This window comes from Ambystoma mexicanum, chromosome 4q, assembly GCF_040938575.1.
Source record: "Ambystoma mexicanum isolate Mex_15411 chromosome 4q, UKY_AmexF1_1, whole genome shotgun sequence".
Classification (NCBI taxonomy): Eukaryota; Metazoa; Chordata; class Amphibia; order Caudata; family Ambystomatidae; genus Ambystoma; species Ambystoma mexicanum.
The window spans coordinates 1,205,630,547-1,205,774,725 of NC_090928.1; positions in this window are offsets into that span (position 1 = coordinate 1,205,630,547).

The following is a 144,179-nucleotide window of genomic DNA, read 5'->3' on the forward strand; positions in this document are numbered from 1 at the left end:
AATTCAACACTACAGCTAAGTCAGCGCCTAGTTTATAGTACTGAATGAAAACCCTTATTGATATACCTTTATGTCCAGTTCATGCGTTCTGGATGACTACCCCTATATAACACCCCTCTCTTGGAATCCTCCTGACCCCACTGAGCCAAGAAGTAGTTCTGTTTTGCAAGTTAAAAGGTTTAATTGATAATTTAAACAATAGATATGTATATCACACTTTATAATAAATTAATAATTGAATATCACACTTAATCTGATATGATAAATATTAACAACAGAGAATCTGGCACTAACACGCTTCTCTACAATCAATAAGGAGTTGACATAAAATGGATAAGGTAGCACACAGGTGAATAGGAACAAAAGAAGAAGGTGGTACAGAATGCTTTATGTAAGCTCAGGTGGATGCAATATTCAATGAATGCAGTACAGAAAATACTCAATATGATTTCAACCAAACAATGTAATCACTTTTCTCTGGCTATTCACTCCCCCCCTCTTTATGCAATGCAAGGAAATGGGAGGAAAGCACACAGTTCTCAGAAATGCAATCAACGTAATTCAGTTCAATCCCCAGCAAGCTTAGACAACAGAAGTTTAAAACACAGGCAAAATGCTTTGATATGTGCTGGCAATTCAGTGAAAAGTATGCTAAAATGCTTTTGATTCCCTCTAGAGGTTCAGGGTGAGTGGTATCTAGTTAATATTAGCTCAGGCTCACTCTTGCAATGATTCAGGGATAGTTTTTATGAGGCAAACGATTTTCTGGCAAATGGAAGGCAAGCAGCAGCTGATTTTACACGTGGAGAAATTTGCAAATCGCGGTAAAATTCGCGGATGCGTGTTCCGCGATTGCGGTAAAACTATAGGGGGTAGGAATGTGGTTCTAGGTTCGTAGGAAAGTCACGATTCTAAGCTTTCAGATGAAAGTTACTGCAAGTCTCTAGCACAAACGGTCACGGAGATATGAGCGATTAAATAAAGGTCATTTTTCAGATTTGAAATTTTAAAAGCTCAAAAAGACAAGTGCAGCTTGCAACTAGAAAATGACAAGTGACAGCTATGCAAATGACAGGTGACAGTTAGGAGACAGTTCTACTTAGATTAAGCTAGATTGAATTATATTATTTTAACTAGGAGATTGGTTCTGCACAGTTTTCTAGGTACTCACACTATATTCTTGAGTGAAATGGGCCTCGCCATGGATCTGGTCAGGTTTTAAACTCGCCTCTGGTCTCTGCACTTCACAGTGATCTGGGTCAGCTCTCTCTGGTTCTCTGGTCTGGGTCTCTAGTTCTGGATAGATTGAAGTCTCTAGTTTGGCTCTCTGGAGGTTTGATGGAGGTAAAGTATGGATTTTTCCGGCAGAGCTTCCAGCGGCAGATGGATTTGAAAGTCCCTATCTGTCCTGTCTGTCTGCTTTTATGTGTTTAGAATGTGGGTGTGTTCTAGCATCACTGACCCTACCTCTCTCTCAGCTTCTAATTGGTCAAACTTCCATTTCTCATTTGATTGGGGGAGCTAAGTTGTGTCAGAGTGATGTCAGCCATTTATGATCTCTTGAAAAAACTCCTGTCATCTGTGCACCCAAATCTATATATGATCAAAACACATATTTCACAGTTACACAGTTGTTTGAAATTACATACCCATGTCACAGATCACATGAGGTATACTCTGTCCCAAATCTGCTGTTTCTAAGAGCTTGCATTGAGAAATGGCACATATTTCACTTTTTAACGGATTTTGCAATTTCTGACATTGACCCAAATTGACACACATGTGCGCAAGGAGTATGGACATTAATTGATGAAGTTTCAGATTTTTCACATGCATACATTTTGAGTAATATCCTCTTTTCCGCTAAAACCCCCCCTGAACATGCCACCGGTTCTAAAAACCTCTTAAACTGTGGGCAGAAAAATCACAAGAATTATGGTATCATTTATAAAATTTTCACATGTCCGCACCATGAGTTATTCATCTTTTTCTAAACAATATTCTGGCTACAAAGGGGTGTGGTTTCCCAGGTCACATGGTGGAAATACTGGTTTATCCAGTTCTGCCAAGCCAGCTTGCTCTCACAGGCAGTGCCCCTCCCAGCTTCTGCCAAGAGGAAGCTACATTTTACGACCGCTGTAATAAAACCTTTGCCTGAGTCAAGACAGGCTTTGTTCAGAGCTCCTGTAGAGCACAGGTAATTCAATTATCAGATAGATGGCATATCCTTAGTGTGGCCAGCAAAAGGCAGATAGGCCTGGGAACACAGTTGTGACTCAAGTTTCACTCCTGATGGGGGTAGCTGTCAAGCAAAATCAAGTTCCTTAAGCCAGACTTTCAGCTAACTGTCATGTTTTTTTGTTGCTTTTTAAATTAACTTGCAATTTTACACATGCAGCTAGAATGCTGATTCTAAGTGCAAAACTATGACATTTCAACAGTTACAAAGGCATGTGACACCAAACATAGGTCACTCATTTAATCTAAACATTTTCGATTTTAGTGTCTTTAAATCCAGTGCAACTTAAACTGCTGACTCCATAGCAGTTTTGTTATAAGCATTGTTTTGGGCTCTTCATTTCCCAGATTTTGTAAGCACACAAAACTCCATTCTGCCAAATGTCTGCTGGTGTTCAGTGAATATTTTGCACATGTTGCAATGTTTGAAAATAGGCATTTTGAGCCTGCCTTCAGAGAAACACAGGGTGGTTTTAAAACGCCGGCTTTTGGATAGTGGTGAGTACTGGTACTGCACCCATTTTTGGGATTTAAGAAATGAATTCCCCACAATTCTAGGTTGCATTTGGCAATCAGCATTGCCATTCCCAATGGTTTCAGACTACTGTGCGGGTAGTCCAATGGTGGTTTTAAAGCGCTTTGAAGCTAACCGGCGCTACTGTTTTTCCTTTGGCAACCCATTTCCCTCATGGCAACCCGGCCTTTCATTCTCGCACTGGTGGGTGACAAGTGAGGCAACCATTTTGGTGTGCGCACAAACTGCGCAGCTTTCCTGGATTTCGGCGCACATGTGGGTTTTCCGCCATCTTGAATTTTCTAAGCCCACAGCACCAAATGTTGTAGCATGATAGCTTAAACGTGGGTCAGGACACCCAACAGATGTGGCTATCCTGACTTCAAGATGTGGCTATCCTCACGCTAAGATGTGGCTATCCTCACTTTAAGATGTGGCTATCCTCACTTCAAGATGTGGCTATCCTCACGCTAAGATGTGGCTATCCTCACATTAAGCTGTGGCTATCCTCACGCTAAGATGTGGCTATCCTCACATTAAGCTGTGGCTATCCTCACGTTAAGATGTGGCTATCCTCACTTTAAATGGTGTTGCCATGTTCTAAACAGTAAGATCAATTTGTTGAGGGGGTTGTTACATCAACTTCTTATGCTGTGCAACCTGGTTAAATAGGCTGTGTTTAGGGTGGTGTTCTAAACAGCGTAGGTTTTGTGAGAGGGCCTAATTTGTGGCGTTCCAGATTTGTTTTTTTTCAAAATTGGAAATCAAAAAGATAGTTCTGAAGCTGGTGACCAATTATAGGGACAACAAGGAAATTGGTTGGCTGAAAATATCCGAACGCTGGGCCTTAACTAGGCTCTGGATCAATTTGTTGCCACTTAAACATGGTCCGCTACTTGTTATACCCATGCAACTTATTCCAATATCATTGGACAAGGCCAGAACTAGCCTACATTTTGTTTTAATATGCCCAAAGAGCGCTACTATACTTGCCTATTGTCAGACCCCAATTTTGAAGCTCAAAAAGATAAGGAATTGCCACCCGCTCTGTTATTATTTGGTCTCGGGTCAGGAACCGTGGGTGTATTCTACCCTGACTGTCTATTTAAGAAAGTCCATCCAGCTCAGGGCCGAGTCACTGAAAGTCTCGACGTGAACTGCCAAATTGGCTTTCATTTCTGTGTTTTAAAAGGATGGCTAATGTGTTCTTACTCTTTGTATCCTTTTTTCTCTGGCCTTTACTGTACTATGTTGTTGTTTTTGCTGTGTTGTGCACTTTATGAATTGCCAAGGCACAATTGGAATAAAGTTCTATGAATCAATGGCCCACCTCTCCTTGCATCACCTCTGTGGCGGCATTCTCCTCCCGCCTCCCTCTGCTCTGAAACAGGCCCTTTGGATAGCTGCAAAAGCTTACTTCTGCCCCTGGCTTCAGACTGCAACTGCCCCACATACACGGTGTACCACGGGGTGCTTTGCGAGGTGCGGCGAAGTGAGTGGGAACGGTCGGGAGCGGCGTTCCATTAGTTTTATTTTTTGTTTGTTTACCCTTCCTCTACTTTTTATGTCCATATTCACCATTCTACACATAGGGTCTGTCCATTTATGTCCTTGTGCAAGTGTAAATGTGTAATAGTAACCTTAATTAGTCACTTAGACTATTGCAATGCCCCGGCCACAACACCTTATCACATGTTGCACTCTGCTACCACCTACCCTCTCCCCTGCCGAGACCACAGTTCCACTACTTTGTTCGGTATGCCTCTACCACTGGGTGCGGCCTCCCCTAGGTTTACCAGTGATTCCCTGCACCTGGCCCTTGTTGGCTGTCACCTGTCAGTCACTAGCTCAGTGGCAGGTGTGTTGCCTGTTTGGTGTCTTCATTTGTATATTCTAGGATGCTTATTTGAAGAGGCACTCGACAGCGCAGGCTTTCTGCGGTTTCTCTCTGTGCACTGATTTTCATTGTTCTCCGAGGATTTCACACTTCACCCACAGATCAGAAGCCCTTCAGCTCTTTTGCTATATTTTGGGACTTTGCACTTTTCATGTTCAGTGTGTTTTACTTTTGTGTTCTGTGGATATGGACTTTTAAAACAACTCCATGGCATCATCTTTTTCTTGTGTGTCGCACAGCACCTTCAGTGCAGTGGCACAGGGATGTCTTTCAGACTTCCCAAGGTTTAAATACCTTCTCTGGGACTGACTTCTGTCTTCAAATCGTTAGCTGCCAGGTACTTTGCTGATGCGTCTAGTTGATGTTGCAAACCGACTGGGGTTTCATCCATAATTATTACGTCGTCTGCATATAGTAGTCTATTTACCTGTGTTCCAGCAATGATAGGAGGAAAAGATCTTATGCCTGTAAATGACTCTTCCATGTCAGCGGTGTATAGGTTGAAGATTACAAGTGCTAGCCGGCAGCCTTGTTTTAAGCCGGTTGTAGTGGAGATTGCGTCAGTGAGGTCCCCCAGTTTATTCAATCTAATGCAGACTGAAGATGTTGTATGGAGACTCCTTATAGCTTCCAAGATGTCTCAAAGGCATCCCCAGGTGTGAAGGTCGTTCCACAAAATATTACGATTTACTGAGTCAAAAGCCTTTGATAAATCACTGATGCCAGGTACAGTTTCTTACTGTTCTTTTGTGTAGATCTTGTTTTCAGCAGGTTTACAAGAAATTAGGGATGTTCCAACGCCCTTCTTGAAGACAGACTGCCATGGGTCTCAATGTTTTGTTTCCTTAAGCCAGAATGTTAAATGCTTCAAAAGTAGGGCTGCAAATATTTTCCCCATAACGTCAAGGAGTGCGATAGGTCTATAGTTTCCTTGTAACGACCTATTGCCCTTCTTAAAAATAGGGATCATGATCAAGGACCTCCGGGATGTCGGTATTTTTTTCTGCATTTTTATTTGTTCGAACAAGTCGAACATAAAAGTTGCCCATTCTTCAGGGTTTCCTTCAGGGTCATGTTTGTTAGCCTGTCTGGTCCTGCAGCTCTGGAGGTGCTTGAAGATTTAATCAAGTCCACAATGTCTTCCCTGCTTGTTTTGAAAGACCAGGGATGAGTTGACACGTGCAACCAGTCGATATTGACTTCTGTTTTTTTTTTTAAATAGGGCACTGATGTGGATAATCCAATCTCTTGAGAGAATAGGATTTGCTAGGAGGGATTGTTGAGGTGCCTCCATGGATTTTTCACATTTGTCCAGAGTTTTGGTAGCTACCAGCTGTAATATATGCTCAGCGTCCTTCTGCATTATGGTATACTTGTTTTGTTTTAGCCCGTTTTTATAGCTTTGTCTTCCTTTTTTGAAATCCTCCAAGCTTTTTTGGAGAAGGCCCTTTTACCCATGCTCTTTTTAATTTATTCAACTGTTTTTTCCTTTTAAACACTGCAATATCGAATGTGTGCAGATGGTGAAAACCGGGCACCTTTCCTGTGTTTTGTTTTTCTTTATACAAGCACAGGTGACTCGGTAGTCAAGGTCCCCCTTCAATAAGGGTGTGACAAGGGCCTCTCGCAATGTGGTTATATTACTTTACGTCAGTCTCAATCTGTTTCTGCCTGGGTGTACTGTCAAGTCTTTTTGCCTAAACTGTGGTCCATTTCGCTGGAGGCCTTCCCTTTGCAATTTCAGGATGTTATGATCACTCATAAAAGCAGATTCAACTACTAAGGTCTTAATATAGGGTTTATAGTTGTCTGAAACAAAAAAGTAATCAAGTATCTGTTCCTCGAGCCCACTGTTCCAAGTCAAATTGGGTGGAGTATCTCCCACCGTGCAGCCGTTTAGGATCCCAATATTTCTCGTTCCGAGTTCCTTTCTCCCGTCCCATCCACGTCGAGTAGCTACATAGCTGTCAGGCGTTAAGTTAGCAACCAAGACTAGATCCTTGCTGAAGCAGTGGATGTTAAGGTCTCCACAGACAATTATTTTTACATCAGGCCTTCTGACCCTTACGTCATCGATTTCGTTGATCACATGTTCACTTGTTCAGTGAAATTCTTGGCCATCTTGGAGTTCGTGTTCCAATAGAGTGTTCCAATAGAGGCAGCAGATTAACCATCCTCCTGTATTCTTGCCATCAGGAGTTCTTCTGACAAGCGGGATGATTCGGATAAGGGGAGTCAAATTTTTTCGCCCAAATTATTTTTAGAATGCTGTTGTTGTTTAGTAGAAATATTAAGCCTGCCATGGGTCGCCCCTTCAGGCCCTTAGTTGCCAGCTTTAGATAGGATGAAAAGCCTTGGTGTGTGGGTGTTTCTCTTAACCAAGTTTCCGCAGGCAAACCACATTGACAGTCTCATAAGACAAGCTTCCTTCTCCAAACAAATGTCTAAAGCCCCTAGTGTTCCAACAAACGAGGGTAAGGTCCTCCAGTGATGCTTTGTATTACTTTTATGAAAATCAATTGGCATATTCACAATCATTTGCAAAGTATTTCTGGTTATAATTTTTTATAATTATATAATTACAATTGGTTATTTATAGCACTTAATACTTTTTAAGTGCAGACCCGGGGATCGAACCTGTGTTGCTCCGTGTCACCTTTAGCCCTTTGCCCCTGAGATATCCTCCTAGGCAGATGGAATTTTTTTCAAACAAGACATTCCATCTGTATCTGTTGACGTCCACCTATCGTGCGCGCGCGTGTGTGTGTGCATGTGTATATTTTTGTGTGTGGGATTGGTGGGGGTACAGCGAAGTCATCATGCATAGGTTGAAATTGGCTGATTTTGTTTTCTGATGGTTAAATTAATAATACACGTGGATTCTGTAGACACCATCAGTTCTGACTCTCCCATTGGCAAATGTACTATTTTGAGTGACTTGTCAGCAATTACCTTTTCCTCTGCAGTGGGGTAGACATTTGGGGGAGTTTAGGTGTTTTTTAAACACATAATCAGGCAGTATTTTCCCTCGGAAATACTGCATGCGAATTGCCAGGATGTCTGCATGCAGTTTTCCAACGTGAACACCTCCTTTTTCAACATCAGTGCTTTGACACCATACCAATGTAAAAAGGCGCTACCCAAATAATAATGACATTACGTTACATTACAGCCAAGCTTGTAATGGAGTACTTTTACTCTTAGTTCGATGTCCACCTGGAAGCTTGTGCACATGCTCCTCTGGGTGTGATAGTTCGATTTCCCCTTTCTATAGATAACAATTGAACTTGTGGATTATGAATGTAGCTATTTTTGTGATTCCCCTTGGGGCCTCAAGCGTGGCTTTCTCCAGTTTAAAGACTCTTGGTATTGTAAGACTACCACTTGTTCTCCGGGTTATTCATCCAATAGGTTCCTCTGATACTATTGGTATCCTACCCCTTGTTCTCCGATTATTCATCCTATCAGTTTCTCCAATACTATTGGTATCCTACACTTTGTTCTCTGGGTTATTTATCCTATATGTTCCTCTGATACTATTGGTATCCTACCCCTTGTTCTCCAGGTTATTCATCCTATCAGTTCCTCCAATACTATTGGTATCCTACCCCTTGTTCTCCGGGTTATTCATTCTTTCGGTTCCTCAGATACTATTGGTATCATATCCCTTGTTCTCCGGGTTTTTCATTCTATCGGTTCCTCCGATTCTATTGGTATCCTAACCCTTGTTCTCCGGGTTATTCATCCTATCGGTTCCTCCAATACTTTTGGTATCCTACCCCTTGTTCTCCGGGTTTTTCATTCTATCGGTTCCTCTGATACTATTGGTATCCTAACCCTTGTTCCCCGGGTTATTCATCCTATTGGTTCCTCCAATACTTTTGGTATCCTACCCCTTGTTCTCCGGGTTATTCATCCTATTGGTTCCTCCGATACTATTGGTATCCTTCCTCCGACACAGCTGTCATAGCCAGTTGTGTTGGAAGCTTGGCATAGGGTTTCTGTTTCTGGCTGTTTATCTGGCAATTGATATTGCTTCCTGATATCAATATCTTATCCTTTCTTGTACCACTTTTGAGGTTATCCAAAACCCTGACATATTATGTCACTATCCTGGCGATCACCTAATGTTCCTCAGGTGGGGGATCTTTCGGATGTTCGGGTTGTGGTCATTCCACGTGGATTATGATGGTGAATCTAAAAAGATATAAATATTCACTGTTATTTTCCACAAGCTCCTAAAAAGTAGCCATGTATTGTAGACGAAATGAACTTCAACCAATCGGAAGTCTCCAGAAAAGGTAGACTGGTGGTGCCTACGATCTTTGTCGATGCGTATTATAAATAAAATAAATAAATAGATTTTTTTTCCCACATTGGCCCTGCCTTTCGTCCTGATTGGTTTTGTCTTATCTGTCTGTCCTTGCCCTCTTATGCCTACGGGCTTTGTTGATGCACATTACAAATAAAATAAGCCTGACTACTATTAACAATTGCCGAACTGAACCACTGAATACTAGCAGTTGGCAAATAGCCACTGTGGCAAACTACCCGAAAAAGAAACCCCATGCTCCACAGTTTTTTCGAAACACAGACTGCTGTGGCAGGAGCCGTGTCGCAGCAGAAGAAAACTAGGTCATCGCACCATTTTGCAGCTGCTTGCATCAATGGCCAGTTAATACCACTCTGGCAGTGCCTGGCAAGTGCCTTTCCCATTCCTACACAAAAAGGGCAAACTGTTGGCATTGCCAATGCTCGTTTAACCAGGTAGCACGATAAACCATCCTGGCTATTTTGGATCTCTATTTGGTATTGCTTCTAGACAAGTTAAATCATTAGCACCAGTGGCAAAAGTGTACCGAACAAAGTAGTGGAACTGTGGCCTCGGGAGGGAAGAGGGTAGGAGGAAGCCAAGTGCAACATGTGACAAGGGGTTGCGGCCGGGGCATTGCAATAGTCTTATGTGACCAGTAACTAAGGCTCCTCTTACATTTGCGCGGGGACATGAATGGACACATCCTCTGTATAGAATGGTGAATATGGTTGTACAAAGTAGAAGAATGGTAAACAGATAAAAATAAAAGTAGGGGAACGCCGCTCCCGACCGTTTCCGCTCACTTCGATCACTGCTTAGCACCCTCGGAGTGTGCGTTAATGCTCCTGTGTAGCCTTCAACTCTGCACCAACGAGTGGGCCTGATCTTCGCGAAATGATATGGCCTGTTGGGTTCCTCGCGGCTTCCTTTACACCTTCCAAAGAAGTTTTCCTGAGGCTTGCAGACCAACTCCCCAAGTCGCAGGGTCCCCTTTCATTAATGGCGTTTTTTCTCCGACAAAGAAGTGTTAAAAATGTAACTAGCGGGTGGGGTTTGGCAAGGGTTGCTGGGGTTGGAGGGGGAAACATGTTGAAAAATAGCAGGAGAACGCAAAGTATGTAATGGTGTAATTACTGTATTTGGTTTCACTGTGTTACTCTGGTAATAAAAAAAATTAAAAAAAATTAACTAGCTGGTCACATGGAGAGTGTTAAATGCTATTAAAGTGATAGCGATTTTCAACCAAATGTTGGGAGTGATTAAAACTGTCGCCGTAGAAAATGCCAAAATGCTTGCTTACTTTTTGTTACATAACAAACCATATTGTCATAGCACGTGCCATAAAAGTACCTGTCTCTGGGTTCTTAAATATTTTATCTAACCGTTTTTTAAATCATCTGTGGCAGTTGTGTTGAACCGGAAGTATAAATGTCTGAGTGGCCTCTGCTGGTGTTCACGGCCTATCACGGGGAAGTCCCTGTGAAACCAGCCCTACTAGTCCACACAGACCATAAAGAATTCTAACCCAGGACTACACACCCAACCCGAGAGGATGGAGCCCACTAGCTAAAGGTGCGGTATCCAAAAATCACCGCACATGGATAAAATCTATCAGCAAGAAGAAGACAGGCAGAGCTGGTGTCCCAACGGCAGATGTGTGTGTCAGGCGCTCAACTGACTGAGCTTTTTTTTTACAGCTAATCTGTGGCAAAAACATGACTATGGGTGTGCTTCTCTGGGTCTTGCTACCAACTCTGGAGTCCTCGGGTGTTTTCCTACTTGGTCTCACTCAGCCTCGTGTCCTCATCCATCCTGGGGCAATGTGGGCACAGAGCCATAATTTCCACCTTGTGGACCTGTCTCATGGCAGCCCATTACTGCTAATTCGGAGGGCCTGGCAGCTGCGCTCGTCTCGAAATCCGATAGGTTTGTTTAACGGCGCCGACATGCCACCGCCTGAGGTTTTCATCTTTAAATATACTGGTTGCAAGGCTATAGTTGGGGGTGAGGTTGCTCCTAGTCCCAGGCCCTATAACGCGTCAGGGTAGTCTGGGGGAATATGCAGAAGTAGCTTCTAGCTCCGCAAATGCTTATTTCAATCTGCGCACTATCAGATATTACACGCAATTCGGGGGCAAACACTACTGGACGGGAACTACATAGTACAGCACAATGCAAATGTCTTATGCAAAGCACAACAATTTAAACATTGTGCAGGGGTGCAAGGAGTTGCGCAGAGTACCCGGGAATATTGCGCATAATGGTGATATTGCACTGGGTTATGACAAGTTATTCTGGACCCACTGTGAAACGCGAGCACGAAAGGTAGAGCCTGATTCATGGAATATTTTGCACGGCGACGAGTGCCTTTTCACTGGTGCAAAGTCACTGCCAACAAACACCCTGATTCATGGAACAGTGCAAAGTGTATATTTGCCGTGCAAATTCACTTTGCCCTGCAAAAATACACTTTGCACAGTTCCATGAATCAAGGTTTGTGTTGGTAGTGCAAAGTCACTTTTCAGCAGTGCAAAGTCACTTTGCACTGTGCAAAAAATTCCATGAATGGGGCCCACAGTGATTTTAAACCAATTGCGCCTGGTCGGTGCTGGAAAGCTCCAAGAAAGGGCTGCAGACAGGGAGGAAGGACTAGAGGCAGACGTCTTAAGTGCTGCATGCTCTTCTCTCCGTATCCTCCTTGCCAGTTGGATCAAAGGACAGGTCAAGCGCTGGCTAATTGCCAACAGGCTCATGTTGCCTGAAACCTCACCCTGCGATCGTTACTCTGCCCTTGCCATATCTTATTGCGGCCCTTCGTCCCTTGTGGTCCGTGCTGATGGCTTCTTCGGCAGAAACTGTGCAAGTGGAGGCGAACACTATCCTCCCAGAGGGCCTCAAGATGGCTGCCGCCCGACTTGGGTCATCTCCTCTTCCAATCTGCTAAAGAGGCCCGGTGCTATAGCCAGGGAGATTCTTAAGTAAGCAGGTCCCTTTCGCTCCTGAAAGTCATCTTTGTTTTCCTGGAGGTCACCTTCTCGCCCTGTGTTTTTACTCCATCGTTCGTCCTGTTCTCCATTACTCTCCCCTTCTCCACCTGCCTCTCTGTCTTATTATTGAGTGGTCCCTGCGGCTCAGGCGCTTAAATTATTCATGCTCTTAAACTGTGCAGATAAACTTTCACCTGAACTGTAATTTACCCTGCAAATATTGATCATCGGGAGAGAACAGTTTTCTCTTTATGGAAGTAAGTGTTTGCTCTTGTTGTACTGGGCTTTGAGCCTCTGAACGCCATGGTCTAAGCTCACACTGCCCTCTGTCCGCTGGCCCGCCACATGCTGTTAAAGGTTTGTTCTTTACACGTAATATAAATCTAGCATGAAAACATAGATCTTTCCAGCTAGAACAGCTTGAACGATCAGAAAAATGAGAACAAAGCAAAACAACTTTTCACACAATATTTGGACTTTATGCTTCCATGGCAGTAGGGGAGCCGGCTAGCGCTATATGAACATGCTGTCCGCGGATTGCTGCTGACAGCTGTCAGCAGTATTCCATTCGATTTGTTTGTGTTTCTACACGTCTGCAGTAGAGTAACACTCTTGGGCCCCCATACCATTCCCTCACCACGCCACCTAATCCCCTTACATCCATTGTGCTGTTCCGAAGTCAAAAGGGATTGCCACCACCGGCATTCGGCTGGGCAGCATGGTGACCGCATAAGGAATCTGTTTCCAGAAGTTCCTTCAGAACTACACCAAAATGTCGCCCTCACAATTCTGACTCCCGAAATTCCGACTTTCTTTTTCCGACACCCCTTTCACCACACATATATATATATATATATATATACATATATATATATGGGGGGGTCATGGGTGATAACAGGAGTATGGGGGAGCATGTGGGGTCTTCCCCTGCATATGTATGTGGTGTAAAGGGGGTTGAAAAAAATGTTTGGGCAATTTCAGCCATCGGAATTCTGGGGGTGGTAGTGATCACAGAGATCCTGCTCCTTCTACATCTGAACTTGCCCTTCCATTATTGCTCAACTATCTGTGCATGGTTGAGATGCACCACCAGCGTACGCCAACACTTACATGTATTACCTGGAGACAGCACATGTTTTGACATCTGCGAGATGGTTACGTCATCTGACCATCTTTGTAAGATACATAGATGACGTGTTTGGCGTCTGGTCTGGCCCGGATAGCGAACTGGTCGATTTTTTCTCCATGATGAATGAGATGCATCCACAAATTAAATTTACTACTGTGATCAGTAAGTTGAGGATTCATTTCTTGGATTTTTAGGTCTACACCAAGGGAGATAAACTGGAGACCAGGATCTTCACTAAAGCCAGGGACAGAAATAGTCTCTTACTTGCTACAAGCTTTCATCCCCACAGGACGATAGTCAGTGTACCACTGAGCCAATTTTTACGATACCGGAGAAACATCTCGGAGGATTCTGTATATGTGAGACAAGCAGTTATGTTACACCAGAAGTTTAAGGAAAGAGGGTATAATCCAACCATAATCACTGGAAATGAAGAGAAAGTGTCGGTCAAAATTTTTTATTGCTCCTACGGGCCCGCCATTTGTTTTTAAGCCTAAGTCGCTCGATTTTAGAAAAATTTCCTGTGGACCTTACCCGAGTTTTCGTCCACTAAACGCACGCGAAAACAGGCATCAGGGAGCTGCCATTTTGTGATAATCTTATCACTTGCCGCATCGCCCTGGCTGACCTGCTTTTGCGGCACTAAATCATATCCTCCGCCCCTGAGCCTGACACTATCAAAACATTCATATTCCCCGCCTCTCTCCGTGACGTTACTGTGCTGCGTAGGCAAACGCGCCGAGTCGTCTTCTACGCGACTAAACACAGAACCCGGAAACCAACACAGATTAACTCACAACACAGCGTGCCACAATTCGGAATATGAAACTGTACTTTAAAATCAAACAGCAACACGGTACATTTGGTAAAGTACATTTATTTGACATTAAATGTTTATAGAATATTCAGCAATTGCCATATGAACTCTGAATGCCATTTATTTTCTTTTATCTCTATCCGCAAATCCATAAAAGTTTATCATGAGTCACGCGCTGTTCCGTTATGGTACACAGGGTGTTTGTTTTCGTTAAAAGAAGCACTTTGGTCGCACGTTGAACCGCAAGGCTGTTCCATCAAGTAGGCACTAGGCCAGCGTAAAGGTTGATATGTTGCTTCTAGCCGCTAGTACCACGTAAGGGCATATGGTCCCTTGGCGATCGTCCCATGAAATCATCAAAATGGTGCAGTTGTTTACATTAAGCTGCATCTGGCGGTTGAAAAAACCATCTGCCGGTGTCTGAAACTGGTGGCAGTAGCAATAGGGAAGGATTTACCTGTTTTGAAAACATAAAATTTATAATTAGTCTCGCCAGCCGATCTTTATCAATATTATTCATTTTATTTATTACGGCCGAGCTGAAACTATTTGCTTTCAAGGATAGTGCAATGGATTATGTTCGGCTCTAAAATCAATGCGAAAAGTAACAAAATAAATCGAGGTTAGTACACAATGAGAAACGACTTTTTGTCTACATGCGTGTGGAATGTGGACCTGCATGCCCATGTGCCCGCTACAAGGACGATCCCACAAACGTTTTCCTAGCTCTTCATTCATTCATTTATTCATGCATCCATAAATTAATTTTTCATTCCGGTATATAAGCATCTAAAGAGTTACTTACATTATATTTGCAATTTCCATTGTGTCTCTGCGTAATGCAGTCCGTAAATCCCACTGTGCTCTTGACAACGATTTTTCATATACTGAACTAACATGAAACTCGGTCTAGTTTCAGAATTTTCAGCCTTATCGTCTCTTACGTTATTGCACCCCCCCAACCCCTTCAAATGAAGTTCTTTTGGCATGGTCCCTGTCTCTCAAGGTCAAAAAACAATACAACCTTATACTGCCAGTGCGAGTTGTGGGCCTATTCAGGGCGCGAGCTGAAAATCAAAGCCGCTGACCTTCACTAGGAATGAGCATACATTCTTTCTTTGCAACATCCCGTAGTAAAGCCATCTGTGAGAACTTGAAGTTTCGAATCCATCTATGTAGTGCGCCTCAATGCACAAATGCAAACTGGCTTCTCTCCCATCTGCAACGGCTCGCTTGGCGCGTTCTAAGGCCCCCAATTTTGTCCTCGTTGTCTGTGAGCTTTGAAGCCCCAAAGAACCATAACTATTGAGACATTTAATTTTTTGGGGAAGGTCAGGGAAAGTATAAAGTACCCGAGGAGTTGAGTTGAAAGTGAGATTTATTGTTTGTTTGTTTTATTATTTGCAATACGCAAGCCTCCCCTCGGTTAACAGTGCGCAGCATTTACATGAGATTGCAAAAATGTGTTACATCAACAAAAATATACATATAGACAAGGTCAGCAATATGAGGTGAATAGAGAGAGAATTCAAAGATGACACCCAGGTTTTTCGCCACCCAGGTTGGTGAAGGTAGGGGTTAGGGTTAGCGTACTTTGTATGCACACTGTACAATAACATTTATTTACAAAAAGACAATCGAATTACAACTATTTAAACCGGGATTTGTACTTCACAACCAGCTCTCCTTTGGGTGGACATGGCACAGTGGCAATGTTGGGTGGCAATTGATCAGTGCTCTGCACAGAAACGTTCAAAATTCCATATCTGTGCTTCTCTAATACAGCAACAATAAGGCTTTTGACAAAGTTGAACTCCATTTCCTCATAGACTGGTTTGATCACCCATTGCTTACGTCTCTTTGAAAAGGCCTTAGTGTAGCGAGGCATCCTTACGTTACCCGTAGTCCTAGATTGTTCACAGCGGAGATTCTCGTTATGGGCCAAGACAGCAAGTAGAGTCCTATGTCTCATGCCCTGTATGCTGAAATGCAAGCGCTTTGGCCTATACTTTAGGCACATATTGTGGAACACCTCCAAACCTCCTGTGTGACAGAATTCTGTCAGTCCCCTCAAATCTCTTGATAGAGTTTTATCGAAAACAATCTTCTCAATGGCTTTGTGTGTCGGTGAAGATGGATTCAACCACTTCTTCTTCCGTGCCTCCCTGGGGACAAAGGGCCATGTTCACATTGGTGGAAATGTAGGTTTTCTGACCAGCGGTGCACGTTGGTACAGTGGTGCATCAGTGACTGCCATTTTTCAAGTAGTATTTCCACTGACCCTTCACAAGATTTGGAGCTCCACCAAAGATGGTTGCTGATAGACTGGGACCACTCTGAAATACTTTCCAAACCTTTTGTTTTCCCTGCAGCTGAGATTTTTTTATTGATTGATTTAGCAAGATGCCATATGTCAAATTGATGTTTAATATGTGGGAACTGCTCTCTCATTGTGTCTGTCCGTGGCTATGAGGTCGATGTGCATTCCTCTCGATTGTAGATATTCCACTGATTTTATAAATCCTAGTTTCTCCATGGCCACTGAGGATGTACATTGTGTTACTTGCACGACCACCAAACTCACAATTTTCTTACTATCCATGTCCTGAAAGTGGTAGGTGCAGTACTTGGCAGAAAATCCAGGGCTGTTGCACTGTCCATCGCCGGCTAGCCTGAATCGTTTGCCTTCGAATGTACGTGCTAGAGACAATTGTTCAATTTTCCAAGCATCACTAATGGCCGGAAACAGATAATCATGTTGGTATTTGTAGTACTGCGTTTTTTAAATGAAATGGAGTCCCACAAACTGAAAGAAATACTCTAACTTTCTAAAACTGGAGCCACTAAAAAGTGATGCAGCTGCACACAGTAGATTGCCTGCTGGCAGTTTCCCCAGCATCGGTTGTGGAGACCATGAGAACGTATGATGTAATCTACAGGCGGCATGTATTGTGACGTTACTGCCTTGTTTTTGACGAGTCACATGAATCAATGGCTTCCCACATACTTTCCCTCTGACGGAATGCCCACATTTCAGCATACTTATAATATCCATCAAACAACTGTCGAATACTATGTATTTGCCCTCTTTCATTAGACTGTCATCCTGCGTCAAAGTTGTTTCGGCCTGTGACGTTGAGGACATATCACCACATTTGAAAGAAATATCGCTGCTATCAAGTTCTGATACGTTGGTGAATGCTGCTGCTGGTTCATTCTCTGTCATTTCAACATCTGCTACCTCAACATTGATGGGAGAACACAACAATGTCGACAGCTTTTTTGGTGGCAATTTTTTGGCGGGTGTAGATTGTGTGAATTGATCTGCGACTACTTCAGAGCTATCTTCAATACATCCAGTATCATGTTGTTGCGGTGGTGCGGTCGTACTATAGCAATGGTCCAATACAACTTTGCTGGATTCTCCGGACACATTCATTTCATGTTCTGCCATTGGACATGAGCATCCCGAGTTTAAACATGCCGTGTCTGAATTAATAGTTCCTCCATAGTGTAAATGGTCTGGCAAGCAACATCTCTCATTCGCTTCACTGTCTGTGTATGTATAGTTCGTAGACCCACAGGTAACTAGAGGACAGATTGGAAAAGGGATGTTCAGTTTAAACACAAGATAAAGTATAGTACAATTGACTGGAAAAAAACGTAAAATAGTCCCCAGCACAAAAACATTTCTAAAGTTATGAACTGTTTCTAACTAACCTTATTTTTGTTTCTTTTCTTTGCAACTTTTTTGACTCGACCTTCAACATCTGCACGCTGTTGCTCCGATTCGTATCTGCATGGCTCCCCTTCCTCTTGCACTGTAACGACTATATTTTCTGTATCCGCATAGACAGCACGCAATGAGGCTCCATCGACTCCCTGAAACATAGTATTTTCATTACTGTGCATCAAAATATTGTTAGCATACAACACACGTGAGGATAAACACACAGGTACATCTCAATAGCCAAACACGATTTAAACATTGTGTGGAACAATCAAACGACAAGTATTCGAGCTCTGATGACCTAGTTCGATGGAGCTGTCAGTATCCATACCTCTGGCTCTACATGGACTGCCACGAATGATTGTATTGAAGAGGATGCATCAGCAACTCCCTGAAACACAGTACTTACGTTAGTATGGTTTTCAATATTGTAAACATAACACACACTTGGGGTCGACGGCACAGGTACATATAAAGAGATAACCACAAATGTTGCATTGTCTAAAAGAATCAAGGAATATTTAAATATGATCAGATTTAATCGACTTATTTCTCCGATTTCTTTACATCTGCATCATCTAAATGGGATCTTGTGATTGTAATGGAAGCTCCACTGTCTCCCTGAAACACATTACTTGCATTAATAGGGAAGAAAGTATAGCAAATGGAATCACGTTATATGATCACGCTTGATGGAGCTGTCAGTATCCATACCTCGTGCTGCTGAAGAATATCTATGGATGTTGTAAATGTGGTGCGCACTTCCGAAAGCTGTTGCGCCGATTCGTATCCGCATGGTCCTGCTTCCATCTGGAAATACTTGAATGTCAGGCTCCGCATCAAGTGCGTGGTTTGACGCTTCAGCAACTGCCTGAAACATAGTATTTGCATTAGTAAGGATTACAATATTGAAAACGCAACACACACTTGTGGTCGACCGCACAGGTACATATCAATGGCTAACCACGAATGAAACATGGTGTAGAACAATCAAACGACAAGTGTTCCAGTCCTGATGATCACGGTCAGTTGATCTGTCAGTATCCATACCTCGGGCTGCTGAAGAACATCTAGGGCTGTTGTCAATGTGGTGGACGCTTCAGCATCTCCCTGAAAGACAGTACTTGCATTAGTATGGATAACACTAATTATAACTGAAAACAAACACCAGGGGACGACAACTAAGGTGTATATCAATTGGAAAGCACTAACCAAACAATTGGTAAAATAATCACACGATACATAAAAACTATTACTTGACATGCATAAAACAAGTCTGTAGCGGAATAGCCAAGTATGATTACCTGATACGCGCTGGAAGTGGTTGATAACTGCGAGCACGTCACGGAAGTAGAATGTTCTGGCTTCAGATTCAAAAGATAGTGAAGAAGTTGTAAAGGTAAATTATTGTTTGATAATGAAATGCCAATATTTAAAATTGCCATGTAAACCGACTGAATACTTGAGAATAATGCCATTGAAAATGCGCAATATAGCACAGTTACCTGTGACCATATATAGATTTCCTTTGGGGGTTATAAAATCGAAAAATAATTTATTGATAAATGTCATTATTCAAAAAGCTATACACTCATATCAATATCGAAAGTAATACAAGGGAGTATTACAAGGGACACAACACCTCAAATATCAATTAATCCATTTGGCTACCTACACACTACTGCAAGGCCTAAAGCTAAATCCGGACACTTGACTCACCAGTGCGGAATGTGGACGAATAGAGTTGGAATAGCGTTTGCGAGCAATTTTCGTGTCGTTCGCCGTTTATTCTTCTTTGTTACCCAAGATGTGGCATACATGTTCGAGGAAAAGTGCCGGCTGCAGATGCGGTATCGATCACCCCTCTTGTCCTCTAAGACTTGTTGGACTCTAGTTTCCAGCTCATCCAGTGGATATCCGCTATGTCTGACCCATTCCCTTATTCGATCAACAGTTTTCGGGAATACATGCATTGTAGTGCCTTCAGATTTAGCATGGGTCTTCGAAGGGCAACCGCTAATCGAACAGGCAGGCATTGTTGAAAATTCTGAAAAGTAAATATCAAGATTATTATAAAATCTTGATGAATAAAAATGTCATAAAAAAGTAAATGAACCATACCATGCTCAATGCAAGGTTTGTTTTGGTCGCCGGAACTATACAAGTTCATCATGTGCGGCTTAGTATTTGCATAAGTTACAGACATTTTTTTAATTATGTTACTAAACTCTGAAGATGTGACTCGTCCCTTGGATGTTCTGTCTTGCACAAAAAGGAAACATGCTTACATTATAGACTGGACCCCCGAAGGATGCAATTCGATGACAATTGACACAGATGAAAATAAATAGATCTATCGATAGCATAACAATTTAAACTCAAGTCAATAGCAATGAGCCAAATGAACCTAGCACTATTGGGTACTCTAATAGCAAATAGATAGAAATTTAAAAATGACCGAAATATGACTAGGATACATGGCCTTAACTTAACCTCTAAACAGTTGGATTCAGCAGGCCGAGCAGTATGTTGCAGGAGAGCAGGTAGATGGCCACAGGTAGCCCACTGACGAGTTTGCTCGAAGCGGTCACAGATGGCACGACGACGAGCAGATTAGCATAGATCTCAGTGCTTCTCAGGTGGAACGTTCAGGAGTTGACTTGCAAAGCACAAAGATGTTCTCATGAGACATATCAAGTGGTTTATAAAGTATTAGAAACTAGGGTGTGTTTGTGAATGAATGACGTGTGTATGTTGTGGTATTATGTGGTTTGCAGGGGGGCGGCCAGTGTCAGGCTTGGCCTTCCTGGAGACACGGGGTCTGAGGAGGCCATGTGAGTGATTGCCCCTTTGGCGTGGGATACCTTTTGAAGTGTACATGGTGTTTGGCACCTTGGCCGTTATCGCCCCTGACAGCACACCATGGCAGCGCTCATCCACGGGTGCAAAATGCCTTTGATGGGGGGGGTGGATGGATGGGCCGGTGGGCGTGCAGACAAGGCACAGGAAGACAGCTGAATGGAGACACACTTAGGTGGATTGCAGGGGGGCGGCCTGCCTCAGGGGAGGCCTGCCTGGAGACATGGGGTCTGAGGAGGCCATGTGAGCGATGGCCCCTGGGCGTGGGATACCTTTTGAAGTGGTTTTTGGTGTTTGGCACCTTTGCCGTTTGCGCCCGTGACAGCCCCCATGCCAGCGCTCATCCCCGGGTTCGAACCGACCACCTTTGATAGAGGGGGTGGGATGGATGGGCCTGGGGCGTGCAGATAAGGCACAGGAAGACTGCTGAATGGAGACACACTTATGTGGATTGCAGGGGGGCGGCCTGCCTCAGGGAAGGCCTGCCTGGAGACACAGGGTATGAGGAGGCCATGTGAGCGATGGCCCCTGGGCGTGGTATACCTTTTGAAGTGTACATGGTGATTGGCACCTTGGCCGTTTGCTCCCGTGACAGCCCCCCATGCCAGCGCTTATCCCCTGGTGCAAACCGACCGCCTTTGATAGAGGGGGTGGGATGGATGGGCCGGTGGGCATGCAGGCAAGTGTGTGGGAGCGAGGGGCCATCAGGCCCCTCTCATCCTTTACTTCTCAGTAGAAACTCGGACCAAGTGCCTCCAGTAGTGGGTTTGTCCCTTGCCCTTATGTGATGTTAACTTTGGTTGACATTTGCGTAGATGGGACCACTAAGCAGGACACGGGGCATCCATTTTTGTACCCCATTTCCACTCCATCTTGGTGACCAGGCCTCACTGCGCAGAGCACATGGCCCCCACCCTCGTTCCCACTCTGACTGGAAAACTCCAGAGGTATTTGCAACAGCTAATAAATGTAACACATCACTCTTCCTCTGAGATCACGGTCCTGCATGTGAACCAGCCTGAACTAAGCACATAGCTTGTTCATCTCCACAAACGTGTCCTTGCCCACGCACCCTCGCCAGTGGAAACTTACTGCCATTCTGACCCTGTGTCCCTGCAAGGTATTCTCTTCATGTGCCAGACCACTGACCATGCCATGATGCCCACCTAGCAGATCCCTAACTAACATTAGACCCCTACTGCAGTATATCGTTGCCTATCAATAACAAATGCCACATACCGGAGATTCTTGTGAGCACAGACGCACACTTCAAACAGTGTATTATAGTGGTCAAGACCCTTAACCAAAGGCCTATATAATCCAATGTTAATTGATAGTATAGATATATGTGTGACTTTTATAGAGACATAACCGACTGAAAGACTTTGAACAAGTGTTATTTAGTGCATGCATTATTGAGAATATATTATGTTAGCTTAGATAGTGACCACTCTGCTTCACAGCGACCTGACCATCACCCATTCGGAGCACAGATGTCTGACGTCCATCCTTGAATGGAGACACACTTGAATCATTTAAAAAATCGAAACAACCGTTGTTAAAATATATGTGGTGTTTTATTTTGTATCTTATTTTGATGACACAAAAGTACAAGACTTTAAACATTGTACAGGTTGCAGCACAGCAAGAGAAAATCCCCTGTACTGACCGCTGTCACTCGGGAACGTTTCTCTTATGGCACGAACGGCACAGGCGGGTATCACTCTTCGAATGCGGTGTCCAAGCCTCCCGTGAAGCCACCATGTAAAGGAACGATAGGCCACCAGCCTGTACCACCTGTGAAAAGGAATGAAACAAACTGTTTTTAAATGACCAAGATAAGTTTAATAAACGTTTGTTGTCAATGAAAATTCTTACAATGATATGTATATGTAATTTTGGATATAGTAGAAGACCATGAAATAGGAGTGGCATGACAAGCTGAGTATACTTACTCGTTACTCTGATTACGAGGACGAACAGTTGGGCGAAGTTCGTGTATAAGCACCATCGTTATCCTCAACATGGACCGTGTGAGGCAGGCTGCCCTGAAGTCTGGCAGCTCGGTGATGCATTGCGGTCGTGGCTCGCCTTCCGAAATGTCGGTCACGCATCCCGAGGTTTCACAGCAGCAGCAGTTCTCGTCCTCGGTTGGCATTAGCTCGCACCGATTGCATGTGCACCACATGGAAACACCGTCCATGCGACTAGGTCCAGGCTCCTCAGCTGTTGAATCGTCCTCCCAACTGCCGTCCGAAGACCCATCGTTTTCGCGTGTTTCCCTTTCCAGTAGTTCCTCCTCGCTATACTCGGGCTCGTACATGTAGGGCATTATTGTAGCCATTGTGTGTTAAACAAACTAAAATAATTCATAGCGGTGGTACTGGTATCTGTTCACATGGGCTACAAGCAACGAAGGTAGCTGACCAGAGCACAGAAACGAGTCACAGAATACTCAAAGTAACACAGAGAGAGGAATGGAATCGAAAATCTGCTGCTGTGTGTTGTGAAACGGTCTGTTTATACTTATTGAGGAAAGAGGCGTCCTGCCATTTCCATGGCAACACGTCATTAGCTGAAGCGCAGCGAATGTTGACACGAGACGTGCTTTGGCGTTGTGAAATGGGCGGTACGTGTCTGCTGATGACAGGCTCAGGGGTGGGGGATATGATATAGTGCCGCAAAAGCAGGTCAGCCAGGGCGATGGGGGAAATGATAGGATTATCACAAAATGGCAGCTCCCTGATGCCTGTTTTCGCGTGCGTTTAATGGACGAAAACTCGGGTAAGGTCCATAGGAAATTTTTCTAAAATCGAGCGACTTAGGCTTAAAAACACATGGCCAACCCGTAGGGGCAATAAAACATTTTGACCAAACCATTCCTTTAAGAGAGATACCCTGCTCATTCCCAAAAATTGTACGAAGGATGACAACATGATGTATATGACTACATATTCAGCTCAAAGCAACAAAAAAAACCTTAGATCACCAGTAGCAGTGCATTTTTGGGAATCCAGGCACTCTATTGTTCAAATGAAATGTACGATCCTGGAACAGGTTAAGGTGGGACCAAGAGGGGGAGATGTCCAGAAGAAATTGTTACAGAGGGAGATCATGTGGATCGATTTGTTGGACTGTCTAAGCCCGAGGGGTATTAACTGCGAGTTTGACCTCATGTGCTTCTTGTAATGTGATTGACTTGATAATGTTGAATTGAGGTGATGAATGTGGACATCGTTGACACTCTTAAGTAAGGTATTGTACCATATGTTGACATTTGTTTGGATATCTACAATGAGGTGGTCAATTCAGAATGTGAACGGTCTTTAAACCGACAGTGACATATGCACTAAATGAATATGCCTACAATGTATTCCCTAGGGCGCACAGCCCTTAATGTAGGGTACTTATTACGTACACATACATGCTCCTGATTGCAGATGATACACTCCGTTTAAACCCTGGTGCACTACCTACCTTAGGCCCAAGGACAGGCCAGAGAGATTCTCTCAGAGGCCTTTGTTGGGTCTTCTATACTAAACGAGAGGGGGGGGCACCACACAGTTTCTTATAACTGTTGGGCCGCTCCTCTCGCTACCCATTAGCATACATGGGACCCCTGACTTTTTTCATTCTGAGATTCTTACATCTTTTTTTATAAACTATCTCAGCCTCCTCACATCCTGTCTGAGTACCCCGGGTGTCCCAGACTATTGATCTGGGAGGAATGACTGCATGCCGCTCTATATTCTGTGGAACGGCGTTAAATTAAGCTTTGGTCCAGATTGGACCGTATACACACACATTAGTTCACCCGTCACTTTGACAACGGCTGGCTTTTTTGCCCGCGGCTCTAGTACCAAAATTACCACACTCGTGCATGTCACTCCCATGGCAACTGGGGTTCCAACTCCACCGTTTTGTCACGGGATCTGACAGACTGAATGCCATTATTGCACTGTTCACCTTATTACGGCTAATATCCATTGGGGAATCCTTACTCACCACTTGGGGGTGGATCTCCTCAGAGACAACTGCCGCTGGCAGACATTGAAGTCCCACACCAAGATGGCGCCTTGGTGGGGACGCGCATGCGTGGCGTCCCTAGCGACCATTTACACGGAGCAGTAGCGAGCAGCTCGTCTTGGTGACGGGCTGTTCGGCTTCTGCTCCGGGTCGCAAACACAAGGTAAGCAGGGGGACCTGGCTGGCCTGCCCTCTCCCTGACTAATATAGGCACACCGTGAGAGATACTTATCATTTTGAATAGCCGCTTATTGCCCATTTGTGTTTTCTACAATAGTACTTCCCCGTAAACACTCAAGTTCCACATTACTTTGAATAACTTAGTGGCTATATAATGCGATGACTTAAGCACAGCATCCTTCTACGTTTAAGCACAGACTTCGGTCCTGTAGGCACAGGTTCCAACTATTAATGATCTAGTAATAATGTCTACCCCCCTCTTAGGATATATACGCGTAGAGGAGTGTACACGTCCTGGGACACAGTTATTGCGATCTAGGCTGAGCACAGGCTTTTTGCCTTGTGCACTATTCCTACGTTACCTCTAACTACTGATCCTTTAGAAATAATATCTTCCCACATTCAATTGTAATCATTTACATAAGTGTACGTGTTTTCTGCCACCACATTGGTGTATCTATTCCAATATCTGGTTATGACCCATGTTCCCTTGACTTGCAGATATTCTTTTGGGAGTCTTTCATCTTTCTTTACCCGCCACTACCTTTTCGCTATTTGGGCACCAGGAGGTGTGCTCCAGAGCGAATGAGTCCTTCACTCTACTGTAAAGGTTATTGTGAGGTACAATGTCTTATTCCATGTTAACTACCCATGATTCTTAGTGAACTAATTAGGTCCTTTTTGTTATTTGTAGGATCTATCCAAAGAAATCACCTAGAACAATAAGTGAATGTTAAACACGCCCTGCCCTGAAGATGGATTAAACTAATCCGAAACGCGTTAGGGATGTTTCTCAACGTTGATGCATATTCGAGCAACATACACTGTATTGCTCGGAACAGAATGAACTGTTATATGATATGACGGAATATCTACACAATTTCTATTGTATATTTCTTTTTGGTGTATTTTAGCGCTTTTCTTAGCTCAACCGTGTTGTTGTTTTTTGTAAATACCTCATTGTCCATATTGTTATTTGAATTTGTATCTCACACTGGGTATCTAACAGTGTGTTGTAAATTGATTTTGATGTTATAACAATATATGAATATGAGCGTATACCTGCCTCAAATCTATTTGGTGCTTCTTAGCCAAATTCCTGCAGGGGGGCAGGAGAATGCGAGTATAGAAATGAGCTCTTGAATTGTAGTTTGATGAAGACAAAAAGTTAAAGGTATATGACCTATAATACTCTTTCGTAAAACTAATTAAGTACTAGCATCCTTTTTGGGCTATCTGACTCCGGTCTGGAGTTTTCTGAACCCGAATAGGCTGTGAGATTACATCTGAGAATATTTCCCTTTGGGAGTGCAATACTGGGTTACCGGCCGGAAACGCCCAGTGTTTGTTTTGTGTTTCATTTTCTTGTGATCTTCCCAGTTGCACCTGAAATATCTTTAAAATTACACACATGATTTATAATTCTTACCTGATTACACAGATCATTAAAACCTCTGACGTTTCAGTTGTGCCTCCCATCTCCCAATTCTGTCCATGGTTGAGATGCTAGCCGAGCTCCTTGGTAGCAGATTGTCGGTGCAAGGTGATATTGCCAGGTGTGGCATTATGTCATGATTTGGGAAAACAAATGGAACCAGTTGCGAAATAGCTTCCATTTTGGGATAGTAGTCTGGATGACAAATGCTCAGAACAGGCTTGTTTTCCGGCAGCTGCTTGTCTGCTTACTAGATTCCAAACTATTGTGCGACGGGAGGGGAGAGGTGATGTAATGCATCTACAATACCCGTCATTTCTGACGCGGTCACTTGCTGATTCTCCCTGATGGCTGGGTGTACATCAGCCATTTTTGTCAAATTCACACTACCGTATTGATCAAGGCCAAATCTTAGAATTAGGATCAGATATCCAAAGCCTTCCCTCGCTCCATCAATTCCCCACCATGCAGGGTCAATATGATATGTGGCCAGGTGCCCAGCATAACCTCCAGCCTAAATGATAGGTAGTGAGTTATAGACAGGTGGATGTAGGGTGCAACGTGAAGAAAGACTTAAAAGAAAGAACTGAGACACAGAAACAGGGGTTTCAAAAGTCTTTAATTGAACGTGTATGTGCTTAACTGGATTTACCTAAAGGTACCAAGTTCCCCGCCATGGGGGGGACACATGGAACACTGGGATGAATCGCAATGGACAAGTCCTCCCTGCCAACAACGGTGGACTCACCTGGTAAAGGATTGTAGAAGGGAATGACAAAAAGACAGTTAGAGGTGCTGGCTGGAAGAAGGAGCACACAGAAGGGCACTGTCTAAGAAGGAGAGAAATGATAAAGAAGCAGAGAGAAGAGAGGAAAGAAGGTTAGCAATCCCTAGCATGCTGTCACCTCGAGCAGCTTCCCCAGGGCATCCAAGAAAAGGCAGGCCAAATGCACATGCCAGCTGCAGCCTTGCAGGGATCCAGAGTCTCAGGCGGTGTGTGGGGTGTGGCCTGAGTGAAGGCATGCCCCAGCCCGGGGACACATGTGCAGGGCGACCCAGAGACGTTAGCGTGGCCTACGTCAGTCTGTATCCCAATTGCTCATGTTATTTTCATGGGTATTCTGGTTCGATAAACATGTGGCAGTGCAGTACTATTACAACTGTACAGGTCTGACTGAGAAGCAGTAGTACTGTCCGTTGAAATACAGCGGTTCAGCTGAGTATGGGTCCTTTCACATTGAAAAGAGGGGCTTTGCTGAGAAGTACTGGTTGTGTCTCAAAATCACCTGCTCATCAGGATAGAAGTGCATATGAGACTGCAGGCACAGGCAAAACGTGCCCTCTTCTGAGACTGTGAACAAGTGCCATAAATCCCTTTCGCCGCATAGAGGATCACCTCGCCTTCAGGAGGGCACTCGAAACATGTCTCTACCACCTGCATCCTGACTGATCGAATTCACCCCCAGACAGGTAAGAAAGGGCCATCAATGAGTCAAATGAGGAGACTCCAAGAAAGTACTCAGCGTGCTACAGAAAGGATTCCTGTAGACCCACATGACAGGACGTGCACTCCATCAATGAAGTAATCAATCATGACTCACGGGTACATGTTGCACTCCATCTCAATGGAAGATAGCCGTAGCCCGCTCAAGCCATGTCCACCCACCTGCACACATCTGCAATCATCCGCTACTTGATCTCATATCGCACATCACCTCTGCCACTAGAATGCAGCTAAGTCCCACATTAAAAATGTGGTGTAGCCGGACACATAAATAGTCTCCCTGACTCGCATACTCTCCTGACAGCCTTCACAGCACCCACCCATAAGCCAGTTCTACAGGTGTCACTAGCAGCAGGGACTTAGCCACCTCTACTTAACTTTGTACTGGATAAAATGCACACACGCATTCGAAATTCCTCTGACCAATCTCTCATACCTCGGACTTCGGTCCTCCAAGGGCATTCACCTACAGCGCTTTGAGGCTATACCAATGGACCTAGAAGCTCTACAGATGCCATATTAAATTACATTACATACAATCACACACAATGCAAAAACACAAACACAGTGTATTGTCATTCTCAACACACAGATTGGTGCATTCGAGGAGGATATTTCTACTATCCTATCGGACAACCTGTTAAATACCTCTCAAAGACTCCTGCTGGGGGATCTCAACCTGGGATTCAATGACCCTAAACACCAGCAAGTCATAGCCAACACCAATGTCCTCATGGAATTCTGCTTCATCTAAAGAGTATCCCTACCCACTCATAATAAAGGTTGAATATTAGATTTGGTGGCTGACTTTAACTGCAATGCCTCAATCACCGCTATTACTCCTCAGATAGGGACTAATCACCACCTTATAGCATTCACTCTAGCAGTAAAAACCCAATGGGCCTCATTACGACCCAGGCGGTAAGTTACCGCCTGGGCCGTGACTTTACCACCATGGCGTAAACTATGTTTACGCCATGGTGGTTGGCGGATCTACCGCCCCATTCCAACCTTGGCGGGGCGGTAAATCCCCATTTTCCCATTTACCCTTCCCCATTCCCATTTTGCCCCATAGGGCATAATGGGAGTGGGGAAGGCGTTAATTACGCCACCGTAAATTACGGTGGCGTAATTAACTCCATGGCCCCTTAGCGCCATGGATTTTAACACCTGCTAAAAGCAGGTGTTAAAACCTCCATGGCGCTAAGGGACCTCGTACTCAGGCGGTAAGGGTCGGGGCTGTTTACGGCGCCGTAAACCCCTTGCCGCCTGAGTTGTAATGAGGCCCAATGACCCAAAAATAATCCAGTAGCACCTCCCATAATAACCAGGAATAAAACGAACATCACGGCAGATAATCTTATACTTTTACTGATACCAACCCTCAACTCACTGCCAGATATTAATGACCCCTTCACCCTAGTAGACGCATATAACAAAACCATGACTAAAGCCTTAGATACCATTGCCCTACTAAAAATGAGAAAGAGCAAACTCAGAGCTCACCTAAACTCATGGTTTACACCACACCTCAAAATTCTAAGAGCTGAAAAAAGAAAATGTGCAGTAGAGTGGAGACACTTACCCTCAGACGAAAACAAATCAAATCTCATCAACATCTCATCTCTATACAAGAAAGAAATACTACTTACCAAAAGGAAAATTCTCCAAGCCAACTCAAGTACAAAGGAACTCTTTGTAATCCTGGAAGAACTAGAAACTCTGGTCCCAGTGCAGACAATTGTGTTAAAGACAAACTCTGGTGTTCTAATATTCAGAAGGCCCTAACCAACTAAGTCATGTTACTTCAATCCAAAATTGCCAACAAAAAAGGTAGCATACCCAAAAATGTTAACCCTGCCAATACGACGCCACTATTAAATAAACCAGAACACCTCTTCAACTTCAGTAAAGTCTCTATCCTTGAGTTTGAAAACATTATCCTCTCCCTTAAACCATCAAACTGTCAGGGAGAAAAATGCCCTGCCCAAATCATTAAATACTTTGCAAGAGAACTAGCCCCTTTCATAACTAAGCTAATTAATGCATCCTTAACCATCTGTGCCATTCCTAATAACCTAAAGGAGTCCTGGGTCCTATCCCTCCTCAAAAAACAATCACTAGATCCCACCATATCCACTAACTATAGGCCAATCACAACTGTCTCAATTATCTCCTTGGAGTTCGCCAATCGGGCTTCAGGCCTCAACACAGCACTGAAACCACCCTGATTGATCTCAAACTTCAGATCGACTAACTTAGAGACAGAGGGATCACAGCCTTGCTGATCTTACTGGATCTCTTGGCTGCCTTCGATTTGGTGGATCACAAGGTCCTAGGTAATCATCTTGACTCTGCAGCTCATTTTTCACAAGAAGCGATAGCTTGGATCCAGTCCTTTCTGAGCAATAGGACCATGAGCGTCTTCTCGCCATCAGCAGCAGCAGACCATGTTCCCATCACTTGTGGGGTGCCACAGGGCTCCTGTGTCTCTCCCACAATGTATAATATATTTACTAAGCCCCTTTTTAATGATCTGGACAATCTCGTTGTCACCTACACGAACTAAGCAGATGATACCCAGATTCTCATACGGTTTATGACAAGGATTTGGCCATGGTGAATAAAATCTATCTCATCATCCATGCATGGATGGCCAACCATGGACTAGTCGGTCAAATAGCACATGGGTTTTTAAACACTGGACTGTACCCATCGGAATCATGCACTAGTTAAGTAAAATGCCAACTGCAACCGATATTCAACACCAATACGTAGCAGATATCCACATACCTATATGTCATAACTTGGATCCTGTAGAAACCATTTGCAACCTGATCAGTTTGTGTTTCAATCAGGGTTTAATTATGTTTGACACAATTCTATGTCTTGGAAAGCATTGGGTTTAATGTTTCAGATGTTTCTATTTCTTACTGCATTATTTTCCTTTGCCTCCTATGTATGCACTGCTGAACGGATGCATCATAAGGGCAGTGCACAACTTGGCTCAAGTTCTGCAAATGTAATGAGATGACACAGTATTTAAGTGCAAGATTCCTGCGGATTGGTTTAGACCTGATATGACCTCCAACCAGGTGGGTGAATGTTTACACAACTTTGTACCGTCCCCAGTGCAGGGTCTTCAGTCTCTGAAGTGAGGGCGATTTGGCTCTGCAGGAAGAGAGACTTGACCCTCCATCTGCGGAGAAGCAGCAGCAGGCTCCTGCTCCCAGGTTCAACAGCATGGGTAGTCGGGTACTGCTCACCCCCCACCAGGCAAGCTACATACCTAACTCTGTAGCCCATCTTGGCTAAATAACTGAGGCCAGACCCGCTTTTCTCATTTGTGGCAGCAGTTTATTTTAAACATTTCACAATATCACTTCCAACCTATTCAATACTTTGTACAACCCCAAACGATCAGCAGCACCTTTCTGTTTAATATTCGTATTCCTTGCACCCCCTTTTCCTCCAGCCAGCTCTTTTTTCTTATCCATTAATTTCCCTAAATACTTAGGTCTCACTGCCCGAACCTCCCAGAGCCTCCCGCTCTAAGCGATACACATTGGCAGTCACTGCTGATGGGATGCCGTTATGCTTCCTTGTTCCACCAGCCCAAGCTGGAAGATGACGACCAGAGCGGCTGACCCTTCTCTCTTGACCTTGCTGCCCCCCACCATGCTATGCTAACAGGGGGCCATTTACCCTTCGTCCTCTTTACCCTCCATGAGGAGGTTAGTTTAGGCATTGCTCGATCGGTTGAGATACCGCCTGTGACAAAAAACACAACCATTAGACAACCTGCAAGGAAAATTACATGTTATGGTGGGTTGGGTGAGACAACACTGATCCTTCTGCAGGGGGTAGCAGACGTGCAAAGAGACCGGTCCTTCTGCACGGGTACTGGATATAAAGGCCATACTTTATGGCCCCACTTCCTTTTCCTGCCAGCATCTCCTTATTGAGGCAGCAGGCAGGGTGGGGAGGATCGGCCTCTCCGACCTGTTATGCCTTGGCGCTTTGAGCCCCTTTGGGGCCGTGCCTTTTGCTAACCCTGTGGCAGCCGTGGGCATGGCCATTGTTTCGTGTGGGCCTAACTATGTTTTTGTGCTTGATAAGAACACTTGAAGCCAAGTGATACATTCCGCTCTAGGGAAGAGGATGTGTGTCTAACAGCATGTGAACTGCACCAACAAACATCCGTGGCTGTGTGTTCAGAGGTTTTAAGGGTATTGAACAAATGAACTGGGAAAGAAAGCAGCGCTCACTTGCAAAGACAGCAAACAACATGGTCGCCTGGCTGATGCGGTGCAGTTGGCATGACTGTACACAGTCACACTTCAGTGATATTCATAAGCAGACCGGCCTAACCTCCGTGTTTGTCCTGGAGCACCCCCTCCGCCCCCCCGGGTTTCCAGCTCCCGGCTCTCTGGGGAAGAGCATGAAAGCTCTGGGTTTTTCAAGGCTGCAATAGAATGCGTGGCTGTCTTCCTTTGACCATGATTAGAGGATGCCTGCAGAGGGGCAGCGTTCACATGCTGCTCAGGGAGCAAAGTCCACAGGGCTCCCACTGAGACCTTTGAACATTTAACATCTTTTAGTTCATGGCCAGAGATAAGAACTTGGGGCGACATTAGCTATTTCTCATCATAAATGACACATAAACCCCAGATAAATATCCAAGCCTGTGCCTTGTTTCAAGACAAACACATTTAAACTGTCTCCCAATTCTGTTATTTGTTCTTATATTGAACTACCTATAAGCAATAAGGATGCCTGGGTTAACAAAGCATGCAAATGTATCAAAGTATCCTTTGTTATGGGGCTTTAAGCGTTGAGAACACATCTGCAAAAAGTAAAGGTAATTGTTTAGCTTGCACTACTTTGCATTCTGGAACTTACATCCCTACATTCAAATGGTGCAGGAGCATAACGCTACAACAGAGAGGCTTGTTACTATTGCTGTATTATTTCTTTTACGTATATATTATAGGGCAGCGACAGCCACCCTATAGTTAAGGCGAGTAGGACTCCCATAGGAACCTCTTAGAATTCTATTGTTCATAACTTTTGATTCGAGTGATGGATTTCGCGGGCATTTTGAAAGTGATTAGGAACTCACACCCCTCCCCCCTCCGCAACTGCAAAGTTGCGGACAACTTCCCTTTAATTTTCCCATAGACAAACAAGATACATTTTTTCCAAATCGCACAGCCCAAACCGCTGGATGGATTTGGACCAGGCTCGAAACAACTTGGACATAAAGCATTTAAAAGAGACCTTTTTGTGGTTTGGGGTTATTCTGTGCAGTAGTTTTTAAAATATTTGACAAAGGGATACCCCCTTCTCAAAAATAGATAGCTGTATATCAGGTAAATTACCGGGTTTTTAGCAATGAAACAGCCACCATTTTGTTTTTCTCTCAATTTTAGAGATAGCCGCGACTACAGCCGAGCATACTGGAAAATGAAACATAGGAAAAAAGCCATTTGCAGGTCAAAAATATGCATATTGCATCAGGCTAGAGGTGGGGGTGGTTAGAGGGCACCAAGTGAAATTTGGGGGTTGGATGAACTCTAGGGAATGGGTTTGCAACACAAAGCTATCTGGAGCCTCGTCTATAGCCGCGAATAGCCGACATCTCAACGCAAACTGCGTCACAGAAACAGCGTTTGTTGTGGGGGAAAGGGAGAGGGCAGGAGGACATCTGGGAAGTGGGGGGAGTTGGTACAGGGGGCACTTGCTGAAGGCCTGGGGGGCAAGAAGGCATTTGTTTTCTGCTGTTTTTCCAAATAATCATGGCTATGAAGATCCACGAATAGCCGTGGGTACGGGTAGTTCCATAAATGCGGTTATCATTTTTTTCTTTAAATGATATTTTTACAGCTATAGTGACATCGGGTGTAAAAAAGCACAGGCTGCATGGCCAGTGACACGAAAGCCATCCAGGCCTGCCATCCATGCAATAACCAGGACAAACCCTGCTTAACTTCAAAGTGAGGAAGAAGCCAGCCTCCAAAGGCCATGTTGCCTATTAAATGGGCTAATGTTACAAGATCACTTGGCTTGACAGTGCTAGCCCTTTCTTTGGTTTGAAGCTAAGCAGCATAAGTCCTGGTTAACGCATGGATGGATGGGTGACCGAATGGGCATCTGAATATTTTTTTTTAAAACTGTGCTACTGTCAGTCCTTGAATGTTTTGCACTTCGAGACCATTTTTTAGCCTTTTGCTGAATTGCATTCTGGTATTTATAGTCTCCCAGTCAAGATGAGGGGAATAATGCCACAATTGTACACTTTTCACCTAAAATCGATCTATAGGAATTTATGCATTTGAGTGACACCATGGAATGTGTACTTTTCAAATTATCTTTAAAAAGCAGAGTATTGTTGAAAGCCAGACATTGGGGTGAGGAGGCGAAATGATGAGAGGGCTAGTAAGTCATGAGTATTTTCCCACAACGTGGTAAGAGAGTTTGCAATCCTTGACACTAGTGGAGTTATTTTCCCCTGATTGTGACTACTTGTCGGGGCACAAGTAAAGGACATATGTGGGTGGACAATGTAACTTTTTTCCAGAGGACCGGAAGCACCCTTTTTTTTAAGTTGGAAAGATTGCTCACGTATTTGGCTACCAGGACTTTACTCAGATTATCATGTTCCCAGTGCAGACACTTACCCACAAAGCCATAAGCACTTTTTTCGTTTTGGGATTTTGTTTCGAGGGAATATTTCATGTGAGATTGCTAGGTTTAAAAGGTGAGCACCTTTTATACTTTGTCAGTACATTTATTGGAACATTTCCTCTTTCAGGTTATTTTTATGGTGTTCATTACTTTTTTTAAAAGTCCAATGCTATTTTATCTTGCGTACCTTTGTCTAAGGAGTAGGTCTATTGAACTACATTTGTATATTTCACTTTAGGATATATGTTCACTTATTGTGTGTAAATACAGGGGTGTCAGCTATTGATTTTCACTATGGGGGCAAAAGTACCTGGGCATGTGTTATTCTTGTAGCTATTTATTTTGTTACATTTCCAGTGCTGCTTAAATGTGGTTAGTTGGGGTTGTGCGATGGATCACAACAGTCACCAAGAGACCGGCCACAAAACAAGGGGATTGTAGCACGCTGCTTAACCAAAGTGAGAGATCCTCGGCAAATAATTTAATCTCACTGAGCATTGCCTAAAAACATTGTGAGTTCCCAAATCCTGCAACGTTTTATACATAACAATACAACTGTCAAAACAGGTCAAAATCTGTTTGTGATTGATTAACATCTTTGAGTGATGTGTTGCAAGTGTTTTAAAATATAGAGTGGCAGTGTCCATCAGCCATAGCCAAAGTCCATGGTTAGTTGCCTGGTAGTGTTCTAAAATGGACAGTGGGCACGGCCATAGGTAGTGGCCACTGGCCGTGTGTGGAAAAGATCTATGGAATAACAAAACCTTTGAAATTCAAGGAAAAACTTTAGTTGCAGGGACGTTAAAATGAGAACTTAACACAACAAAACCCCTGTAATTCAGGTAAAGACACCTTAACTTTGCGCGCACTGTTGCGCATTCTATGACTACAGTGATGACATCACAGTAGCTTTTGTTTACTACAGTTGGCTGGCTTTTCCTTCATTAGTGCCGCAAAAGCAAAAGCGAGCACAGGCAGGCATCGATTTCACAAAATGGATGGCCCCATGTGCTTGCTTTTGTAAATTTTGAGCTTCAATTGCTCAAAATTTTACATAGGAACTTAAAAAAAAAAGTGCGTGTATATTTGTTTCATTATTGCCCATCTTTATGGGCAATACAATTTTTTGGGCGAACCATTCCTTTAAGTACATAAATTCGAAATCCAGTGTTAAGGAACAAGAAATAGAAACTAGGAACTAGGCAACAAAGCTAAGAACCAGGAACAAGGGCCCAGTCACAAACAGGGACACTGCATCAATGACCAGCGCTGGACTGAAGCAAACTGAGGCTTTTAAACCTGCTTAACGAGCACAGGCCACAGGTGTGCTGCTTGCTGCACCTGCACCCACAGGTGTTGCCTATCCTCCACCCAGCCTTGTCCTGCAAGGGTGGAGATGAAGCTGTGGGCCAAGCATTCTGGGAAGCATAGTCATTTGATTAAAGCAGCATACTGGCTGGCAAAAACCTGGAATGGATCCGGAAGGGAAGTAGCTTGGAAAATAAGTATTTAGCGCTCCCCATTCATCACAGCACTGTAGCATAAGGTTCAGAAGGAAAGTCCAGTATGGAATAAACACCAAATCATGCCCCCAAGTGGTGGGAACGGGAGCGAAGGGAGCGAATCGTGACAACCCCCTTTTCAGCTAGGGTGTTGTGAAGGCAGAGTTTATGGTATCAATAGGTGCTGTGCGGGCACACCTTGGGCCGCAGAAATCTCAGTGTTTTTGATTTTTAAATGTAGGCAGGTCTGTTCCTAAGGTGTAGAGCTGAGCAATGCAGAGAGAGGGTGGACACTGAAAGGAAAATCTTTTAAAAGTGAGGCGAGGGAATGGGGGTGAGAAGCATTAAACAAGAAAGCAACCAACAATAGACTAAATTGAAAGATGGAGGAAAAGAGAAAGAAAGCAAAGAAATGAAGATAAAGGAAATGATGCCAAGACGCTACCAGGGACAGACTGGGTAAGAGAAAAAAGAAAAGTGGCTGTGAGGAAGAAAAAGATCGAAGAGGAAGGAAGGAAAACAATGTACATGTTTGAAAGAGAAAATGAAACATCTAGAAGGTAATATATGAAGGAGTGCAGAAAGGAGGTGTTGATACATGCAGGAGTTAAGTAATATTAGCACATGAAGATTGTTAGTGACCTCTTCTCAGCGAATCGGAATGCTAAGGGTGCAATTAATAACTACTGGTATTGACTGCATTCTGAGCATTCTGTGCTCAGAAGTAGAAAGGTAAACAACAATGCAATTTTCAGACAAGATTTATTTCAACAAAACGCTTCCTCTGTGGGACGCCTTTTTGTGCTGCAGCATACTATCTAAGACATGACAGACACAGCAAAAGAATTTGAACATTCATTCACTTTCTTATAGAGAAACAGTTTACTTCTACATGCCACCTAGTTCAGTTTTATATTTAAACATGTCCCAGTTCAACCAAGGTGCAATTAAAGTAAGTAACCTATGTTTTTTTAATTACTACAAAATAAAAACACACTTAATTCACTAACTCAGTTTGTCTATTTACTTTTCTCAAGTAAACCTTTTTACTTCACCACAAAAACTATAAAACATGTATCGCCACTACCACTACATGTTAATAGCCTTATAGACCTCGGGAACAGTCATTATCACTTGGGATAAACGTACTTTACCAATTTATGGCGTGATGTGTAATGAACCCTCCCTCAGTCTATAAGGGTACATGAGCACATAGAGGTTTGCTACTGACCTCCTCTCACCCAATCAGAATGAAGTCAACTGCTGGTATTGACTGAATTCCAAACATTCTGACCTAAAAATCAGACAAGGAAACAATAATCCCCGACCCAGGTGGAGACTCATGACTCGTCGGCGCCCCCTCGCTCTAAGGGCCCAGGAGGCAGGGGGGCTGCAGATCGACATGTGAGGCTGCACAACTACAGGACAAACATATCATAGACCCTATTTTGTATTAAGACAACCCCGTTTTGTGTAAAAAGGCGCTAAAATCCAGTCCACGCACACTCGCACAGACAGAAAGATGCAGCCTGACCCCTGCTTGACTGCGCTCACAGGAGCATACACTTCCCCCAGCCTCCACCTCATGGTAGATCCGCTGAAGGCCTGTTCTCACGAGCAACCAGACACGAACAAACAACAAAATAAACACTGTATCACTTGGCCTTCCGCAGTACATCATTTGCCCCAGCCGTGACCGGGCTTGTTAGAAGGTAACTGAAACCAGCCCAATCCTGCATGCCCTGACCCCATACCAAGCCCTCTAAGTTGGACTGTGTGGCGCCCCTCACCCCACCAACCCCCGGAGCACCTTGCATAACGAAATAAGCATTTATATAATATATGTCGGGTTGACTAACGTTTGCTGCTATTCTGGAGACGTGTGATTTAAGAGTAATATGTGATCACTCCTGTACATGATGTAACAAAGCGCATTTGTAATGCACGATGATCAGCCGAGGCAGTAGAGCCAGATTGTACTGTGATATAATATGCAGTGCTCTTTCTTACACACAACCCAACCTAATGCTACCTCATGTTCGTATGTCAACTACTGGTGCGAAATACTGTGTTAAATGGCAAAACCCTCTCCAACCTGTGTTCCCATATGAATGTAAACATATGTGTATAATACCAGAAGCTCCAAGTGTTGTCACCCACCCTTGCCAATAGTGCGGGAAGCTGCCCTGTGCAGGGAAACAGGCCCAGAGCTGCAAGGTCGTCTCCCCCTCCTATAGCTCCCAGGCCCGCCAGGGATAGCTGGTGTTCGAACAGCACAGCCTCGCCTCCCCTCCCAATCTTGCTGGACCCGCTTCAAGCATTCACCTCCCCCATGTCTAAAGGCCGCCACAGCCTGACTCTATGAATTACGAGCTACCTGGTCCTAAATCCCACCATCTCCCGGGCACCGGTTACATGCCCCCCACGGCCCATTGGTATCCCCGTTCACCCCAAGTTAATGGCCCTCGAAGGGGGGCGCCCACCCTTGCACTAACAGATCGTAATACCGTCCTTCATTATAACCACCAGGACAGGGCGATCGAATAACCCCCTCTGTACCCCTGACCCTGCACATGGACTCATGGGACTACCATACCTGAACCCAAATGTCACTACAACAGATGGATAGGGATACCCCCTATCACATATCCATGTCCCTGTCTCCTCTTTGAGCTAAGGTCATTGTGTCACAGGAGTTATCAGATACCTGACATTGTAGAATGTGACAAATGATTGCAAATGTGTGGCCACAAGGGCAAGTGTTAGAACAGCCACCAATCATCAATACAAGTTATGTCCGACCGACAGCTCCACCCCGAAGAGCCCAGCTGACCCGTCTACCCCGCGTGGCACCGCACAGATGTCTGCCAATCCTGGAACAGCAACAGTATACATTGTATACCACCTAGCCTTCACCACGTTTTTGGGGGACGCTCACATTCAGTGGTGACCCCATAGACGTGATTTATTTTACTAATTGTCCCCTTGGCACGAGACGGCCCTGATCGCAGTGGAGACGCAGTGCGTGGCCGCTCAACAGAGCCGCACACCTATGGCAACTGGTACGCAGAGACGTGTGCACGCAGTTAGGGCGAGAGGGTACGGGTCCCGTTTGAAAAAACCCTTAGTACCGCTCGCCGGAGCCAGGTCGGGCCATTGAGTGTGAGGCCACGACGCTTGGACGGACCAAGTCCAGAGAGTCTCGGATCAAGACAGGCATGTGAGTATTAAGTGCGAGCGATACTAAAAGGGGAAAAAATCGAGAGGACAAAGGGAAATAAGTTGTGGACATAGAGGGGACTTTCAACTTCTAATACTCTCTCTTTCTTTGCATATGGCCATTAGGATATAAAAGTGAAAAAGGGAGAAGAGGACGGGAACCTAACTCTGCAAAGGGGTAGAAGGCGGCGCTGCGTAGTGCTATCTCGACTAGTGCTGGGAATAAGTAAAACAGTGGAAAAATAAATTGAGGGTGTCTGAGTGAAGAGACACGGCAAATACGTTAGAACTAGCTTTTCTTTCTCGTATTCTTCTTATCTGGGGTAAAACAAGGTCCGCATCGCATAAAGAAATATACAAAAGAAGCTGAGTGAGGGTTAGAGGGTGTCGCCGTAGAAGGCGAAGGGCCAGGCAGGGAGGGTAAATGCTATGTGTGTATGCTGAGGTATGATGAATGTCTGTCGTATGTTGTGCACATCGTGTGTTTATGGTTTTTTGCAATCAATTGTTTCTATTTAATAATACTGATTTAAGTGATTTCCAGGTGGTGTGGTCAATGTAAGTGTGACCTGGTAAGATTTGACAAAGAAATGTCTTTTGTTGAGTAAAAGTATAAGTTGATCATTAGAAACTGACAGTGATTAGAGCCCCACACACACAGCTACACATGCATAGTGATAGAAGAGGTTGACCCAAGAGAATAGAATAACACAGGTCTAAAGATGGGGGCGGAGACACCCTTAGCACACATTTGTAAAAGTTTACCGGGACATGCAGAAAGAATGACTACGTACCATGACCAGTGGGTGAAGGGGGAGGGTCTCCACTAGGTTTGGCCACAAGGAGGGTCCTTTGATAAGAGCGTTCTGGACATGGTAGCCACCTGCATATTCCTAAAATACAAAGGAAAACATTTTCATAACAGGAGAGAGATGCCAGATCTGTAGCGATTATTCGAGGAAATACCCCCACCAAAGAAAATAGTCACCACACTCGAACAACCTGCCCTCACTGCTGCCCCATCAGCAAGAGCAGAAGGTGGTAAGGAGGACGGGGGAAAGAGGGAGTGGTGGAGGGGACCCACTCTTGAATAAACCCCCACCCGCTGAAGGGTATAGTGATCCCACATATGTGCCCACCAGCACCCCTGCCCCCACCGCACGACCAAAAGCACCACCACCATATGATTGCCCCCGAACAAGTGCGGAGGCGAGTACGCCATCAGTAAATATATGTAAACTAACAGAAGACTTAGATACACAACTCACAATAGCTAGAGAAGAGCTATCAAGGATACAAAGCATATGTGAACAAAGTGAGCCAGACACGACAAGATCAGAGCGATTGTCCCGATCACACACCCTAGATAAGTCAAATGAGGAGGGGTGGAAAAAGGGGGAAATACTATTCAAGATACAGGAGGAGCCCACAAGGATAGCAGAAATGGGAGCACACAACCTTGGAGGGAGTGCAGGGGAGGAAGGAGTGGCAGACGAAGGGAGAGAAGAGCTATGGTGTGATATAGAAGAGGATGAGCAAGAAGCTGGGAGGTTAGGGATGGCCACAGGAGGTGATTCAGTGGAGTTTGGGGAGACACCATTAGGAAGAACAATGCAACAAGAATGGACAGGGAGATTAAGGAACAGGATGGGAAGGATGGCCCGGGTGGGAAAGAAAGGGACAAAGGTGAGTATTGGGAAAGGAAACAAGGGACGCCTACAACTCCCACTGATACACCGGGGGGGCGGGAAGACCAAATTACATACCCTGGGCACAAATGGATAAGACTAATTTACTAAAATCTTTGCCCCCGTTATCTGGAGGAGCCAGTAAGTGGATATATGCCTTCGAGAGGCAAACTGCGGGAGTACCCCTGGCCATAGGAGATGTCAAGAGTTTACTTGTGTCAGCAGTAGGGGACCAATCAGACCGGGTCTGGGCAAAAGCAGGCTTCCCGGGAATAACATTGGACAGTGACAGACATGATGGCGCTGCTTTCAATACAGTGCGAGCGTGAGTTTGGGATGCGTTGAGGGAAACCTTCCCGGACACGCCAGATTTACAGTCAGTGATGCAATGCACCATGAATGATGGGGAAGAGGCTATGGATTACATTTTCAGAGTGCAGGAGATGTGGAGAGCTGAAACGGGTACGCCGTATGACCAAACAACATCCTTATTTTTCTTTATAATAAAAAGGGGGCTCCCGAAAGAAGTCCAAAAAGCGCTTGATAAAATAGCGGGAATCGAGGCGAAGGGATGGCCAAAAATACAGAGTATAATAGTTCACCATTGCAAAATAATCAAAGAAAGGGAGAAATAATCAAAAAAAGGCTGGCAGGTGAAGCTAAACTAATACAAACGAAACTAGTGAAGGTTGCTGCATCTGTAGCAACACTCCCCCACGATAGGGACGCAGAGAAGGTGGAGGGACTGGTAGCGATAGAGGGGAGGATGGCTGCAAATTGGGCAGACAACGGGCAAAGGCAGTGGAATGGACAGGAGGAATACAGAGGGCAGCAGTGGCAAGTGTGGCACCCAAGCAACAGGAGAGGTGGGTACAGGGGACGTCGGGGAGGTGGACAGGGATATTGAGGTAATGGCGGAAATGGGGGACCAGGTCCCAGAGGAGGCCAGGGAAACTGTTGGAATTGTGGGAGGTGGGGACATTTCTCACGTGAGTGTAGAAGCAGACCGAACACAGTTTACCAAGATGATCAGTATTGCGGGCACCCCCATCCAGGAAGCCCCTACGGATTGCCCCGGGATGGAGGACGAGAGCAGCCTGATTACAGAGGGCAAGAGCAAAATAGGGAACAACCACATAATGTTCAACAACACCCACAAAGTAGTGAACACCTCCCCTACACACAAAATATCCCCTTCACCACGACACCAAATGGCGCACCTGGCCCATATGGAGGAGTAGCGGTAGTGTCAGGTAATGTTTTCAGTCAAGGGGGAATGACGAGACACCCAGCATAGGACATCCCACAGGGAGCACTTGCGTGTCCAATCCTATTGACAACCTTCAATGCAAATGAGGAACCATTGTTAAGGGCAGAGGCAGGGAATAAGCAGTTCATCTTTATGGTAGATTCCGGAGCCGAGAAGTCATGTATACTTGAAAGTCGGTTTCCGCTATCTAATCGTAAATTAGAGACGCAAGGGTTCTCTAGGGCGGTGGTCGAAGTTCCTTACACAGAGGTTTTAGATGTGACAGTGGGGGGAAAAACAGTAAGGGCACCCCTATTGTATTATGTGCAATCCCCTGTCAACCTGCTGGGGAGGGATCTCCTCAGCAAGCTTAACATGACTATTTCGTTTACCAGGAGAGGAGGGATTGTTTGCTCAACCCCAGGGATTTTCTCTATGCATGTGATGTTAGTGATATATTCGCGAGCAACATACCCAGAGGTGTGCAGCATACCAGTGGACCCAGATATGTTCATCCATGGGTTAAAAACATTGGCCCGGGTGGTCCCAGAGTTGAAAAAACTGGAGTGGAGGGTGCCATCAGAATTTGTTTTTCGTCCAATAGCCCGCCCAGAAATAGTGCAAGGGACAGTCATGTCGCTGGACATACATGCAGTACAAATCTCAGCCAAAAGAATAGCTGTAATTGCAATGGACATACACAGTTGTGAGTGGCGTACAGTGTTATGCATAAACGCTGACATTGCACTCCAAGATCTGTCAGATGAGGAACATTTTTCAGATTCAGAGAGTGATGGAGAAATTATAATGGAGATAGCGATCCCTTGTGAAATAATGATACAGCAAAGACAAGTGCAAGTACAGCTCATGGCGGTAGTGGGGGCCCCACCGTCATTCTTTAATGACGACATGCATTCAGTACCCTGGCAGTTATGGACATCAGGACCCCATGAGGTAGGGCTACTGCACGGGGTCACTCCAGTGAAAATTAACCTTAAGCCTGGAGCCATACTGCCCCGAGTAAAACAATACCCTCTGACCCAGGAAGCAGAAGAAGGGATAAAAGAAACGATCAACGCACTATTGACACAGGGGATAATAGTACCTTCAAACTCCCCATGTAACACATGCTTTTACCCCATCAAAAACGCTAAAGAAGGGGCATGGAGGATGATCAAAGATCTACGCCCACTTAATGACATCATCCAGAAAGAGTTCCCTTTAGTCCCAAATCCTGCATCTATGTTATGCAATATCCCAAAAGATGCATCTCACTTCACCGTGGTGGATTTGAAGAATGCATTATTTTCCATACCACTCGCAGAAGAGTGTAGATACCTGACAGCATTCACCCTAGGGGGGAGGAGGTACGAACACTGCAGATTACCCCAGGGTTACTGTGAGAGCCCCAGCATATTCAACAGAATATTGCATGAAGACCTCGGAAAGATGACAGCAGACAGCACGACAATTCAGTACGTGAATGATCTACTGATCTGCAGTAAGAACGAAGCTGAATGTAGAAAAGACTCCATTGTCCTCTTGACATTGCTGGCTCAAAAGGGATACAAGGTAGACAGAGAAAAATTGCAATACTGTCAACGTGAAGTACTGTACCTGGGGCAACTGATTTCGAAAGACGGCAAGAAAATAATACCAGACCGGGTGGCAGCCATTTCAGCTGTAGGAAGACCAAAAACAGTGAAGGATATGCAAAAAATTCCTAGGCATGTGCAACTACTGTCGTGCATGGATATTAGACTATGCTGCATACACACGCCCATTGCTTCAGGCACTCAAAGAAGCCCAGAAGGAAAATACAGAGATACAGTGGGACTCAGAATTATGTGATGCATTCACTTCACTCAAAGAACTCATTTCAAGTGCACCAGTGCTCGCGAACCCAGACTATGAACGCAAGTTATACCTGTTCTCGCACTGCAAGGGAACACTCATGACAGCAGTCCTAATACAAAAAACATCACTAGGTCACAAGCCTCTGGCATACTACAGCGGGACACTAGACGCAGTAATGCAAGGACACTTCGCATGAGAACAGGCCCTCGCAGCCACCGCGTTCGCCATCGAGAAAAGCGCCACCATAGTAATGGGATGTTCAGTGACGCTATACGTGGAACATTCCTTGTTCGCCATACTAGAACGATCGAAAAGCACAATGACCACACAGAGAGCCACTGCATACGAGGTAATTCTATCAAGCGCCAACATACATGTAGTAAGGTGTAAGGTAGTAAACCCCGCAAGATTCATCTCAGAACCATGCACTTTGGAGGATGTACAGGCACATGACTGTGCAACATATCAAGGAGAGGAACAGGGAGCAACAATAGTGAGTGAAAACGCACTAGCTGAGGGTGAAATATTTTTCATAGACGGGTCAGCTTCCATTAATTCAGAAACAGGAGAAAAACATGTAGGGGTGGCTGTTGTGCGATTGGAAGAAGGTGAGTATGAAGTGTTAATACAGCAGCGCCTGCCCGCCCATTTCTCAGCACAAGCTGCAGAGGTCATAGCATTGAGTGACGCGCTGCATGCTGCAAGGTGGTGTGCAGTCACAATCTACACAGACTTAGCATACATGACCACAACAGCACATGGTGGACTTGCAAGGTGGAGGAGAAGGGGATTTAACAGGGCTGATGGGTCCCCGGTGCAACATGCAGAACTCTTGAAAGAGCTCATAGAAGCCTTGAAAGACCCCACTGCAGTAGCAATAGTCAAATTCCAGGCCCATACTACCAACACCGATTTCGTCTCTTTGGGAAACGTGGCAGCAGACGCTGCTGTGAATGAAGCATCCTATTTTGTAAAAGAAAGGACAGGTGAGTACTTAGTGAGGAAGGAAACAGTGGAGGACCTCCCAGACGGTTACAACACTATGCCCATATCACAAATATTAGAGCTACAAGACGGAGCAACAGAAGAAGAAAAAGAACTGTGGGAAAAGAGGGGAGGCAGCCAGTTAGCAACTGATTTATTGTGGTGACAAAACAACACAGGGAAGGTGGTCATGCCCACTAAATTATTAGAAGCGGCCTTCCAGCAATTGCATTTTCCCGCACACAATGCAAAGCAACACATTGCTGCAGAAATACAAGAACACTGGGTTGCAAGAACAACTTTCAAAATTGGCAATGGAATGTACAACGTGCCAGATATACAATTCAGGCATGACTCTAAGAAAATTAAGAGGGACCATACCCAAGCCAATAGGCCCATTCAGAGAGCTGCATATGGACTATGCAGACATGGGGGAAAGGTGCAATGGAGCAAGGTACATGATAGTGGTAGTGTGCCCATTCTCAAGGTGGGTGGAGGCAGGACCATGTGCACGTCCTGATGCGAAGTGCGCTGCAAAATTTCTGGTGAGAGAGGTATTCCCCCGCTGGGGAATTTACAACCTAATTCGCTCAGACAACGGCACCCACATTTAGCACAAACTGTGCTTGATTTGTCACCCGCAAAGCAACGGCATGGCAGAAAAAATAAACAGCCTTCTTAAAGGAAGACTCGCCAAGCTTTGCTTCGCTCTTAACAAAAAAAATGAGGTGCACTGTCTCCCCTTGGCCCTATTCGAGCTGAGAAATCAGCCCAGCAAGGACCACCATCTGTCACCCCATGAGATTGTGACAGGAAGACGAATGCACACAGCAAACTCACCCCTTCGCAGACATTCTGACGCCCACAGGAGTGCAACTGTGCTGGGAGAGGAATTCAATGAATATCTGACAAAACTCACTAAAGCAGCCCGCGTGATAGCAAGGCAGCTCGCACCGCCATTCACAGGCGAGGGAGAAGCAGACACATCAAATACAGAAAAAGAAACCCCAACAGGGCAGCTAGAGCCCAGAGAAATGGTGTATGTCAGAAGCTTTGTACGTAGGTGGAATGCCCCAAGATTTCATGGCCCATATGAGGTAATTTATTGTACGCTGATGGTGGTAAAAGTGAAGGGCCTGAGATATTGGATACATTTAACAGACGTACGGAAAGCTTATGACAGTGTGAATACAAATAACAGCACTGAAATAGATCAGATTCGGGACACGCAAGAATAAGAGGGCAAAGGCATAGCTGCACGAAAATTCACATAAGTGTACACATGAAAATAAATGCTGATATACGATGACAAAAAGTACAAAAAAATAAAAAAACAATTGTTGAAAAGAAAATCATAAATAAATGTAATATATATAGTTATTGTATGTGTGCCAATGGTTAAGAAGAAAGTGTAAATAAGTGGAATAATGCTCTCTCTCTCTCTCTCTCTCTCTCTCTCTGACTACCTATCGTTCACTTCCGACTGACACTGTTGAGAAGGTTTAGAAATGTAAGGTTTTTTTTATGACAAAATGCTTAATACCCCTTTATGTTTCAATATGTAGGAGAATCCATGGCAACGAACAGGCAGCCTGCAACGACTAGAGATAGGGAAGTTAGGAATGGACATGTACAATTCAATCTGCGTACTTATTCTTACGAGTGTGGCTTGACTGTTTGTGCAATTATATTTTTCACACTAATATTCGGGCTTGTCATTTACTGGGCCGTTGCATTTATCTCCATTGAGATAAATGAGGGGAGAGGTAATGGAACCATTATGGAGAATGCAACAAAACCGTTTAAGGAGGGAAATGATTTGATATGGGATGGTTTCCAGCTGGTATGGGGCTACGGCCCTCACCCCGACCAGGCTAAGAAGCAAAATGTTACCAGTAACAGCTCAACTACGCTCCCAAAGCCCCAACTCAATTTTTTTTTGTGTATATGATTTAAATGATCGCAATCCCTCTGCTATATCATGGCTATATAACACCACTGCCACCCTGCCCACTCCAGCAACCAATCAACCAACAGAAAATGTTTACATCACAGATAGAATGAAATAAAATGCAGAAATGACTAATAACTTCATGACCCTGTACGACGAGTGGGAAAAGGGTGGGGTGGGGGAAAGGGATACACTACTACGAGCAGCCAGGAATGCAAAAAAATTCCTTAACCGCACTAGAAGGAGGAGAGAAGCGGGGAGGAAAAGTTATGACGAATAATCCAGCCTAGGGCTAGATACAATAGAGGATCCCAGACACCCACACCAGTCTAATAAATGGTATGCAGACATGAGCTCCACAGCAAAGCAAACAACAAATGAGAGTTGCTATGTGTGCTCATTGATCCCCCATGCCTCAGGTACACCTAAACTCTTGCTACCACAAGAATTGCCTCTCACAGGTGCCCAATGTTTCCTTCATCTTACCCTGTGCATTATTAAGAACACCTTCCAGGCACGCACGGTATCTTTTGAGATGATGCAACATGAGAATACATGTTACTTCAGAGAGAAAGGAGTGGTGTGCATGAAATAACCTTTTTTTGTCATACAAGGAACATTGTTTTCTGAAAACAAATGGAAGGATGACGTGATAACATGCAAGGCAGAAGCGCTGCGAGGATTGCCAACAGAAAAATTACAGTGGATCAAGAAAACATGCACCCCGGTCTGGGCCGAACATATCTCTAAGCTAACATGGGTGAGCGCAATCGAAAAACCATTCAAACTGCAAAAAGAATTGGACTATGACCTGTGCTTCCAAGGGGAAGGAAAAATGGACATGGGAAGAAACAAAAACTGCAGTAAAACGCTCACGATTCCTGATATGAGGAAGGGAATGGCAGCACTAATGTACACGTTCTGGGTGTGTGGCAAACGAGCATACCTGCACCTCCTGTCATCTTGGAGGGGTACATGCTCTCTTGCGACGCTGCACTCTGCTCTAATGGTAATACCAGAGAGCCATATCGGAGAAGGGTGATCACCAGCAGGAAAGTGCACGACCAACTGAAGAGCCAATACTGTATGCCCTGTTGGAGGACAACATCCAATATAGTGGATAGGTTATATCACACTACGATAAAGGAGCCTTTGAAGAGCCAATACTGTATGCCCTGTTGAAGGACAACATCCAAGGAGTTGTATCCAGGAAACGAAGGTCGTCTAACTACATATTCAAGGCTTCATCCGAGCTACTGGCACAAATCCCAGACCGGTACAGACTGTTCAGCTCTGCCAAAACTTTCTTTGCATCCCTTGTCCCAAGCATCCAGGCACGAGCAAATGCAAAGTGGCTCCAAATCACACGTTGGGAGCTGGCCAATGACACTGAAGAAGGGTTCAATGTGATCAAGGTGGAAATAAGGGCTCTGAGGCTAATGACGATGCAGAACAGGTATGTCCTAGACCTGTTGACAGCGAGGGATAGAGGTGTTTGCCAAATAATCGGGAGCGCGTGTTGCACATCCGTGCCTTCTGAAGACGCAGATAATGGGACACTATTGCACGTTATCACCGCAGTGCACACTTGGGGGAACGCATGAAGAAGGAAGGTGGCGCGGAGGCAAGCACATAGTTCGACAACATCTTTTCATGGGTGCCTTCCTGGATGGGACTTGCCGTCAAAATGCTGATGCCCCTCATCGTGTTTTTTCTCTTGATTTTTTGTGTGTGCCAGCTGGTTCTTCGCTGCTGCGCAGGCGCAGTCCCCAATGGAGCAATGATGATGGTGACAATGGGCAACGCTAGAGGAGTGGCACAACCGCAACAGGAGGCACACGTGCAGACTGGCGAGAACTCTGAGCCAAAGTATAGAATGGTCCCAATGTACTATGATGGGTATATAGTGGATAGGTTATATCACACTACGATAAAGGAGCCTTTGGAACTAGAATGGTACACAGAGTTGTGGGTAGACCTAGAGAGAACAGGGGACTGTATATATATGACCTGTACGCCAGATGAATACGCTAGAAGGGGGGAAAGCCTCCGGGAATCTGCAGAGTTTGGATGCCTATGAAAGGAACACCAGCATGGGAGGAGGCAGTGTTAGATGAGAAAGAACGTAAACAGTTGGGGGAGCTGCGTTATTCGTTACTTAAGTAACTAAAGGGGGAGATGTAGGGGAGCATAGGTCATTAGAACCCCCTCACATACATCCCCGACCCAGGTGGAGACTCATGACTCATCGGCGGCCCCCTCGCCCTAAGGGCCCAGGAGGCGGGGGGCTGCGGATCGACACGTGAGGCTGCACGACTACAGGAGAAGACATAACATAGACCCCATTTTGTATTAATACAACTCCATTTTGTGTAAAAAGGCGCTAAAATCCAGTCCATGCAAAGTTTCTTACACACTCGCACACACAGAAAGATGCAGCCTGACCCCTGCTTGACTGCGCTCACAGGAGCATACATTTCCCCCCAGCTTCCACCTCATGGTAGATCCGCTGAAGGTCTGTTCTCACGAGCAACCAGACACGAACAAACAACCAAATAAACACTGTATCACTTGGCCTTCTGCAGTACATCATTTGCCCCAGCCGTGACCGGGCTTGTTAGAAGGTAACTGAAACCAGCCCAATCCTGCATGCCCTGACCCTGTACCAAGCCCTCTAAGTTGGACTGTGTGGCGCCCCTGACCCCCACCAACCCCCGAAGCACCTTACATAATGAAATAAGCATTTGTATAATATATGTCGTGTTGACTAACGTTTGCTGCTATTCTGGAGATGTGTGATTTAAGAGTAATATGTGATCACTCCTGTACATGATGTAACAAAGCGCAGATTGTACTGTGATATAATATGCAGTGCTCTTTCTTACACACAACCCAACCTAATGCTACCTCATGTTCGTATGTCAACTACTGGTGCGAAATAGTGGTGTTAAATGGCAAAACCCTCTCCAGCCTGTGTTCCCATATTAATGTAAACATATGTGTATAATACCAGGACCTCCAAGTGTTGTCACCCACCCTTGCCAATAGTGCGGGAAGCTGCCCTGTGCAGGGAAACAGGCCCAGAGCTGCAAGGTCGTCTACCCCCTCCTCCCCCTCCCAGGCCCGTCAGGGATAGCTGGTGTATGAACAGAACAGCTTTGCCTCTCCTCCCAATCTTGCTGGACCCACTTCAAGCATTCACCTCCCCCATGTCTCCCCCCATGTCTAAAGGCCGCCACAGCCTGACTCTATGAATTACGAGCTACCTGGTCCTAAATCCAACCATCTCCCGGGCACCGGTTACATGCCCCCCACGGCCCATTGGTATCGCCGTTCACCCCAAGTTAATGGCCCTCGAAGGGGGGCGCCCACCCTTGTACTAACAGATCGTAATACTGTTCTTCATTATAACCACCAGGACAGGCCGATCGAATAACCCCCCTATGTAACCCTGACCCTGCAAATGGACTTGTGGGACTACCATACCTGAACCCAAATGTCACTACAACAGATGGATAGGGATACCCCCTATCATATATCCATGTCCCTGTCTCCTTCTTGAGCTAAGGTCAATGTGTCACAGGATTTATCACATACCTGACATTGTAGAATGTGACAAATGATTGCGAATGTGTGGCCACAAGGGCAAGTGTTAGAGCAGCCACCAAGCATCAATACTAGTTATGTCCGGCCGGCAGCTCCACCCCAAAAAGTCCAGCTGACCCGTCTACCCCGCGTGGCACTGCACGGACGTCCGCCAATCCTGGAACAGCAACAGTATACATTGTATACCACCTAGCCTTCACCACCCAATCCCTAAGACTATGTGCCCCCTATAGCTTGTGTCATGCGTGACGTAGTTTTGTAATAAGTAGGACTGTCTTTGCTATTGTCAGACAGAGCGCTCTTGGAGTTTGCAGAGTCCTTTGCATGCCCTATATTGATTTATATAAAACCCTTTTGATCTCACCCGCACTTGGTCCTGGTCTCATTCCCCTCCTGGGGTGTGTCCTTTATTGCCTCTCACTAAGGGGGGGTGCATTTTTGGGGGACGCTCACACATACCAGAGAGAAAGCTAAAACATGGTAAAATGCTTTCAGTTTTTTGTAAAGACTCTGTTTACTTTTGCAGTACCCCTGTAACGCTTACCTAATCTCCGCAGGAGCGTTAATGGCCTGAGTACCCTCGGGATCTGCCAATACTGGATAAACAGGAATGTTCCCCATGTCATCAAAAGGGAGAAAATAGGGAGGTGGAATTAATCTGATGTGGGTCACTAAACTATGGGTCACCCCTTCCTATGCTGCTGAGTGCCATTATAATATCGGCAAGCCCCGTTCCCTTCCTCACCTGTGCTTTTTTATTAGGGAGCACTCCGACCTGCTTTTGTGCGGGGGTGCTTTGATGCTGAGACACAAGAAAACTCCAGAGTGGAAAATGTAGAAAAGCCTCAAAAGGTGAGTGCTTTTATGCTTGGAGGGCTTTTGCTGTAGTCAATTGGGTGTTGAAGCCTCGTAGTGAAAATATTAGCTGGAGAGATAGCTTCTCTTGATGAAAGTTTAAAATCTCTTTCTTTCTTTTACAGGTTCAACGAAGAGAGAATCACACTTGAAGAAAACACGGGTGTCGTTGAAGAAAAAACATGAAGTCTTCTCTTGAGGTAAGCATGCGCACGTAATTGGAAAGGCGGGCAGTGATAGATGCCTTCATGACCAAGCTGAAGGTTATCTCTCTGTTAGGCCAAGCTTTGAAATGCTTGGAAGAGTTCATAGGAACTTCGGGTAAGTAATTGCGTAGTTTATTTTCGGTGCGACTAATGTTTAAATGGTTTTCTTTAACTGTTATACCTTGTCTTGCAGGTTAAACAGAGGTCGACGGATCCACCATGAAGCCGCGGTTGAGGAAGAAGGTTGCGGACTGAACTGCAGAACTCAGAGGAAGATTCCACCTGCTGGAGGACTGCTGCTACGGAAAATTCTTGTCAGGTACGTTTAACCTTTGGTCTGGGGATTTTTCAGTTGACTCGATAAGTTCATAACATGACTTTTCTATTGTCTTTACAGGTCTGTGAGCGGAGCGCCGCTGAGCGTTACACCGCTGTCAGCAGAAGTAACGCGAAGCGTGTGTCACTGCGTGGGCTCGGATTAAATAGTCCTCCATACCCAACTACTAATTCTCTATTGCTACTCTGTCTGCGACCCGCAGGGCAGCCATCTGAAGGGAATTAATTAACCATTAGCTCTCTATGGGAGCCCACTGTAAATCTGATACTGAGGATTGTGAGGAATGCCTGGTACTCCATGCTAGTAACCATCTAGCACCCTCAGATCTGTACAAACAGCCCTTTCTAGCTTGCATACCTGGTCCCAAACCTACAACCCTGGAGGTGATCATGACAACCCCTTATTCATACTCTTCTAAAACCTTCCCCAGCTTAACCAACTTTGCAATTTAAATGCTTATCTTATGAAGAGAACTGTGTTACTTAAATACTTCAAAATAAAAGTGCATTTCATTTATTGAGTTTGTCAGATTATGGTCTCATTATTAAACTAACATTTTTACTTCGCCACCAAAACTCCAAAACATGAATTACTAATAGCCTTATAGACATCGCAAGGGGTCATTATCACTTGGGATAATGACCCTTCCCCAACGTATGATCCTTAACTTTGCCTCGGGGCATAACATTATGGTGGATCATTATGCCATGAAGATGACCCCTCTCTTGGTATATAAGGCTATGTCTGCAAACGTGAATGCTGCATAATTTAAATGAACACTGTGTCAAATAGGAATGCTTTAAACCCATCCTGTCTGCCCATGCTGTATGGCCTCCCCTTTATCTGCATGCCCACATATGTCCCAATGCCCCGATGCCTGCTCTCTCGCCTAGGCGTTGCTGAACACGTTGCTGTGCATTACATCAATACAGGGGCATACTCGGATATGCAGTCATTGTTTTTTATGCCTCTTTATTTTGAGTCTGGGCTATTATTCTTAGGACATCCTCTATACACGACTCTGTAAGAAAGTCTGTGCCTTGCCGACCGAGCATGCTCACACTAAGACACAACCCATTCACACAAATTCTCTGAAAAAAGCAAGACAGCCTCGGGACCCCACAGTAGGGACAGATGCCACAACCATTTCCTCCTCACAGCCACACCCTTAGGCCTCCTGAATGAGTCTCCATGGCTTATGGTTACACCCACTTTAATTGTAGAGTGAGTGTCGCGAAAGTAAACGCCAAGTGAGTTCATTATGTACCCATGATTCAAGCATACAACCCTTTTATCACAGACATATCCGTCAAATATAAAGACCTTATGTCATTCTCATGAGATTCACTAGCGGAAATTGGTGCCAAAAAAGATACACAAAGGGCATTCGAATGTGCACACCATTGATCACAGTGTGATTCTGTGCATTTTAAAGTGCAGAACACAAAGACCTGTTTGGAACAAGTGCAGAGGGTGTGCAATGATTGAAATAGTCCCTCCTCCTCCATTTTAGTTCTGGCTATTTTTTTAAATTGTATTATGGTCAAATAAACCTTTTAAAACATACATATTACAAAAGTAAAAAAATAAAAGCACAAAAGTAGAAGAACATAACATTTATCACACATAAAATGATGAAAGCATCATATAATCGTCATGATAGTTACACACACTGTAAAATACCATACAAAAATCTAAAAAACACTGGTTACGACAAAATCCATTAAGCAACCACCTTCATACAAATAAAATGTATTCAATCACTTCTAGCACCCAATCCTAGAATGGCCCTATGCAAACTTTAACCTATATATTGCAACTTCAGCATAGGGCACAAGATTAATTATAAACGTAGACCTTTTTTCTCCAATACATTCTGGATTTGCATCCATATATGGTATATTGTAAAGTTCAGTATTCCTGAATTACCTGAGAATTTTAGTCCCTAGGATTGGTCAAATGTAGAATTCTCCAATTCATATTTCACCCTAAAATAACCCCTATTATGTATTATAACCAATTCACAACATTCGGTCAATAGATGTCTTGTAGTCTCAATCTCCACCTTACATAACCTTAGGTTGCATCCATATATGGTATATTGTAAAGTTCAGTATTGCTGAATTACCTGAGAATTTTAGTCCCTAGGATTGGTCCAATGTAGAATTCTCCAATTCATATTTCATCCTAAAATAACCCCTATTATGTATTATAACCAATTCACAACATTCTGTCAATAGATGTCTTGTAGTCTCAATCTCCACCTTACATAACCTTAGGTGATAATCAATGCCCAGTTCTCGAGAACTCAAGTCTCAACATCATAAGAAACCTCCTTAAGCCCATATTAAACTGATTGGTAAGGTACGAACACAGGGTATTAACCGTGAATCCCTGTTTAACATAGATTGTATATTTTAGATACTTAGCAAATTTTGTTATGTTAGCATCCCGGTCCCAAACATGGGACAGATTTGTTATTTGCTTCTCCATAATTGTGATCAGTATTTCCTTATCTATTAGAAATCCAATTTCAATTAAAAAAACATTCATCTTTTTTCAATTAATACAATACACAACTACTGTCGATGAGAAAATGGAAAAGAGAGACTCATGATCTTCACTTTTGAGGAACATTCGTACAAAGAAAATACCCCTCTTTATTTTCATTTGAGTGTTGAGAGATATCTGACCAAGTTCTAATACCAGGCCTTCAATTGGAGTATTCTTTGGGAGACATATTACCCTACACCAAATGTTTCTTTCTATTTTTTTAAGCCAAATACACTCTTTTACTGGAAGTATCTCTAAACCATAGCACATACAGGGAATAAGGGATGTTTTATATAACTTTACCAAGCCTTCCACAGAGAAACCACTCTTGCATATTATGAAATTGGAAACTGCTAGAAATTTCTTTTCAATTTTTTAACATACAGAAGTCTCAATCACTGAAGCACTCAGGGTATCAGATATAATCATTCCCAAATATATGTAAGAATGGACCACCTCGATATTTTAACATTCTCCTATTTCCAACAACATATGACAAATTTGTGAGGACAGTTCTCCATAATTTTAGTTTTACTGTAATTTACTTTAAAGTTATTATGAATATATAGCTAATGTGTCCATACAACGCTGTAACCCAATCAGTGTCTGATTTATCAGAAGGGTATCATCAGCATATGCCAGACAATTTATGTGTTGGTTTCCAATTCCGGGTAGGAAGTTATGGCATTCTTTAAGGAAAGGACCCAAATCCGCAACATGCAGGTTATGTAAGATGGGTGCCAAAGGGCAGCCCTGTTTTAAACCAAAGTTAGTTGTAATTGTCTCGTTCAGGCCACTCTCCTGATTCAAGCGTATCTGTATCACATTGTTCGAATATAACTCCTGTATGACGTGTAGTAACAAAGCATTAAGGTTCATTTTTTTCAGTTTATCCCATAGGATCTCTCTGTCTACGGTATTAAAGGCCGCCTTAAAATCTATATAACTTATGTATAATGATTTATCTGTATCCTTAAGGCTCTCATAGACTAAATACCCTAGTGTCCATACATTGGCGAGTGTGCCTATACCTTTTCTGAAACCAGTTTGTTGTTTAGCCAACAGATTGTCCCTTTTTATCCAGATATTTAGTTCGGTCAACAGCAGTTGGGCTAAAAAAAGTTTGAGCAAGCCATCATTATTAGAGTTATTCTGTGCACCCTTTTAAAACACAGGGATAAGTATAGAAGCTTTCCAGCTAATAGTTATAAAACAGCTCTCAACTATATTAGTAAATAAATCAGAGCATAGACTTACCCAAAATATTTAACTATATTTGTACACTAAGTTAGGAATGCCATCAGGGCCAGGCAACCTGGAGGACTTTAATTTGGTGATTATATTTACTATAGTCTCCACTTCCAAGTTTAGAATGTATATATCATCTTCCTCAATTACATAAGGCATCTTTACCCCAACGACATCGGGTCTATAGTATAACTCACCAATTTGGTCCATCCCTACCGATTCCTTTACAGGGTTAATCTCTTTTTAGGTTACCTTATAATTATTATAGTGAGTTTTATATAGATCCCAGAATCTACGTCCATCAGTATATTTAAGAATATTGTGAAAATAGAACCAGTTAACTGAGAATGTAGAGGCCTGATGCCTCTTAACAAAGTTTTTATATCTAGTCCTTTAATTGAAAATTATTGATTTTCCTCTATTTTCAATTATGGTATCCCTCTTGACCCTATTGATTTCTAGATTGAGGTTTTTCTTAGCCTCAGCTATAACAACGTTGTAGGTTTTCCTCCTAATATTAGTTTTCCTAGCTAGGTCAGTTGAAAGGGTATCCACTATCTCTTTACCCCATTCTGAGATCTCATTAAAGTAATTTAACCCCAGGTTCCCTAACTTATAGTTTCTGACCCACAATTTCTCTAAACAGCTAGTATATTCTTCAATGTTAGGCGTGGACCAATATATTCTATTGCCCCCCAAATGTATTGTATTACCACAGGAAGTGAATTCCTTCACCACAACCTCGGTTTGTAGGGAGAACCTCTTGACAGCATGATCACTAGCTATAGTGTGTATCAAACATAGGGGACCCTCAAAATCAAGAACAGACTCAGAGAGGAAAATATAATCTATCCAGGAAGAGCTATTTCTCACCCACCATGTATAAGGACAAATAGCCATCTCTAAGTTTTCTACATACAATTGGCTTAAGTGGTTTGCATATATAAACTGTTCCCATAGATTCATATGCATGAGAATCTCTACCAATTCTTGCAAAAGAGTAGTTCGCAGTTGGTGTTTTATCATGGAAAAAGGTAAATCTGCATTGGGAACACCCCGGCCGAATCTTGCAAAATTAAAATCCCCCATATTCAGATAATGGGAATTAGCATTGACCCTAGTCCAGTCATCAATTATTTTCTCCAGAACCTCAATGATCATGACCGTATTATGATCACTGGGCGGTTTATATAGATTAATCTCCAATATCTGTTGCTCTATATGGTTTAAATTACATCCAAGTGTGGCGGCTAACACCCATTGCAATTCACCACTAGGGCAATATTCTTGTAGTGTTACATGGTTTTCTTGCACCCAACAATAGACCTCCAGCCGGGCATCCCATTTTAGATCTCTTCACCTTATGCTGGATAATTTGGTATCTATCCAGTATAAAATCATGACTCAATCACTTTTCTTTTAAAGCAAACAGGTCAGCATTCAATAAAAAGGACATTCCATTACTATTGGACACAAACGAATGAAACCCTCTAGTATTCCTTGTCAGGATCTCAATTCTATTATTAATCAGAGATTTCTATCATTCAGCTACGTCACCAACCTCTCTCGACAACCTCAGATTGTCACAAGGGGTAGTAGTCATCCTTCAGCATGAAGAACTTCCACAATTATTTTAACCATACTTAGATGCTTTCTGGCCCGACAATAAGCTTTGTACCATTCATTTGATTTAATTTCTTCTTTTCTTGACCCTTTCTCGATTTCTCCTCCTCCCATCTTAGCATTTCATAGCCCATCTCCCTAAATAACTTTGCACATAATAAAATACATTCTGAGACAATTGGTGAGATCAAATGCAGTATACCCCAATTTGGCTCTTCGACTCCACACTCTCCTTCTCTCCTCATATATCTGACGTCTCTAAGAAGTCACACTACCAGCTGCACCTCCTCAGAGGTATTCTTCCCTTCCTCTCCTTCCCCCAGAAGCTCACTGTCTCCCGAGCCCTGGTTCTCTCAAGGCTGGACTACTGCAACAGCCTCTATCTTAATCTGCCTGCCTCCACTCTCCGCCCTCTGCAACTTATCCAGAACAGAACTGCGAGACTTGTCCTTGGCCTCAAGCCCAGGGACCGTATCTCTCCAGGACTGAAATCTCTTCACTGGCTCCCAGTGGCTGCGAGGATTAAGTTCAAAACCCTCTGCATTGTCCACAAGGCCTTCTGGGGCCTGGGGCCTAAATACCTTCAACTCTCTCTTCCTAAATATCTTCCTTCACGAGCCCTTCGCTCATCCGTCTCCAACTCCCTCATGGTCAGCCGCTTCTCTAAGCAACGAGCTGGGGGTAGATCTCTCTCCGCAGCAGGGGCCTCCCTCTGGAACAGCCTTCCTGCCTCCCTGAAACTTGAGGAGAACCATCTCCGGTTCCGGAAGCACCTCAAAACCTTCCTCTTCGCTTCTGCCTTCTCTCTCCCTCTCCCCTGCTAAACCTGCTTAACTCCCCACTGAATTCTGCACTAAACTTGCATCTCGGCCACTCTCAGCGACCTCGGTCCAGGACCCAGCCACTCTCCACTTGCACTGCCTCCCTGGCTCCCCCTGCACTGTGGGACTGTCACTGTATCCTTACAGCCCCCTTCCCTGCACTTCCCAGCACTTGCTCTGCACTTACCTCGCACTTGCCACCAGCTGGCCCTTTTTATATATTATTTATTATTTATTATTTTATTACACTACTTACCTTGTACTGCACTTTCCCCCACACCTCCTCCCCCTGCACTTTCTCCTTTTCCCCCTACCTCTGCACTTGCGCGATCTGAATGACACTTGGCCTAGTAGGATCGTTTGTCTGTCTTCCCCTTGTTTTCCCTCCCTCCCTGCCTCGTCGCGCCTTGAAACACCTGTGTATAGGCGCGTTACAAATACCATATCATATCATATCATATCATAGTAGTAACCAGTATTTCTGCTAATGTAATGTCCTTTGAAGGTATCGCCTTCAAATCCTGTACTTGATGAAAACGTTCCAACCTATGCATCCTATTCAGGAAAGGACTTTCATTAGAGGCATACAAATCCACTATTTTGATCTTTGTGGTTCTTAACCCTAAGGAACAAAAAATATCTTTATAAATATCTTTCATACTTGGTGCTGGAGCTAAATAGTCATATTGCTTATCGCTCCAATTATCTATATCCAAATATTCAATATCAGACTCATGCTGATGGGTTTGCTCCACCTTGTTCGTAACTTCCATAAAGTCCTCCGCAAAACAATTGTCATGTGAATGGGCTTTGGCAGAAGAGTCCTGCAGTGATTCACCGCATATATTTCCAACAGATGCTCCAAGAGATGCCAGCACCACCCAGTAACCTGGTAAATTCCACAAGGCTCCATCATGTCACCTGTCATCTTCAAACTATATATGGAACCTCTGATGGAACTGCTCATCAGGATCAACATCAAGATGCACCAGTACGCAGAAAGCACACTACTTTACTTAGAAAATCACATGCAACTATGAAATCCATCAACTCAAACACCAGTTTTCCCTAATTAAAGCCTCTGGATAGTCAAATGCTTACCTGAAGCTCAACCCTACAATGATGAAAATGAATTCTCCCAGGAACCCCCCTTCGACCCTAGGATACAAAACTACTGAATTTGCTGATGCATCCGCAGCTTTACACATTCAGACATCAGTTCTCACACAGTGCAAAATCCCTCCGCTTTGCCATCTTCTGTGACTTCTCATTCACAACACACATCACCAAGAAGACCCAAACAAAATGTTACTAGTTTGCACTCATTTGCAAAGTGAAGTTTCTTTTACCTACCTTGAGTTTAGAACAGTTGTCAAAGTCTTGGGCATCTCCTAAAAAGACAGTAGCAAATTCCTCTCCCAAACACCACCTTGTCCAGTCTGAAAGTCGCCCAGCAAAGCGCAGCACAATCTTAACAGGAATCAAAAGAAGCTACCACATTAGTACAATCTTCAAGGTGTTGCACTGGCTACTCCTTCAAGCATGCATCATGTTCAGTGTAGCCTGCATCACATACAAAGCAGTTCCAGCCAAAACATCTCTCTACTTGACTGAGAAACTCACCAACTCTGGAGGTCAGTGCACCTGCTTAAACACAACATTGCCAGGCTGGAAGCAAAGAACTGCAAGAGGGAAACACCAGGAAATAGGCATTGTCCTGCTGTGTGCCCTTTCCCTGCAACAAGTAACCAACACATATATGTCTGTCCCCATCCCTCCTATAATTCAGGAAGGGTCCTAAAGACCATACTCTTCAAAGAACGTATTTCTAATTGCTAGTTGCCCCACCAACCCTACTTCACCCACTCTATTTTTTTCCTGGCCCCTGCTCCTCTGTTACTTGTAGCCACCTGTGTGTATCCACTTTGAGCAGTGCTCTGTTTTTTCCCAACTGGGGTCAGGCTTTATGATCCTATACATAGATTTCGACCTCTCGAGGATGGAAGGATAATTCACCCTGCCAAGATCGGAAAACCTTTGTCCTGCAGGCTGACACAGATGTTAGGGTGTGGTACTGTTGGGGTGGTCAGAAAAGGTCCCCATGATAAAGAGGGGTTCATGCTGCATACCATATGTGTGACTGGTGGTGCGACAAACTGAGCGCTATGTTGCAATTTCATATGTATCTAGTGTAGTTAATTGTGCATGGGGTATGTTACTTTAGAGTTAGTTTTTGTTTAAATTGATACATATTAGATTTTAAGTCGAGTAGAAAGATAACATGCTAAAACTATTAAGTGCATTCAGTTTTGCAGAGAGAACGTTTGTTTTGACCAGCAATACATTTGGGGTGAGGTAACACTCAAGGCTGAAGTGACAGGTACCCATGAGCTCCAATTGTATTCTCAGATGTGCCACTTGTGTTGAAAGGGCAGTCATTTAGAGTAGAATGTTCCAATGGCACCAGTAACCCCGGGAGGGTGAGAAATATATTGTCAGTTGAAATAAAACTTCTTTATTCAGCCTTCCTCATGTTGCTTGTAGTATCCATGCAAACTATGTGCAATTATAATTTAGGTTTAAAGGCTTAGGACAGTTGTTACTAGTAATGAATTATGTGTGTACAACAAATGCTTAACTGTGTGATGATGTCATGATTTACTACAGATGGAATCTGGGAAGGGGTGTGTTATGAATACTATCTGAAGATGGTAGTTAAGCTAAACAATGGCCAATGAGAATGGAAGAGTTGGAGAAAGATGGGATTACCTTATATAGGTTTTGTCCAATCACATGTGAGGGGTGTAGTGGACTCAAATGTATGGGAGTTTTTCAACTGTTGCAGAAATGTATATTATGTGTCAATGTATGTGGTTCTGTAAGATTTTGGCTAGTTTGACACCACAGGATCATCTAGCCCCTCCCCAGACGATTGTACAATAAACTTGCTTTACGTACAGGCGCACACTTGTTCCTTAAGTGGTGGACCTGCTTGGGTGAAGGTGATTAGGGGGCCTTCCATACAGCACTCATCATGCTGAGTAATCGGGTTCATGTGTTCTCATCCCAGTAATGTTTGCTGTTGCTGTTTTCACTGTGGTGTCATCACCCTAGCTGTATCTGGCTTTTTTATGGGGGACCACCACCACAAATCCCTCAACTGTAGCCCACCCCCACCACCTCACCCAGCACCCCAAAATCCCTTCACTAACACATTGCACATATATTTGTCATAAATAAAACACCAAAATGGCCGGGATGAAAACACCACAGTGAAAACAGCCGTGGCAGAAATTGCTGCAATGAAGACACGGTAACCGTTGTAATCATATCAAGAATGACTTGGTAGTTTTCAACAAATAGTTTGAATGGATATTGTCTGTTTTCACTGCATGAGGTCCATCTGCATCCTTCTGTTGCCCAAAGCCTTTTGGTTGTTGCATTCCATATTATGACACTTAAGTGGAACCAAGCCTGTCTGTTTCTACTGAATCTTAATATAATCAGTGAAATGCTGGCATTGCGTTTATCCCTAACTTTGCAGCATGCATAAACCTGTAAGACAATTGGAGGCCACACATGTTATCAAGATCATATTCAACCATGTGTGCACACAAGAACTCAACCTGAGCATAAGAGTCATCAGGAAACAAGAGAAAACCTGGCGCCACTCCAATATAGCATCTGATCTGGTGCTCCTCAAGGTATTGCAAGTAACCCACCGACAACTTATAAAATACAGCCAAGGCCTCCTACTATCAGAACATCATAGCATAAGCCGAAAACAAAAGCAGTGCCCTCTTCAAAGTGGTCAAGAACTGTGTCAAACCGCTACCCGCACCAGCCATACCACACTCCATAGAAACCCTGGCTGCCCTCAGAGCCACATTGTATACAGACGACATCCTCCGAGCATCTATCCTCAAGACCCTCCCTACCTGGAGATCATCAACAGCTCCTAACTCAAGGCACCTTCCCATCAACCCTAAAAACAGCAGGACAAGTCCTCCCTCTACTAAAGATAAACACTCTGGATCCTGGCAACCTAGGTAACATCGCCCCATCACCCATCTTCCCTTCCGGGGAAAGATCATTGAGAAAGCAGTAGCCGCACAACTGCAGCAACATATCAACACCAATAAACCTACCAATCCGGGCTCAGACTCAGATGCAGCACAGAGACAGCAACCATACAGGCAGTTAACAATGCCCTCAATATCCTTGTTGACGGCCACCTCTGCCTCGTGATTCTACTTCACCTCTCGGCCACTTTCGACACAGTAGACCACCAGGCGCTTACAGACAACCTATATCAACCCATGGGGATCAGCAACCTTGTCCTACCCTGGTTCAAGTCCTGCCTCACCAACCGCCAGCAGTTTGTTCAGATGACTCCTCTAGATCAGCAGTGCTACCCGTCACATGTGAAGTTCTGCAGGGTTCCATCTTCTCCCAAGTGATGTTAAATCTATACATGCAGCGGCTGGGAGCCCTCCTAGCCACGCACAACATCCACATCCACCAATACACCACTGACAACACACAGCTATACCTCAAGATCGACTCATCCAAGGACATCCATAGGTTCAAAACCTGCCTCTCACTGATCCAGTCTTGGATGTCCAGTGCATACTTGAAGCTCAACCCCTCCAAGACCAAATTCCTACTCCTCACCAACAATACCAAAAACCCAGACATACAGACCTGGCTATCAACCATAAACTCTGAAGGCTTCACAACTGAGCTCACCTCCCACACCAAGTCCCTCAGGTTCCACATCGACAAACACCTCACCTTCAAGAAATACATAGCTAAGAAAATCCAGCCCGCTTTTATCAACTCTCCCTCTTTCGAAATGTCAAGCTCTTGCTCCCTCTGGACAGCTTTAGATCAGCCATTCAAGCACCAGTCCTATCCCACCTGGATGGGGCAATGTACTCCCCGAAGGCCTTCCGTTGTACTCCCTATTGCACCTGAGAAGTGTCCTACATGTGGCTGCATGCCTCATGAAGGGTCTATGCAGATAATACCACATTATCTCGGCCCTCATCGACCTTCACTGGCTCCCACGGCATGTACAAATCCCCTTCAAGTCTTGCTGCATTATCTATAAGGCAGTTGCCCACAAGCCACTCAGTTACCTTGCGGAGAAACTCAGCATCATAACTGACAGCGCCCCACCAGGAGCCCGGACACGTGCATACATGAAATCTGCCACTGCGAAAAGCAAAAGACCAGAAAACAAGCCTTCTTTGCCTACACCCTAAGACTATGGAACTTCCCCCATGTCAGCATCAGAGGTGCCCCCATGCTCCTACTCTGAATCAACAGCGAGGCCATCACATCACTCCTCGTGTCACTTGATTCACTAGACGCCATCCACCCCTCTCCTCCCTTCTACCCGCTACAGCTGTACCGCTCCTCTGTGCCCCTCTGTATCTTACCCCCCACTGTATATCTGTTCTGTTGTTACCTCTGAAAAGCATTACATTATGCATGTGTATTGTTGTATACCTTTATAGAGCACTCTTTTATTTGGCTTTATTGTATGATACCTAGTGATTCCACCGACAGCCAAAACATCGACATCCATACCATTGACAAAAAAAGCATTGAGAAAAAACCATTGAATGCATTTTTATTTTATTTTATTTTTTAAATGGGGGGTTTCCCTCTAACCCCCTTTTTAAAACATTAAAACACATTTTTACTTAACTAAACCTGTTACCATTTAAAAAATGCATTTATGGTTTTTGTTTCGATGCATTTATTTCAATGGTATGGCCTGTCGATGCTTTGGATTCAATGTAATTACCTGATACCGTATTGTATGCCTATGTAAACTGCTCCATTGCTTCTCGAAGCTAGGTCCACGCTCAATAAATACCCTGGTAATAATAATAATTTGTGATTGAAACCATATCTGCCAAGATCTCCTGTGTCAAAAACTAGGACGTGCCATGCATGACAGAGTGCAACTTGGCAGCTATACAACATTTAGGTGAAGTCTGGGATAAGTCACACTGCTGTTTGTCCTCTACAAGAACCGTCCATCATGCTGACCTGTCTCCGGTTGTCTTCCGATGCTGGCCCGGCGGCGTGGAACTCTGCTGGTGGCCATCATTATCAGGGCGCATTCTCCCTCACTGTACACACTTTGCTCCAGTGCCAGCCACATCACCCTCATCTCCCACCAATCATCCTTTTTAGGGCGAACCTCTGCAAAGTCCAGGATGAGTCCCCAATGGTGTCTGTGGCGTGCCTGTGGCACTCTCTGTCTCTGCTGCTTGCTGTCTTCTCCTCACCGTGTTGTCTCTTTGCCCTTTGTAAGGTGAAAGTGAAAAACCAGAGGAGATCCTAACCCCCCCACTGCCTCATTTCCCAGTCTCTATTCCTCTTATATGTTCCCTTCCCTAATGTGCCTCCTCTCGCTTTCGTTCTTTTACTTTACTTGCACCGAAGCACTGGAATACCCTTCCTCTTTGCTCTATCCCTCTCTTTCGATCCCGTCTCAGGGAGGATCGCCTCTCCAATTCATTGACATTTATCATCATTCATTATCATTTATTTTTGTACTGTTTATTTTATGGTGAAGTGCTTATGTGTAAAGTGCTACATAGATACAATACAATACAAATAACGTTTATAGACAAGTGGAATGGGCTCTGCCCCCAGCACATCGCACTGGCATGCCACTGAGAGACGTGCCTTTAAAATGGTTTGATTGTAGAGTGTAGCTTAGATAAATCTTGATGCTTGTGCCACCTAATCTTGAGGCTTGAGGTAACCAATCTCTGTTTAAGAATGAAAACTCAAGCACAACATTAAACTCAACCCTGAATGTGGCTTGGACGTTTGCAAATGTAACACGAAGGGTAGACTTGGTCAATTTTGAGTTCACTGAGAGAAGGCTAGACACCTCTTTTGTGCTGCTCAAAGACAATCTGATGCATGTATGACATCTTTCTGAGCACCATTGCAAGGATTGGATTCTTCCCAAAATGTTACCTCTATGATGAAGGGGCTATAGGGGGCACCACTCCATTGGAAGGTGCAACAGGATTGCAGATAGCCAGGTTCCTTGGGTAGGAAATGGGACTGCTATGTAGGTTTACAGTACGGTAAATCCTGCATGGTTTTCCTGAAGCTGCTAATGCGCTAGAGTGAATCATGTTGAGGTCATTTAATGTTGGATCTTTTTAGTGTTTTGAAATCCACTATATTAGATGCAGGGTTTTCTCTTCATGCAGGCTGCTGACTTTGAAGCTCTCTGAGATGTAACTTATCCAGGCAGAGCTAAGAGCCTGCTTACTTGCTTGAGCCTCGGCTGACTGAAGGGCTAGGAATGCTTACTCCATAACTCTGTTACCAGGGCGTTGACCGTGTGCCTTTTATACTGAAGCCTAGCACTAGTCAGCAGAGGATTGCCAACTCCTCTAGTTGTGAGGCAAGAGGGAATCTGAAAGCTCAACCTCAGGGTATATCCTAGGATAGAAGCAAACAAGGACCGCGAAGCCCATAAAGCTCAGATAAAGCCGGCGCTCTTAATTATTTAGTGACGTGAAGTCACCGCTAACCACCTAGATGCTAAGATCAGAGCTTCAGAATTCGCTGAAAAAAGCAGAGACCTTAAAATCCCACAGAATTGATGAATGTACCTTAAACTAATTCCTCTAGTCAGTTCAGGGACCAAGTGGCTGTAGTGAATAAACCCTGCAGCCGTGCACTGAGAGTCTAAATCAGGGTTGTCCAACTCCAAGCATCGAGGGCCAGAATCCTGAAAGGTTTTCCGGATACCTCTCATTAATATTCATAAGAAATCATTTACATACATTACCATAACATGAAAATCCAAAATCTGTCCTTTCACGCTGTAAAACATTTTATCACTTCTTCAATGTTTTCCCACTTGGACTACTGCTCTGTCCTTCTTAGCGGACTACTATCCTTCCGTTTAGCTCCTGTTCACTCTCTTTAAGACGCCGATGTCCATCTTCATTTCTCACTTCGGCCTCGATCTTCTGTTACTCCTTCCCTTCTCTCCATTTGTCTCCTGCCTTATGACTTGTGTACTTTTCCATTTTCTTGGTATCGCTTTTGAATGCAATCGTGGTCTTGCTCTTTCTTACTTAGCTTCCCTGGTTTCAATGTACTCACCCTCCCGCCCGCTCTGCTCTCAGCATCTTCATCTTCTTCCTATGGTACGACGTCCTTTCATCATCTGCCTGTTCATCCCCAGGCTTTTTCATGTGCACATTCCATCGAATGTGCTCATCCAATTTTTTAGGGGGTGGGGGAAAGGGCAGATAAGGGTTTGGGCGGGTGGGCAATAGCAAAAAATAAGTGTGGGAGGGGGGTTGGCGGGTACCCTAAAAAAATAATAATAAATAACATGAGCACATTCGATGGAATGTGGACGTTAAAAAGCCTGGTGATGAACAGGCAGGCGATGAAATGACATGGTCCCCTTCCTGTGCCCAAGCCTCCTCGTGTCCCTTCTCACTTCCACTCCTCCTCTCTCCTAGCGCCCACACTTTGGAGTGTACTGCCACGTGATATTTGTTCCTCCCCTGCTTTTGACACGGGTAGTATAGCTCAGTGGCATCGCGCTCGTCTTGGAAGCAAGATCACTCAGAGCAACACAATTTCGTGCTTAGAAACCTCTTCCGTATTAAGCGTGTTATAAAAACACAATTATTATTATTGTCATATCTTCTGTTCTCAGCTCAAAGCTCATGTTCTTGCCCCCCTCTCTTCTACGCAATCTTCTCTCCTCTTCTGCTTTGCTATCCATTTGTCATCAGTTCAGATTTTTCTATCGTTTCGCTCTATTATGTAGAGCGCTTTGGTGAAAGTGCTCTATAAATCGCAATGAAATACTAAATACAAATACAAATACAAACTCTGCTGTGCGCATTGCCATGAATATACGCACTGCTGGGAAGTTATGTGACGGAAGCCGCTGTCACTCCTGCCACAACCCTTTCCCAATGCAATTCTTTAGATTCAACCTAGTCTTAACTGTGAATCATACATCAGAGGCCGATGATTTGAAGGTCTCCGCGCAGTATCACCTGTGGTGCTGCGGTCAAGTGTGAGATATGCGCATATGTGCGTATGTGTGACAGCAATCCACTGTGCAATGCAGAGATAATGCAAAGGGGGTAACATTTTCAGTATTAGTGAAAATATTATTCAAAAGCAAACCTGAGAATTATTATGATTATTGCTATGATATTTATTGAGCGTGGACCTAGCGTCAAGAAGCAAGGGAGTGTTTTACAGAGGTATACCACAGTACAGATGCATAACAGAGCGCTTTTCAGAGGTAACAACCAAACAGATATACAGCATGGGGTCGGATACAGAGGGACACAGAGGAGGGGTACAACTGTACAGGGTGGCAGGGAACAGAGGGGTGGACAGCGCCTATCGAGTCAGGTGGCGTGGGGGGCGACGTGATGGACTAGGCGTTGAGGCATGAATGTGCTAACAGCAACATGGCAGGGAAGTCATGCTGGGGAGCACAAAGCCCCAGACGCATGTCAAGCACAATGATACCGTCTCGGTAATAACAAGCCTGCCACACGCTCTTTCTGGGGTGATAGGCGCTCCTAGTGCAGTCGTCAGAAATGAAACATGTCCCCCGGGCACCTGGAAGGAGCTGTCCCAGGAGGAGGCCGCTCCTCAGGCTGTCAGACTCTTAAACAACATTAATCCGATTCATATGTTTTACAAATGAACATTAACAATGAAGCATGAAATGAGAACATGCGCCGCTAGTCGGCGGAAAGCGACTCCTCGAGATGCAAATGGCGGCGGTGGCTGGAAGATTTCACTGCTGGGTTGTAGCCGGTGGAGGCGCATGCGCGAGTCTGCCACGGGGTTCCTCAGACGTCAACAGATCACAGGCTGACGGCCACATGTTCTTCCAAAGCATTAACAGACGCTGTAACAGTACTTAAAATCAAATTAAGCGTGAAAAATCAAAAATATGTATATACCACACGTACTGTTTACTAAATGAGTTGTTTATTTTGGTATTTTATCAGCACATTTTGCCAAAGTGGGCAGGTAAACAATGGCCTGATTTACAAATATTTTTTTTCAATGGGACTTTCCCATTTTAAGACAATTGTATATATCAGTCCCAATGTCTTTTTCATATTTACTTGAGAAAACGAAAGTTCGGTTCAATTTTACACTAAGATGATACAGACACCAATGGTGTTTTTGATTATCCCACAACCCCTCCCTCGTAGCCCTCCCCGCATATGGAGGTTTCCTTACCTCCCGACAGAACTTTTACTTTAGAATAGACCCAAAACAAACCTACGTGTAGAGTGGATCCTCCCCTCTGGGGTCACCATCTGTCTTCTTTCTTCTGATGGAGCGGAGGTATGGTGGGGTGTGCACGGAATGGAGGGTCCATGATGTGGTGGCCCGCCTCCGGTCACTGGGGCGGGCCACTGATGTGGTCAGGATCACCCGACACTGAATGCATGCTGGGGGCACCCAGCGGACCGAAGGTAGGGGACACCGTACAACGCCCGGAGCACCGGGCTGGATCTCCTCAGTCTGGGGGTCACCCCAATCACTCGCAGTTGTGGCTCCAAGGGCACTTGGGCCGCGCTGCCGGACCAGGCCACGATGACGTGGCACGCAGTCACACCAGGCACTGACACAGACACGAGTTGCCGCTTCCAGGTGCTCTGCTGCACTGCCGTCCGCGTGCCAGCAGAGCCCGTTTTATCACAGGAACGTCATGACACAGTGTTGACACTCACGCCACCAAAACCACTAGACCAACATACAATATCCCTCCTTTATTATAACCAAAAAAATCACCATCCACTGCAAGCAAACAGCGACCCTCGGCGGGTTCTGACTTGGTGCATTCTAGTCCGCGCACCACCTAATAGCTACTCATAAAATTCAACTTTTGGCACTACCAGGCAAACAGGTTTGTTCCAGTCCGCACACCACAGGCCCAACAGCGGGCAGTTGGAGTTCAGAAGTTTCTGGGATCGAATTGGCCTGTGGAGCTGCTGCAGGACAGAAAGCATATATTTTCTTCATCGGCCTTCTCTCCCGCATCAGATGGCCTTCTCCCTTGATCTTCCGCTGCTTGGACCACAGCCACTCTGGGGATCATTTTCCCCCTCGACTCACTCCCCTGCGATGTCGCCGCCATGCTGGCTGGTGTCAGGGTGAGGCACATCCGTGCGAAGTGATCCGCCTTCCCGCATCTCCCAGAGATGTGTCCTTTCGCTGAGCAGTCCTGCGGGTGTGGAAGATCCCACCCGCACTGCTGGCATATTGTGGCATTGGGGTCTCTCCTTGGCCAGTCTCCCCACCTCACCGGCTTTCCTCCTTGCCACTTGCCGACAGCTGTCACCTCCTCCAGCTTGACTCGCGGCATGGGGGCCTCCCGCTTGAGGTGTTGTCTGGATGAGTCCATGACTGAGGCCTGTACCTCTGCCAGTTCCTGGGCTCGGCCAAGTTCCAGTATCCAGTCTAGGGTCAGCGCTGGGTCTTTCAGGACTTGCTTGCACAGTTTGGAAGAACTGCACCTGTAGATGATCAGCGCCCTGACCTCCTCTTCGAAATTTCCCAGGTCACAGGACAGTGCGATGCCGCGCAGCTTGCCGTGGAAAGAATTGAGGCTCTCCCTTTCCTTCTGCCTCGCACACCTCATCCTGAACCGTTCTTAGTCCCTGTTGACCATGGGTCTGAAGTATTCGTTAAGGGCCGAGACGGCTGCATCATAGGTCTGATTTGCGGGCCTTAATGTCTTAAACAGCCTCTGAACAGCCAGTCCGGCGGAATACAGGAGTGTTGGGCGTTTGGCTGCATCTTTGATCTCCACCGCCTCGAAGTATAGCTCCAGATTTTCTACCCAGGCTGTCCACTGGGGCCCCAGACTGGCCGGCACACCCAGGACATCAAAATGGGGTATCGGTGCGAGCTGACATCGACATGTCCCTTCGCCATCCGAAATGATGATCCCTGGGCGGGTGTAGGAGGCAACCACTACTGGAGAGTCTCAGAGAGTGACCAGACTCAGTGGGACTTCAGTGTTTTGACCCCCCTTTTTGTGGCAATTTTTTTTTCCTTGGAAAAAGCGCATGAGCACCCCTTGAGGGGCCGCTAACCTGGGGGTCGTGGGATGACCAGTTGGAGCAGGGATGTTGAATGACACCCTTTTTTTGTGGGCGGGGGGGTTGGTGGTAGCAGGTCTACCAGGGTGTATAAATTGCCACTTGGGTGCCCCCCTTGTACTGATCACCTGGGTTCCTGCAGCTGGAAGCCTCACCCCTCTTTGTCTTCTCCTTCTTTGCTGCCTGGTACTGCTGGACCACTCCCACACAGCTCCTTGTGGGCACACTTGGCTTCTTTTGTCTACTGCTTCACCCCGGGTTTGCTGGCTTCACCCTTCCTTTGTGTGTGGAAAAGAGCGCTTCTGTGGATGCCACGCCCTTTTTCTGGGCATGTCACGAGACCGATGATGCCCTTATCCAGTCGGGGCCATGCAGATTGGTTGGCCCTGCCCCTTTCCTTTGTCCTGGGGCGGTCAACGTGGAGACAACACCACTCGCTTATCACACAACAGCCCAGGCCTGACGGGGGCCAGGCAGGGTGGCAGGGCTGTTCACCGCTGCGGCCCAGGTGTGGGAGAGTCTGTCCCCTCACACGTGGCCCAGATGGAAGACAAAGCCCCACCCTCTTTCTTTGTCTAGGGAGGTCTCTCAAGCCCCACCCTCTTACTTTGTCCAGGGCGGTCACTCCCTTTTTTTTTCACGCGCCCGCTGATGCAAACCTCGTCACTGCAGCCCCGCTGCCAGCACCAGGCGACCCGTGCCGTTATCCTGCACGAGGTCCATGGGTGTGTGGCGCGGGCTGCGCCACCTCTACACTTGCGGCCGACGCCGCACTGCAATGGAGGGCTGGCCCCATCCCTTTTCTTTGTCCAGGGGCCGGCGCGTGACCTCCACGCGATGGGCCGACCGCGCAGCACTCCCCATGGTCTCCGCAGGGCAGATGAAACCTCCTCATGCCGGCAGCCACACCACGCGGTCAACGCCGCTGTGTGTCCCTTGAGCGGCCGCACCTCTACGAGGCCGAAAAACACGTGGCTTCATCAAAAGTGCCCCGGAGGCCCACTCACACCACAATGAGCAGAGACCCCTGGACCGCCTCGTCCCCAATGTGGTGGCCCGCCTCCAGTCACTAGGGCGGGCCACTGATACGGTCAGTGGCATGCACGCTGGGGGCACCCAGCGAGCCGAAGGTAGGGGACACCCTACAACGGCCGGAGCACCGGGCTGGATCTCCTCAGTCTGCGGGTCACCCCAATCACTCGCAGTCGCGGCTCCAAGGGTACTTGGGCCGTGCTGCCGAACCAGGCCACGGTCACGTGGCACGCAGTCACACCAGGCACTGACACATGCCAGCAGAGCCCGTTTTATTACATGAACGTCATGACACAGTCATGCTGCTCATGCCACCAAAACCACTAGACCAACTCACAACACATGGCACAGTGGCTCCTTGATCCTCCCCAGTGGGGCTTAGGGGCAATGGGCATGGGCCAAAGTGTTTCCTGGAGCATATCATGCAGTGTTAATGTGGTCAGGGATACCACACTTCTGGTGCGCTTCCAGTTCCTCTGCACCAAGGATGGATCATGTTGAGGGAATTTAATATCGGTTCTTTTAGTGTTTTGAAATCCACTAAATTAGTTTGAGTGTTTTCTCTTCATGCAAGTTTCTGACGTTGAAGCTCTGTGTGATGTAATTTATCCAGGCCAAGCTAAGAGCCTGCTTACTTGCTTGAGCCTCGGCTGACTGAAGAGCTAGGACTTCTTACTCCATAACTCTGTTACCAGGATGTTGACCTTGTGTCTTTTATACTAAAGCACAGCACTAGTCAGCAGAGGATTGCCTCCTCCTCTAGTTGTGAGGCAAGAAGGAATTTGAAAGCTCAACCTCAGGGGATGTCCTAGGATAGGAGCAAACAAGAACCGCAAAGCCCATAAAACTCAGACAAAGCCTGTGCTCTTAATTCTTTGATGACATGAAGTTGGCGCTAACCACATGTTACCATACAGCATGAACAGGAACCAGGAAGCAGAGTGCTTCCTGGTTTCTACTCATGTGCACAGGAGCCAAAGCGGTCCTGATGCTGAGCCCCACTCCGTTTGTGTGTGCAGGGAGGCGCAGGATTGCCCCCTCATACATATCAACACGCAGTACCCCAGTCTGCATCCTCAATGGGCCATGCACATGTGGGGAAGCAAAAGGCCCCTAGCCTTGCATGGCCCATTGGACATGGGTGGCTGGGGTACAAACTCTCCAAGGGAAAATGCATTTCCCTTTGACAGTTCAAGCCAACGCAAGAGCGCTCCCTCAGCAGCAACAAGCAGCTGAGGGAGCGCTACTGGGCTTGCATGGCTCCTCCATGATGGGAGAGGGTTCTGATGTATCAGCGCCTGCTCAACCATTATGGATGAGCCACGCATGGGGCAATCTGGGAATGGTGAGGTTAAACAATCCTTGGATCGAAAAGATCTGGCTGGTTGCTATCATTGTGTTTTGTCAGCTAGAGTTTTAGCGCGATGGACCTGAATAATCTTATGAACAAGACACAAACATTTGAAAACTATCCTCTGTAGTATTTTTAGCGAGTGCAGGGAAGCGGGTATATAATCTTGGAGAAATATGGTGAACCTTTTTAAGTCCAAGTAAAATTCTGGCAGCAGATTTCTGCACTGTCTGCAGTTTAGTTTTTTGGGGGGAATTACAACCTATACATATACACACGCTATTGCCAAAATCTAGTTTAGAGCACTGGGATGCACACCCAGACCACTGCCCTTCCTAGACGATTTAGATTGCAAAAATATACTAAAAAACAGAAATTAGCATGGGACGGTGTAGGGGGAAAGGGGTGCGTTATGGGTGGTGAAATTGGCGGGAGTGAGAAATCATATAGGGGGAAAGTTAACCAGAAGTGTTGTAATTGAACTATGTACGAAGTAGTATATATATATATATATATAATTATATATATAATTATATATATATATATTATAGGGCGGCGGCCATCACCCTATAGTTAAGGTGAGTCGGAGACACATAGGAACCAATCAAAAGTCAATCGTTCATAACTTTTCATTCGAGTAATGGTTTTTGCCGAAATGACAAAAGTCATTAAAGACCCAAAGGCCCACCCAGACTGAAAAGTTTCGTAAAGATTTGTTAGAAAATAAAAAAGTTACTAAGTGTCAAACGTATAAATAATGAAAAGTGTGGCCTACTTCCTATTCATTTTCCCATAGACAAACAAGGTAAATATTTGCCAAAGCACACAGCCCAAACTGCTGGACGGATTTGGACCAGGTCTGAAACAACTTGGCCACAAAGCGTTGACTGGCAATCCATGCATGGTTTGGGGTTATTCCGTGCAGTAGTTCTTTAAGTATTGGACGGAGAAGGGGCTGCCCCTTTTGCAAACATAGATAGTGATATTTAGGGGATTTACCCAAAACATGGTGTGTTTTTAGAAATTAAACGATGGCCATCTTGTTTTTCTCTATAGCCGAGGATATGGGAAAATGAAACACAGCAAAAATCCCATGGAAATGCCATCAGGCTAGGGGGTTGAGGGAGGCTAGAGGGCACCAAGTGGAGTGGGGGATCTAGGGACTGAATTTGCAGCACAAAGCTTTCCGTAGCCTCGGCTATAGCCGTGAATAGCTGACATTTGAAAGCAAACTGCATCACAGAAACTGCGTGTGTTGTGGGGGGAAGGACAGAGGGCAGGGGAGGTGAGGAGGCCATCTGGGGATTGGGTGGAGCTGGCACAGATAAAGGGGGCACTTGGTGAGGTGCTGGGGGTGCACGAAAGCATTTTCTTTTTCCGGCCATTTTGCCAATAATTTGCGGCTATATCTGAGGCGACAAAGGATTACAGTTAACAGCGGGTACGAGAAGTTCTGTTTTCCGCAGCAAAATATCTTGGCTGTCATTGTTTCATTTCTGTTTGAAAGTTATTTGTATAGGTGTAGTGACATTGGGGGTGAAAAATCACTGACCTGGTAGGTAATTGGGACTCTTTTTTATTTTGGTTGTGTGTTTTCAGGCTTTTATATATGTGTGACTTCGGAGAAAAAGAGAAGACATTAGTTTAACAAAATTAATATAAAAATAATCTATCATATTCTATTTTTTAGATGTCCCGTACAATGTATTTTAGGTTGTGTGTTCTTACTTATGGTACTATGATGTGTGGCTTTGGAATGATTGTCTACCCACTTTACTGTTATATATTATTCTCAGCTTGCTTTATTTTTAGCAACTTTATATGAGTACATGAGTAGTGCTTTACTGTTTTGATCTTTTAAGTTGTATTGTAGTATAAAGCCTGAAGTGAGGCCCCCTTTTTTATCCAATTTATGTAACTGCGGTTATGATGAAAGTCAATTAAATGTAACCGCGAGTATAATAAAAACCTTGTTTTTGTCTATTGTATTTGTGTATTTACACTGCATTTTCTTCATCAATTAGGTGTTCTGAGTTATGTTTATAAAAATTGGCCATGTAGAACTGTATCCGCGGCAACTCAATAGCTGTCAGTGCGCAGCATTGCTATTCGTGGGTAGACATGGTATCCTGTGCAGCCACGGCTATTTTTGGGCAAATGGAATGTCGTGTGTTTGTGGACGTGTGGTAGTCGCGGTTAGGTGGAGTAGCATCATAGATGCATTGAGTGTTTTGGGGAATTGGGATAGATCAGGGAGTGCAGGAGGATCATGGGGAGTGCACAGGGGCTGGTATGTGTGCTAGGGACACTTGTTTGGAGTTTGGGCGAGTGAAAGTGCATTTTTTAATTTGTAGTTTTTATGAAGAGCCACTGGTAGCAGTAAACATCCATGTATTGTCTTATATAGCCGCATGTATGAAACGCACGTGCGTAGGAGCATCAACACGTTTTGTCTTCTCATTGTTGTCGCGGTTAAATTTATAGCCTCATACATAAATATACATTTTCTGTAGAATAATCATTTTGTTACGTGGCTAACATAGCACAGCATTTTATCTTTGTGTGTTATTTTATGTGTTTAGGTGTTGTCTTGTCTTATTTAAAGTTTTAAAAATTGGCTTAGTTTGTTTTTTAGTTTGTAGAAAATGTACGTGTAGCCGTGGCTACAGGTAATGTTTGTAGCTGCGTTGAACATTTGTGGCGACTTGTGATGCTGGACAGGGTTTTGTATGTGTTTTGCTCTTTCTAATTGGCTGGTGTTCATGTTGTAAATGTGTACTTCATTGTGATAAATTGCAGTGAATATGTCGTCCATTTTATTAGTTTTCTTAAACTCTAAGAAAACAAATACTTTGGTCTACTTTTCTCATTTTGACTGCAGAACTCACACGGTGCAGTTCATGTTACCCGTGATAAAATAGGATTGGCATTAATCAGTTCTTTGTCGTTGTTTTGTTGAACATTTGATTTGATAATATGTTGATAATGGGGCTTTGTGCTTTTTCTTGTTTTTTACTGTATTTGTTAACAGTGAAGTGGTCCTGCTCTATATGTAGAAAATGGGTGGGAGTAATTATTAGAAGTTGTTTAATAGGAAAGAAATTGAATTTTAGTGAGGTGCATGGTATAGAATCACAAAGTATACTTGTTGCATTCAAAATAAAAGAATGATCACAGAGCAGTAGAAATGTGATGTCATCTACAATGCTTTTTGAAACACTAATGGTGTGTGTTAAAGTGATTTTTGCAGTGATATGAAAATGTGTTTGTTTTGAAAAGATTTTTATTTTGCTGGTGTGGTGTGATTTGCAAATATGTGTTTTAAAAAAGATTTAGTTTGCTGAAGTGTCTTACTGTGTGGCTATGTATAAGAGAAAATACTGTGTTTATAGCCCTCATTCCGAGTTTGGAGGTAAGTACCGTCCATTACCGGCATGGCGCAAATAGCGTGTCCGTGCTGGCAGTAGACCGCTAAATGCGCACTATTACGAGTTCGCGGACATGAGCTTTGCACCATGCCGGTAATGAACGTAGCGGCATGCCGCAAAAATGCCCGAAAACCCCCCTACCGGCATGAACCGCACCGTAGCGAACACTACCGCGTTAGACAACGCAGCATTAGCGGTGACTGTAAATAGCGGTCACCGTTATTTACGGTCACCGTTAAAATGCGGAACCGGAAATAGTGTCATCGCACAAGAACTGGAAGGAGCATGGCGGTCATCTTTAAAAACACAATCCATTGCCATCCTCACAAGACAGGACCCTTGACACACTGTTGACCTACCGGAAAGTTACCACTACTACCGAGGAATGCCCAAAGCGCCAAAGAAGGGAGCTGCCTGCCTCCGAAAGGAGCGGTTCAGCCCAGATGAGCTGCAAATGCTCGTGGATACCCTCCACAAGCATGCTGGAACTGTTTTCAGCAACGACATGTGGAGGGTGGCGGTGCTTAAAAAAAAAGACATCTGGGCACTAGTGGCGCAGAAGGTGAGTGCTGTGGGCAACACCCCCCGCACCACAAAGGATTGCCGCAAAAGGTGGGACGACCTGCGGCTGAGGGTGCGGAGCATCCTCTCTGCGAATAGAAGCCAGGCCTTGGAGACAGGAGGAGGCCCAGGGTTGCCATGAAACTCATGCCGTGGGAGGAGACAAGTGCGGCCATGATAGGCTCTGAATCCATTGAAGGGGTCGGAGAAACGGAGTGTGGTACAACGTCATCCGCTGATGGAGGTGAATGTTCAAAGTCAATACTGCCAATGACAATGCTATGAAAGTCACGGCTAAGGTCTGGCCAAGGAGTCATGGCATGGTCGGCCACACCCCCCCTGTAAATCATGCCAAAGCAAGTGAGACCCAAGCTAGTGCCAGGTGCAAGGCCGTAACCTATATGACACATATCACACAAAGTGGCCCATTCCATGAGGCACACAGGGCAGTTGATGTAAACAGTGTGCATGTTAGACAGCACAGTACCTGGCCAACATGAGTGACACCGACATATGCATGCATTTATCACCCAAGTATTGAATGATGTGCCGTTCCCTACCCAAATGCCGATAACCCACAAATATCTGAATGTGCTATTGTAGCCATGTATAAATGCTTGCTCTCAAATCATCACTCATGCCGTCCCTCTCTTCCACCCCCACAGGCAGTGAGCATGCCAGCAAGGAACAGGAGAGCAACCGTCTCAGAACTTCCAGGGGCCAAGGCAGGGGCCGCCGTCTCCCATCGAGGTAGACAACATCTGGACGCACACCACCGGCTCCAGCAAGGCCAGTGAAGGGTGCACCACTCCCCACCCCTCCCTGCACTGGCTGCAGACACATGCCAAACGCTGTGGTCTGAGGAGTCGAGTGTTGCTGGGGAGGTGGCAGCCACGGCCCCCCTCGAAGTTGCCGACAGCCACAATTCCATCTGTGGAGCGACTGAGGATGCCATATTTGAAGTCGTGCACACCCCTGAAGCCTACTTTAGTGACTCGGGTGAGACCGACACATCTGAGCAATCTGGCCAAGGACCAACACAGGGACATATCAGTCCTGTGCCCATTTCCCTTGAGGAAGCGCCGGCAGGACATGTCAGCCGGATCCCCAGCAGGGCCACTACATCATCCGCAGATGCACAGCGGGCTGAGCAGCTCACAGCCCTGATTGATCAAAGATTTTATGCAGGACAATCGGCAGGCCAGGGAGGAGTGGCGAGATGAATTGAGGGCCCTGGGCCAGGTAATGACGGACAGCACCAACCGGCTCAGTTATGTCCTCGGCCGCATAGCCGATGCTCTGGAGGCTGCACATCCTGCCCAACAGCCCCAGCATGAGGACACCCCTTCAACGAGCAACTCGACCCACACCAGCCCACTCCGTTGGTCGCTCCGTGGCCAGCGCCGCCGCTCTTCATGCCTCCCCCTGGCTCCCGGAGCACAGAGTGACTTTACTGCCAGCCACATGTGGGCTACGTGGACCCTATGGGACTAGTGTTGGGGAGTTGCGGGTGAGGGTGTGTGGGGGTGTTGGGGGGAAGGGGGCCAGGGTGGTGGAGGGTTTGTTTTTCACTTAGACATTTTCACTTTTAATACACTGGTTGTGTTGCAAAGAAAAACCTGAGTGGACATTCATCATTGCGCATGTGTCATTTAATAAATAACAGTGCATATTGTACATGTATCCCCACACCCAGTGCCCTATGTAGTCAAATTATGACACCCTCTGCTGACTTGTGTGTCAGAAATATTGTCCAATCAATGACTGACGCACGTCACGTCCCTCCTGTGCATCAGCACCCTGATGATGTCCTGCCACATCTTTCTCCTCCCCTTCATCATCATCTGGTGGTAGCAGTTCCATGTCAGGGGGCAGGGGCACGTTCCGACGGATGCACATATTGTGCAGCATTACACATGCCATGGTGATCTTGGCCATCTTCTAATGACTGTAGAGGAGTGCCCCACCTGACCGGCTGAGGCAGGGAAATCATGCCTTCAACAGGCCAAAGGTCTGCTCAATCACCACACGTGTATGGGTATGGGAACGATTGTAGTCCTCCTCGTGCCTGTTCTGTGGGTGTCAGACAGGGGTCATGAGCCACGGCTTCAAGGGATAGCCAGCATCACCTGCATGAGAGGGGAATGAAGGTAAGTGTACGTACATTCATGGTGGACAACTGTACTAGTCTAACATGGCAGCAGGTAATTTGTGCACACACGCACATGTCACTGGATGCATTTACCCTATTTCTGGCCATGCTATGTGTCCTGTGCAAAGGACTGATGGAGTGGGTTGCATCTTCCAGATGGGTCATGGTGTGCACTGGCATCTTGTTGCACGCTCATTGTATATACATGCAGCAGTGTTGGAGTAAAATCATTCATGTGTTGTGTCCTGTGAGATTTTGTAGTAGGGAGTGTTTGGCTGTAGTCAGGACCATATTCGTCATTCTGCACGGATCAGTTCCATCGTGACTTGCAGCGCTCCTATGGGTGTGCAGAACCAGGGACACACTGTGGTATCCCTTGTTGGCTCAATTCAATGCACTCCCAGGGATGACTGTCATGTGTGGTGATATGCTGGATACAGCAACATAGTGCATATGCAGTGCATAGTGCAGGATGGCCTTACGGTGTGGTAGGGCCGCCGATGAGAGGTGCATGTGTTGTGGGAAGTGAGCTGGTTAACTGTTAGTCATGTAGTGATAGGTGTCAGACTTACTTCATCACTATGGAATTTGGTTGTCATGTGCCGTTTCAGTTGCTTTGTGGCACAGTGTTCAATGATGTGCACATCGTGCACTGACGTCGACATTACCACCCAGGTGGAGTATGCATCCCCCCACTTCCCACCCAGGTGGAGTATGCATCCCCCCTTCCCACCCAGGTGGAGTATGCCTCCCCCCCACTTCCCACCCAGGTGGAGTATGCATCCCCCCTTCCCACCCAGGTGGAGTATGCACCCCCCCCACTTCCCACCCAGGTGGAGTATGCATCCCCCCTTCCCACCCAGGTGGAGTATGCAGCCACCCCCACCTCACAACCCTGATGCACTGCCATGGGCCAGTCAGGCAACTCACCAAGCAGCCTGGCACGTTGTCCAGCATGTCACTCCATGAAGCGTGGTAGCGTGGAGTTCCGCAGACCAAAGAGTCATGAGTTGATCCTGGATATCGGGCACAGCAATGTGTGATGATTTTGCTGGCATTGCATACCATCTGCACATTGATGGAGTTGTATTGCTTGCGGTTGCCATACACCACCTCCATGGCATGCGGGGCTACCAACTCCACGTGGGTGCAATCAAGGGCACCTTCACAATTTGGCATGCCTGCCAGTGCATGGAAGGTAACTTTTGTATTGAATATCGCCTGGGGAGTACATGGTAGGGATATGTAGTTCCTTGTGTGCTTGAGAAGGGCATCCAGCACTTGGTTCAGTATCCGGGAAAATAAGGGTTGTGATATGCCATGCATGTGCCCCACTGTGTGCTGGTAGTTGCCTGTGGCAAGGAAGTGCAGCAAAGACACTATCTTCAGTAGAGGGTGGATGGCGGTGCGTATTTCTATGAGGCTCACTATGTCGTCGTGTATCAGGTCCACTACGGTGGTGATGGTGTCACGGTCAAGCCGGTACAGGGTGTGGATCTGCTCAGGTGTTAGGCTGATGTGAGGGATTGGGGGCTGCCGGCGGCAAAATAACATAAAACCATATAGAATAAAAGATATACAAATAATTTCCTAAATATTTATATTCACAAGCTACCCCGTCCATTGAGGGAGTGAAAGCAAGGTGATGGCTACCGGGCAAGTCAGTGCTAGGCAAGTTCCTGGCCAGTCAAACATGCTTTGGCCTTACTCTTAAAGGCATGGAACGAGGGTTCAGCTCTAAGAGGGTTAGGTAGTGAGTTCCAGAGTTTTGAGACAAGGACTGGGGAGCTAGTTCCACCTGATTTCTGCAGCTTGTATCGTGGTATGGAAAGACAGTTAGCCTGGGTGGTTCTGAGAGGTCGGTTGGATGTGTGGTAATCTAATTGGCAGGCTAGGTAGTTGGGCTCTTGGTTGGCGAGGCATTTGTGCGTCAGAGCCAGTGTTTTGAGTGCAACTCTTTGTGCTACTGGGAGCCAGCGGAGGCTCTGTCTAGTGGCAAATATGTGCTGATTCTTGGGAATAGTTAATGTAGCTCTGATGGCATTGTTCTGGATAACCTGTAGCATGTTAAGATTACCTTGGTTAGTGCCTAGATAGAGGGCATTGCAATAGTCGGTTTTTGACATGACCAGAGTCCTGGCTAGAGTGGTACAATTGGCTGGTCTGAGGAAAGGGCAGCAAGCTGTGATGAGCTTGCAGGGATAGGCAGAAGCCGAGGATACAGCGTTTGTTTATCTAGTGAGGGAAAGGGTGGAATTAAGATAAATACCTAATGTTTTGGTGTCGTTAGAGACTTTAATGGTGTTCCCATCAATGACAAATGATTTGAAGGAGCGGTCTAGTTTGTTGAGTCTGTGATGTGATCGCAAGATTAGGAGCTTTGTCTTTTTGTCATTAAGACAGAGTTTGTGTTTAGCCATGCAAGCGTGGATGACTTGGTAGATGGTATTAACAGCTAGTGTATCAGCTGTGTGATCCCAGTAATGGGGATGAGTATCTGGGCGTCATCAGCGTAGTTAGTGTAGGTAACACCCAGATAATCCTGAAAATCAAATAGAGGTTCCGTAAACACATTATAAAGTGTGGGGGAAACGCATGAGCCTTGCGGTACACCGCAAGAAACTGGAGAGGGTTCAGCGGCGGCAGTGGGGAAGAAGACCCTCATGGATCTTTTATTCAGAAATGAGCTGATCCATGAGGTAGCATTGTCTGAGAAGTGCGCAGCTTGTTTGAGGTGTTGGCAAAGGATTTGGTAGTTTACCAAGTCAAAAGCTGCAGATAAATCTAGTAAGAGTAGTAGGGCCAGCTTCCACTTGTCTTTTAGGTCTTCAATTTGTGTTTTTAGGTCAATAAGGGCGAATTCGGTTCCGTGACGTGGTCGAAATCCCGATTGTCTGAGGCCCAGAAGTTTGTTAGTTTCCAAGTAGTATTGGATCTGAAGGTAGGCTGCTCAATCTAAAATTTTGAGCAAGAAGGGTACTGTGGTGATAATGTACCCAGTCGAATGCCGCACTGAACCAGTCACTAGATTGATGGCCATCTTCTTCTTTCATCCGCACTCCAAGTTCATGCACTGCAGAGATTACATGCAAGAGTGTTCCATTTTCAGCATCTGAAGAAGGCACGAACATGCAACTTGCACTATCGATTCTTTGGCAACACCATCTTCTATAGCCATGAGCAGGTCGAACACGTATTGATTCTGCATTGTCATTAGTCTAAGTGCTCTTAGTTCTACCTTGATTACATTAAATCCTTCTTCTGTGTCGTTGGCTAATTGGATCAGCTTCCAGTGGATTATTTGCAACCATTTGGCGTTTGCTCGTGTCTGGATAATGGGGATAAGTGATGCAAAAAATGACGCTGCTGGGTTGAACAGTTTATACTGATCAGTGATTTGTGCCAAGAGGTCTGAAGAGTCTTTCGAGAGGTAATTGGATGCACTCTTTCTGCAGGACACTTGATCTTGCAGCTTGTCTTCTGAAAACACGTCATAGATTGGGGGCTCTTCTCTTGCAGGTTTGGGTGCCAGTTGCCGTGGATTGGGCACCCTTTCCCTCTTGATGTGCTTCTCCGGAATCACCAGCAGTGTAGAGTGCAGCGTTGCCAGAGCACAGTGGCCCCTCCATGATGACGGGAGGTGCAAATAGGCCTGTTTGCCACACACCCAATAGCGGGCCATCAAGGCTGCAGTTCCTTTTCTCATGGCAGGTATTACGAGAGTTCTGTTCCAACGTGTATTGGAACCCATGGGTACTCTCACTTCCCCTTGGAAGCACAGTTCATATTTTTATTCATGTTGGATCTTGATTGGTTTTTTGAGAGCTGTGACCCATGTCAGTTTCGTGATGTGTTGAGACCAAACGTGGGCACATGGGTACATATGTCCTCCACCCATTGCAGTCTTTTATCCAACAGGCCACGTAGCGCTTCTGCCTAGCACATCATTGCTGTATCTTGCCATTTGTTTTCAGTGAACCATGTCCCTTTTATTGCAAAGAATGGCTCTTTAAAACATGTAGCAACTTCAGGTTTCTTCTTGCATATTACTTCATCAGGAGGAAGCAGTTGTAGTTTTAATGTGTGTGCATGGAAGGTGCTCCTTATCCTATATATTGAGAGATGAACGAGACACTGGGCTTCCACTAGGGGGGATTCTTGTAGCACTAAAACCTTAGGCATCCCTGACGCATGAGGTATCAGTGAACACACATAGCAGTTACCGTTTGTGGCCTGTCTCCCCGTGGCACTCATATCAGAGTACCACTTGTTAGACTGGTCTGGATGACCAAGATCCTCTACCTTATCCAACCCCAACCCATGATATGCATTGTATTTGTATTGCTTTGTTTTCCGATTCTGTCTGTTCATTAACTTGTTTTTATCAGTAGTTAGTGACCTTTTGTGCCGTTTGTATGCACTGAAAGCATGTGAGTGATAGATCGGAAAAGAGACCCACATCTGATGTTACATTAGTACCATTACTAAGCTGCCAGTATTGAGGGATCGTAAGTGCTTCTAGCGTGTCAGAAGGAGACAGAGTGTACACATTCTTAATATTTGAGGTAGGATATCTGTTTGTGTACAAGTCACTTGGCGCTACTGTACACATTACTGGAGTAGATAAAGAATCATCGTATACATAAATTACATTTCCACTTACATTCATTACAAGTGGCCAGACTGTGATGACACCTTTGAACAATTCTTGAGTAGTGTAGTAATGTTCAAGGAGGTGTTATGGTCCCATATTAGTTTCACACCATCCCACATTAATTTGCTCCCTTCTTGTATTAGTTTTACCCCAACCCCCCTTCTTTTATATCTCCAACAATAAAAGAAATGCTCCAGTACAGCCCCAAGCACAGTAATATTGTGGAAAACACAATGGCCATAAAATAAAGGCAACATTCATGTGAATACGCCCTGGTGGCACTTATATTATTTCTACTGCTATCTGAGTGAATTCTATTTGTAACCAATAAGTTAGTTTCCACCATCGTAGCACCTACAGAGTCGGATATAAGGGGTTAAACATACTTTCAGTTTATCATAATTTTCAAACATTCAAAGTACAGGTGCAATTTTGCCAAAGAGAGAGAGAGAAAGAGAGAGAGGGAAAGAGGGAGAGAGAGGGAGAGAGAGAGAGTGAAAGAGAGAGCGAGAGAGAGAGAGAGAGAGAGAGAGAGAGAGAGAGAGAGAGAAAGAGAGAGAAAGAGAGAGAAAGAGAGATAGGGTAAAAGAGAAAAATGATAAGCAATACATTATTCTTAAAGACATACCTTTTTCTTAATCACTATATTGCTATTGCTCAGTTATCTCTTATACCACTATGCAGTTTTATCCTGTATTCATTAAGGAGTTGCTGCCTCTTGTTCATTCTGCTGGAGTGTTCCTGGTACTACAATGTCATGTGATTTTCTAACATCTGACAGGTGGATCCAGTATTTCAGGCCCTTCACCTTCACTGCCGATGGTGTGCAGTATATAACCTTATAACGGCCATGAAATCATCTTGCACTGTTCCAACTGCGTACAAAGCTGCGAACATATACTAGTTCTCCAGGCATTACAGGACTTGTCAGGCTATCTGCTGAGGGCATTGACGTGTCTGTTTCATTTTCTCTAGTGAATGGTGGGGGGCGTTTGTTCTGAAATTATTCATACTGCCCTTGTGAGCTGTGTGAGGTATTCCTTAAATTCCTCTCCCAGCACTGTGGCACTTCTATGGGCATAAGACATTCTTCTTATGGGGGACAAGGGTGTTTGCATTTGTCGCCCAGTTACTATTTAATGTGGGGGGGAATGGTGGTCCTTACTGGGTTGAGTACGCAGTTTTTACAAGGCCAGAGGGAGGCAATGGACCCTATTCTTTTTGAGAATGTGGCAAAGCTGGACAACCTACTTTTAAGGAGGCTGTTGATTTTTTCTACCACCCCATTCACTTGCAGGTGATAAATTGAACACATTTTATGCTTTATTCCCAATAATGTAGTCACTTATTTGAAAAGGTAATTCACAAAATGTGTCCCATTGTCGGAGCATATGACGTCACATATGCCCCATCGTGGGAACACTTCTCTTACTGAAAACTTAGCTGCACATTTCGCGTCTGGGTGGGCACATGGCCCAGCCTCCAACCAGTGAGAAAAGGAACAAACCACTACGATTAAGTAGCTAGCCCGATTGTACCTTTCTCCAATGTCTGCATAACCAATGTGCAGTTAACGGAAAGGTCTGATGGGGTGGGCAATGTCCCCCGTAATTTCCTGAGAGTCATTCCAGAACTGAATGTTTGGCATGTTATGCACTCAATTGATAATGTCTTAATCTATTCCTGTAGGTTCGGGATGAACCAATCCTCCTGGATGTCTGCCGCGATGTGTTGTTTTGATGTGTGAGCTGGAAAATGTAACTGTTCAAACGCTTTTTGCAACAATTCTACTGGCATCACTACTTTCGCTGTTGTGTCCTGTCTTAATAGGAGGTCTGCCGTGACTGTCAGCAACCCCTTTTTGCCCATAGCTCTTGTTCTGACTGGGGTGCTTTATTTTGGTGCTCTATTATTTGTGCTGTTGGGAGGGAGTTACAGCCGCTGTCTTTGGGCTCTTCCGTTCGTTCTTTTATTATGCATTCTGTTGCTAAGTCTTTCTGGAAGTATGCTGCTTGTTTTGCAGCAGCATCTGCCACCGCGTTCCCTAGTGATATTTCATCTTTGTTATTAGTATGGGCTTGGCATTTTACCAGGGCCACTACTGATGGTTCTGCAAGTGCTTCGATCAATTCATTTAGCAACCCTGCATGTTGCACTGGTGACCCATCTGCTCTCCTGAACTCTCTTCTCCTCCATCTCGATAGTCCAGCATGTACTGTGGTGGTCACATATGCCGAATCTGCGCATATCGTCACTGCACATCCTTTGGCTGCATGGAGTGCTTCAATTAACACTACCAATTCTGCTGCTTGAGCTGAATAATGCATTTGCAATCTCTTCTGTATCAGCACCTCATACTCCCCTTCCTCCAATCTTACTACTGCCGCACCAACATGCTTTTCACCAGTCTCTGGACAAATAGATGCTGACCCATCTACAAAATATACTTCTCCTTCACTCAAGCGAATTTCACTAGCTTTGGGAATGTCAGCCCCTTCTCCCTCATAAGTGGCACAGTCATGTGTTTGCATATCCTCCAATGTACATGGTCCTGTGAGGAAAGTGGCTGGGTTCACTGTTTTGCAGCGTATCACATGGACGTTTGGCCTTGAGATGATAATCTCATAGGCAGTGGCCCTTTGTGTGGTGAGTGTGGACTTCAACCTTTCGAGTATGACAAACAGAGAATGTTCAACAAATAATAGGTCAGAGCATCCCATCACAATTGTGGAGCTTTTTTCAATTGTGAAGGCGGCTGCTGCAATAGCTTCTTTGCAAGCAAAATGGCCCTGCATTAGTGGATCAAGGCTACCGCTGTAGTAAGCTAGTGGTTTGTGGCCCACTTATGTCTTTTGTGTCAATACTGCTGTCATCAGTGTTCCGTTTGAGTGTGAGAACAAGAAAAATGATCGGTCATAAACGGGTCTGGCGAGGATGGGTGCTGTGCATATCAGTTCTTTTAATGTTGTGAAAGCAGTATGCATTTCAGGTGTCCATGTTATTGCTGTGTTTTCTTTCAGTGCTAACTTTAAGCCTTGTAATAGGGGTCGTGTGTATGTGGCATAATCTAAATCTACGCCTTGCAATAATTACAGATGCCAAGGGACCTTTGCATGTCTTTCACTGTGTGAGGTCTGGCTGTTTCCTGTGCTGTTACTGCTCTGTTAGGAATTATCCTCTTACCATGTTTAGATTTTAATTGGCCCAGATACAACACTTCTGCCAAACAGTATTGAAGTCTGTTTGTATCTACCTTGTACCCCTTGTGGGCTAGTAATGTTAACAAGGTGACTGAGTCTTTCCTGCATATTTCCTCCCCTTCACTGCACACTAGGAGGTCATCAATGTATTGAATGATGGTGCTTTGAACATAAATATTGCCGAGGCCTTCGTGCCTTATTCTATTGAAAATGCTCAGGCTTTCACAGTACCCCTGGGGCAGTCGACAATGCTTGTATCTTTTCCCCCCTAGGGTAAAGGCTGTCAGGTATTGAGAGTCTGGGTCGAGGGGCACTGAGAAAAAGGCGTTTTTTTTTTCAGTTCCACCACGGTAAAGTGCATGGCCTGCTTTGGAATGCTACACAAGATGGACGCCAGGTTGGGGATGAGAGGGAACTCTTTATGGACAATGTCATTACGTGGGAGGAGGTTCTGGACCATACGCCACGACCCCACTTTCGCTTTTTTAATTGTGTAAATTGCAGTATTGCATGGGGAATTGGAAGGGACAATGATGCCCTGTTGTAATAGTGCATATATAGTGTCTGTTATACCATCCTTTGCTTATCTTGATAGGGTACTGTCTGACCCTGGGCAATATGGCTCCTGGTTTAATCTTTATTTTTGTTGGGGTCATTACCCTACATCATGGGGGTTCATAGTTCATACATTTGGTGGCACTAGTTGTATATATTTGTCACAGAAAGATGGCGGTGCACTGACAATGGCCATGAGGGGGTTTGTCACTCGTCTGTTTTGTATCATTATGTCACAAAGCATACATATTTCCATTATTATTTCACCATCAGTGTCATTGTCAGTGAACAGTTCTTCATCAGTTAATTTGCACAGTGCTATGTTCGGGTCAATACACAATACTGTCCTCCACTCACAGCCATGCATGACCAGGTCAATCACCACAATACATTTTGCAGAAACCTGTACCCCTTGCAGATCGAGAGACAAAATGGTGCAAGGCAATATCTCGGGTGTCGCTACTGGATGGAAAACGAAATCAGAGGGCACTCCCCAATCCTTATGTGTAATCTCTTGTACCTCCCTGGCGAACACCTGTATGCCATAAACAAACATTTCTGCGTTGGTTGGTACCCCTCGGATAGCTTTTTCATTTGCAAAGTGTCCTAACACGACCAGCATGGTCCCGGTCCACCCCCCTTGGTCCTTGTTCTTCATGTGCTGGCCACCCCCTCCTCCTCATTGTCCTCGATACCCACCTCTTCCTCTTGCCGGCCTTCCCTGCCATTGGGGTCCCATGTAACGCTACTCTCCATCCCATTGCTACTGACCGCTGTCTGCCCATTTAGCTGCCATTCTAGCCTGTAATACTAGTGGTCACTCCCCTTCTTATCCCTGCCGTTCCGAGGGTGGTGCAGCAGTTACTGCCGCAACCTTCACTAACTTCAGTGCTTTAAGTGGGCCGGGGCCTGCCGGGGCCGGGCCCCGCCAGTCTCCAAAAAGTGGGGCTGAGCCAGGGCCCTGCCGGGGCCCCCCCCGTCCCACCACGCCATGGCAGGACGCATTATCCCGCCACGGCCGCAGCCGCGACGGGAGATGCGCCCGCCAGTGTAACGTTAGGCAAGTGGACAGAAGTGCCAGCCAGCCACAGCATCGCTGAGGCTGGCTGGCACTTCTGTCAGTCACTGTAACTTCCCTGATGACCCCCCATCTAAGGGGTCATCAGGGAAGTTACAGTTCCTTTGTTTGCCCTCGCCAGGTCACTGACCTTCTGTGAACCTGCGGGCTCCATGATCTAATATGCAGATTAGATCACGGAGCCCGCAGGTTCGCAGAGGGTGAAAGACGCCTCGGGCTCTGTGATCTCTGCTCAGAGCAGAGATTACAGAGCCCGAGGCGCCTTTCTCCATCGGCAAATCTTTATAAAAGATGCCTTGAAATGTGTACGTTTCAAGCCATCTTTTATAAACGTAGAAATATTTCTATGTTTATAACAGACGGCTTGAAACGTACACAGTTCAAGGCATCTTTTATTAAGCTTTGTCGACGGACAAAGCCACCTTGGGTTTTGTCCATCCTCAACGCTTTATAAAAGATGGCTTGTACGTTTCAAGCCATCTTTTATGAACATAGAAATATGTTACAAATGTCTATGTTTATAAAAGGTGGCTTGAAAAGTACACAAACCATAGTAAGGTAAGCACACAAGTGTGCTAACAAACTATGGTTTGTACACTTTCAAGCCACCTTTTATAAACATAGAAATATGTAACATTGCTATGTTTATAAAAGAAGGCTTGAAAAATACACAAACCATAGTAAGGTACGCACACAAATATATAAATGCTCAAAGACATTTGTATATTTGTTTGCGCACCCTACTATGATTTGTGCACTTTTAGGCCACACCCACAGCGGATGCCACGCCCCCAAACGAGGGCCCCCCCTCAATTTCTTACCCCACTTAAAGCACTGACTAACTTACTCTGTACCAGCTTTGCTTCATCAGCTAATCTCCTCTGAGCTATCTCTTTTTCCCTTTCTTTGATCCTCCTGCAGTGGTGTACTATAATGCTTTGTATTTCTGGCCACCCCTTGGCTTCTATCCCAGCAATGTTATCAAGGGGCTTCTGTACCTCCTTTGGGAGGCCTTGCTTAATGATAAAATAGAACATGGAGGTGGATTTATCGCACACTGTGCCCATCTCTGCCCACCACTGCTCCGCATCTGAAGAATAAACTGCGCAGCATCTTCCTCCTCCCCCATGGTACATTGCATTACCGAGTGTAACTCTGGGGTGTCAGGGAAGGTCCTCCGCAGTGCAACCCATACTCCCGTCCGCACATGGTTGAAGAATGCCCCGTCATGCATGGTATTTCCCATGGTCACTCCCGGGAACCCCGTCTTCACCCACACTGCATCTGCTTGATCTCCCACCACAGAGATTAAAAAGCTTTGTATGTCTCCAATTGCTAATGACACTCCCGCTGTATTCTTTTAAAATGCATATATCCATTTTCCTGCACCCCCTGAAAGCAGTGGAAGTGCTTTGAGTAGATTGTTCTTGTCCATCAGTGCCCAGGGTATATAATGAGGGCGTCCCGCTCCCATGTGGATGAGGGCATCTGTAATTTTGATGAACCTTCCCCTTACTCACATTTAACACTTTCCTTTTTTGCCAATGACATTCTTCCTAACCTGTTTCGGAGCCTTCCCTCCCATCCTTCCTCTGTTGCCGTTATTTCTGAGGTAGCCCATTATATTTGCTGTACACCACCAACTGCCCCTTTATCAGCCTCATCAAAGTCACTCCAACATTCCTCATCCCTTTCTGAAGCTACTGTATCAAATCCCACACATTCTACCATGCTTTCTCATTCTTTACCATACAGCTTTTATTGGGGTGCTGTCTATTCTAAAAAGGAAATCCCCAGATTTCCATTCGTCTTTGGGTAATGCAGCAGTACTTGTTGGCATGGTTTGCAATAGTGACTGCCCATCCCCGGACAAGGGCAGCGTTGTTTTGCACAGTGCTCGTAATCGGGCCAGTTCTACCTGGGTAGATGTTAACATTACTTCTAGATCCCGAGTGGTGGGCCCTATGGGAGCAGGAGTTGTACTTGACGAGAGGGATGGAGAAGGTGGTGCAGTGACCGGAGTTATGGGCACACTGGCCCCTGGTACATACACCGGATCTGCGTACCCCTCTGCGGGTCCTGTGAGCAATGGGTTTATTTTCTTTGGTTCTTCCCTTTCCTTCACCTTATCTCCTCCTTCGTCGCTTAGCACGGCTGTGTGCTCTATTTCCTTTTTATGTTTATTTGTAGGGCGTGTTTCCTCGAACATCCTCCACAAATCTAACACTTCTCGTGTATTTTGCAGCTTTTTCCCTTTGTACTTTGCCATTAAATAGGTCTCTACATGGTTCAATAGCCTTTTATCAAAAGACCCTCCTTCAGGCCAAATATGAGTTGACCCCCCCCTTTATTTCAGCTACCCACTGGCCATGATTTTTTTATTTGATCACTATACAAGGGGAGATGCTTGCAAATGTGTGTAAGTGGCGTATCAAGAGCCATATTTGTCAAAGGACCTTTTCCCTCCATCTTAATTTCCCTCTACCATGACACTTCTACTTTTAAGGTATTAAACACAGTTTTAAGTTGTTCACTTTCGAAGCATTACTTTTGCATTTTCATGTCAGTTATATAAAACATAAACCAGCAAACATTTCCACAGGACAAACCAAGAATTATATCGACAACATCAAACAGAGAACATAAAACACTGTAAAATAAACCAATATGCCCCTAATCCACTTTTTACGCAACCTTGAGTTTTCTTTTCCCCAACTCAACACTCACATCAACCCTGCACCTCCCGGGCCAACCTCCACCAAAGTTATAGAACAGTGTAGATACTAAAAGACTACTAATTTCCGAGCCTACTGAATATACGAGGCTCCTACTTTATTCAATTTCCTCACTTATGAACTGCACTGTTCGGTACAGTGCTTCGCAGCGCCGCCTTCCACCCCATTTTGGAACTAAGTTCCCATATTTCCTCTTATTTTCTCACTGTACTCCTTTATATAAAAACCTAATAGAAATAAAAAAGAAAAAACACTTTGCTTTTCAGCAATCACTCCAACTAATCACACTCAACCCAATTCTTGCGTGTTCCCCTTATTTAATCTGCTCCAAACCTTCCTTTTCCCCTCCTTTACTTCCGCTTGCAATTAATACTCATGTGCCCGTGGTATTCAGAGAGCCTCTGTTCGCGGTATATCCCCAACTGGGGTCCTCCCAGTCGTGGCACTGCCCAGCGAGCAGTTGTGTATTCACAAAGCCGGGACCCACAAAACCTGCCTCGCTGCATATACGTTTTTTATTTGAGTGGTCAGCCGTAGGTGGGGGTCAGCCTTTCCGGGAAAGCCCTGGATTTCACCGCAGTATGGGGACGTCAGTGAATATCACATCGGGTGGTCACCAAATGAAGGTGACCATTCCCTGACACAATATCCAAAAATCAGAATAATGGACACACCCCAGTAGGGAATGAGACCAGGAGATAGATTGCAGGTAGAACAAGTTGCAAGTTGTTTCGCGCAGTGCTCGTAATCGGGGCAGTTCTGCCTGGCTAGATGTTAACACTACTTCTAGATCCCGAGTGGTGGGCCCTGTCGGGGCCGGAGTTGTATTTGACGAGAGGTATGGAGAAGGTGGTGCAGTGACCGGAGTTATGGGCACACTGGCCCCTGGTACATACACCGGATCAGCGTACCCCTCTGCGGGTCCTGTGAGCAATGGGTATATTTTCTTTGGTTCTTCGCTTTCCTTCACCTTATCTCCTCCTTCATCGCTTAGCATGGCTGTGTGCTCTATTTCCTTTTCCTGTTTATTTGTAGGGTTGTTTCCTCGAACATCCTCCACAAATCTAACACTTCTTGTCTATTTTGCAGCTGTTTCCCTTTGTACTTTGCCATTAAATAGGTTGTTACATGGTTCAATAGCCTTTTATCAAAAGACCCTCACTCGGGCCAAATATGAGGTGACCCCTCCCCCTTTATTTCAGCTACCCACTGGCCATGATTTCTTTTATTCGATCACTATACAAGGGGAGATGCTTGCAAATGTGTGTAAGTAGCGTATCAAGAGCCATATTTGTCAAAGGACCTTTTCCCTCTATCTTATTTTCCCTCTACCATGACACTTCTACTTCTAAGGTACTAAACACAGTTTTAAGTTGTTCACTTCCGAAGCATTACTTTTGCATTTTCAAGTCAGTTACATAAAACATAAACCAGCAAACATTTCCACAGGACAAACCAACAATTATATCGACAACATCAAACAGAAAACATAAAACACTGTGGCCCTCATTACGACCCTGGCGGAAATCGAAAAATGATGGCGGAAATGCAATACCGCCATCGAATACCGCTCGGTGCGATTATGACCCGTCACCGTAAAGTACGATGCCATTAGCGACACCGTAGTGAACGCCAACGCTAACTGCACCAAGTACGCGCACGCGCGCCATGCAAAACCGTAATTACCACCATGGCGCAACGGTACGCGAATTCTGACCCTAGCGGACATATACTTAACGCCATCAAGCATGGCGGAAAGTACCATTCCGCCATGGTGAGAATTAAGGCATCGTGAACCAACCGTAAATGGCCCTACTGAGTGCCTGTACACCACTCCCTGCCCACATTGCACAACTCCTCGTAGGTGCAATGAAGTTACACAATGCAACCAGTGAAATGTACAAGTCACCCATGCATGCCAACGAACAAATGAATGCAGGGGCTCCAAGTGCCTTGTGAGTGGCCATCCATATTTGGCATGTCACCATTGCCGTACTGATGCAGCACAGGCATGTGAAGGTTCAAGTACAGCAATATGAACTGAAATATGAGACAAAACAACAACAGGCCCCCATCGCTTGACACCAGTGTAAGGCAACATTCAAAGCAGTATCCTGAGGGAGACTGCACCAGCCCTGTACTCTTGCCAGTAAACAAACCAACCATCAGCATAAGCATGTACCACACAAGTTGGCAGAGTGACTGAGCAGCCAGGCTCATCTCAAGAGGGGCCAATGGGAGCTGCAGGGCACAGATGGCACGAATACAGAAGCTATTCCAATGGACATGACCTCAGTCTCCCTCCAAGAAACGCACGCAAACACAGGCACCTGTGACCAGCCATTTTCTGATAATCACATCATTCCAACAATCCACCTGGCTGACCGGCATCTGTTACACAAAAGCTAATCCCCCGCCCCTGAGCATGACATCATCAAAACAGTCATAATGGCAGCCCCTATTCCTGATCTTACTGGGCTTCGTAGGCAAACACGGCCAGTACAGTACCACGCAACTATACTCAGAAGCCGGAACCCAATGCAGATCTTCTCACAATACATCGCTCCACAAATAGGAATATGCTACATTACTTGCAAAGAATAACGCTACACGGTTAATATCAGAATAAAATTTTAATGCACATCAAATTCACCAAGCCCATACAGCTATTAGGTCATAAACTCCAAAACATTATTCATTAATGTGGGCTGCATCCGCAATAAATGACCAGCTTCTTCTTGTGTGACGCCCTGTTCCTTCATGGTACACAGGGGCTACATTCACGTCCAAAAAGGCAACATGGAAGCGCCTAGAACCGCAGGGCCGTCCCATTAGGTAGGCACTAGTCCAGCTGAAAGGTCGATATGTTGCTCCTAGCCACTAGTACTGCGTAAGGGCATGTGGCCCATTGGCGATCGTCCCATAAGATCGTAATGGTGCTCCACTGATTAACTCGAAGCAGCAGGTGTCGGGAGTAAAAGCCATCTGCAGGAGTGGCATACAGATGGCAGCGGCAAAAGGGGAGGAGATACCTGTCACCCAAATGAAATGAAAAAGAATAGAATGGCATCAGAACTTCATTTGAATTACTCACTTCAATGATCACACTAAACTACAGCCATATGCATGCTAGCCCACTCAAAAGGATTATTTCCACCCAAAAATCACTTGCGAATCATAACTATATAAATCGAGGTGAAAACACTATTACAAACGAGTGTTTGTGTGCATGCGTCTGTTAAAACAGAATCCATTAGATGGGATTAGTAACGTGCATAGACACAAGTGTTTGAAGGCGCGTCGAGACAGGGAGGGTTCAACAAGGGCAGATAGACGATGGTCCCACTATGGCAGCTCTGCAACACATAGCGCAGGGGAAGGGGATAGATTCCAAAAAGCCATGTACATGGCAAACTCTCAATTAAATCATCTGTCCATGCATCCATACATCATTCCCTCATCCCGGTATGAAAACGCCTGATTATTTACTCACATAACATTTGAAATTTCCATTGAGTCTGTGCGTAATGCAGTCTGCAAAATCCACTGTGCCCCAGCCCGGAATTCTAGTGTTGTGAAGTAACATGTATTTGGGAACGTCCTGCCTTATCGTCCACTACGCTATTGCGCATCCCATACTATTCATATCAATCATTGCATTCTCGCCATGGCCCCTGTCCGAAGGACATTAAACAATAGAACGTTATATTTGCAGTCAGACCTGTGGGCGTCTCCTCGCCGCTAGCTGAAAACCGAAAGCGCTGTCCTTCGAATTCCTCATTTGCAACATCACGTCGAAAAGGCATCTGTGACCGCTTGAAATCACAAATTCATCCATGTAGTGCGGCAGTGTGTGAAAATGGCAACTGGCTTCACTCACAAATGGGACGCCCCGCCCGTCGGTGAACCTCGGTACAGTGCTGCATGAGGGTCCACCGTTAATCGAGTACTACATTCCACTGACCCTTCACAAGTTTGATCGCGACTGCAAAGTTAGTATGTGAAACAATGGGAGCATAGCAGAATGAACATATAAACCAATATTTCACTGCCATCGGGATTAAATACATGATTGTAATAGCAAGATGCCATGCGTCAAATTGCAGCGTTGTGTGCGGGACGTGCTCGCCCAAAGGGGATTGCAGCTGGCACAGGTTGAATGAATCACCACAGGTGGACGCTATACAGCCTGAAAACACATAAATTGCACACCCAACCCCCTCCCACAACCACACCCACTCCAAAATGCTACCGGCAGGACTAGCGATGTTGGCCCTGGGGGACCTGATAGCACTGCAAGTACTCCAACTTCAAGAAGAAGACAAACACCAACTACTACAACAACCGGCCGCACAGAGGAGACGCAGGAGGAGGAGGAGGGCAAGCCCACCAGCACAGCCACTACCACCACGCAGGCAGCCCGCAATCCCATGCCTCCGAGCTCATCCGTTCAACCTCACTGATGAGCAGATCCACACCCTCTACCGTTTGGACCGGGACACCATAACCGCCATTGTGGACATGACACACGCTGACCTTGTCTGCATGATAGATAGCCCAACCGCCATCCCACCCCTACTGAAGGTGGTGTCTGTACTCCACTTCCTGGCCACAGGCACCTACCAGCACACAGTCGGACAGTTGCATGGCATTTCACAGCCACTGTTGTCACGGACACTATTGCAAGTGCTCGATGCCCTCCTGAAGCACGCAGACGACTACATCTCATTACCACGCTCGGAGCAGGAGATTACAAACACAAAAGTGGGATTCCATGCACTTGCCGGCATACCGGGTTGCATTGGTGCCATCGACTGCACCCATGTGGAATTGGTTGTCCCACATGCCATGGAGGTCCAGTCCCGCAACCGGAAACAATATCATTCTCTTAATGTACAAATGGTGTGTGACTCCAACAGGATCTTTACACATTGTTGTGCCCGATTTCCTGGATCAACCCATGATTCTATGGTCTTGAGGAACTCTACAATACCACGCTACATGGAGCGACACGCAGGGAACAGATCCTGGCTACTCGGTGAGTCTCATTTCATGCATGATAATGTGGGGTATGTGATGCGGCAATGACCTGGCAGGAAGGGGGGGGGGATGCGTACGTAGCAATGTCATTCCACAAACATCCTTTATTGTCCACATACAGGTGATGCCGGGTATCCACTGAAGAGATGGCTCCTTACACCACTCCGGAACCCACAGAACCAGCATGAGGAGGACTACAACCATGCCCACTCACGTACCCGTGTAGTCATAGAACAGGCATTCGGCCTACTGAAGGCTCGTTTCCGCTGCCTCAGCAGGTCTGGCGGGGCACTCCTGTACCGCCATGAGAAGGTTGCAAAGATGGTCATGGCATGTGTCATGCTACACAACATGTGCGTACGTAGAAATGTGCCCATGCCCCCTGACGAAGAACTGCAAGCACCTGAAGATGGTCATAATGAGGGTGGGGATGTGGCAGCACCTGAAGGAGTCCGCGAGGCACAGGAGGGCCGTGAAATTCGTCAGAATATCATAGATTCATGCTTCTAGCACTCACGCCTGGTGGCTGATACATGGACACGGGACTTGTGGCACTGTGTGTGTCTGGAACATGCACAATGTGGACTGTACGCCTATAAAGGCCTCGTACACAAAGATCAATGTCCACACATCTCATTGGATGATTATGAAATGTTTATAGCATATGTGAAATTATATTACACACCCCATCGACCCGCCACCCAAGAATGCCCAACACCCCCCCTCCACCCTCCTACCTCCCCCCGAACACCAGTGTCCAAAGATGCTCATTGTCAGTGGGCAGACGCTATTGCAAGCCCCCTCTCCGGGTATCAGGGGCACCCCTGCCTGTGGAGCGCAGGTTCCTCCCAGATCTACGTTGGGGGCTGCACTGGACGGAACTTGCAACGGATGATGTCTCTGCCTGCTCACGTCCATGCATGTCCCTAAGGGTTTGTGAGAGCTCAGTGAGCACACGGCGCACAGCGGCAAGTTCACCACATACGTCTTTGGACGTCGCATGCAGTTCCCCCCTCAGGCTCTCAGTGCTTCTCTCCATTTGTACCCTTAGTGTCTCTGTACTTCTCTCCATTTGTGCCCTAAGTGTCTCAGTAGATGTTTCTATGGCTGCCTTAGAACCCCCACATTCATCAGCATGCTCCTTGAGGAGCGTGGCCAGTTGCTGCTGTTGCACGATCACCTGGTCGAGGGACTGTTGCCTCTGCTGGGCCATGCCCATTTGCGGTGGTGTCACAGAGGGGCTGATCACCTCATGTTGCCTTGCCACAGGGCTTGTGGGGGATGGCCAGTCGTCGTCTTGTGGGTGCCCCTGCGTGGTATCCTCATGGTGTACGGGATGAAACAAACAGGGGGATTGAGACAGGTCATGGATGGGTCCTACATCGACAGCACCGTTTTCTGTGTCGGAGCATGCTGGCATTAATGCAGTGTCGCCTATGGTGCCAGTGCCACCATAAGCAGTGCCTTCTGTGGTATCCATTGGGGGGACCTGTGGTGCTGCTGTTGTGGGCATGCTGGCTGCTGGGGTGCCTGTTGAAGTCCCCTCCTGTGTGCTGCCACTTGATTTGTGCTGCTGCCGTGTCTTGATCCGTGCAGCTGAGGTGGAGGGTCTTTGGCCGTTAGTCTTGGCCCTCTTTGCAGGTGTGCTGGTAGGGGTGTCCTTCAAGCTCGTCGTTTGAATCGGACCCTGTGGTGGAGTAAAGGAGGGCGAGCGTTATTTATGGGTCTGTGGAAATTGGAATGGCAATGTATCACATGCATTGAGGTGGTACCTGAGGGTGATTTGGGTCAGGGCCTTGGAGGTGGTTTCATTTTTGTGTGGATTGAGGATGCAGTTGTTTTGCAGCCTGCAGTTAGGGTGTGCATGCTGCACGTGTAGAGGGTGTTTTTAGGATTTGTAATTATTTATGTATTCAATGTGACTTTTAAAGTGCGCTATCAGGCCAATGTATGTGGACGTTCTCCTGGACATGTGTTTCTGTTGCACTATGTGGACACATGGTACTTCACATGATTGGACATTGTGGATTTAGCATTGTTTTCTTTGGCCCACCTACCAGATTCTTCGGATGTCTGCACTCCTTTCTCCATCCCTCCGACTCCCTCTATACTCTCCATTCCAATGGTGGAGGCACAGATTTCTTCCCAGGGGGTCAACTTGATGGGTGATTCCGATCCTCCCCCGGTAGCTGTGGCAATGTTACGGTTGGCTGATAGTATGCTCCGTACGCGTATCCGCAAGTCGTCCCATCGCTTTCTGCATTGCTGTGGGTTGCGGGGTGCGGTCCCCACCGCACTTGCCCGCTGTGCCACCAGGGCCCATATGGCCTTCTTGTTCGCAAGTGCCGTCCTGGTCATTTGCGTCGAGAAGACGACGGCAGCATTCTCCTGGAGGGTCTCTGTGAGCACGGTGAGTTCCTCATGGGAGAAGTGGACCTGCTGCTTGCGGTCGCACGCTTTTTTCGCAACTTTTCCCATTTTGATTGTTTTCACTAGGGTGGCTAACGGGTTGGGATGTGTCTCAGGGTAGGATTTTTGATGGTTGTGTTGGGATTCTGATTTTATTGGTGTACGGCGTGCTGTTTCCCGTTCCGGCCCCATGTTTTTACTTCCGTTTCCGTATATTTACGGTCACCGTATTTTGCGATTACCGCTCATTACGGTGACCGCTATGATGGGTGGCGGAATTGCACCTAGGGCGCCGTACGACGGCGGTGAGGGGCGTTTTGGGGACATTTCCGCCATCGCGGCCTTTGCACTTCCGCCATGGCGTAATGCTCGTGCCCGATGGGTCAGAATTAGCCGCACTTTACTCCATCGTGCAATGGCGTAAACGCTATTTACGCTATGGCGGTCAGGTCAGTTACTTTCCGCCAGGGTCGTAATGAGGGCCTGTAAAATAAACTCATATGCCCATAATCCCCTTTTTACGCAAACTTGAGTTTTCTTTTCCCCAATTTAGCTCTCACATCAACCCTGCACCTCCCGGGCTAACCTCCACCAAAGTTATAGAACAGTGTAGATACTGAAAGACTACTAATTTCCGAGCCTACTGAAGATACAAGGCTACTACTTTATTCCATTTCCTCACTTATGAACTGCACTGTTCGGTACAGTGCTTCGCAGCGCCGCCTTCCACCCCATTTTGGAGCTAAGTTCCCATATTTCCTCTTATTTTCTCACTGTACTCCTTTATATAAAAACCTAATGGAAATAAAAATGAAAAAGCACTTCGCTTTTCAGCAATCACTCCAACTAATAACACTCAAACCTATTCTTGCGTGTTCCCCTTATTTAATCTGCTCCACACCTTCCCTTTCCCCTCCTTTAATTCCACTTGCAATTAATACTCATCTGCCTGTGGTATTCAGAGAGCCTCTGTTCGCGGCATGTCCCCAACTGGGGGCCTCACAGTCGTGGCCCTGCCCAGCGAGCAGGTGTGTATTCGCAAAGCCGGGACCCACAAAACCTGCCTCGCTGCATATGCATTTTTTATTTGAGTGGTCAGCCGTAGGTGGTGGTCGGCCTTTCTGGGAAAGCCCTGGATCTCACCGCAGTACGGGGACGTCAGTGAATATCACGTCGGATGGTCACCAAATGAAGGTGACCATTCCCTAACAGAATATCCAAAAATCAGAATAATGGATACACCGCAGTAGGGAATGAGACCAGGAGATAGATTGCAAGTAGAACAAAGTTTATATAAGATAAATTGTGCACACAGAGAACTCTGCTGCCCAGAGAGCGCTCTGCCAAACATTACACGGGCAGCACATTATGAAAGAGAAAATTGCCACTGATGACATCATGTTACAACTGCACAATTCAGCAATACAATTGGGTTGAGTCGTCGGTGCTGTATGGATATGTAGGCGCCGATCACGTTGGATTGGTTGTTACTTGGGTGTCACTCCCGCAGCATGAGGTTCAGCTGGACTCATCTCTGTAAGGTGAAGGTCAGACCAGCAAAATTACACTTTCCCTGACTAACTGATCTTGCAATAACAGCATTTGAGAGCATGAGACAAATGACAGTTGTAAAGTCTGGTAGGAATGTGGGTGCTTCCCAGAGTTCATAGACAAGTTGTAGGCATGTATTGTACCCTCTGCACCTCGGTACCCATAAACCTAAAGTACCCGACCCAGGTGCCCCACCTGGGAAGTTTTGATCTACCTAATGCCTCATGATACGAATAGACAAGTGTTAGGGTTCGAAAAAATATATGAGTGTCTGGGGTCAGGGCTTTCGGGGGTGTCTTTGTTTGGCCACTACGGGAGGTCAGATATGTATCTGTATCAAAGAGCAGAGGGGCCTGGTGGATTACAGCTCAGCAGGGTTGGGGTCAGAAGGGGCATGAGCAGGTTAGTGGAGATGGATGGGCACTCAGGCGGGGGCCTGTTCTGGTCTCTCAGGCGGGGGCCTGTTCTGGTCTCACACGGTGCAGTGAGCTCATCTGCTCTGGGACGGCACTGAAGGTTGCAACAATGAATGGCTGAACTTTTGGTTTGTGCGAAGCTGGCAGGAGGCAGTGGGGTGGGGGACTGGGCTGGTGGTGTGAGGCGTGAGGCAGAGGGAGAGACACGCTTTTAGAGTTCATTTTCCAGCCTAGTAAAATATGGCATCTGGTGGGCTACCTAAAATTGTGTCTTTGCACTTTAATATGGCTTGGTTACATGCTTTCTTCGTTAGTAATTAGTAGGTGTTTAACACAGATTACAGTTGGGGGAAGAAGGGGGATGTCTCCCCTCTTCAGCAAAAGTGAGATCCGTGCTAGCGGGAGTGGTGAGAGGGGTGGGAAGGACCACCTCCCTCCCAACATTTCTTTGGAGTTTGTATAGGTAGACCCAGGCTCCTACTTTGTACTCCTTCTTGGTGGTTTTTAAATCATAGTAGGCTTTCATTCCTTCTGCCGATTTTTCTAAATTGCTCTGAGCATAAGCAAAAGCCAGCTGAAGGTGGTTCTGTAAATTCTCATGGTACTCATGGGTAGTGAACGTGTTGATCTGGCCCTGCTCTTGAGTTCTGTAGAGCAGATGCTGTGGTAGCACCATTTTTCGTCCAGTCATTAACTCAAATGGAGACATTTTGGTTGCAGAAGATTGTGTGAACCCTATGGCCATTAGGACAAGAGGTAATCAGATTTCCCAACTTGGTCCAGAGTCGGCCACAAACTTCTTCAAGATGCCCACAGTTGTTTTATTGTATCGCTTAAGTCCCTTGCTCGAGGCTAGGCAGTAGGCAATTTGGAGTTTTCTCTTTACCCCTAGTATCTCCCGCATCTTGGTCATCACCTCACTGGTAAAATGACTTCCTCGGTCTGACTTAATCATTTAGGGAAGGTCAAAATGAGAGAAGATATGGTTGATCAGTAGTGTGGCAGCTGTCTCCGCCTTAAAATTCGTGCCAGAAGACATTCTACCCAATTAGTAAACAAGCATGTTACGGTCAACATGTATTTGTTTCCTCTAGAGGAGAGAATCACTGGGCTATGAAATTGACTTGCACATCTGACCAAGGCAGCATCATTTCTGTAGGGGCGCTCTGTGTGTGAGAGATCTTGGCTCAAACAGAGCACAGACAAGACAGCCCTTTAAGTAGATGTCTAGGTCCTGGCCCATATGTGGCCAATATTCAACCTCATTCAAGATTTCTAATGTTGTATGAAACCCCTTATGGTAGTGGCCGCATCATGGGCATGACTTAACATCAAGCTTCAGAATGAGGTAAGTAACACCCACTGGTCACATCCAGATATGGATCTCCGTTCCAACAAACCGTCTTGGATACGGAACACTTTGGCAAACTTCATCAACACCCGGAGTTCCTCCTTCCTGATATAATCAGATTCTGTCAGAGGAAAATTCACAGGGTCTTCAATATGTTGATATCATTTCCCAATAATTGGGTCCTCTTTTTGTGCAGTAATCAAATCTGCATCCATGATTTCTTTACTCCACTGGGCAGTTGAGAGTTCAATATTGGCATGGGTTTGGGACCTGGTGACAGCAGCAACCTGGATTGCCCCCAACAGGGATTCAATATCTATGAGATCCCTGTGAATAGCTGTGGTTTAGGCCAACTGGTCAGCAAAGTAATTTCCAGTTTTGTCTGGACCCTCTATTTTGGAGCGACCTCTGATCTTTTTGCAATGGATTGTCATCTCATTGCAGGTTACTAGAACATCAATTGATTGGATTAATTTCCCATGCTGAGTGGTTTGTTATTTGCACACAGCGTGCCTCAATTTTTCCAATTAATGAGGTGTGCCACAAACCATTCCTGACATATTGCCTCATTACGAGGAAGGCGGTAAGGGGTTAACGGCACCAGTAAAGGTGCCAGAGCCATTAACCCCTTACCGCCCTATTACGAGGACTGCTCGCGGGACCCGCTAAGGTTGCCTGGTTTTACCAGGCGTCCTTAGCGGGTCCCGCGAGCAGCCCAGCATGCTAACAACGGGCCTATTGTTAGCATGCTCCCCATTCCCATTGAGCCCTATGGGGGCTCAAATGGGGATGGGGATGGACCAGGTCCGGATTCCCTGAATGGGGAAATACCGGGCCCTCCAAGGTTGGAATGGCCCGGTACTTCCCCATTCAGGGAACCCGGACCCGGTTCTCGGAATGGAGGTAGCCATGCCGTAAACTGCATTTAATTGTATTTAAGATTTAATCACTCATATCACACCCTTCTCCTGACACCCCCACACCCCCGGTCACACTGAACCAGGAATCAGGCTGGTTTGCAAATGTAAATATTTATTTATGTATTTAAGATTTTATCACAGCATATTTTAATAGGTAAACAACAATCACCAATGGGGTGACAGAACACTGAATAGTATATTTACTACACTAGGAATCAAGTAATGAGCATAAAACAAATGCAGCACAGAAATTAATACTTTTGTGTTGTTTAGAAAAGAGAGCACTATGGTTAGAGGATCCCCATCAAACCCCCAGTAGGCAGTTAAATAGATGTGAGGAGGGAGCAGGTATTCAGGAATAGCACAAATCAAACAGAAGATCAGTCCCACCTTCCCCCGTAAAACACAAAAGAAAAACGGAATTGACTTTTCAACTGTCAGGATGGCTTTTAAAATTGTTTTTAGAATTGACTGGGCAAAAACACCAAAGATGGTCAAAAATATTTAAATTGTTGTAAATTCCTATGGGAGCCACTTTGAACAGTTGCACACAATCACAAACAATGATTTAGTCCAAAGAAAGTATTTGAAATCTCAAAGTCCAAGTCAGAAACAAATGAAACATTTCTCAGAATTGTAATTCGCTGCAAACGTTTCCTTGCGCGATATTCATGATAACGGGAGACTCGCACTGTTTTGCAATGCGGTTTTGGGATCTATGGATAGCTACAGATGTCAGGTACAAGTAGGAGAATTTAGTTTTTAACATAAAAACTGAGGGAGTCATAGAGGTTTTAGTAAAGGTTGTTTTTGCAAGATAGGCGCAAGAATGGAAAACAGAAATACACTTTTGAAAATAACAAATGGGTTTGCTTACATTAGAGGATGACTATGAAAAAGCGAATACCACAGAGGGATCTTACAGTCACAAGATCAGTGTAACCCGCCTGCTGTGGAAACTCTACTTCTTCAGATGAGAAAAGGGTCAACGCAAAGATAGTTCTACCAATAATGGTTCTGAATGAAAGATAGGATGTGTTTGAGATAGGGATAAGACAATGCAAACATACTATGGGCCACAGTTCTTTCTATTAATACTCACAGGATAAGTTATTAAATTGGACCGTCAGCTCTGGTCATTGGACTGGGTCTGGTCTAGGAAAGACAGCACATCAGGCACGGTACTGGATCAGCTAGGCAGGTCGGCGGATTTGTACAGGATCTGCCCTCCTAGTCTGTGGGTATTTGAATCAGCTGGATAGTGAGTTCCTCAGGCAAGCATAGTGGTGGTAAGCCAGAGAATTCCAGGATACTGGTTCAAAAGGCCTTCTCACACCACACAGTGCTTCACTGGGTGGAGGGAATAAAATTGAGGATGTGGGCCTTGCTGAAATCAATAGTTCTCTATTGCCGTCAAGAATCTTGGCCTCTGGATCTGGAAGAATATTAAAGTTGGATGTAGAATGCTGGATCAGAGTGCTTCGCTGGAATCAGGAAAGTCAGTAGATCAGTGAGTCCTATGTGTTGTCAGCTGTCTCTATTTATGCTTTAAAATGACATCACAAAGTGGGTGTATGGGGCGGCTTAGCTAAGCTTGCCCCTGTGAGCGGGGATATGATCAAAAATTCATTTTTGCCTTGCAATTTGAGTGATTGGATCAAGGCCACCTGATGTCACATTTTATGGTTTGCTTTACAGTCCTCAGAAACCTCCCTTTAGCCACTGGTCTCAAAATCGGATTTGATATTAAATGTATATTTCTACATTGGTCGCCTTTATGCAAACCACACACAAAGATGCCATATTTTGTGTAGCAGCTATTCATCAAAACCCCGCAGCGGTGGGATCTTGTCTCAACTTTCTACAGAATTTTGTCCTTTTCACTATGAACACAATTGCCAAATTTTATGCAAATTTGCACAAATGTGTATGTTTAACATAGGGATGTGCATGTAAATGTTCACAATTCTAACATTACTACATTTTGCATAAAACCACATATATTGCCATTCCTGTCCCGAACATGTCACACAGTTCAACCTCCTCTTAAAAAGTGCAGCCAAAAATTAAATTAACAACTCTGTCCTTTTTATATGTTTCACCACTTTGAATAACAAGTTATGAGTCTTTTAAAAATTGTTCATTGTTCATTCTTAACAGCTGATGGTCACTTGGCTCCACCCCTTTGTCTCTCCTGGGAGTCCAGTGCGTCCCCCTCAATGGGGGAAGTTCCTTCCAGGGCAATTCACGGCCACCTTCACACCTCTGCTTCCTGGGCTGAAAGGCTTGTCATTGTTCCTTCTCTTTCTCTAGACAAGAGTCTGTTATTATCTCCCAGTGAGTTTCTGCTGAGAGGAAGGCCCTCCTCCTAGGAGAAAAACCCGATTTTCCAGTTCTTGCAGCTCAGCCAGGCTAATTAACTTCTTATGTCCAGCAAAAACCAAATTTGTTGCAGCAAACATAAACACATTACTTTCTTAGCTTTAAAACTGTGGGATCAAAAACACAACTAAAATCTGTATTCCTTTTTGGAAATAATCCTTTTTATGTTTGCTAATCCAGCATACTTTTAATTTTAGCTTGCTTTAAGTTTCATCAGTAACTCATTCAGGTAGCCCAGGGTACTGCACACAGATTTTGGCATGGGATGTCAGTTTTCAGACAATCCAGTTTGTCTGATGAATGTTTTGCTCTTCACATTAGGACTTTGTATGTTTCACAATACTTCATTAGATACATGAATCTTAGCACCAGGCAAGATTTTGAATGTTGAGAAGTGTTGTGTTGTGTTATAGGCATTTTGGAATTTTTAGCAACAAAGCAGATGTCATTTGGAGGCCCATTTTGGGGTTTAACTTGCAAAGTGCTGCTTCTCTCCCTGCACTCTGTTTGCTGGTCATGGAGACCACTGGCACATTTTCTGCAGTGTGTGCTCTATTCCACCACCTATGCACCATGGGTGGCAGGTTGTGCATCCCTCTTTTTGTGTGCTGAAGCACACGGTTTGTGTAGGTTTTTGTAGGTTTCTGTAGGTTTCTGTAGGTTTTTGGCACGAAACAAGATTTTTGCCACCATTGTTGCCATTTCTTTCACCATAACTGGCAGAGTGATGCCGCATAGCATAGTGGAGTGGGTCAATACATCCCACAGAGCCCTCCCCCGGCTTGGTTTTGACCACCCGTAAAGGGGAAGTCGGGAGATTGGGATGCTCTTTTTCTGTCCATGTGGAGAATATTTGTCGCTTCTCCCGTCAGTGCTGGAGGTGACCCGCTCTCCTCACTGGTTCTGATCAGGAGTATTGCTGGTTCTGGTTGGGCGTATTGCTGGTTCTGGTTTGGAGTATGGAGCGGCGCTCTGGGCTCCCTGGGTCTTTGCTACCGGTCCCCGAGTGGTCCTCCTTGGTAATCCTTTGAATGATTCCTGGTCCAGATGCTAGAAGATAGAACATAACATGATTATGGATATTTTCCCACTACTGTGTACACACGTCATCTGGGGATGTCAGCAGTGGGAAAGACACTTGCATTGATTACAATTGGTGATATTCCCCATCTATGTTTACTAATGTTCTTAACACTCTTCTTGCACATACACGGTGAACATTTAGTGATTCTTTTATGTTTCCGGATTGTCCCCCTCTGGGTTTCCAGTTGGCTCCTCTATTTGCCGCAAAGTATGCCTGGGATGGCAACTCTTTAGCTGGTTTATGTGGACTCACTTGTCTTCCCCTTCTGCCAAACTGCCCTTGGGGATGCGGATTCTGTAGGCGACTGGTGAGATTCTGTCCACAATTTCAAAAGGACCCAGCCAAGTTGGGAGGAATTTGCGCTCTTTGTATTGTTTCCTTTGGAAATTGTACAAGTATACCCGGTCTCCTACTTTATATTCTTTTTTAGTTGTCTTGAGATCATAGTGGGTCTTCATACTATCTGTAGATCTTTCTAGATTCTGCTGAGCATAGGCAAAAGCATGTTGAAGTTTTTTTTTCAGATTCTCAACATACTCATGAGTTGTGGAGGCATTTATCAAGGTCTGCTCTTGGGTTCTGTAGAGCAGATGCTGGGGTAGCAACATTCTTCGTCCAGTCATCAGCTCAAATGGAGACATTTTTGTTGCAGAAGAAGGGATAGATCTGATGGCCATCAGGACAAGGGGTAATTGAATGTCCCAACTTGGCCCAGAATCTGCCACAAACATTTTTAATATGCTCACAATAGTTTTATTGTACCTCTCAACTCCACCACTAGAGGACAGCCGGTAGGAAATGTGTAGTTTACTTTTTACCCCAAGTATCTCCCATATCTTTGTCATCACTTCGCTAGTGAAGTGTCTCAATCCATTGGGGTAGTCCACAACGCGAGAAGGTGTGATTGATCATCAGGGCAGCTGCTGTTTCTGCCTTGAAATTTGGGGCCAGGAGACATTCCTCCCATTTAGTGAACAAGCATGTTACATTCAACATGTACTTGTTCCCCTAGAGGAGCGAATCACGGGCCCGATAGAATCGACTTGCAAATCTGACCAAGGCACCGTGCTCCCCTCTTTCAGAGGGGAGCACAGTGTGTGAGTGATGTTGGCTGAAATTGTGCACATACAAGACATCCCTTCAAGTATTGGTCGTGGTTCTGCCCCATATGTGGCCAGTATGCAACCTCTTGCAAGATTTCTAATGTTTTATGAAACCCCCGATGACCGGCTGTTGCCACATCATGGGCGTGACTTAGCATCCGGTTTCGGAATGAGGTAGGGATCACCCACTGGTCATAGCCAGATATGGATCTCCTTACCAACAAACCGTCTTGGATTCGGAACATTTTTGGACATTTCATCAACACTCTGAGGTCCTCTTTCCCAATGTAATCGGTATCCGTCAGAGGAAAGTTCTCAGGGTCCTCAATGTGTTGCTAAAACGTAACAATTATTGGATCTCCTTTTTGAGCCGTAATCAAATCAGCATCTGGGGTCCCCTTACTCCATTGTGCAGTTGAGAGTTCATTGTGAGCATTTGTCTGGGACCTAGTGATAGCAGTGACCTGGATTTCACCCAACAGGGACTCGATCTCAAGTAGATCCCCTTGATGGTTCCGGTTTTGGCCAGCTGATCAGCTAGGTCATTTCCAGTTTTGTCTGGTCCCTCTACTTTAGAATGACCCTTGATCTTTTTCCAGTAGATGGTCATCCCATTTGAGATGACCAGATCATCCATATTTTGTATTAATTTTCCATGTTTTAAAGGTTGATTATTAGCACATAGCATGCCTCTGGTTTTCCAATTAATCAGGTGCTCCACGAACCCGTTCAGTACATAATCTGAACCACTGATTATGATGAGTTTGTGGAGTTGCTGTTGGACAGCAGTGAGGATGGCTTGATGCACAGCCATCAGCTCTGCCACTTGACTACTTCGGGGACCAATTTTGTACCCAGTGGAGGGTTCTGGGTCATCATTCACCCATGCATTCCCCACGCCGGCCACAAGTTCCTTTTCCCTGTTGTTGTCAACATGGTAGGAGCACCCATCCACATAGACAGTGGGCATTCCCTCACACTTGTCTTCTTCATAGACTTTGCGTGGGGAATTAAGGTATGCCTCCATGTTGTCCTTGATTTTAAGACTTTCATCCTCGAGACAGTTTTCTCAGGCGCAATCATGCAAGTCAGCCAGACCTTGCGCGAGGGGACTCTTCTTGTTTTGGCCATATCTGACCTCCACAGGAAAGCCTTGCATTGACAGAATCCAGGAAGTGATTTGGGAATTGCTCACATTTCCAGCGCGGATTCTGTCACTTTGAGGATATTGCAGAGGCTGGTGCGGAGTCTCCACAATGATGTGTTCCCCCTGGATAAACGGCCGGTAATTCTTCAATGCCCACACCGTTGCCAGGAGTGCCTTCTCACAATCGTTACATTTTTCCTCCACAGAGGATAAAGTCTTACTCGCATAGGAGATTACTTTATTGACCTTGTCATGCTTTTGATATAATACTGCAGTCAAGCATGTCTTTGAGAACCCTGTCTCTAAGAAAAACTCCTTGTTTTTGACAAGGTAGGCTAGGCAAGGCGCTTTTGAAAGGATTCTTTTGAGTTGTCTTACTGCCTCGGCTTGTTTGGGACCCCACTCCCACTTGACCCCCCCTTCAACAGATGGATTAGGGGTATTGTGATCCCTGCATAATCCTCAATTAACTTTATGCTGTAATTAGTCACTCCAAGGAGGCTCCTTCATTCCCGCAGAGTTGTGGGGTCTTTTATTTTCTGGAGTGCTTCTACTTTCTTTTCCTGGGGACAGAGACCCTCAGGAGTTATCTCATGCCCCAAGAAATTGACACAGGTCCTGCACCACTGTGCCTTTTGGAAAGAGAGTTTTGCTCCGGCAGCCCTCAACTGTGTCAGAACATGACGGATCTCTGCTATGTGTTCCTCCACAGTTGAGCTTTTGATTAGGACATCATCTACATAGGCCAGGTTACACCTTTCACCCAAGTCGGGCATGGCCTTATGCAGAAAGATGTTAAATTCATTGCCGGAGTTGATGTATCTGAAGGGAGTCCATGTCCACGTGTACTGCTGCCCCCCGAAAGTAAAGGCTAGCTTGTATTGGGCCTCCCTACTGACAGGTACAGTGCAGTACCCATTGGTCAGTCAATGGCAGTGTGTACTTTTGACCCCTGGATCTGGGCCAGCCCTTGGTCAATGTAGGGAAGAGGCCATCGGGAAGTATGGACCCATTTGTTGAGCTCCCTTAGGTCAGCACAGAGTCTCCACTGGCCGTTGGTTTCACAATCCCCAGCACCGGATTATTGAAGGTTCTGTGGACTGGACGAATTATCCTGCGGGACTCAAGGTTCTTAATTATTTCAGTAAGGGACTCCATTGATGCGAGAGGCACGCGATATTGCTTCACAAACACTGGAGTCAGGCCAGGGTCCGTGGGAATTGTTGTTGTGTGGATGTCGGTGCGACCACAGTCATATGAGACCACAGCAAAGAGATCTTGAAAATCTAAGAACACTTGTTTCAATTTTTGTTTTTGCTCCAGAGTCTCACAAGCATCAGCTAGGTTGACTCTCTCTTCAACCATCTGCCTGAAGCCCGGAAAGACTTCTGGTTTGGCTATCTCAGCAGCCTCCTCCAGCTGGGTGGAGACGTCCCTGGACAATGTACTGACTTGGATGGCTTGAGGTGGGGAAGGCAGTCCTGGTGGACATGAAAGATCACCTCATCCCTCCTGAGGTCACAGCTCACATCTTCCTTACCATAGGGCAGGAAGAGTACACCAGGAAATTTCCCCCATGCCGGGTGAAGATCCTGTCTGGTGTTGTGTCATTGTCCCTATCACTGTCAAAACAGTCGTTGGAGATTGGTCCTATCAGTTTGTTACCTAAATCTATGGAAAAATGTCGGTCATCAACCGCCATTCCAATAATGGTGCCTGCGCGCAGAGTGATACTCTTTACGTCGCTGTTATTCACCTCTATTGGAATGGTGTTGTGTTTTGTGTTGACTACTGGTGTTGGGGTTAACCCCAACCCTTGCTGTTGGAAAGTAGCATTGAGATAAACATAGGCATCAGGATTTTTCAGTTTCTGTCCTCTTTTAATTTTTACTTCAAGTGAGAATTGTCGGGTCCGTTCTGGGATGGTGACTTCCTCTCCAATCTGAATTTCAACTGCATATGACACCAGTTGAGCTGACCGAAATGCTTTCTCCTGGTCATCAAAGTGCATGGGATTACCCGCTAATCGGGACCAGGCTTTGAAGTTTATTAGGTCCAAACTAATGGCAAAGTGATTGAGAATGTCACTGCCTAAATAAAATGCAGCAGTGACATCTCGCACGACCCAACAATTATGGACTATGCTCTTGTTGCCTATGGAAATTTTGAGCATACACCTGCTAGGCAGGAGATGTTTGGAATTGGGTGTTTCCAGATCCATTTCCCATTTGTCTAACAGTTTAAATGTGGGAATGGCTGGATCTTTTGGGAGTTTGCGGAACATGGCCTCGCTGATAAAGCTCTTACCGTTGTTCACACACACTCGGGCGAGAACAGAGTCCTTTCCCTCATTTAACTGAATAGGGATGAAAAACTGTTCTCCGATTTTCTGAATGTCAGCCAAGCTTTGAACTGGTTTCTCATCCTTTTGGACTATAGGAGTGGGATTTTCTGATTGTAAATTTGCATAGAATTTCTGAGTATTCCCTTCCAGTGTGGAATGCCACTTGAGACTGGAAGGTTGATTTTCAGAAATAGAGAGGACTTCCCGTCACCAGTTTGTTGTCCTACTGCAATTACTGTCATGTCTGGGATTTGGTTGTTTTGAAAATGGAATTCAATTTTGGCAGGTTTATGTTCAACCATGTGGCATGTGCCATTTAAACTAACATGGTTGACACTATGTTTTAATTTTATTGGTCGGTTAGTCTGGATCCAGAGGACCTTGTTTACACAATCTATGAGGGGAGAAAATCTACTCAGGATGTCATTCCCTAGTAAACATGGTGTGCCCTCTGGAGTCACAACTATGACCAGGTGCTTCACCTTGTGTCACCCAATTTTAATGTCTAAATCTGCAGTTCCCTCAATGGGAATTTCATTCCCATCGAAGTTCTGAATTTGTCCAGGAAGAGGGGTGAGAGATATTTGGTATTTCTCCCCCCTTCATGAATTCAGCTGATCAAAGGCCCTTTTTGACAGAAGGGTGGCTTGGGATCCAGTGTCCACCAGTGCCAAAAATGTACATTGCCCCTGTATTTGGACCGGGGCATAACATCTTCCCTCCTTTAAGGGGGCAAAGATAATGCACATTTTTGGCCAATTGGTAGGTTAATTTCTTTGCTTTGGACTCTGACAAAGGGGTGATTTGGGCAGGATTGTGTAAGGGATCTTGGAAACCTGTAAGAAAAAGGTGGCAATTGGATAAGGGGGAAGTTTTGGGCTCCCTGGTTCTGATTCTGGGCTGCCCCCCGACCCCCCTTTTTGGAGGCAGTCACCAGAATTGGTTTGAACAAGGGGATTTTCTTGCTGGTCATTCTGGGGTTTGATGATGGGTGGTTTTAACTCGGTCCCCACATCTACCCAGTCTTGATCAGGATCTCTTGGGGGACACTGAAGGAGAAGATCATTTTCCCAGAGTCCTCTGAGGACCCCTCTCCTTCAAATTGGAAGATTCGCACCTCCTCCACAAAATGGGCTTTGTTAGGCTCTTTATTTCTCCTACCCGCCCTCTGTTCCTTAGGTTGAAAACTTTCGGGGGAAGGAGATTCTGGTTCTGGTTCCTGGGTTTCCAGGGCCTTTCCACAAGTGGGGAAGGAAGCTTCCTCTAAGGCTCTACACCCCTCTTCCCTCTGTGTCTCCTCCCTGGGAAGCGGTGGGTTGTCGGGGTTCTCTCCCCGTCATTGCTCTGGAGCACCAGACCCTTGATTTGAGGAGTTATGAGTCGCCATGTTCATTGGAGGGATCTGCTGAGCCCTCAACATGCAACCTAGATCCTGTGCCAAGTTCTGGACCTGGCGCTCCAGTTGGGACTCCCGCTCTGGCTTGTACGGGGTTCTCTGGTCTACCCTTGGTTGATCATGGGAAGGGTAACTATCCCTTCTCCCATAATACCCCTGGTTGGGATAGTTTTGGTACCCCTCCAACCTTGGGCTCCCCTCTCCTGGATTTGGCCGTCTGGGCTCAGGAAAGTGGGGAAAGAAAGAAGGGTTGTTTTGGGGGTTAAGGTTTGGTGGGTACCGGGGAAAGAAACTCAGCCCAGCATTTGGGGGATTACTGCGCTTCTGGGGAAAGTGAGGAGGGAAGTTTCCTGGGTTGGCAGCTGCCTGGTTGAATACCCCCTCCCTTGGGCTGGAGGAGTCCACACATAGCCCAAGATAGGTCTGTTGCCCTTGTAACGGGAGCTGATGGAGTCAGGGGAGTTATGGGTCCCATTTGTGGGGTTACCTCCCTGACTCCCTGTGTGGGATTGGCCCGAGGGCCGTCTGAGTCTTTGATTGGTAGAATTTTGCGCATGAATGTTTTTAGGCCCCCCCTATCTCCGGGTCTAAAATGGGGGCAACCTTCACCTCTGCCACCTTAGCAGCTGCAGGGGTGTTGGTTGGTTTTGGGCTTTTATTAGCACTTTTACTCTCTAGTGGCTTCTGCACTTCGTAAATGACGGTTGCTTGTTCAATGAAACAGTCTAGTGATCTTTTCTCATCAAAGTCCCTCACCAGCTGGATCATAATGTATTTAGGGAGGGCATGAAAGAAGATATTGATAAATTCCCTGCTGTCTGTGCGCACTCTCCTTTTGGTCTGCGCAAAGGCACGTTTCAGCTCTTGAACAAATTCTCGTGGGGCCTGGTCTTCCCACATTGCAGGTTGTAGGCTGCCTTGCGGGCCTCTTGAGGGTTTCTATGGATTGAAAAATGCTTTAAGATGGTCGCTCTATATGTGGACCATCTTGACTGGTTCTGATCCTCCAGCCCCACAAAGAAGCTGGAGTATTCAGTTGAAAATGTCCACTTGACATACTGAATCCAGCTTTGGCTGTCCTCCAGGTGGAAAGTCTCCATCATTTGCTCAAACAATTCGAGGTGCTCCCAAACCGAATATTTGCCATTTTTATGGTAGGGCATTATGACGCTCCTAATAGCCTTGATTTGCTTCAGGGGATCTTTCAATAGGGCTCTCTTAATTTTGTTGGACTTTTTAGTTCTGGTCACCCTGGTCCACTCATCCTCTGACTCAGAGGCACTGCTACCAGAGGTGGCTGTCTGATCTTCTAGGCTCTCCCTGATTCTGCAGGCATGGGAATGGCTGGCAGAATGTGGGGGCCTATTCTCTTGAAACCTGTGGCCCTCAGAAGAGTCTTCTGACTCTCCTTTGCTCCCAGGATTGGCTGAGTACCCCCCAAAACCCCCAATGTCCTAGCTGGGAAGAGGTTTTTAAAATGCTCTTTGTGGGCCTAGTCTCATGGAATTCCCCACCAAATTTGACTGACTGATCTCTTGGTAAGTGATATTTTTGAGGATACAGTTCTCTGATTCTCACCTCACTGGAGTCTCCCTGCTCAGAGAGGCTGGCCCTAATATTTGGGAACCTGTACATAGATGCCCGCCCATCCATTTCTGGGAGGCGCTTATCTGTCAGTCCCATATTTCCCATTGTGTTGAAGTCTCCCATCCCTGTGGCCCTTGGTTCATATGAGCCAGTGGACATGGGGTGGCAGAGTCCATGGAACTGAAGGTATTAAAGTCCCTGATGCCAGGGTTCCTGAGGTGATGTTCAAGGGTTTCTCTCTCCCATCTTACCTCATCTTTTTCAGCCCCTATTTCCTGATGACATTCCAATATCTGACCTGTTTGCTCCTCTATTAAAGCCTTACTGGTCTTTATGAGTTGTTCTTGCATGGCTATCTGTTGGTGGAGCCAGTCATTCTTTTTACAGAGAGCCTCATTGTCTCTCTTTGCTTCCTGCCTGAATTGGGAGTATTGGGCCACTTTTTGCTGCAGGAGACTCATCTCCTGAGTTTGGTCCTTACTGGTCTGATTGTTCTTTTCCAAGGCATCCTCCACCCGCCTGGTGTGCTCTAGTAGCTTTTTGTAATCCATTTTGATTTCACCAAGTTCCTGAAGGGCCAGGTGATTTTCTTCTAACTTTGTTTTTAAATGACTGACTTCCTGGCCTAAGGCGTCCCTCTCCTGACTTAGAGTGTCCCTCTGCTCAGCCAGGCCGTCCCTCTGCTTTTTAAGTGCCCCAGCTTTCTGGCGCTCCTCATCAAACTCTGCTTGGGATTCTAGCTCTTTGATAATACATTTTTTATTTTCCTTTTTTAAGGATTCTAGGCGGTTTTGTAGGGTGACTACCTGTTCTGCGCAGGCTCTATTGAAAGTTAATTGTTGCTCCAGCCTTTGTTGACTCTGTTGTAGAGGATCCAACCTTTCTTGACACTCTGTTTGCAGTGTCAGTACCTGGGCACCTTTCTCTGCATTCCTTTGCAGTAAGAGAGCCAGAACTTCTTGGAATTTGGTTGCATACTGCCTAGCCTCTGTTTCAGATTCTTGGCTACTCTGGACTCTTTGCTCTGCAGAGTCCAGATTGCTCTGGATTTTCTGCAGTGCTTCCCCTTGCCTCTTTGTGAAATCTACCTGGTCTGCATACTTTTCCTGTATGACTCCTATATGGAGGTACAGGTAGGCCACTATTTTGTCAATTTTGCATTGCTCCTCTTTTATTTTAGGGGTCATATACAATTTGCTAACCGCTTGATGTAATGGACCCTTGTCCTGACAGATATTAAGGTTGATTTCAGTGATTTCTTGTTTTATTCCCTGCAGCCATACCTGTTCGTCCTGTTCTAGCCATTCACCCCTGACAAACAATTTGTGCAGTAGGTGTTCCCTTGCAATATTGATTTCCACTGGGGTCGCCATTCCGGGAATATTAATTTCCTTCTGGCTTATCTCAGGGTTACTTTACTTTTGCAAACAGGCCCAACTCTGTTGAGTATTTCTTTTGAGGGGTGCTTATATAGTGTAGCACAGTATGGTAACCCAACAAGGTTTATGTACCCTGTCGGCTAGCACGCTGTGTTAGACTCTCATGAGTGGTATGTCTAATTCAGGATCCAGCAACAAGCCCCCAAGCTGTAAGTGATTTCAATCCGGCACAAACCGAAGTGAGCCCAGCAAGTAGTGCACAATTGAAACCCTTATTTATTTTTGTCTATATGTTCAATATTCTGAACGATATACCACTCATATCACACCCTTCTCCTGAGACCCCCTGGTCACACTGACCCAGGAATCAGGCTGGTTTGCAAAGGTAAATATTTATTAGTGTATTTAAGATTTAATCACAGTATATTTTAATAGGTAAACAACAATCATCAATGGGGTGACAGAACACTGAATTGTATATGTAATACACTAGGAATCAAGGAATGAGCATAAAACAAATGCAGCACAGAAAATAATACTTTTGTGTTGGTTTAGAACAGATAGCACTATGGCCAGAGGTTCCCCCTGCAACACCCCTCAACCCCCCCAATAGGCAATTAAATAGATGTGAGTAGGGAACAGGTATTCAGGAATAGCACAAATCAAACATAATATCAGTCCCACCTTACCCCTTTAAACAAAAAAGAAAAACAGAATTGACTTTTCAGCTGTCAGAATGGTTTTTAAAATTGGCTTTAGAATTGACTGGGCAAAAACACCAAATATGGTCAAAAATACTTAAATTGTTGTAAATTCCTATGGGAGCCGCTTTGAACAGTTGCACACAGTCACAAACAATGATTTAGTCCAAAGAAATCATTTGAAATCTCAAAGTCGAAGTCAGAAACAAATGAAAGCTATTTCACACGTGTAAAAATTTCTCAGAATTGTAATTCGCGGCAAACTTTTCCTTGCGCGATATAGAGGAGGACTATGAAAAAGCGATTACCACAGAGGGATCTTACAGCCACGTGATGAGTGTAACCTGCCTGCTGTGGATACTCTACTTCTTCAGATGAGAAAAGGGTCAGCGCGAAGATAGTTCTAACAATACGGGCCTGAGTGAAAGATAGGATGGGTTTGAGATAGGAATAAGACAATGCAAACATACTATGGGCCACAGTTCTTTCTATTAATACTCAAAGGATAAGTTATTAAATTTGACCATCAGCTCTCATCATTGGATTGGGTCTGGTCTAGGAAAGACAGCACATCAGGCACGGTACTGGATCAGCTAGGCCGGTCACCGGATTTGCACAGGATCTGCCCTCCTAGTTTGTGGGTATTTGAATCAGATGGATAGCGAGTTCCTCAGGCAAGCCTAGCGGTGGCAAGCCAGACAATTTCAGGATACTGGTTCAAAAGGCCTTCTCACACCACACAGCGCTTCACTGGGTGACGAGAATAAAATTGAGGATTTGGGCCTTGCTGAAAGCAATAGTTCGCCATTCCTGGCAAGAGTCTTGGCCTCTGGATCTGGAAGAATATTAAAGCTGGATGTTATATGCTGGATCAGAGTGCTTCGCCAGAATCAGGAAAGTCAGTGGATCAGTGAGTCCTATGTGTAGTCAGCTGTCTCTATTTATGTTTTAAAATGACATCACAAAGTGGGTGAATGGGCTGGTTTAGCAAAGCTTACCCCTGTGAGCAGGGATATTTTCAAAAATTCATCTCCGCCTTGCAATTTGAGAGATTGGATCAAGGCCGGATGATGTCACATTTTATGGTTTGCTTTACAGTCCTCAGAGACCTCCCTTTAGCCACTGGTCTCAATATCGGATTTGATACTAAATGTACATTTCTACATTGGTCACCTTTATACAAATCACACACAAAGATGCCATATTTTATGTAGCAGCTATTCCTCAAAACCCTGCAGTGGTGGGATCTTGTCTCAACTTTCTACAGAATTGTGTCCTTTTCGCTATGAACGCAATTGCCAAATTATTTGATTCTTTTAAAAATTGTTCATTGTTCATTCTTAACAGCAGATGGTTGCTTGGCTCCACCCCTTTGTCTCTCCTGGGAGTCCAGTGCATATCCCTTCTTGGGGGAACTTCCTTAGAGAGCAATTTACGACCACCGTCACACCTCCGCTTCCTGGGCTGAAAGGCTTGTCATTGTTCCTTCTCTGTTATCAAAGGTTTAATATTGTGCTCCCTAATAACAGATGCGCACTTAATCATCCTCACGTGAAAAACACAAGTGCAAGAATACAAAATCACCAACCTGATCTTCAAAGGTAAACTGAGGAAAGGAGCGATTCACCTGGCGTTCTTGCCCAGTACAGGTAAGCTTAGCACAGAGTGAAAACACCAGGGAAACCCTAGAGGCAAATAAAACCCTTGTAGATGGAGACCGCTGGATGCTGAACGGAGCTTGCCTCTGGTGTTTGTGTCTTCGGGGTGTGGATTGTCACAGTCACCAAATCAATTTGAGTGCAGAGAGTCTTATCTGGTTCCAGAAGTGGCTACAACAAGAGGGAACAAGTTAACCCTGATACAGAAGAAGAAAGGAACAGGTAAGGTTTACAGATGGATAAATGTCCTACCCTTGTAGTTTAGTTGTTATAGAATCAAAAGGAGGCAGAGTCCCATCTGGAAGATAGGGAAGTGAACCTATATGGGAACACAACAACTAATCAGCTGGGGAAGTGAAGAGGAACATGAAAGCAGGAAGTAATGGAACCTCACATACCAAAAACCCTGAAACGAGATTGGAATGAAACACCCGGGGAAATGCTCTGCGAGCAGATTGTGATGGCTGTTGGGAGATGTAGTCTGTGTAACTGCGAGGTGCGTGTTGTGCTAAAATAACAGAAGTAAACGAGATGGTAGGTTTGTGAATATTAAGTCTGCTCTCCGTGGTTAGTTTAGGGGAAGAATGCCTACTTAGGTCGGGGAGATCCCGGGAGGTTTCCTGGCTTGTTAATCTGTGAGTTGGCGGGCCGCTATACACGGGGAAGAAGAGAGTGTTCGAAGGGTTCTTCTGTAAACAGTAGCAACGTGATGCCGTAATGGATCAATGACTGGAAGTACTTTCCCTGCATGGATGGGAGGAGCGTCATTTGCTGCCTTCAACACCACTGAACAGTCACCCTGTGCTACGGTGGCCATCTTCTTTAGGGAAATCTGAATTGCAGAGATACGATGCCAACGGCACCATAATGACCATTTCCGAAAGATACCCTGAGTGTTCCTAACAGTATGCGCCTTTTTATGGGAGACAAAGGCCCTCATTACAACACTGGCGCTAAACCATGGCGCTATTAGCATCATGGTTGGTGCCGATGTTGTAACAGGTCCGCCATGGTTCAATGGGGAATTACCACCCCATTCCAAGGTTGGCGGGGTGGTAATTCCCCATTGAACCATGGCCGTTCCCCATTCCCACTTACCCCATTCCAAGGTTGGCGGGGTGGTAATTCCCCATTGAACCATGGCCCTTCCCCATTCCCACTTTCGCCCCATAGGGCACTATGGGAATGGGGAAGGTGCTAAGTATGGTACCGCAAATTGCAGTACCGTACTTAGCACCAAGGTCCCTTTGCGGGTCCCTACTTTAACAGCTGGTGTAGACCAGCCGTTAAGGTCGTGTCCCACATAGGGACCTCGTCGTAAGGCACTAAGTGTTTAACGGCACTGCAGCCTTTTACGGCGCCGTTAAACACTTAGCGCCAAGTTCGTAATGAGGCCCAAAGCCTGGTTTGCCCAGATGGAAGTGATAGAATGATCGAACATGCCGAGGGGCATGTAGAGCCTAGGCGGGCTCCCAAGATCGTTGTGCTGGCGAAGAACCTTTCCAATCCACCAAATACTGTAAATCCCCTCTTCAGTAGCAAGAATCACAGATTCCTGATACTTCATATTCGGGGCCGGTGTCAGTAAGGACTGGAAGAGGTTTCCTGGAAGTCTGTAAATGAAAGTCATTCTGTATATCAGGTTTCAATTGTGAGACATGGAATGTGGGATGTATGCACTTCCAAGAGTGTGGAAGCTTCAGCTGGAAAGTCGCTGGACCTTCCCGGTTCAGAACCCAAAAAGGGCCAAAGTATTTAGGTGACAGCTTGGAGGGGACTAATCGTCTTGGGAGAAACTTGTTTGACAGCCATACTCGGTCTCCCACTTGTATTGTTGGGGCCGGGGTTCGATATCTGTCAACTTGTTTCTTGCCTTTGAGTTGAGCCTCAAGCAAGGCTTCTTTAGCGTCTTTATGTACGCTTGAATGGTATCTACCAAACCATTTATGTCCGGAAATGAAGATGGGGAGGAATTGAGCGATATGAATACCGAAGGGTGAAACCTATAGGTATAGAAAAAAGGGCTTAGACAAGCAGCTGAATGTTTGGCATTATTGTATGCAAACTCTGTTAGAGGTAGGAGTCCTTTCCAGTTATCCTGTGCAGCTGAAATATAACATCTGAGATAGCCTTCCAAAGTTTGGTCGAGTCGTTCTGTTTGCCCATTCATCTGTGGATGGTATCCAGAACTTAAAGCTCTTGAGATCACTAGGATGTGACACATCTGTTTCCAGTATTTCGAGGTATATTGTGGGCCTGGATCGGATATGATAATTTCCAGAAGTCCATGAAGTGAGAATTACGGTCCAAGAATACCCGGGGCATTGCTGCTGCAGATGGAACTGCTGGCAGGGGAATTAAATGAGCCATCTTAGTTAGGGAGTCCACAGTAACCATGATAGTATTGTATCCTTCTGATATTGGAAGGTCCACTATAAAATCAGTAGAAATGATTTACCACGGTCTCGTAGGTAATTGCGTGATGACTTGGTCTCCTAAGGGTGAAGGTCTTGGGGTTTTGGTTTGGAGACAGATAGTGCATGATGCTATATAGTTCCGGACAGCTAGTCTAATGGTTGGCCACCAGAAATGTCTTAGAATGAGGTCTAATGTACCTGCACAGCCTCGATGTCCAGCCGAGCGAGAATCATGACAAGGGCGTAACACTTCTTGGTGTAAGTCTTTATTGGGTATACAGATTCTTTTTTCCTTGAATAGAAGGCCTTGGCTATGAGTTAGATGGTATTTCGCAATCAATTCTGGATGCGAGGATTCCCATTCCTTTGATGTGACTTTGATCTTTTGTAAGAGGTCTCTCACCACTGGCACACACACAGTCTTGGGGAACATAGGTTCCGATCAGAACAGAGTACCTTCCACTGGATCCCTACGAGGCAAGGCTTCTGCCTTTAAATTTGCTCTGCCAGGGATAAACGTAAACGTGATACGGAAGGGTGAAAAACAATGAGCACAACGAGCTTGGCCGCTGTTACATGTTTGTGCATATTGCAAAATGCGTAAGTTGTGGTGATCTGTTCTCACCTTGATTGGGAATCGGGCTCCTAACAGAAGATGTCACCATTCTTCGAAGGCACGTTTTATAGCCATCAGTTCTTTTTCCAACACAGTATAGTTGATTTCCGCCTGAGAAAGAGTTTTCGATAAGTAGGCTATGGGTTGTTCAATGTTATTGACACCTGGTTGGAGGAAAACCACTCCCAGAGCCTGATGAGATGCATCTGATTGCACATTTAATCTTTTCTGTTGATCTGGCATCGTCAGTATTGGAGCTCTCATAAAAAGTTATTTCAGCTCTTCGAATGAGTGTTGAACTTCCGATGACCAATGAAAAGGTACTCCTTTTTTAAGGAGATGCGTTAAGGGATAAGTAAGAGATGAAAAATGGGTGATAAAACGCCTATAAAAATTGGCAAAACCCAAGAATCTTTGAATGTCTTTGACAGACTTCGGAGTTGGCCATTCTGTGATAGCGGAGATCTTGGAGGGGTCCATGGAAATGCCATTTCCCGACAGCATGTATCCTAGATAAGCAACCAAAGGTTTATGGAATTTGCATTTCTCTATCTTGCAGAAGAGATGGTTTTGTTGTAAATGGGAGAGGACTTCCTGTACATGTTGGATGTGCTCAGATAATGAGGAGGAAAAACCCAAGATATCATCTACATAGATGATTATGTGGTGTAAAGCTATATCTGCGAAAATGTGGTCCATGGACCGTTGGAAAACTGAAGGGGCATTGGATAAGCCAAATGGCATGCCTCTGTATTGGTAGTGGCCAAAAGGAGTACAGAAGGCCGTCTTCCATTCATCTCCCGTCTTGATGCGGATCAGGTGATAAGCCCCACGCAAATCGAGTTTGGTATAAATGCGTGAGCCCCGTACCACCTCCAGAATGTCCGGGATAAGAGGCATTGGATATTTATCCGGCACTGTGATCTTATTTAGCCCCCTACAGTCAATGCATGGGCAAAGTTCTGTGGTGTTCTTTTTGAGATTAAAGAATAGGGACGCGGGCTCCGGGGATGTTGAATCCATGATAAAACCGTTATGCAGGTGCGTTCATAAATACTCTTTTAGCACTTCTTTCTCCTTAGCAGAAAGTATATACATGCGTCCAAATGGATGAGGACTGTTTGGCACTAAATCTATGGCACAATCATCGCTCCTGTGTGGGGGCAATTAGGAGTATTCGGTGTGTGTAAACACAGGCTGAAATTGTTGGTATTCAGGAGGTACGGTAGAGACCTGATTTAGTAATGTTCCCACAGGACTTGAATTCCCTGGACCGTGATCCCCTCCGGAATGGGGGTCAGTCTTTTTTAGACAGCGTTGGACACACATCTCTGAGCCCAAGAACAGGGTCCCTGCTGCCCAATTAATGTAAGGGTTATGGCTTCCTAACCACGGTAGTCCTAGTATGATGGGATAATGAGCTGTCTGTATGATGTCTAGGATTAGAGCTTCTTGATGAGAGGCTATGGTCATGATAAGGGAACAGGTATGGTCCTTTATGGGACCTCAAATGAGAGGACTACCATCTACACTTTCTACTGGGATGGATATGGTCTTGGCGGTTCGAGGAATGTTATGCTTTTGAGCCCAAGAATCATGAATGAAATTCCCCGTGGCTCCACTGTCCACAAGGGCAGGGTCATTCTCCAATCTGATGTTTTCCCAGGAGAGGGACACTCCTAAGACAACCATGCTGCTTTCAGATTGTGGGCTCTGGGAATCTGCAAAAGCACTAAAGAGGGAACTGTTTGTGGCTTGAGTACCCTGCACCGTCGTTCCCTTTACGACCGGGCACTGGCATTTCCCGCCTTTTTTGTAGGAACTAAGGGGCATTGCTTGACTGTATGAGTATTAGCACCACAGTACATGCAGAGTCCCAGAGACTTTTGTCAGAAACGTTCTTCTGATGAGAGAGGACCGCGTGTTGCGCCCAACTGCATGGGTTCTTCTGTTGACAAACGTTTACCAGGAATCGCATACCCTTCCATCTGCTGTCGACTGTTTTGTCCCTTTCTTTTCTCTCGGTTTCTCTCCTGGAGTCTGTAATCCAGCTGCATGACTAACGCTATGAATTCATTCATATTGTGGAGACGAGTTACCCTTGAAACCTCATCTTTTAATTCTTCTGACAATCCTCTCTGGAATATGGTCATTAAAGCATCATCTGCCCAAGCCATATCAGCTGCTATCTGCTTGAAACGGGTGATATATGTCATGATATCTTGCGTGCCTTGTTTGAGATCTAGAAGGCGTTCTTGAGAGGCTATAGTCACTTCCTGTCTTCCAAACATATTCTTTACACAATTGCAAAAGGTGGTATAGGAATCCAGTATGGGATTATTATTTGTAATTAAAGCGCTAGCCCAAGCTAATGCGGCTCCGGTCATTTGGGAGATCATGTGACCCACCTTATCCCTGTCTGTAGGAAAAAAGGCTGCTTTAAATGCAAACTGGATGGTGCAAGACTCTAGAAATTCTTTTACAAGATGGGGGTTCCCATCGAACCTACCATAGGAGAGGGGTCCAGGAGGTACCTCTGAACTCTGAGCCGATTGGCCTACTTGACTCTTTAAAGAGTCATTTTCTTGTTTGAGAAACTGTACCTCTGATGACAGGTTCTGCATGGCAGCCACAAGCTTTTGAACTTGTTGTTCCATCTTATTTGTGTTTCGTGTTCTTGTTACCAGTGAATGAGGTGATAAAATAGAGATATTCTCTCTTTTACGGTCATTCCTAGCTGTTGTCAATGGTTTAATATTGCTCTCCCTAATAAGAGATGCGCACAGAATCACCCTCACGTGAATAACACAAGTGCAAGAATACGGAATCACCAACCTGATCTTCAAAGGTAAACTGAGGAAAAGAGCGATTCACCTGGCGTTCTTTCCCAGTGCAGGTAAGGTTAGCACAGAGTGAAAACACCAGGGAAACCCTCGAGGGTAATAAAACCCTTGTAGGTGGAGATCGCTGGATGCGAACAGAGCTTGCCTCTGGTGTGTGTCTTTGGGGTGTAGATTGTCGCCATCACTAAACCAATGTGAGTGCAGTGCGTCTTATCCGGTTCCAGAAGTGGCTACAACGAGATGGAACAAGTTAACCCTGATACGGAAGAAAAAAGGAACAGGTAAGGTTTGCAGATGGATAACCTACCCTTGTAGTTTAGTTGTTATAGAATCGAAAGGAGGCAGAGTCCCGTATGGAAGATAGGGAAGTGAACCTATATGGGAACACAGCAACTAATCAGCTGGGGAAGTGAAGAGGGACATGAAAGCAGGAAGTAATGGAACCTCACGTACCGAAACCCTGAAAGGAGATTAGAATGAAACACCGGCAAAATGCTCTGCAAGCAGATTGTGATGGCTGTTGGGAGATGTAGTCCGTGTAACCGCGAGGCGCGTGTGTTCTAAAATAACAGAACTAAACGTGATGGTACGTTTGTGAATATTAAGTCTGCTCTCCGTGGTTAGTTTAGGGGAAGAATGCCTACTTAGGTCGGGGAGATCCCGGGAGGTTTCCTGGCTTGTTAATCCGTGAGTTGGCGGGCTGCTATACACGGGGAAGAAGAGAGCGTTCGAAGCGTGGCTTCTGTAAACAGTATCAACGTGATGCCGAAATGGATCCACGACCTGAAGTACTGTCCTTGCATGGATGGTAGGAGCTTCAACACCACTGAACAGTTACCCTGTGGTACAGCGGCCATCTTAGGTAGGGGAATCCGAATACCCGAGATACGACGCCAACATTTCCGAAAGACACCCTGAGTGTTCGTAACAGTCTCTTTCTGTACACAAGAGTCTGTTAGCATCTCCCAGTGATTTTCTGCTAAGAGGAAGGGCCTCCTCCTAAGAGAACAACCTGCTTTTCCAGTACTTGCAGCTCAGCCAGGCTAATTAACGTCCTAAGTCCAGCAGAAACCAAATGTGTTGCATCAAACATAAATACATTACTTTCTTAGCCTTAAAATCTGTGGGATGAAAAGCACAACTAAAATCTGTATTCCTTTTTGGCAATAATCCTTTTTATGTTTGCTAATCCAACAGACTTTTAATTTTAGCTTACTTTAAAGTTTCATCAGTAACTCATCTGACAGCTGTCATTCAGGTAGCCCAGGGTACTGCACCCAGATTTTGGCATGGGCTGTCACTTTTCAGACAATCCAGTTTGTCTGAAGAATGTTTTGCTCTTCACATTAGGACTTTGTATGTTTCATAATACTTCATTAGATAAATTAATTTTAGCACCAGGCAAGATTTTGAATGTTGAGAAGTGTTGTGTTATAGGCATTTTGGAGTTTTTAGCAACAAAGCATATGTCATTTGTAGGCCCATTTTGGGGTTTCAATTGCAAAGTTCTGCTTCTCTCTCTGCACTCTGTTTGCTGGTCATGAAGCCCACTGGCACATTTTCTGCAGTGTGTGCTCTATCCCACCACACATGCACCATGGGTGCCAGATTGTGCATCCCTCTATTTGTGTGCTGAAGCACACGGTTTTTGTAGGTTTTGATAGGTTTTTGGCGCACACAAGAGTTTTGTCGCCATCGTTGCCATTTCTTTCACCATAACTGGCAGGGTGATGCCGTATAGCATAGCGGAGTGGGTCAATGCATCCCACAACTCAGATTACCACCTCATCCTTCCTGATGTTACAGGTTACCTCTTACACACCTTAAGGTCAGGAAGAGTACACCAAGAAATTCCCCCCTTGCCTGGTGAAAATGTTTTCCAGAGGAATACTGTCATTGATATTGAAGCAGTCATTTGTGATCGGTCCAATAATCTCATTACCTAAATCAATCGAATAATTTTGGGCATCGACCGCATTCCAATAAAAGTGTCTGGACCCAAAGTGATACTTCTAAGGTCGTTGTTATCCACCAATATTCAAATGGTGTTGTGCTCTAGGTCGACTGGGGGTGTTGGATGTAAATAAACTTTTCTGTTGGAGATGATAATTCAACTTTATATAGGTGTCCTTGGATTTGAGGTTCTGTCCTCACTTAACTTTTAGGGTAATTGTAAATTGTTGCACCTATCCTGGGATGTTAACCTCTTCTCTCACTTGAACTTCAACTGCATACGGCAGCAATTGAGCAGACCAAAATGTTTTTTCAGTGTTGTCCAGGCCCAAAGGATTACCCCCCCTAGTCGGGACCAGGCCTTGTTATTAATTAGGTCCAAATTAAATGCAAATTGATTGAGAATGTCACAGCCTAAGTAAAAGGTGGCGGGGACATCGCTCACAACCCAACACTTATGATCAATGCTTTTGTCGCCAATGGACATTTTTAGCATACACCTGCTAGGCAGGAGATGGTTCGAATTTGGAGTTTCCAGGCCCATTTCCCACTTATCAATCAATTTAAATGTGGGAATGGTCTCATCTTTTGGGAGTTTCCTGAATAAAGCTTCTTCTGTTATTCTGGCATACTCTGGTGAGAACAGGCTCCTCCCCCTCATTTACCTGAATCTGGGACAAAACAGCTGTTCATCCTTAATCTGGTTGTCGGTCAAACTTTGAGCCGGTTTTTATCACCTTTTGTCATGGGATTTGGGAATTCCTCTGATTGTGGATTGGTATAAAACTTCTGAGTATTTCCCTCCAGTTTGGAATGCCACTTAAAACTGGAAGAAAGGTTATTTTCAAGAATTGTGAAGGGTTCCCATCACCAGTTTGTTCTCCTACAGAGATGACGGTGATTTCTAGGACTTGATTGTTCCTAAAATGGAATTCTATTTTGTCAGACCGTTGTTCAATCATGTGGCGTGTGCCATTCAACTCACATAATTTGTGTTTTTTTAATTTAATTGGCCAGTTAGTCTGAGTCCATAGGACCTTGCTCACACAGTCAATCAGGGGTGAGAACCTCTGAAGGAGGTCATTCCCCAAGAGACAAGGTGTGCCCTCTAGAGTGAAATGTGCATTCTGTGCCAGCTTGGCGGTTAACTTTTTTATATTGAACTCCAACACTGTGATCTTGGACAGTTTTCTGCGTAGGAGTCGGGGAGCTGTAAAAAACGGGTTGTGCCCATAAACAGGTGGTATTGGCAAGTCCCCTTTTCCCCCGATTCTTTGCTGTCCCTCTTTTCCTGGATACAGTTACCAGAACCTGTTTGGGGAGGATACCTCAGTGCTTGCAGGGTCATCTGGGTGTCATTGTGTGTGTTTAAGAGCTTCTTGCTCTGGGTCGGTTTCCATGCTTATCCCTTTGAAACCAGTGGGCCTCATTACGAGTCTGGCGGTAACCGAGCCAGAAAAATTGCCAGGTTACCACCAGATTCGTATTACCATTCCGCCTCCATGATTCCCGGAATCACCGCGGCGTTAGAACGCCGGTGACCCGGTAATTCTGGAGGCGGAATTTGGTAAGTGGAAACACCGGCACCATGCTGTAATGGTGCCAGTGTTTCCATGTCCTCCTGCAGGCGAGTGGTGTTAAACCCGCCAGGTTAGACCTGGCGGGAATGACACCTCCCACCTGTAGAACTCAAGATCAGCCGGTGCGGAAACAACGGTGGCGGCAGGTTTACCGCCACCGTTATTTCCGGACCGGTTGACTCGTAATGAGGCCCAGTGTCTTTTTGGACCCATGTTTCCTTGTGAGAGATCCCTCCATCTCTGAAAGAGAAGATTTTCTTCCCTGAATCCTCCAGGGATTCTTCTCCTCCGAAAGGGATGAGGTGGACTTCCTCCACAAAGTGGGTTCTCTTTGGCATTTGATTTCTCCTACTTACCTTTTGTTCTTTAAGTTCTAGCTTTTTGGGGTAGAAAATGTATGTTCAGGTTCAGAAGTTTCCAGAGCTTTTGTTCCGGTGGGAAAGGAAGCTTCCTCTAGGGCTTTGCATCTCCCTTCCACCCAGGCCCCTTCCTATGGAACCTGTTGGTTGTCAGAGTTTTCTTCCCTTTTTTGATCTGGGGCCCCAGACCTGGGTGTCGAGTTATTCTGGGCAGACGTTTCCAGTTGTGGGTTCTGCGGTTGGAGCTTCCCTGATAACCTTTCATCCCAGGTCTCCCTTCTCCCAGTTTCTGGAATTTATTGTTCTGAAAGCAGGGAGAGAGAGGAGGTACTTTCTGGAAATTGGAGTTTGAAGGGTATCTGGGAAAGAAACTTACTGCAAGACCCCATTTCAGACACATTCACTCAATGGCATGTTAATATGCTTAGATTCCTCTCTGATTGGCCTTTCAAGCAAATAGAATGGCAAATGTTACTACCTCAGTTGGACAATTCCTGTACCAGTAGAACTGAGCTTGCAGAACTCTGGTAATGTCTTGCATTGTTTGTGATTTGCGTACCATTCCATGCTTGACTCCTTCGGTTTATAAGAGCTCCAACAATGATCAAGCCCATGTTGCACGCCATTGTCCTGTTTCCAAGGCAGCCATGTTGCCCCAGAATTATCTGCCTAGTTTAAAGGATCACAAATTAATGACCGCTGCACCCTAATGCCCCCAAGTCAGTGATTTGGCAGCTACAAGTCCTGTGTGTACAGTGTCCAGCACCCCTTGGAAAGAACATATTCACCCCTATCCTACACCCATGTGTATAGGTGCTATATCAATAAACTATCATATCATATTGTACAAAATGTATATTGGTTGCCAGTAAATGCCATAATCTCCTTTACGGCTCTCACTGTGGCACAGAAAACTTTGAAGCACTACACCTGTGTATAAGCGCTATATAAATAAACAATAAATAAATAAATAAATAAATGCTCCGTACGGGCATCCTCTGATTACGGCAATAGTAAGATCTGCTGGCATCTTCCAGTGAGAGATCTCCATTTTAATGATAGATGCTAGGGCACCAGACCACTTTAAGGGAGCCAGAGGTATGGGGCGCTCCTTCCAGGTGTTGGGTGTTTGATTTTGGAACTCCCTTCCTGAGGACCTGCAGCAATTGGACCCCTCAATGTTCTTCCTGAAAAAGGTTGAAGACCTGCCTCTTCTAATTATTCCTCGCATCCTGCTTTCATTTTCATGAGAGTCAGCGCTTAGATTCCTGTTTAGGCCGAAAGCGCTATACAAATATACACAAGATAATGGGCCTCATCACGACTTTGGCGGTAACCCTTAAAATCGGCGGTAACGCTATTAGCGGTGATTTTAAGGGTCCATCGGATCACAAGTTGAAATACCGCCGGCGCAAGTACAGCCGGCTGTACAAGCGCCGGCCATAACAGCGCCAGGAACCATTCGCGCTAAAACATCAGCAATCACGAGTCCGGCGTAGGCGCTATTAGCGCTAGAAAAGCGGCTGATAATCCGCCGAAAATACCTCCAGCAAAAAGCTGGAGGTAACAGAACACAGGCCACAGTAATAAGGGCCCAGGTGGAACCAATGCAAATCAGAGGCCTACAAAGGAGCCACCCATGCACAACACACCCTCCCCAACACCATTACACCAGCAGGAGCAGGGAAGAGACAGCAATCAGGGCCCAGGTGGAACCAGTGCAAATCAGAGGCCTACAAAGGAGCCACCCATGCACAACACACCCTCCCCAACACCATTACGCCAGCAGGAGCAGGGATGAGACAGCAATCAGGGCCCAGGTGGAACCAACACAAATTAGAGGCCTACAAAGGAGCCACCCATGCACAACACACCCTCCCCAACACCATTACACCAGCAGGAGCAGGGAGGAGACAGCAATCAGGGCCCAGGTGGAACCAATGCAAATCAGAGGCCTACAAAGGAGCCACCCATGCACAACACACCCTCCCCAACACCATGCTGCCATTTGGAGCCGGGAGCCTTGATGTTGACTTCTACCTGCTGCGCCTGGAGCTACAGAGGCCAGCCAACCAGGCCAGGGTCCTGGGAGTGCAGGGGGCAGTGGGGATGAGGAGAAGGAGGAGGAGAGCAGCACCAGCAAGGCGGCCAGCCATCCCCAGGGTCAGGCCAACACCCTGGGCCCTGACTGATGGTCAGTTGGTGACAGAATATCGGCTGGACAGGGCAACATCACCCAGTTGCTGGACACAATCCAGGGTGAAATTGGCAGCCGCATAGCCACCAGCACGGCAGTACCTCCCCTAGTGAAGCTTGTGTCTGTGCTTCAATTTCTTGGGACTGGCAGCTACCAACATACCGTTGCCATGATGCATGGAATGGCCCAGTCCACATTCAGTGCCATGCTGAGACAGGTGCTTGATGTACTGTTGAATCATGTGAACGAACACATTGCATTGCCAGCCACACAGGCACAGGTGCACCAGCTGAAGGGTCAATTCTATGCCATTGCCCAAGTCCCGAATGTAATAGCAGCCCTGGACTGCACACATGTGGCACTCGTACCACCCCAGGCACATGAGGCTGCCTACAGAAACCGTAAACAGTACCATTCCCTCAACATGCAGATGACATGTGGACCTGACCTCACCTTCAGCCACTGCTGTGCCCGCTACCCAGGATCCACCCATGACTCCATGGTCCTGCGCAACAGTACCCTGCTGGTATACATGGAAAGGCACCCGTGGCCAAAACACATGGCTACTGGGTGAGCACAAATGTATACCATAAAGCATGAAATACACAACTGATGGTGTCTGTCACAGAATCCATTATTCCCAATAGGCAGCAGCATTACTGCAGCATTCACATTCAAGCACCTTGCACGATAAACCTTGGACATGTCCAACACAGCAGAACACACCCATGCAGGATGTAAGACATGTGGCGGCACAGTGACATATGGAAGCCCCACCACAATAAAGCCTCCTGTGTGAGTAGCACCATGGCTCCCAACACTGAGACAATACACCCTGGCCATCCGACAGTAATGAAATTCCAAACCATAAACTGGCACATCCACAAATGTACCACACATAAAATGGCCAGGGAAATGCATGGAGAACAGTACAGAATAGTGACGACCAGCAAATGCAACTGTAGCCAAATGGATTTGCAATGACACATGAGGCAGCCACTTCTGTCATGCAGAAGTAGATGGAAGGGCCCCCTTACCCTGTGACAAGTGAATGAGTACTGTTACATACAGAAACATAGGCGTCCCAAGTGGAGAGTACTCCATTGATTCAATCGTGCCCGTAGGACAGCACACTCCACAATGTCATAGGCCAAATGACAAATATGGCAAAATCACACTGATGACAGAGCTCTGTACACCCACTGGACTTACCTTGTCCCATACCGGCTTTCTCTCCCCTGCAGGTGATTCTGGATATCCCCAGTACACGTGGCTCATGACCCCTGTGCGTCACCCACACACGGTGGCAGAGTGGGCATACAACCTTGGCCATGCCCGTACACGGATCTGCATGGAGAGATCATTTGGACTGCTGAAGGCACGCTTCCGGTGCCTCAACCGCACGGGAGGGGCAATGATGTATGCACCAGAAACAGTTGGCAAAATTGTGCTGACATGTGCCATGCTGCACAACATCTGCTGTTTCAGAAATGTGCCACTGCCCCCTGATGCTCATGTGCAGCCATCTGAGGATGGTAGTGAGGGCGATGAAGTGCCAGAAGGTGTTGAACATGCACAAAGGATTGGGCTAAGGGAGGGGAGGTTGGCAAGACAGGGATTGATAGATGGATTCTTTTAGAAATGGGTAATGGGTAAATTGGTAATATGTCACTTCAACATTAAATTGCATTAGTAACAATCACTACTGTCCACGCATTGTGATTTTTCTAACGTGATTTATTTTCCATCCAACAAACCCCCAGCACACAATCCCCCCTCCCCCAGTGAACACCCAGCACACAATCCCCCTACCCCCAGTAAACACCCAGCACACAATCCCCTTCTCCCCCCAGTGAACTACCCCCAACTGTGCAGATGGGCACACGTGTCTTATCAGGGCGCCAACAACGATGCCATGCACCACTAGGATGGTCGTGGGCGCTTTCCTTTTCCGGGACCCTCTGGTGTGCATGCCCTTAGGTGGCGCATGGACCGGTGCCTAGGAGATGGCTCGAGGGATCCCTCCGGGGGTGTGGTCGATGTCGAAGGGACTGAAGGGGCGGCCATCATGTGCTGTCACATGAGGTTGTTTCCCTCCCTTGTTTGCTCAGCAAGTGCTGAGACTGCCTCCGTCAACTCCCTCACTCGTTGCCCGAAGCCTGTCAGGGCAGCGGTACATTGTTCAATGACTCTACGTGTGCGCGCATTGTCCCGCGCTATGTATTTGCACCAATGCCGTATAGATGCACTGACAGCCTTGATGTGCCGGCTCTGCACCTTAACATTGATTCCACCCTGGCCTGTTTTGCCTCAATAATGTCGAGTCGGCACATCACTGCTGCCCCAGTGACGAAGGGCACCCCTGGTGTGTCTTGTGTTGGCCTGCGACTTGTGCGCTGTCGGGGGGGGGCTGCATGGTGACATGGCGCCAGCGTGGACTGGGCTGCCTGGCTCGGAGTGCTGGTCTTCTGGGCTGCCATATGATTGCGTGTCCACGTCCGGCAGTGGTGTCCAGACACGACGCACAGGCACCTGTCGACTTAGTGCACGGTGTGTGCCTGGGCTTGGGCTTCCCTGGGGTGTGACCATCCCTTCGGCCTCACTGCTTCCGGGAGAGTGCTGTCCTCTGGCATGATGTGTTGCTCCCATGTCGGGCTCAGATCCAGACCTCTGTCCCTCAGCATCGGGGCTGTGACTGGTGGCTTGGGGCGAGCTGGCAGTGGCCTCCCTGCGGCGATGTGGCTGCTGCTGTTGTCTGGTGGGGCTGCATTGGGGTGAAGTGGGTGTTGGCCTGGGTCGTCTCCCTTCCGTACGGCCTCTTTGTGGGGTGCTGGTGCTGGTGGAGGCGCGCTGTCGTGGGCGCTGTGTTGGTCTGGCCTCCTCCCCATCATCTTCGTCCCATTGGGATCGACGTGTGCTTGTGGGGTATATAGGGTGTGGTTTGAGTACAATGCTACATATATTTGTGTGATGCAGTTCATGCCAACAAGTGTGATTGAGGACAGTATCAATCACGCATTCAACTTGCATTCTGTTCACTCGCCATGTGGTGCTTGTTGTGAGTGTGTATGGAGGTACACTGCATGGGAATGTTGGAGTGACAAGATTTCATGCTTGGTTGGGGTGCACTGCGCTCTGGGTTTTGGGGATGCATTCATGCACACTCAAACTCTACGTAGCTGTCCTATGGATGTATTTCCCCTACCCCTGTCATTCATGCACTGCACGTGCAGGGTTGTCTAGGCAGCACTACGGTTCAATGGATGTAGGCCTCACTTATGGGTGTATGCAGTACCTCACACACATTTCTTTGCATTCATTCACTCAGGGTCTGCATGTGTGGTACTTTCAGCTGCATGCATTCGGGGGTGGGACTCGCCTGCAGTTGGGTCGATGCCAGTGCCTGCCTCCGCTCCACCAATGCCCTCGATGGTGCCAACATCTATCAGGGCTGTCATTTTCTCCTCCCAAGGTGTGAGTTCGGGTCGGGTGGTGGTGGGCCTCTTCCAGTGGCCCTACTTGCACTCCGGTGCTGTGACAGGATGCCACGGACTCGCATGCGCAGGTCGTTCAGGCGCTTGCAGCAATCCTCCCCATCCCGGGGCATGCGCTCCACAGCACTGACCCTTTGGCTGATTGATCGCAAAATATGTGCTCTGCGCTGGCCACTTGTTTTGCGCTGAGCAGCTCCTTGTGGTGTATCTAGGCCTCCTCGACCAGTACAGTTAGCTCCTGGTCACTGAATTTGGGCTTTCGCACCCTGTCCAGGGCGGTCTTGCCCCTAGTGCGCTCCTGAGACATGTTTTGGGATGGCATGGCGTGGATGGCTTCCAGGGGCTGTAATATCCGATGGATTGTGATTTCCAAGATGGCCGCCACTTTATTTCCCGTTCCGGCAGTGATGCGTTTCCCACGCGCTATGAGTGCGCTCATAGCACGTGCTATGAGCGCGATATGGTGGTAGCGCACCGTGCACCGGATTTAAAGGTTCGCGCTATTCGCGATACCGCCATGGACCGGGGCGCGTGCACGATAACTCTTGATCTGGCGGATTATCCGCCGGGGGCCTTGGCGTTAGCGCTATTTACGTCCGGCGGATAATCCGCCACATTACCGCCAAAGTCGTGATGAGGCCCAATGTGTTTGCCTTCACTACATTGCAATTGAGTGTTGACTGATGCCCCATTGATGGTCAAGGGTGTAGAAGATATTCATTGCAAGCAGGTAAGAATCACCATAACGCTGGCTTGGGACCAATGGGACTCTATGTGCGGAACCGCCTGGCTGTCGTGCACACATTATTTTCCACATGCGCAATTGACTAATGAGGTAAGCCATTCTGGGAGCATGTGGATTTAGTGAACTGCAATCTCCAAAGAGAGTTTAGAAAGGAATTTCCTCTTCCCAGTCACTGCAATTATTTACAAATCTGTTTAAAAGGTGCATCTTACAACACTTTTTCCAAACACATATGCTAAAATAATTATTTAATGTGATTATAAAGAGTATTTATAAACCAGGCCAAGACTTCAACATCTGCCACAGTACCTTGCAAACATACTTCTGTGCAGAGAAAAACGTGTTCTTAGTGCCACTGGAAAAACACTCAACCGAATACATTTGCAGATGGATTAATAGCAATTAGTACCCGGCGAGGGTCAATCAGATTTTAACAATCAATCTTTTTGACCCTCGCTGGGTCTTTACCCGTCAAGGAAAAACATACCCGACGAGTGATGCGCATCACGTCCCGCGCAGTTCCTTTTATTTCTCTCATCATGCTGCAATGAAAAGGGAGAAGGGACTACATGTAGTCCCTTTCCCTGATCCCTGGTGGCCATTTCTTTCCCTTGAATCATGAAATGGTCACAGCACCATTTCTCAACTACAGGAAGTTTGCTATTCGTACCCCAGTGTGATGTGCTGGGGTACGAATAGCATAGGACCCTCTGAGATGGGGATTACTGGTTGGGTAATGCCCCAGGGCTGCATTAAAGCCCTTGCTTCGTTTGGGCTACTATGGCCGGTAATGCCCCACCTCCACAGGTTCTATCGCTTAATTAAAAGCAATGTGTCAAAGAAAAGTGCCAATAGGATTTCAAGTGCCACTTTAATGAAGTAATTAAGGGCCAGGAGAACATGACTCTAATAATGTGTGTAAGGATGATAATTGCATCAGAATAGCTGCACTTCAGAATATGAAATTCCTGTGCCTCTGCTTACTATCCACGTTACATTGTCCTGTGAGTTGTGCTAATACCAGCCTTACAGCCAAGAGACATACACCATCATTTTTTATTCCCCAAAAAAAGAAAAATGTGCCTAACAAAAACAAGAAACAATTCAACAAAGGAGCACACCCACCCTGATTCAACCCACAGAGCTCCACTGATATGTTTTCAAATTAGTGACCAGCAGAGCCGTGGCATAGGAAGGAAGTCTAATAACAATAATGGCCGATCACAAGAGGAATTTTAGTAGGCATAAAGTATCTCTGTTGGCAAAGCTAATTACTTTTTCACTACCTGAAAAATCATTTGACTTCTAGTAGGGAGCAAAAACGGATTATAGCCTTGCAGCTAACCCTGACATAGGAAGTAAAATGACAGGGTACATAATAGTTTATAGTTTTGCTCACCCTTCCGCACCACAGCCTTGACAAAATTAAACAAGAGCCTTATTGAGGTTTATTATGGAGCCCTGTTGAAGAAAAGGCATCTTTTAAGTTAATAGCATCAATTCTCAGAGATACAGCAGATTGAGTGCCTTCTTCTGTAACTACGGATCCCTCTTCAGTAATTCTTTATCAGTTAAGTAAGATACAGTGAGCTGCTAGAGACAATACGCACAGAGAACATGGCTATATTGAAAAGCCCTCAGTAGCTGAGCATAGAAAGAAAAAGAAGGTTCTGTTGTCTAGAATGGGACTAGAATTTTCTATCCTTTAGCAAACAAGTAACACATTTCCTTCACTGCACGGCCGAAATATCCAATTTCATTTTTGAAATGTGCCGCTTTGTTCATCACCCGCAAGGTGTGCTGACCTTTGCTCTTCCATTCATACACTTCCCCCGACCCATGTGCTAGCCTCCAACACTAGTTGATAGATCACTGTAAAAGGTGAGGGATTGTAGCAGTAAACGCTCACTGGGATGTTTGCAGACACACAATACTTTGCAAACAAGGAATATTTAATGCCTCACCATGGTTTTATGTGCATTTTAAGAATGTCATGACTCTGTATGTAAACAATTTGCAATGCATACAAGAATGTTTGCAACATATCCCACCCTTATATCATTGTGTAGGATTTTACACAAGTGCTCAGTGAAACCGTTTTTGTATGTAGCGAGTTATCATATAATGTGTGAAGGTCTACGCCCAATGGAATTCTGAAACCCTGGAATGGATGCAGATTGTATGAAAAACATTCTATTGTCTGAATATCCAGTGCCCTGATACTACAGACGAGCAATGCCAGGCATAGTCCAAAACCATTATCCCTTGAAGGCTAAGTCAATTATATTGCAATGTTGCTCTCCACTTATAGGGTAACGTTAGCAATGCTGTAGGAGACGCTGAGCATCACATTTGTTTTCTCAAAATCATTACAGGGCAAATTAATATTTTAGTTTTATAATACGTTAAATTGCAAGGGGTCTGCTTCAAAGCACTTGTACAAAGAAAAGTAATACTGTGGGTGACGCTTTGCTAAGGCACCATGAGTAACAGAAATTCTGGTGCATGAACGTTATTCATATTGCAACAAACATAAAACAAGTGGATGTATGTGCACGTCTGGTAACCTTTTGCAAAACCAAGAGAGGAAGAGTTAAGGTTGTCTGGTAGTATCTAAATGTGTTCTGGGGCAGAGGGTAAAAGCGTGGTAGAGTCAAGTTTAGAAGATATGGGTGGGGAGGGAACATTATTTGGTTAATGTATGCATCTTGGTTAGATTCATATGAGTTTTTAACCTCTTGTGTGTGTGTATTCTGTTAGGGATTTTGGGTGTTTACGATCACCCTTGCATAGTAAGGTAATGCAAATGAGCAGAAAATCAAGATTTTAAGAGTAACAACATGTCAGGTAATTGCTGTGTCTTGTGCCTTATTACATGTTTTTGAATAGGTGAGAATTGTCTGTGTGCGCTCCTAAAAACCTTCTGAGCAGCACCCAGAAGGAAGCTGGGCAAGCGCACATGCGCACAGCTTAGAGGGAACATGGCTTGGGACCACAGTGGGGTCAGCAGCAGGAAGTGGTCAGTTCATTAGTAGAAGTCATATAAATAAAGGCATACCTAAATGTAACTAATAGAGGTAGCACCGTCACAACGTTTGTTTGAGCATCCATCTAACATTTTTCATCCCTGGTTTTCAGGTTTTGAGTTTTTTTTTCCAAGGTTCTATCCCCTTTTGCCTTTCATGAGGGGATTTCCCACCTCCCAAACCCTTCACACCTTTACTCCAAACCCAAATAGGATACAGGGATGGGAGCAATCACATTGTTCCCCAACTAAAGGGTTATCCAAGCACAATACAGTCCCAAGTAGGTTGGGAAAGAAAAATGCAGCCACGAATACAACTTTGAGAAACATTTTGTTTGGGGAAGATGTTGGTACTGAGCAGAGTCTCCCTGACCTATTACCGCCAGAGAAGGCACACGCAGTAAAGGCTTTTGTCTTCTCCCTCAACAGATTGGGAGAGCTGCATTAAAAACTGATGCTGTTTTCTGCCACAGCAAAAAAAAAAGGTTTGCTAGCCCACTGTGCCTGTCAGTGTGGGACAGAGCTGTCATGGGGGGCGTACAAAGGGCACACATTGTAATAGGCCTCACGCTTTCGGGGGACCCGGAAGTCCCTGCCACGGATATGACCTCCTTTAGTTAGCTTCCGGGCGTCTGAGTCTGGAGAAGGGGCGTCATTTCAAAGAGGGAAGCAGGTGTTTCATCCCCTCAACTGTTCTGCAACTAAAACGCCTTTCTTTGTTGGAGAACCGTAGAAATGGTTTACATGATTGCATTTGCAAGGGCCCCCTTCAGCCATGTCTGATATCTCTGCTAGCCCGAGTCAGGCCCACAGTCAGGTGGTAGTATTCTTTCTTTGGGACACATGCGCCGCCAAAAGGGTTCTGGGGATGGCTATAGCCCTGGGTATTTTGGTTGCAGCCACGGATAGAAGCTCAGGAGCTACAACCAAAAGGCTAGCTAGCCCTGAGTCCTGACAGTCCCGACATTAGCATAGCCCCTAGCCCCGGATCTAGCAACCAGAGGCGTTGCTAAGGGGGGCTTAGGGGGCTGTAGCCCCGGATCTTTTGGTTATAGCCCCAGATAGAAGCTCAGGTGGAACAACCAAAATGCTAGCTAGCCCGAGTCCCTCCAGTCCCGACATTAGCTTAGCCCCTGGTCTTTTCCAGACCTAGCAACACCCCTGCTAGCAACACACCTGCTTTGGAACATGGTGAGAGGAGGGGCAAAGAAAAATAAAAAAAAAGATCTTGTCCAGACTCGCTCATCTCCTGCGGGACGAGCCATCATGCTGTTTATCAATTTTTTTTAGGGAAATTGTCAGAGGTCTGCTCTACAGGAACCCTTTACATGACATCGCCTATAATGAGAGGACTGAAAGGAATCGTTTACATTATTTGGGACTGTTGAGCAGGGCCAGCCTTAGCTCTGGCACCTCCCGTCCGGGCCTAGGGGTGGGGTGGGGTGGGTGCCAAATTTGGTGATGTTCTGTTAAATAGAGCACTGCTGCTGAACCAGCATGGGGTAGCTGCCCCATGCTGGTTCAGCAGCAGGGACCTTTTGAAATGAAAAGCACACTGCTCCCATGCTGGAGCACGCGCCGCCAGCCAGCACGAGAGCGGGGCGCATTTCATTTCAATAGGGTGCCTTCAACCACCACGCCAGCTCAGGGGAGCCCTTGAAAGACTCCCCCGAGCTGGTGTGGCAGAGGGATCTAGGGGGGGTAATATTTGCTCTTGGGCAGGCCCCTCCCACTCTTCCTTGATGCATGTTTTAACTACTCTGTGTACATTTTACCTACAGCTTTACAGAGGTGCCCTTCACCATAAACATCGGGGTACTCACTAGATTTAACTCAACCCATAATTTGTTGAATGGGACCACATTTGTTTCCAAGTATGTTTTTGACTTTTCCTTATGTCATCAGAGCTGGAAAATACGACCACAAACCTTGCGAGCCCTCCAGCATCCCTAAAAACCGCTCCTGTACCCCATTTTGCACTTCCTTGCAATCGCAGTGTGCACCGATCCTTCTCGGATTGTAGGGAAATGGTCAGAATAATGATTTAAAGAATTCAACATCTAGGCATTTAGGAAAATTAAAGAGATTACCTGCCCAAAATTACCATTACTGCTGTACCGAGAAAGCATTTTTTGAATTTGGCGCCGAAACGACGCCGCTTCCCGCCCGCAACCCGCAGCCTCATACGGCTTCCCACCCTGCCGGCTCCACCCCCCCACCATAAAGAGAGACGGGGCCCACCGCCAGGCGAAGCCGCAAGGAGAAGGCCAGAGGACAAGGCCTGCACTCCTCTTTGCAGCTCTTCGCTGCTCGAAGTCTGCCGTTTACCACGGACTCTTGCTGGAATCTCAAGGTAAGGAGTCCCGCACTCCGGAACTACCCCACACACTCGCAAAAAGGCGAGACCGTCTACGCACACGTACTCTACCTAGCGTATTGGTCACTCTGCCCATCCCCACAAGTGCACGCAATGCACGACTACAGTCGAGAACCTTACCTACAACTAACCGAAAGGCCACCTCCCCAGTACTGCATCTATACCACAAACTAATCCACACAACGAAGCTGGCCCCACTTATCAAGCACCACCGTGAGCCACTTGCATTGGATACAATGTCTAAGACTCTTGTTAATGTGTCACTCACACGTATGAATGAAATTACCGCTATTTGCAATTCTTCTACCACTGCCTTGCTACCTAATGATGCAAATGCCACTTTATCTGTGTCTATGACTCCAGAAAACATGCCCCCCACTGGTTTGAAGAAATTACCGCTATTTGCAATTCTTCTACCACTGCCTTGCTACCTAATGATGCAAATGCCACTTTATCTGTGTCTATGACTCCAGAAAACATGCCCCCCACTGGTTTGAATGAAATTACCGCTATTTGCAATTCTTCTACCACTGCCTTGCTACCTAATGATGCAAATGCCACTTTATCTGTGTCTATGACTCCAGAAAACATGCCCCCCACTGGTTTGAATGAAATTACCGCTATTTGCAATTCTTCTACCACTGCCTTGCTACCTAATGATGCAAATGCCACTTTATCTGTGTCTATGACTCCAGAAAACATGCCCCCCACTGGTTTGAATGAAATTACCGCTATTCGCAATTCTTCTACCACTGCCTTGCTACCTAATGCTGCAAATGCCACTTTATCTGTGTCTATGACCCCAGGAAACATGCCTCCCACCGGTTCGGATAGGCCACCCCCGACCATCAATGTCACCCCTGAACCGCACCTCAAATGTGCCCTCATCAACGCCCGCTCCATCAATGCGCATGCACTAGACATCCACGACCTTATTACCACCCTAGATCTAGATCTTCTAATGGTCACCGAAACTTGGCTACATGAAGCCTCAGGCCCCGCCCTATCCCTCGCTCTCCCACCTGGCTATGCCATCACGAGACAAGATCGCATGACCACTGGAGGCGGTGTCGCACTCATAGCCAAAGACTCAATCACCATCAGAAGGGCTGACAAAACTATCAACAATAACAGCGACTACCTTCAATTAAAACTCACCATCTCGCACCAATGCACCATCACCCTACACCTCATCTATCGACCACCAGGCCCCCTAGGAGACTTCCAGGCCTCCATCACCCACCTCCTGGCGGACAACCTCAAAAAGTCATCCAAAGCCATTCTCCTTGGAGACATCAACCTTGGCCTGAATGACGCCAAAGACCCTACAGCCAAAGCACTTGACACAGCTCTAGCCACCCTAGGATTCGTCAACACCATCCACAACCCCACACACGCCCTAGGCAGATCACTAGACTGGATCGCCCACCACAATTGCCCCATCACAGTCACGGGCAACACCCCCACCCCATGGTCTGACCACCACACCATCACCTTTAACATCCCCACCACTACAACCACATCCCACCCCCCTCCTCCCTTGCCTCCTGCCCTTACAAGGAGTGCCCGTCAACTGACCAAAGAAAGACTCCTACCCTTCTTACAGGGACCCGCCTTCACAGCCCCATTCTCCAACGACCCGGAAACTCTGGCAAAAAATTATGATACGGCCATCACAGCAGCAATCAATACCATCGCCCCACTTAAACTTCGGAAAACCAAACCCACTAGACACGCTAATGCGTGGTTCACCCAAGACCTTCTAAAACTACGCTCCGACAAACGGGCAGCATTAGCTCTTTGGCAAACATCACGGGATGAGAAAGACAAACTCTACTTCAAATCCCTTGCAATTAATTACAAGAAAGCCATCATTAAAGCCAAAGCTAAATCCTTCGAAGAGAGAATTGCTGAGGCCAAGTCGAACACCAAGGAAATGTTCGCCATTTTCAGGGAACTTGAGAACCCCACACCCACCCCCCAAAACTTCACTAAGGACAAAGAATGGTGTGACAACATCCAAACAGCCATGCGCAATAAGATCAGCTCTCTCCAAGCCAAAATCTTGAAAACCAAACTAACACTCTCCACCCACATTACACCCTCCCCACCACCACTGCCCCCATCACCCACTGAGGCCCCACCCACCTTCTTGTTTAAAACCGTCCAAGAAAACGACATGATCAACATTATGAAAAACATAAAACCCTCCAATTGCAAAGGCGACCCCTGTCCTGCCTCCATCATCAAAGACTGCGCAGACACCTTGGCCCCTTTTCTAACAGCCTTCGTCAACGCCTCCTTCACCACGGGGAGAGTCCCCGCCTGCCTAAAGGAAGCATGGGTCCGACCCCTCATAAAGAAACCCACACTTGACCCCACCTCCCCTAATAACTACCGCCCCATCACCACTGTCCCTTTCCTCCTCAAGATTCTAGACAAAGCAGCCTACCTGCAGGTCCAGCACTTCCTCGAAGAACAGAACCTCCTTGGACTGAGACAATCCGGCTTTCGCCCTAGGCATGGGACAGAGACCGCCCTACTCGACCTAAAAAACCAAATGGACGACGCAAGGGACCAAGGCAAACCTGCCTTGCTCCTTCTCCTGGATCTGTCGGCAGCCTTTGATCTTGTAGACCACGACATCCTCTGCCACCACCTCTCCTCCACAGCCAACTTCTCTCAAGAAGCCATTACATGGATCGCCTCCTTCCTCCAAGGCAGGACCATGCAGGTCTTCTCCGACCTAGCCACTGCATCACCCTCTATCATGCTATGTGGGGTGCCCCAAGGCTCCTGCCTCTCCCCCACCCTCTACAACATCTTCACCCGCCCCCTCTTCCTCATCCTTGACGCCATGGGCATCTCTTACACCAACTACGCAGACGACACACAGATCCTTCTCACTCTGACAGGCAACTATGACACGGACTCTGCTACCCTCAACAACATCTACAACACAATTCAAATGTGGATGGCTATCAATGGCCTCTGCCTTAACTCCGACAAAACTGAGCTCCTACTCGTAGGCTCCCCTGACACCATCAAGAAACTTGATGCTCAGTTCAGCCATTTCACCATTGACTCAATCACGATCCCAGTACTTGACACGGTAAAAACACTAGGCGTCTACTTAGACTCAAATCTATCCATGACCAGACAAGTAAACGCCATTGCCTCCTCTGCCGCTTACCATGCAAAACTCCTTAACGCAATCAGACCTTATCTGTCAAAAGACACCTGCACTAACATAGCCAGGGCCATAACCGGCTCGCGACTTGATTACTGCAATATTCTTTTCCTTGGGACCTCCAACAAAAATCTTGAGAAGCTCCAAGTAATACAGAACAGTGCCCTACGCGCTGCACAAGGCATTGCCAAGAGAGAGCACATCACCGCTGCCAGAAAAGCTTCCCACTGGCTCCCCATAAAGGAGAGGATCCTATTCAAGGCTCTAAGCATCACCCACAAATGTGTCCATCTTGCCGCCCCAATGTACCTTTCGCAGAGGATCCACCTGGTCTCCTCCACAAGACCCACTAGATCACCCTATGCCAGCATGCTCTCAGTACCCAGGGTAAAAAAGACCAGAGCAGGGGGCTCCAGTTTCCCGTACCTCGCTGCCGTACACTGGAACACCCTCCCTAGCTCCCTGCGCTCTGAACCCTCACTGACCGCCTTTCGGAAAACCCTGAAAACGACCCTGTTCATCTAACAATTACATGGCCTAGCCCTCATAATTGTATTGTATGATGTATTATGTGATATATCTGATCACAGGTCACTGCCTTAATGTAACCCAAGGCACAACCTGCTCACATTGTAACTAAGTCTTCCTGCAAGTAACAGTGCCACAATGCCCCTGGGCTGCCTGCGCGCTATATAAATTTAATAAATAAATAAATAAATAAATACCTGGCTTATCATACACAGATCTCTCTCTCTCTCTCTCTCTCTCTCTCTCTTTGTCTCTCTCTCTGTCGCTTTGTTCTATGTGGGGCAGAGTGTCAAAAAGTGGCACGAGTAAAAAAAGCACAGTGACCTTTGCCACTATAATAAATGCGCTGGTCGCGTTATTGACAAAGGTGACTTTGACATTTCTGGGGGGCTGCGCAGAAGCTGAGAAGATGCACTTGAGAGCCCACACCCCCTGACATGCATTCCTAATGAATGGCATGCTCGCAGGACCCATGTCAGTGCCTGGAGTGCCTTTCACAATGACATGTTATTACCAGGCCCGTCATTGTGTCAAAGAGGACAAGGAATTCTTTGCCTGTTTGAGAGTTAGAAAGGCAAGTGGGGCGCCAGCAGTTGACCCTTGTGCGGCTACATGTACATAACAAATGGTCCATGACAGGGTCAGGAATGAATCTCCATGCACCTGCTCCAGGTGAGCAATGTCTTTGATTTATGCACATTTTAAAGTGCATCCAATGTGTACACTTTAACATACACAGAAAGAGCCCTTTGATTTGTTCCTAATCTGCAAAGGGGATGAAACAAGGACATTTGAATGTGCATATATGTATGCACAGATTCAAATACACCCCTAGGATCTGGGCGACCTTTCTTGGCACAACTGATCAGAAGCACTAGCAAATCTCATCACTTGCATTAACAACGTTTTGGGACTCGGACACGCTCTCACTCTCTTCTCTGTATCATTGTCCTCTGTCCCCCTCTTTCTCTCTCTGCAGGGGCAAGTGGAATTGCCACAGTTGGGTTTGCTACAGGCACCACAGCCATTCATGACCACAGCAGGACCAGAAAATAACACAGATGTATGATATGATTGGTTATTTATAACGTGCTTAATACCCAGAGGTTTCTAAGCGCGGACCCGGGTATCGAACCTCTGTTGCTCCGTGTCGTCCTGCTTCCAAGGCGAGCGCATTGTCCCTGAGCTATCCTCCCGAGCCTGTCCCTATCTTCAAATGGGGCTGTTGCATTTTTTACAGAAGCTCTTAAAAAAATAAATGATTCAATTGTACTAACCTTGTAAATATCTCTTTTTAAATGTTACAGTGTTCATTTCTAATGATCACTTTCAGTATTTGTTTTTGTCATGATAAGGTTTCCTTTGTATTACCAAGCAAAGTACATTATCCAAACCAAGAATAACCGCATAAACGATTCTCAGATAGATTATTATCATTCCATGTTGTGCACTCTGGTATAGAC